Raw genomic sequence first — 144,179 nt, 5'->3', positions numbered from 1 at the left:
TGGAATTGGAATTGGTTTATTATTGTCACATGTACCGAGGTACAGTGAAAAACTTGTCTTGCATGCTGTCCATGCAGATCACTTCATTACACAGTGAATTGAGGTAGTACAAGGTAAAACAATAACAGAATGCAGAATAAAGTGTAACAGCTAAAGAGAAAGTGCATTGCAGGTGGACAATAGGTGTAAGGTCATAACAAGATAGACTGTGAGGTCAAGAGTCCATCTTATCATACTAGGGAACGGTTCAATAGTCTTATACCATTGGGATAGAAGCTGTCCTTGAGCCTGGTGGTACATGCTTTCAGGCTTTTGTATCTTCTGTGTATCTTCTGCCCAATGGGAGAGGGAAGAAGAGAGAATGTCTAGTGTGGGTGGGGTCTTTGATTTTGCTGGCTGCTTTACCAAGACAGCAAGAAGTACAGACAGAGTCCATGGAGGGAGGTTGGTTTCCATGATGTGTTGTGCTGTGTCCATAACTCTCTGCAGCTTCTTGCAGTCACTGGCAGAGCAGTTGCCATACCAAGCCGTGATGCATCAAGATAGGATGCTTTCTATGGTGCATCGATAAAAATTGGTGAGGGTCGACAGGGACATGTCAAATTTCTTTAGCCTCCTGAGGAAGTTGAGGCACTGGTGAGCTTTCGTGGCCATGGCATCTATGTGGTTGGACCAGGACAGGCTATTGGCAATGTTCACTCCTCAGAACTTGAAGCTGTTAAACACTCTCAACCTCATCACCATTGGTGTAGACAGAAGCATGTGCACTGCCCTGTTTCCTGAATCAATGACCATCTCTTTTGTTTTGCTGACATTGAGGGAAAAGTTGTTGTCATGACACCATGTCACTAAGCTCTCTATCTCCTCCTTGTACTCCCGACTCATCGTTATTTGAGATACGGCCTACTACAGTGGTATTATCTGCAAACTTGCAGATGGAGTTATAGCAGGACCTGGCCACGCAGTCATGAGTGTATAGGGAGTAGAGTAGGGATTTGAAAGCGCAGCCTTGTGGGGCACCAGTGTTGAGAATAATTGTGCTGGAGGTGTTGCTGCCTATCCTCACTGATTGCGGTCTGTTGGTCAGAAAGTCAAGGATCTAGTTACAGAGGGAGGTGTTGAGTCCCAGGTCTTAGAATTTGGTGATGAGTTTGCTTGGAATTATAGTATTGAAGGTGGAGCTGTAGACAATAAGCAATAGTCTAACATAGGTGTCCTCACTGTCCAGATGGTCCAGAGATGAGTGTAGGGCCAGGGAGATGGCGCCCGCTGTAGACTTGTAGGTGAATTTCTGTGGGTCAAGGTTGTCTGGGAGGCTGGAGTTAATGCGTGCCATGACCAGCCCTTCGAATCACTTCATGATGGTGGATATCAGAGCCACCGGGAGGTAGTCATTAAAGCACATTACCTTGTTTTTATTAGGTACCCAGGATGATAGTGGTCTTCTTAAAGCAGGTGAGTGTGAACAGGTGGGAATGAGTGTGTTAATTCTGCAAGGAGAAAGAGCATCAGGACCAAAGAACAACTCAATTTGCAAATTTGGAAAGCAACTTTGTTCTTTAGAGCTGAAAAATGCACAAAATTGATCTAACCTAACCATGACCATCTTCAAGATAGGGGACAATTCGACCGCGGTAACTAGAGAGGACTCTCCCTCTGCTCTGAATTGTCTCTTTCCAGTGATACTCTCTGAATCACAATGTGGATTTCATACATCCAGAGGCATGATCAACATGATATTCATTAACGTTACAACTCACAAAAGGCTTTGACCTGAGAGGAATTGTAGAGCATCATTGTCAAATTTGGCTAGTGGCAGTAATTTGTCCCCATGATATATTTCATGATGGCGTGCAAATCATGATCTTAACCAATGGTTCACAACAGGCCCATCTCAGTACAGGCTGGTGTCAAACAGATGAAGTTGTCACCCTAATACTTTTATCAGTCTTTCTTTCTTGCCACAAAGCTGCACCTTATGTCCAACAAGCTTCCTGCTGGAGAGAAGATAACATCGAGGACAAATAGGAAACCATTCAACCTATGTTGTCTCTGCTCCAGAACCAAAGCCAAGCTAACCTCTATAACTTGGCTGACATGCACAAACACACTTGCACATGTTGAGAGACCAAGTCCAAGTTATTAACTGAAACCTGCTTGAGAATGGTCCTTAAACGTAACACCCAAAAAACAAGAGTCCTCTGTCAATTTGTCCCAGCTGAACAACACTGCCTTTTTGACAATAAATAACTATAGCATGAACCTGGAAAACATGAATCCCTTCCCATATTTCAGGAGCCATCTCTCAACAGAAGCGGACATCAAAGATGAAATTCTCCATCATCTTCAGTGCATCAGTGTAACCTGTAGCCTTCTGAAGAAAAGATTGCTTGAACATCAAGATCTCAAACCTGGCACAAAGCTCATATTTTACCAGACAGCTGTGATCCCTGCTCTCCTGTATGCTCCTGAGACACGGATTACCTACAGCATGCACTTCAAAGCACTGGAGAGACACCAATAATTCTCTTTCTGTAACATCCTCCAAATTTATTGGCAAAGTAAGTGAACCAATATCAGAATCCTCTCCCAGGTCAACATCCACAACATTGAGGTCCTATATACACTCAGTTAGCTGTCTGGGGCAGGCTCATTATTTTGCATACATAATATCAGTATCCTGAAACAGACGTTTGATTCCAAGCTCTCCCATGGCAAGGGATTACTAGGAAAGGATTCAAGGATGTTTTCTATTCTAGATGGCACTGAGATCCCCGAGTCCATGTGTCGGGAGCCACTTCAGAATTAACAAATTCCATACCTCATCAGCCACTTGAGAACTGCATTGAATTGGAATGGGAGTAGATAATCCTTAATCCCAAGGGGTTGTTTAGAAATAACTTTACACCCTTTTAATTAATAAATTGGAGAGTGCTTGTGATGGTGCTAGTGACGACATTTACTGGCATTCTCAAACATGTGGAATATTTTGAGATCAGAATTGGAGAACAGCAGAGAATACTTAAAGACAAAGATGTTGGTGTTTACAGTTTTTTTTTACTGTTTTCTCATTTTGAAAGTAACCATTTACAGATGCCTAACTAAGTACTATCACAAATAGACAACTCCAAAAGTCTTACTTTCTGTACCTTAACTTACACTAAATCTCACTCACCCATCAGCCTTGATTGTTAAGCTACAATTGATTGCCTATCTAGCAACACCTCAAATTTAAAATGGCCATTTTTTTCCTCAAACCCCACTCTGATCTCATGTTCCCCATTTCTCCAACCTCCTCTAGTCTAACAGCCCTCCCAGAACTCTCCAATCTTAACCTTTTACACAACTAAAATTCCCATTCCCCTTCTACTGAGGGTAGCACATTCAGCTTTTCAGATACTGACCTGCAACTTGCTGTATGTTTCCTTAAGGCGGTCCTTAAAAACTGTTTGTCAGATCTTTTTGTCAGCCATCTGTTCATGTGACTCACTATCAAATTTTAGTGTACCAGCACTCCTATGAAGTGTTGGTGCACTCCTTGGCCATTTTACAATATTAAAGACATGATCTATTTGCAAGATGTTTTTGTCCTTGCTGCCAGTAGTCTCCTAAATAGATTACATAAATCCACAATCCAGAAAGAACCTGTGAAACAAAGATGGATCCCATTCCCTTATTCCCCAACCTCACCCCTGCAATGCTGAAGTCAAGAACATTAGGCTGGGTTCTTAACTCTAGCATCTTAACTCGTGCTCTGGCCTTAAGTTCACCTTGAGTGTGGGGAGTCATGTAATTTATTAAGCCAACTGGCAGACACATTTCATATCTGGCCCCTCAGCTTTATCTGAACACGACATGACCCCCTTGATTTTGCTAATCTTCATTCAGAAGGTAGGTTCCAGGATATATTATTTCTCTGTTTTTCCTTTATTTCACTTTTTATCTATGTTTTAAGTAATCAGTAAAAGTATTGTGTGTTAAGTGAATTTTCATTGTTTAGTTTTACATACTTTTGAAAACAATATTTTTTTAGTGTTCTATTTATGTTGATCGTTGGGCCATGGCAGTGATGGCAGCAGTGCACTGCACAGCTGCAAAATTTTAAATGACCAGAGGGCGGGGCTCTGATCCATGTCATCCAGCCCAATTTGTAATAGGTCTTACCTCCATCAAGAGCACTGTAATCACCTGAAGATAGCAACTGATCTGTGATGTGTTTATTTCTTATGAAAGCTGGATGTTCCCTTTTTCTAGTTTTCCAGAGGGCTGATGGCTTCATCTGCTGATTCCAAATGATGTCCCTGATGCCATTATTTGTGCTTTGAAATAAATACATGCATGTTTGCACATAAGCACATTAGAACTATAAGCCAACATGAAAAATTTACATGTAAAAACCAACCTTCCACTTGACAAACATTGCATTGTTGTCATTTTACCTGACTATACTAATTATTTAATCATGGATATTTTATAACTTTGCTTTCATTTCAAGAGTATGACAGCCAAATCAGGATTTGCTTCTACTGAGGTAAAATGATATTTCTTGACCTGTCATAGTTCATTCAAACTATTTGACCTGCATTTAAATGGACCTTATTCACAGGAATTTTCCACAAAGCTTTGGCAGAGAGTTCACGAAACTCCCAGAGAGAAGGTGAAACTTCAGATTTTGCCATTTCAATGTGTCTCTGTGGATCTTCTGCTGAATTTATAGCAGATAGTTAGGAGAAACTCTGTGGAAAGAAGTGGTACTTGACAATTGATGTGCTTCAGAAAGCAGTTCTGCTTTATTTTTGCATGGAGTGTAACTGCTCATTGCCAGCTGGATATCTCAGTGGTCTGGAAATACTTCTGCAGTTCAAAAGTTGTGTTATGCTGGTGCTGCACTGGAGATCAGCCTAGTTTGTGTGTCAGCCTATCCCACAGCAATGTTATGTCATGGATGAGGCCTGTGGTGCAATATAACCGGTGGGAGGGGGGAGGCAGCAAACTTTGAGGTTCAGGATATAGTCAGGGAAATGAGATCAGGTGGAAATCATGGATAGTGTGGAGACTGGCATTTCATGATCATAGAGGTGAATAAGGGGCTTAAATGATATTGGCATCAGAAGGGTGTAGGCCTAATACTCTCACCTGTTCAAATGTGTGTAACTTGGTGTTCAGCTGTGTTGGTATTGCTGGAATGCAATGTTAGATTTAACTAGCTTCAACTGTTAAATAAATAGTTGCAAATTACTATACTTCATGTAAAGAACAAATCTAAAGTATTGGGAAATGTTTATTTCATTCTGAGACCTAACCCTGTTTACTTAGAAGCCACCAGGGGTGGAGAGGTGGGGTGGTAGGTTTATGGTGTGTGTAGAGTTGGATTTGGAAGTGAACAGCAAGAAAAATCTTAAAGAGGATCGACCTAATGAGAGCCACATGCCGGACTCAAGATACACAGACGGGGTAAGGATCCTCCCTTATTAGTGATGCAGAAGCACTCGAAGGAAAGAAAATAGGAACAGGAGTAGGCCACCAGGCTCCTCAACATGATCATGGCTAGTCCATGGTGGCTTCCAACTAACAGTTTCCCATATCCCTCAATTCCTCAATCTGTCAAATATTTAGACCACAAGATCCTAAGATATAGGAGCAGAATTAGGCCATTCGGCCCATCGAGTCTGCTCTGCCAATCATGGCTGTTTTTTTTGTTCAACCCCATTCTCCTGCCTTTTCTCCATAACCCTTAACCCCCTTACCAATCAAGAACCTATCAATCTCTTGCTTCAAATAAACCCAATGACGTGGCCTCCACAGCCTTCTGTGGCAATGAATTCCATAGATTCACCACTTTCTGGCTGAAGAAATTCCACCTCATCTCAGTTTTAAAAGGACATCCCTTTATTCTGAGGCTGTGCCCTCAGATTCATCTTTTTCCACCTTAAGTATATCAAATGATCTGGCCTCCACCACCTTTGGGAGCAGAGGTTTTGAGACATTCTCTACCCTGTGAAGAAAGAAATATTCTCAGTTTTAAATGACTGGCCCCTTATTTTGCAGCTGTATCCTCCTGTTTGTGACAGCCCACCAGTTGAAAACATCCCAACTTCTACCCTGTCAAGCCCCTTAGGATCTTATATACTGTATTTGAATAAGTTCACCCCTCATTCTTCTAAACAGGCCTTGTTTGCTTTGTCAAGACATCATTCCATGTGAGCGGCTTGCAATGGTCATGGGCCATGGATGCACAAACAAATTTTATCCAAGTGAAATCTAAACATATGTCGCACACAGCTTGACATTGCTGTGTGTCCTGCAGGTTCTAATCATATGTATATCAAGCACACAAAAGACGCAAACTGTGCTCTCCCCACAGGGAGCTCCTTCACATGATGAAGAGAAATGTTACACTGTGTGTTCTCTCTTATGAGATATGATTCAAAAACTTGTAGACTTTTTAAATAGGCGTATAAGTTTGTCATGTACTGTTGCTCCTTGCTCCAACACCTAAGCAGGATAACGATAGGTAGAAACAACCTGCGAAAGAAAGGTGAATCCCATTCCTTTACTCCCCCATCGCTAGCTCCCTTCACCCTTTCTTCTGACAACAAAAATGAGGAGCTCATGGATTCTCTGTCAGGGTTTCAGTTCTTTCTTTGTCCTGCCTGTGAAACCAAATTTTCTTCAATTGTTGACCCTAGACAAGCCACTCTCATTAGTTTTTCTTGTATACTTCCACTAAATGGCTGACCCAACATCCCTTTCAGTTCCCTGCTGTCCCTTTAAGTGGACAGGTGATGTACCTTTGCAGATGCAACAGAGGCTGGCATTGAAATCCCACTATCAGGGACGCTCAAGGATGGTCCTCATGTCTTTAAGTCCATCATTTCCTGCTGGTTCTCCACCTGAAAATAGTCCTTTCCTATTCTAGCCCTCATCACCTATGAGCATGGGGTTGAGTTTTACTTACACCTTGTCACCTCCAACACTTTCCCCGGGTTGTCAGACATCCAGTTTCAGCTGTGCTGGAATTTACTTCAGCTAGTGTTTGCGAAAACCAAGGTCTTTGATCTGAAACATTAGCTCTGTTTCTCTTCCCACAGGTGTGGCCTGACCTGCTAAGTATTTCCAGCATTTTCTGTTTTTATTTTAGATTTCCAGCACTGGAAATTTTTAAAAAATTTTCACTTCACTGGGAAATCCAAAGATTTTGAATTCAGTTCAGTCAGTGAACCCTTCCTGACGGTCCTCTGACTGGCTAATTGTTCACAGCTCCAATGTCCGATTTAATCTCAAGCTGTAGTCCTAATGCTATATTTTATCCTCTATATTTCATTCATTTCTCATATTTTATTACAACAAGGAATTTGGCCCATTGAGTCCATGTTGAATCCCAGATAATTTCTGTCAGTTCTGATCCCTGAGCTATTTTCCTGTAGCTATTCTCCCTTATTGCCCATCAAGTCTCCATGGATTTGGTATTGGTATTGGTTTATTATTATCACTTGTACCAAGGTACAGTGAAAAACTTGTCTTGCATACTGCTAATACAGATCAAGTCATTACACAGTGCAGATGTATTGAGTTAGTACAGAGTGCATTGAGGTAGTACAGGTAAAAACAATAACAGTGTACAGAGTAAAGTGTCACAGCTACAGGGAAGTGCATTGCAGGTAGACAATAAGGTGCAAGGTCATAACAAGGTAGATTGTGAGGTCAAGAGTCCATCTCATCGTATAAGGGAACTGTTCAATAGTCTTATCACAGTGGGATAGAAGCTGTCCTTGACCCTGGTGGTATGTGCCCTCAGGCTCCTGTATCTTCTGCCTGATAGGAGAGGGAGAAGAGAGAATGGGTTAGAAGAGAGAAGGGGTTAGAATTAGTGGCTCCAGAGCTGATTGTAGGGCCAGGGAGATAGCATCCACTGTAGACCTGTTATGGTGGATTTTCCAAGATCGGGCAAATTCACAGCCAAATAACCTCATGGGCCAAAGAGCCTGTTCCTGAGCTGTAGTGTTTTAAACTACCAGTGTTTCTGTGGGTGTGTGAAGAAACACCCACCAGAGAGAAACCTATGTGGTTACAAGGAGACTGAGCCAACACTACACAGCACAGTGATGCAGCAATTAATGGAGTTTCCTCACAGTTTCAGTGACCTGGGTTCACTCCTGACTTTGGATGCCGTCTGAAGTTTGCACATTTTCCCTGTAACTATATGGGTTTCTCCCAGCTGCCCAGATATCCTCCTATATGTCTAAAACATGCTGGCAGGTTAATTATCCCATGTATAGACAAATGACAAGAGAATCAAAAGGGAGTTGATGGGCTTGTGAGAGAAAATAATTACAGGACAACAGGGAAATAAGAGAGGGGACGGGACTGATGGGCTTATTTTATTGGGACCCAGCATGAATATGATGGGCTGAATGACCTCCTCTGTCAGAATCAGTATTAAAATTTTTGTCTGCTTCAATTTCCATGATATTATCCCCTTCACACCTACCTCAGCACATCTGAATCAGAATCAGTGCTGGAATCCTGTTCTCAATCTGTCAACTCCAAACACAATTCCCCAATGCTTTCCCAGTTGCTCCCTCCTCCATCCCCGGTAGGATTCAATTTAATCAATGCCCTGTATCTCTGTCCTATCTCTCACCAGGATCTGCTCACATACCACCCTCAGTGAGCTGTATGGCTCCTGATTTTCAGTGAAAGGCACGGTAGTATAGCAGTTAGTGTAATGCTATTACAGCACCAATGACCCAGGTTCAATTCCAGCTGCTGTCTGTAAGGAGTTTGTACGTTTTCCCCGCATCTGCGTGGGTTTCCTCTGGATGCTCCAGTTTCTTCCCACATTCCAAAGACGTATGGGTTAGGAAGTTGTGGCCATGCTATGTTGGCACCGGAAGCGTGGCGACACTTGCGGGCTGCCCCCAGAACACTCTACGCAAAAAAAAATTCACTGTGTGTTTTGATGTACATGTGACTAATAAAGAAATCTTATCTTATTTTAATGTCATCTCCATGTTTTATCCTCCCAAAATCTCACTCCTGAATAACTGCATAAACTCATTATATCTTATAGTGTCCCTCAGCAATAATTCTTCATTCATCTGACTCCATTATTTGCTTTGTTCAAACTTTTACCCTCCTTCAGCAGCTGTCCATTCGGACATTTAAGCACTACAATCTGGAATTCCTTTCAGAAACCTCTCTGCTTCTCCACCATTCCTCTCCTCAATTAAGAGCTCCCTTGTCAAACCTCACGTGAAAGTGATCTCTCTGTGGATGCTTCAGTGCTTAGCAAAGGCAGTACTGGTTAATCATAGTACTGAACTCTAATGGTTTGCTTAGGGCAGTCTGTGCAGCTGCAGTCTGTTTTTCCACTTTTAAATTTGTTTAGCATATGCAGTGCAATGTGGCTGAGATCATTTTTGATTTCAGTCTGCCGGGTGGATCATCTTGTTCTCCTAGGCAGCAAAACTACCTCACCTACTATTCTCTGGTGGGTCTGCTGTCTAAGTATTAACCAAGTCCAAGTCTATATAGCTGGGTACTCACTGGGAGAGCAACAAGAATACTGAAGTAAACAGGCGATAAAAATGTCAGAAGCATCAGAAATAATCTCCTTACTGAAGCTGATGTGGAACAGTTATTCCATGAATGCACAGTTTCTGACATTTCCTCCATGGTCTCCCAGCCTGTGATTTCTAGGAAACCCTTGTGAAAGGGGGCAGGACAATATGTTCATGGCTGGCATGTGCAAAGCCACTCTTCACAACAGGCATGCAGCAATCTAATTCTGCACAGAGTAGGTGCCAACGGCTGTGCAGAATCAGTGAGATGTTATGAGCTGGAATTATTGATGTGGACGCGTTGCCATAAGCACTTGATAATTAAAAGTAGACTAATCTTATTAAATCTCCTCATTTACAGTAAGCATTCCTTGGGCTGATTGTAGAAAAGACCAATTACACCCTGACTTTAAATGAGAATACCGTTAAGTAGTAGACAGACCCCAAAATAGACTTCGAATGTGGGCAGTCCAGGGATACAAATGTCTGCCTGATCTTAACATCATGGCTCCAATAAATTTTCTCCTTTTTCCTCTCAGCCTGAGCCAGATCACTCACCAGCCAGGCAGATGGGACCAGGTTGCAGGGGTGGAAGCATGAAATGGGTGCCCAGTTGTTAGGAAGTGGTGAGGGGAGCTCTAGACGTGAAGATATGGATAGAACGAAGCCCAAAATGAGGGATGGTGCATGACACCTTCGTCTTGTGTATCACCAGTAAGACTGAAATAAAATGCAGACTTCCTTGCTGAGTCTCTCCTTGTCCGTGCTCCATCAGACCTAGATTGGTGTTGATTCTATCATTGCTCCCTGCCCTCAGTCATACCTTCAACTAAAACTGCACATCTTTTCCAGATCCCACACACATACTTAAAGGAGAATCTCACTGTCTCTATATGGATTGTTCTGCTTGTTTGCAGAAAAGAGCAGAGTACTATCAAGCACTGCTGAGCACAACAAGATCAGGAGAGGCAAGAGCATGTTACTACCCTCATCTGAACTGTCCCCAAACTGTCCCACCCACAACTGGTTTCTGCTGATTCAGGGAACTTCAAACTGAAATGAAGACCTAAGAATCAGGTATACCTTGATAAAGTGTGGCTGAATGGACTCATTAACAGAATGGTCATGTGTTTTATGCTAGTCAAGTAGAACAGTTTTATTGGTTTCCTTTGCAGGTTTCTTCAGACTGGTCATCTTGGTGATAATTTCATTCCAAGCTCTTGATATTCTGAACAGGTTATAGTTCATATTCATTTTGTTTTTATTTCCTGCGCCAGGATATTGGTTAGAGGGATGGATGATCCATTCAGTATTTCAGCCATCTCCCTCTCTCCCTTTACTTCTTTCAAGAGCCTCTTTCCTATATTTGGATTTCTTTTGCACAAGTCCCTGGATCTTGCAGAGAAATGCTGCTATTTCACTGTGAAACAAGTACCTTCTCACTCTGTAACTGTGGGCAACTTTGAGATTGTTACAAAACATGGAAAAGCAATTATTGCTATTTGAGCAACTACTATCAGATGTCTCAAGGATTGCCACCACATCCTGCCTTCCCCAGGAAAGTACAGCATTACGAAGATTCATCAACACTTTTGATAAGGAATCCATATCAACATCTCCTGTCAGTCTGGGTTTGGGACAGAAAATGCTTCTCCATTCATTTTTAAGGAGGTAACTGCTGCAAGGCGCAAATGTAAGTATTAGTTAATTCACCAAGAAAGTGAAAATCTGACGAAGGATTTTCAACATGAAATGTTAACTCTGTTTTGCTTCCCTCAGATGCAACCTGACCTGCTGAGTGTTACCAGCATTTTCTGTTTATATATTAATTAATTCACATTTTGTTTATTAAAAATTAAGTGTTTTTTTAATGTTTTCTGTAATTTTTAGGAATTAGGTTACCAAAATATTTTATGTTTTAGGATATGACTTCTCACTTTTAAATATTTTTTATATTTCTTTTTATTGCAGAAAAGATGACAAGTTTGTACTCAACAGATTTTTTAAAAATGTTTTTGAATGTCAGAAACAATTAGAAACACTTAATGTATTTGAATGCTTTGACAGTGGCACGGTAGCGTAGCGGTTAGCGCGACGCTATTACAGCTCCAGCGATTGGGGTTCGATTCTCGTCGCTGTCTGTAAGGAGTTTGTACATTCTCCCGTGTCTGCGTGGGTTTCCGCCGGGTGCTCTGGTTTCCTCCCACATTCTAAAGACGTATGGGTAGGTTAATTTGGGGTTTAAAAAAATATGGGCGGCGCGGACTCGTTGGGCCGTAAGGGCCTGTTACCACACTGTAAATAAAATATAAAAAATTTAATTTAAAAAAGTCTAGGGACATGGTTTAGCTGGCTGTCAAAGGTTCTTTTTTGTATCTTTGTTTGTAAGTGGAGAATCTTAAGCTCACCTTCCTTTCAACATGATTCCATCGCATCATGAAAGGCCCAGTCACTTTGCAGCACCTTGTCACAAGGAGTACAACCAACTCTCAGGGAAATTCAGAGAGATCAATTAACTACCAACCTGCACATGTTTGGGATTTGGGAGGAAACCAGTGCACCCAGATGAAACTCATGCAGTCACAGAGAGAACATGCAAACTCCACTAAGGAAGCACCACAGGTCAGGATTGAACTGGAGCTGGGAGGCAACAACTCTACAAGCTGCAGCTCTGTACTGCCACTTCCAGTAAGTTTGATTTTTATTTGGAGGTCAGTTGAGACTGCAGACAGCTTGCCAATGAACAAATCTAGATATTTTGTACGTTCAATGTAAATCTGGACTTTTTTTCAAAATAAAGGCTATTGTAACTTTTACAATATGAAACTGATATTTTTTATTGGATAATCTTTAAATGTGGGTAAATGGAGCTCTGATGCAGAAAGGCACTATTTAAGTAAGAAGATGAATAAACTAGCCCTGTTCCTGTGTTCAGCATTTATAGGAGGACTAGGCTCCCTTGTTTAATATCACAGATTTAACAAATTTAGTTGCCCATTGATTGCTGTTCTCACACACGTCCTATTCGATGATGTGTTGTGCAGATGTTAAAGTAAATACTTTGCCATTTCACTTATTTGGTGAAAGAATGCTTTATCCCTTCTAATGGAATGGTTAGTGAACCTACCAAATTGAGTAGTTTAGTGCTTCACTGACCCAAAGTGCACGGATCCCATGCACTTCTCTGCAATTAGCATAATTTGCATAATCATTGGTAGCTCTGGAATTGGATACAGCTGTGATTGCAAAACTTAGCCTTTGACGTGGGAAATTATATGCTGCCAATACAGGATTTAAGGCTGACAACATCTTAAAGGGGCAGGTATTGCAGGATGACAAAGCAGCAGCTCTCTACTTTAGAACATAATTCAACTGGCTTACTATCTTCTGTTTCTCTGATGGATAAATAGAACTTCAAGGTGAAGAAGGGTGACAGGAGGAGGACATAGGAGGAAAGCCTCATGGCATCTCAAGCAAGCTGCCAAACTAAAATGGCAGGAGATAGAAAACAGCATAATGTGATGAATAACACATTCTGTGCATGGAGGCAATGTAGGGAGAAGTTTAACGACTGCAACAGTTTGGCAAAGTATAAGAACACGTTGTTACTGTCTATTAATCCAGCATACAAACACCACTATTTTTACAATTACAGTTAAATTTCCATATAACATCTTAAATTAATCTCAGTGCCTGTCAAAAATGCCCATTCGGCACAGGGTATTCATTGCATTACCAACCTCCCCATAGAATACCTGTATTCAAGCCCAGGCGATCATCTAATCTGAATTGGGTGGATAAAACAAGTATACTTTGGGACTTATACTGACACTTAGATGTTACGGTAATCACTGCAACTATAATAATCTTTCATTTCTTCTACTCTGCTTAGAGCTGAAAATAAATCATAATAGAAGAGAGAGCATCCATAAGTGGACAGGAATAGGTCATCCTAAACTTTCAATGAGTATCTAATTTTGCAAGGTTTCTTCTTCTTTTGAGCAACCTTGAGTTAGGAAGAAACTCTGCAAAAAAAAAAGCTACCGAGTGTACAAACATGAGATAATAAGGCCATAGAAGAGATGAGTAGGAGGAATGATGTGAACATGATTTAGCTCAGGAATTTGTTCTTTCACTAGCTCTCTCTCATCTTATTTCCTTTTTCACTCACTTCACTATAATATTCCTTCTTTTAAAAGCTACACACAAGGCAAATCTTATGATGATACCATTGTAATGTGTCATCTGTTTTTACAGAGAACATAGAACATTACAGAACAGTACAGACCCTTCAGCCCACAATGTTGTGCCGACATTTTATCCTGGTCTAAGATCTATCTAACCCTTCCCTCCCACATAGTCCCCCATTTCTCTATCATTCATTCATTTCTCTATCACTAAGAGTCTCTTAAATGTCCCTAATGTATCTGCCTCCACAACCTCTGCAGGCAGTGCGTTCCACAAACCCACCACTCTCTATGTAAAAGAATTTACCCCTGACATCCCGCTTATACCTTCCTCCAATGACCTTAAAATCATGTCCCCTCGTGTTAGCCATTGTCGCCCTCGGAAAAAGTCTCTGACTGTCCACTCGATCTATGCCTCTTATCATCTTGTACAACTCTATCAAGTCACCTCTCATCCTCCTTCTCTCCAAAGAGAAAAGCCCGAGCTCACTCAACCTTTCCTCATAAGACATGCTCTCCAATCCAGGCAATATCCTGGTAAATCTCTTCTGCACCCTCTCTAAAGCTTCCACATCCTTCCTATAATGAGGTGACCAGAACTGAACACAATACTCCAAGTGTGGTCCAACCAGAGTTCTATAGAGCTGCAACATCAGCTCACAGCTCTTGAACTCAATACCCCAACTAATGAAGACCAACACTCCATATGTCTTCTTAACAACCCTGTCAACCTGCGTGGCAACCTTGAGGGATCTATGGATGTAGACCACAATATCCCTCTGTTCCTCCACACTGCTAAGAGTCCTGCCATTAACCTTGTATCCTGCCTTCAAATTTGATCTCCCAAAGTGTATCCCTTCACACTTATCTGGGTTGAACTCCATCTGCCACTTCTCAGCCCAGGTCTGCATTCTATCAATATGCTGTTGTAATCCACAGCAATCTTCTACACTATCCACTATTCCACCTATCATCAGCAAACTTACTAACCCACCTTTCCACATCCTCACCTAGTCATTTATAAAAATCACATAGAGCAGTGGTCCCAGAACAGATCTTCAGGCAGAATATGCTCCATCTACCACCACCCTCTGTCTTCCATGGGTAAGCCAATTCTGAATCCACACAGCCAAGTTTCCCTGTCTCCCATGCCTCCTGACTTTCTGAATAAGCCTTCCATAAGGAACCTCATCAAACACCTTGCTAAATTCCATGTACACAACATCCACTGCTCTACCTTCATCAATGTGCTTTGTCACATCCTCAAAGAATTCAATCAGGCTCATGAGGCACGACCCACCCCTCACAAAGCCATCCTAATCAGCCTATGCTTCTCTAAATGCCCATAAATCCTGTCTCTAAGGATATACTCCAGTAATTTGCCCACCACTGAAGTAAGACTCACTGGTCTGTAATTCCCAGAATTATCCCTACTCCCTTTCTAAAAACAAAGGGACAACATTTGCCACCCTCCAATCATCTGGCACAACTCCTGTAGCCAGTGAGGATGCAAAGATTGTTGCCAAAGGCGCAGCAATCTCTTCCCTTGCTTCCTGTAATAACCTTGGATATATCCCATCTGGCCTCAGTGACTTATCTATCCTAATATTTTTCAAAAGTTCCAGCACATACTCTTTCCTCACGTCGATATGCCCTGGCATATCAGCCTGTCATACGCCATCTTCACAAACATCAAGGTCTCTCTGAAGCAAAGTAGTCATTAAGGACATCCCCTACCTCTTCTCACTCCAGGCACATGTTTCCCCTTTCACCCCTGATCAGTCCTACCCTCACTCTAGCCATCCTCTTATTCTTCACGTATGTGTAGAACGCCTTGGGGTCTTCCTTGATTCTACTCACCAAGGACTTCTCATGCCCCTTCTAGCTCTCCTAAGTCCATTCTAAGCTCCCTCCTGGCTACCTTGTAGCTCTCTAGACCCCTGTCTGATCCATGCTTTCTAAACCTCAGATAAGCTTCTTTCTTCCTCTTGATAAGATATTCTACATCTCGTGTCAACCACAGTTCCTTCACTTTACCATTCTTACCCTGCCTCAATGGGACAAACCTATCCAGAGCCCATGCAAGTATTCCTTAAACAACCTCCACATTTCCACTGTGCACTTCCTCAAGAACATCTGCTCCCAATTTACGCTCCCAAGTTCCTCCTAATAGTATCATAATTCCCCCTCCCCCAGTTAAATAGTTCCCCATATCATCTGCTCCTATCCCTCTCCAAGGCTATGGTAAAGGTCAAGGAGTTATGGTCACTATCTCCAAAATGCTCTCCCATCGAAAGATCTGAAACCTGATCAGGCTCATTGCCCAGCACAAGGTCCAGTATGGCCTCTCCTCTAGTCAGCCTGTCTACATACTGTGTCAGGAATCCTTCCTGTACACACCTAACAAACTCTCTCCCATCTATCCCCTTTTACACTAAGGAGGTGCCAATCAATATTAGGGAAGTTGAAATCACCCAGGAAAACAACCTTGTTATTTTTGCACCTCTCCAAAATCTGCCTCCTGATCTGCTCCTCAGCGTCTCTGCTGCTACTACGGGGTCTGTAGAATACTCCCAATAGAGTGATCGCTCCCTTCCTGTTTCTGACTTCTACCCACACTGACTCAGTGGAAGATTCCTCCAGGATATCCTCCCTTTCTACGGCTGTGACACTCTCCCTGATCAGCAAAGCCACTCCCCGACCTCTTTTACCTCCGCCCCTGTCCCTTTTGAAACATCTAAACCCCAGAATATCCAGCAGCCATTCCTGCCCTTGCGACAGCCAAGTCTCTGTAATGGCCACCACATCATAGTTCCACCTGCTTACCCATGCTCTAAGTTCATCACTGTTGTTCCTGATACTTGTCGCATTAAAGTAGACGCACTGTAGCCCATCCACCTAACTGCAATTTGCCCTTTCAACTGCCTATCCTTCCTCACAGTCTTTCTGCACCCTGCATCTATTTGTAAACTAAACGGACCAACCTCTGACCTAGCACTCGGGTCCCCATCTTCCTGCCAAACTAGTTTAAATCCTCCCCAAAAGCCCTAGCAAACCTGCCTGCAAGAATATTGGTCCCCCTCCAGTTCAGGTGTAGCCCGTCCCTTTTGAACAGGTCATACCTTCCCCAGAAGAGATCCCAATGATCAACAAATCTGAAACCTTGCCCCCTCAGCCATGCATTCATCTGCCAAATCATCCTATTCTTACCCTCACTGACTCATGGCACAGGCAGCAATCCAGAGATTACTACCCTTGAGGTCCTGATCTTCAGCTTTCTACTTAACTTCCTACATTCCCTCTTCAGGACCTCATCTTTTCCTACCTATGTCATTGGTACCAAAATGTACCACAACCTCTGGCTGTTCACCCTCCCCCTTCAGAATGCTGTGGACCCGATCCGAGACGTCCCTGACTCTGGCACCGGGGAGACAACATACCATCTGGAAGTATCTTTCACGTCCACAGAATCTCCTGTCTGCCTCCCTTATATGGAATCCCCTATCACTACCACCCTCCTCTTCTCCCTCCTTCCCTTCTGCACCACACGACCAGGCTCAGTGCCAGAGACCTGGTCACTGCAGCTTTCCTCTGGTAGGCCATCCCCCCAAACAGCTGGATGCATCTCATGCAGATGTAGTTATCAGGGAAACTGGATGTCTCCCAGAACTCCCACATCTCACAAGCTGAACACACCACTGACGCTGGAGCCATTCTCAATACTCTGTCCTGGCACTAAAGGGAACACCACAGCAAAGAAAGGAACTAACCGGACACTTACATTTGCCTCTTCTCCCCGAAGCCTCTTGAAGCAAAGCCTCAGCACCCCAATGGCCACTCACACAATGGCTGCTCCCAAAATGGCAGTTCCACTTATACCTGCCTTACCTTTATTTGCTGCTATTAATAAGCCAGACAACTGGTAACAATTTGCAAATGTCTGGAGATGTTGGAGAAAGCTAACCCACACCCAAACCCTAACATTTCATGTGATTGCCGTCACTGATTCTGTCTGTACTAAACCCATTTATTGGGGAGATTTTGGTTATGTGGCAGCTAGGCAAGCATTGAGTGAAAGACAGTTGGGTTTAATAGGTGAAAAACAATTCAGAGGGTGAGCTTGCATTGCACTTTGGCTAACAAGGTTGTCAATTTGACCCTTACAGTCCTTAGTTTCAAAGGTGGTTGCCTTTTGAGCATCAAGTAGTAATGTAGTGTCTGGTGATGGTACAAGAGAAAACATCCCCGAAGTTAATCACCTCCATGACCAAAGACTCATATGATGTTTTTGTAACAATGATGTTTACTATAGAACAAGTGGACTGCTTGGAATACTGAAAGCAAAGTCTTCTAGCCAGTCCAGTTAGTAATTCTCCATTTGATGCCCAGACTTTTGCCATATTGCCTTGTGAGATTCCAAACTCAATAGACTATAAGTTTTCCAGGTTCAACAGATTTGGTGGCTGCTTAATGAGAGTATGAATTAATTGATATTATTGGTTCCATAAAGAACCAAATATTAGTTTTGAACAGATAAACAATGATCTGAACAATTAACCAGAATTGCTTGTTTCATGTACATGACAACATTCCAGGATGGTTCATATTTAGGCTACATGGTAAGTTGGTAACAAATTAAGCAATTAGGAGTCCATGGAGAGAGGTCAAACTGAAGCCAGTGGGGCATCCACCACCCACTTCCTATGTCCTGGAAATTGTCAGACCTCTAATTTCTTGGAATAATCTAGAGACACAGAACTTAAGGGCTGCTGTGACCTTTGTATCCACTGACAGTTCCATGCCTGTGGAAGACCCTGGTCATTTTGCAGTGTAAGCTATAATTCAGTGATGACTTCCCTTGTGAATGGCAACCTGTACAAACAGCGCTTTTCAGACGGTTGCTGATATGTACAACGCACTCGCAAAGTACTAGTGTGAAGATCTGAACACCAAATTCTTCTAGCGCACTCACACATTGCTCCTTTCTCCATCAAAACACCCACAAGAACTGAGGAATTCCATATGGAAAAAGTGAGATTTGTTCCGTCCATGAGACTAAAGTACCATAGCAGTCAAAGTGGTAACACCTAAAGAAAAGGAAGCCACAGAGCAGGCAGCCATATATTTTCAGAGTGTTTATATACCTGCATATATCATATACTAGGGCAACTTTGTATAAGTATCAAGCTATTGATATTCAGCTCACATTTGTGATATAAAAGCAATTTTTGAGTACAGCCTGATTTATAAGTCCAGTGTTATAATTTGAATCTTTATTGTTTACACTGGGATAATACAGAAATTTTTATAGTATACTTTTATGATATATTGGACATCATTAAAAAGTTGAAATATGTGAAGTCAAATTATTCTAATTTGAATTTAGCTGAGCCAAATATAAGGCAATCCAACATTGTAAAATGATCACAAAAATACATAGCAATTTATCCCATTTATCCACATATAAATGGAAGACATGTTTGCAGAAAAGAACTCTTTCCATGTTAGAACATTTTTTTTATTAATGCACTTGCTCCTGAGGTGCAAAGCATTAGTTATTGAATGAGAATGATTGATGCCTCTCCATGTCTTTGCTTATTGGGTAATATGGGATTATTGTATTTTAATTCTCACAGGTAGTTGCTGAATGAGGCATTTTGTATACCCCCCCCCCCCCCCCCCCCCGGTGATGAGGAGGCATGTATGATGGATGGCAATAATGGTGGCCCTGCAGCCAGAGGTATCATTCAGGAGAAGGGAGGCTCCATGATCATCAGGTCAGGAGCTAATCAATGGATAAGAGCCAAGTTACTGACAGAAGTACAATAAGCCTGTTTAGTGCAGCATGTAGCATGAGATGTCATTCCTGCATTTAACAATTGTGACAGAAGAACCTTATGATATTCATTCCATCAGCGACACCCTCAAGTCAGAAATCTTTTCCTGTCAAGATCTGTTTATTTTATTCATCTTTTTTCATACCAGCAAGCCAGAAAAAAAAATTCAGTTGGGATACCATTTATTAGTAATGGAATACTAAAAGGGAGCATTATGTTTCTGCATGTGGTCATACTTTTTCTTGTAAAAAGGAATTCTTAATAATAATTTTTTTAAAAGAAATAGGTTGTGTAAATTTACACTGAGAGGCAAAAGGAGAAATGATGATCAGTCCTTGTTTATTGCTACTGATGTGAGTCTGCATCATTAATTTCAAGGGGCCCTTTATAAGCAGGCGACTATTCCAGAAAGATTCAGTGCATATGAATGTCGTCTTGACAGCTCTGTTCAGACTCATTGACAGTATACGTTTGTAATGGAAAACTGCCGTTACTTTGGTCAACATCATTTTGTGAACAAGCATTGTTTACCTTGCATCAAAAGCAACTTGAATTAATGGAGGAGCAATGAAATGAGCAGTGCCAATCTGTATACTATCAAGTTAGGTGGCATATCCTCTTCTAATATTAGAGATCAAATCAGTCTTCCTGTCAAAATTGAACCCTCCTTTGCAATGAGAAGTTGTCAGTCCAATCATTTATGTTGGAACCCTTTGACTACTGCACTGCGGTGTTGTGGAACGTCTCTGTGCAAACATATCAGAGGATCCAATTCAGCTGCATCCTGAGCAATTTACTGAAGGCAAAACAAAAGCAAAAATAAAAGCAAAGAGTTGATCTTATATTCTTGAAGGGGGAGAAGCCTTAATTTAACAAGTGGCAGCATTCTTAACCATTTTAAAACTAAGTTATTAAGGTTTTTGAAAAGTAATAAAGATATATAACAAAACCTGCCAAGCAGATTCCAGTTAGTGTGGGCTGGATTGCTGCTTATAGTCAATACTCACCTGCACAAACCTGTTGTGAATGCAAAGGGGCAAAAAAGCTCACCCTCTACACTCAAGAGGATCTTGTAAGGTGGAGGGGGCTAGAAGAAGTTAGTGGGCATCGGGGTTTCTCTCTGGCAGCCTTGTACCTGGAACCCCTTGACAATGTTGAAATGCTCTGATTGCCAGGGACATTTCAAAACTAAATACACTTTAAAAACATAAAAATATTTAAACTTAATGAATAAGGAATAAATGTAATTAAATAATAACAAAATAATAAAAGTATTAAAATGAAGTAAACTGAAGTCAAGTGTTTTTCTGCACTGACCTTCAATCTTTCAGGATGTAATGTGTTTCCACCCTCCCTTTAGCAATCACTGCTGGATTGAATGGTGAAGCCAGCTGTGAAGCCAACATATGACCCCTTGGTTGTTTTGGACTTCTATCTTTCACCACAGATATTGAAATCAAAGTCAAGCTGAGCAGTGGTCAGCTGAGAGTCAATGAGAACCATGGGCCATCTGCCAGCATGATTTGGGCCATCACTGTTGCTAAATTTCTGCACATCCTTCTGAGGAGACACTCCTCTTGGCTCAAAAGAATATCAGGGATCCATGACATGAAACCTGGTTAACCTGCAAAGTTTCAAGTAAGCACTTAATTGAAAGTCCCATGAAGGAATAGCCTGGATTTCACTTGCAGGGGAGGTTATGGTTTGCACATTCAAACAACAAATGGCAAGTCTGACCACCCTCATCTACAAGAGGAGAAAGGAAATGACCAACTGTAAATCTGGTGAAGTGCAAACTCAACATCAGATAACCAAAAAGCAGAAAAAAAAATGAATGTTGGCAATCGGAACAGAAAATAGGAGATGCTGGAAATACTCAGCAGTGAAGCAAACCTTTCTCCATTCTACACTTAACAGAGGAAGTCTCAATAATCTTTGTTCAAGCAACTTCTGGGAATTGCCAAAGTTAACATTCACTTATAACATTTTGTCATTTTGTCCACTCTGTCAAAGGGTCTTTGGTCAGATATCTTAATTCTGTTTTACTTTCCCCAGATGCTGCCTAACCTGCCAAATGTTTCAAGCATTTTCTGTTTTTATTTCAGATTTCCAACATCTGACATTTTTTTGATTTTCATAACATTTTGTCAATTGCTTATCACTTACAATATATAATAATAAATTGTACCAAGCTTGCTCATGAGCATTTCTTCATATTATGCAGAAATGTCCACCTTTGTGTACCTGGCTAGGAATATGGCAAGAGTGGATTGCTCATCCATCCTAAAAACTGCCTGTCTTTCATTCTATTGATCACAACAAAATGAAAATTGTGCAGATTCTATAATGGACAATTGCTCCAGATTAATGCTCCATTGCTCCAGATTAATGCTCAGGTGGCAGAGAATAAAATCCATCCTGGTGAGTCCCCCATTGTAGTTGGGTCCTTTGGGATGGCAGCAAAATGATATGAAATGTTTCATTACAAAGGAAATGTGTAATCTGAGAAAACTTCAGCCTTCATCACATTTTTATTTATTATTATATGTAAATAATAAAATGATGGCGCCTGGTTCAAGGAAATGGAAGCCTGGTAGCTTGCCAAGTCTCTCAATCAAGAAACATAGGTTGGTAGCTGGAAGCAGAACTTTAAAAAGAGGGAAAATCACTTATAATGGAAGGAAAGGAAACATTTAGAAATTGAAATTACTGATTCTTTTAATAAGGTGGATGCGATCATTAGGTATTACAAATTGTATTTGTAAGAGATTTGCCTGGACTATTTGGGAGCTGTCATGATATTTACATTCAATTTCATGGCTTCTGCGAAATTTAAGTAAAACCCACAAAGTAAATTTCTTTACAACCCCAGTAACGTTTAGCTATCACAAACTTTTATGATGATTATAAGAATAGGTAGTGCACATTATGTTGCTTTTCTCAGTCGCTTTTCTCAGTCATTCTTGTTAATGAAAATAAAATGTCAGTTATGTTATATTTAGCAGTTAATTCTGCTAATTGAAACTATCTGGATCGCCATGGTGTTCCACTCGTTTGTATTTTAATATTGCAGCTCCTAATCTAATCTGCAACCTTTGGCCACTCCTGGCTATTTGCCCGGATTCTTGTCAACATTTCTAAAGCTGTTCTTGGATAACCAAATGCCAATGCATTCACCTGTTGGTCTGTGAATGTAAAATTAATGGTCCAGTATTTCAGACACTGAGCTAACCTGAAGGCACTTTTAAACTTTAACAATACTGCTGGAGGCAGAGAGCAGGGGTCTCTTGACACCAGCTGAATTTTATAGTGAAAAGGACTAGAGCCTGTGGGAGCCAATGGGACTATTGGTACATGGCAAATTTATGGGACTATTTTCTGTGATGCAGAGCTGTGTAACAAAGACATGTATTAACAATCTGAGTTTTCACAATAACTTAATGAAAACTAACAGCATTAGAGACGTCAATACCTGACTCTGCCCTAAAAGAGTGGGAGTGAACTTTGAAGGTCTTTTTGCTGAAACATGGTCCCAGTATAAATTCAGAAGAGAAAATGCTTTCACTCAGCTGAGACTAAAGATTGAACCTGACACATCCATTGTCTCAGCTACCCTCTGGGTGAATTCACTGAGTTGTTCAGCAAACTATGGTTTAATTTTTAATTGGTGGTGCACATGCTCATATACATGGAAACTCTTAAGTATAAAAAATGAAGTTCGATTTCATTTTAATAAATCATGTGTGCAATTTCAAGACACTATATAAATAATAAACTATGCATTAATTTGAAAGCATATGTACCGACCATCTAAAAAGGGGATGCGGACTTTCACTATTTTCTATATCTTATTTGCAAATAACTCACAAAGTTAAAATAAATCTGCTTCTCTTTTATTTATTTCACACTTCCGACCCTCTCTCAGTTTTTCCTTTTGCTTTTTCCTCTAAACGTCTAACACTCTCACTTCCCCTTTCGTGATCCACCAAGGGACAATTTTCACTCTTATCACCCGAGTATAATCTGGCTGAGTCCACTCAAATTTTATCTATTGATGTCTATCTGCTCTACCAGCTAATGACACAGCTGGCTAACATAAGAAGTTTAACCCTAGTCCCACTTTACCTACCTTTGTTTTTCTCTGACATTTTCTTATCCATTCTCCTTAACTTTTCTCTATTTTTTTTCCCCTGTCCTCTCCAGTTTAAGAGGCAAATGAGGTTTTAGGCAGAGATACTGCTATTAAATGCCCTCAGCAATCTGGCTTCTGCTGTCTTCATCCATGAAGCAGTTTCAAAATATAAAAACTCAGAACCAGTGCTGCTGTTATAATTTTTTCCTTCTTAATACTGTAGCATGCAGCTATTAAACTTCTGTACATGTCTCAGGGCAACTCATCAGCTCTATAAGCCTCCCTGTTTGAGGACTGACACTGAGGATATGCATGTGCAAAGTAGAGCACAGGAAACACAGGACAATCTCTGGAACAGACCACCGTACTCCTCATGCTACAGAAACATTGGAAGACTCCTGAGGTAAAAACCATTTGGAAATATTTCTATGATTAGATTGTAATTTTTCTGAGGTGAGTGTTTTATATGCACGTCCTTCCTCTTTACTTTGCAGTTCAAATAACATTTTTACAAGATTTCAATTTGAGGAGACCATTTTAACAATTTTCCAAGTCTGATGAAGGGCTTCCAACCTGAAACATTAATTCTGTTTCTCTTTCCATTGATGCTACCTGGCCTGCTCAGTGTTTCCAGTGTTTCATGATTTTATTGAGTAAATTGAGAAAAGAATATGGATGCAGAAAATAAAGGAATTGTATCTTACAGAGTGAATTCAACCACTCTGTTTTATTCTTGCTCTGCACACATTTGACTTGGTAAACCTGCATTAATTGCTCTTCCTTAATTGCTCGGAGATAGCACTGGTATTCATCTTTGAACTGCTGTGCTGATTGTGGTGATGGTGCTCCCACCATGATGTTTTGTAAGGTTTGAACAAACTGCTGAAAAAGGCGCAGCAATATATGTGCAGGTTAGAACTATTTGTAATTTAGAAGGGAACTCGAAGATGATAGTCATCCCACAACTTGACAGATTTGTCCTCCTCAGTGAGAGGTCTTGATGGAAAGAAGTGACATCAAAATGTCCCTGTTAACTAGTGGCAGTGTGCAAGTGTGCTGGTGATAAAGGGTGATAACTGGGTTGAGTCACAGGGTCACTGAGTAAGCAAACTGTCTGTCCTCAAATTCCTCAATGATGACAAGCTTCTAGAATGGCAGCTCTTCAAGAAAATTCCCATTTTAATTCTTGTGAATGGTGCAGAGGATTTGAGAGATTTGAAAATGAGTAATTCCATGCAGAGTACTCAACATCTGTCAAATGTTGAAGTGGTTAGCTTTGTTCAATTTGTTACATTTACAGACTGATTGATGTTGGAGACTTGGGAATGATTGCAATGTTGAAAGCTGGGAGAGATAGTTTGTCTGACCCTCCTTCCAGAACATTAGTATCCTGGTCATTATGTGAGTCAAATACCCAGAGCCAATTATCATTCAATGTACAGCCATTATTGAATGGTCTGCTTCTTTATTCATGGTGAAGCTGAACACTCTGGAGCTGTCAGCATTTCTGATGGATGGAAGATGATTGTTGCAGCACATGTTGGCTTTGGGGGACTGCTTTGAGGAACTCCTATTGCAACATCAAGGGGTTACAATGATTGGCCTCTCACAAATACGATTATCTTCCTAGACAACAGATGTAACTCCTGCCCGTGGAGGTTTGTTTTGACACCCATTGACCTCAATTTTATCAGTGATCCTTGTTACTAAATGCATTTGAATGCTGCCTTGATGTTTGCATGAGAAGCAATTTTATTTTGTGAGTATCTCATATTTATACCCGTCAGTGTTACTGGTTCGGAACCTTCCCTTCTTGGGGAATATATATGATTGTTTGCAGCTTGTACCATTCTCATAACATTTGTACTGTTTGTAAAATCATGGACACCACATAGCAGATTCTCTTCTGTAGGCAAAACCATCCTGGGATTCACTGTAACAATTCCATGGACAATATTCCCATATAAATGCATCAATGTTTTATAGCTGGAAGATATCTTAAACATCAAACCACATGGAAACATGGCCTGAATTTGTGACAGTTTAGAATCAGTTCAGGTAGCTGAATATTCAAAGCCAAACAGCACCTCTTAAAGTGAAAGCATTCTGTGCCAACAACAAATTGTGACAGTCGTTCCACAGATGACTGCTGCTTATTATAAGAGATGGCAGAACACAGGAGAATGGACTCCTTAATATTCTGGAGACTTTGGTTGATAAGATAAGATAAGATAAGATGATGAGATATCTTCTGCGTAGATTATTCTGGGGGAAGCCCGCAAGTGTCGCCACGCCTCCGGCGCCAACATAGCATGTCCACAACTTCCTAACCCTTCCGTCTTTGGAATGTGGGAGGAAACCGGAGGACCTGAAGGAAACCCACGCAGACATGGGGAGAATATACAAACTCCTTACGGACAGCGGCTGGAATTGAACCCAGGTCGTTGGTGCTGTAATAGCGTACGTTAACCGCTACACTAACGTGCCAGTTCTGAACACCTAAAAAAAAGTTAAATCTGTAGGAGAATGGGAGATTGAGAGGCGACCCGATAGAGGTAAAGAGGAGATCTCATCTATCTAGGTGGGTGGGGAGGGGGGGGTGGTTGGGAGCAGGGGTATGGAATGGTGGCTCAGATTCAAATTGCAATGGAAGGAAGTAGCTCTGAATGTCAATGGCAAGGGAAAAGCAACAAGGACCAGGATGAAATGCTGTAGTCAACTAGCTCGCACCTGTAAACAAACCCAGTGAATACATATTCAAATGCCTCTCCTCACCATCTGCATCACTGTCATCATGCGCTGCTCAATGCACCACATCTCTCACCACTCACATTTGGAATGTAAACCTTTTCTTACCCCACTTTATGCATCATTTAGGTGCTGAACCTATTTTGGTTGAATTGTGAGCTTCTTGCAATGCTCACAATTCAACTAAAATAGGTTCAGCACCTAAACACACACGTGACACTTAACATAGAACATAGAACAATACTGCACAGTACAGGCCCTTCAGCCCATGATGTTGTGCTGACCTAGATAAACCTCCTCCACGATCAGTCTAATTCATGAATCTCTTCCCTCCTACACAGCCCATAACCCTCCATTTTTCTTACATCCATGTGCCTTTCTAAGAACCTTATAGAGGTCCCTATTGTATCAGCCTCTACCACCACCCGGGGTAGTGCGTTCCAGCACTCACCACTCTCCATGTAAAAATCCTACCTCTGATATCTCCCCTAAACTTTCCTCCACTCACCTTAAATGGATGTCCTCTGGTACTGGCCATTGCTGCCCTTGGAAAAAGGTGCTGGCTGTCAACTCTATCCATGCCTCTCATAATCTTATACACCTCCATCAAGTCACCTTTCATCCTGCATCGCTCCATAGAATAAACCCTAACTCACTCAACCTTTCCTCATGTGACATGGTCTCTAATCCAGGCAGCATCCTGGCAAATCTCCTCTGCACCGTCTCTAAAGCTTCCACATCCTTCCTATAATGAGGTGATTAGAACTGAACACAGTACGCTAAGTACAGTCTAACCAGAATTTTATAGAGCAGCAACATTACCTCGCGGCTCTTGAACTCAATCTCCCAACTAATGAAGGCCAGCACACTATATGCCTTCTTAACCACCCTATCAACTTGCACAGTAACTTTGAGGAATCTATGGACTTGGACCCCAAGATCCCTCTGTTCCTCCACACTGCTAAGAATCCTGCCATTAACTCTGCATTCAAGTTCTTTCTTCCAAAGTGTATCACTTCACAATTTTCTGGATTGAATTCCATCTGCCTCTTCTCTGCCCAATTCTGCATCCTGTATAAATCCCATTGTAACCTGTAGCAACCTTCTACACTACCCACAACACCACCAACCTTGGTGTCATCTGCAAACTTACTAACCCACTCCTCCACTTCCTCATCCAAGTCATTTATAAAAATCACAAAGATCAGGGCTCCAAGAACAGATCCCCTGAAGAACACTGACCTCCAGGCAGAATACTCTCCATCTACTATCTACTATCACCTTCTGTGGGCAAGCCAATTCCGAATCCATGCAGCCAAGTCTCCATGGATCCCATGCCTCACAACTTTCTGGATGAGCCTACCATGGTGAACATAGTCAAATGCCTTACTGAAGTCCGTATACACCACATCCACTGCTCTACCTTCATCAATTTGCTTTGTCACCTCCTCAAAAAACTCAATTAGGCTTGTGAGGCATGACCTGCCCCTCACAAAACTATGCTGACTATCCCTAATGAAACTATGTTTCTCCAAATGTCCATAAATCCCAACCCTAAGAATTGCTTCCAATAGTTTGCCCAACCCTAACGTAAGACTACTGATCTATAATTCCCAGGATTATCTCTATTATATTTCTTGAACAACAGAACAACATTTGATATCCTCCAGTCCTCTGGTACCACTCCTGTGGCCAGGGAAGATGCAAAGATCATCATCAACACCCCAGCAATCTCCTCTCTCACTTCCCGTAGTAACCTGGGGTATATACTGTCCGGCCCCGGGAACTTATCTATCCTAATGTTTTTTAGAAGCTCCAACACTACCTCTTTCTTAACCTCAACATGCTCCAGCATATTAGTCTGTTCTATGCTGACTGCATATTCATCAAAGTCCCCCTCCCTGGTGAACACTGAAGCAAAGCATTCATTAAGGACCTCCCCTACCTCCTCTGCCTCCAGACACATTTTTCCTCCTTTATCCCTGAGCAGTCTTTCCCTTGTCCTACTCATCCTCCTGTTCTTCATGTATGTGTAGATGCCTTGGGGTTTTCCTTAATCCTACTTGCCAAGGACTTCTGATGTTCCCTTTTAGCTTTCCTAAGTCCCTTCCTAAACTCTTTCCTGGCTACCTTATAATTCTCAGGAGCCCTGTCTTTTTTTTACCTTCCAGGAAAAGGTAAAGCACTATCAGCAACGCCACCATAAAACCAATGAAAGACAGACGTGATGGCATCAACATACAAACCAAAAATGAGATATATGATAATTAGAGTGGTCGACGTGGAGGCCATTAACTGTGGTGGGATTGAGACCAGTAAAAATGATGGTAAGCATAAATATAATCCTTCTCGTATCATATCACTATCTTTTCTGAGTTAGAAGTCGCAAACTGTACGACCATGAATCTATTCTTTTCATTACTTCCCTCAACACAATCCTCCTCTTTTCCCTTTCTAATTTCCAATTACCAAGAGTCCATCCTAGCCAGGTGGTGGTTGAAGTATAAGAGAATGAAATAAAGACATGCCATCACTCACTCTCACCAGCTAGTACACAGATCCATTGGGTAATGTATATGTTAGCTTTGAGGTGGGATTTTCAAATTGTAAACAATAGAGCAGAGGACAAATGTAGCCCAGGTGCCAGAACTCTGCAGGGCAAGGTCACACATGGAATCTGCTACAGGGAACTGAGTTGTTGCTTCAGTCAGACAATGAAATGCAGCACCAAACCAGTCAAAATTCAAGCAACCTGAGAAAGCCTAGCACCAATCTCTTACAGGGTTTTGGCACCAATCTGCTACAGACCCAGCCAATATGCTATAAATATTGACTGATGTCTTGGTTTGCATTGCAGTATAAGCTAAAGCTACCCAAAGTCTGAGTGCTGCAGTTGAAGCCCTTATTTCTGTCATTGCAAATCAGCCCTGCACCCATCAGCACTCATGGTAGCACTATGCAGTACCTGGGTGCCTTGATCCAGGAGCCCAAAGTCACCCTCCAGGTCCATCCTCATTTAGCTGGGAAGTTGTGACAGGAATTGACTCGACCTACAAATGGTATCAATCTTCCATCAAAATTACTTCAGAATCAGAATTCAGAATCAGATTTATTATCACTGACTTATATGATGTGAAATTTGTTGTTTTGCAGCACAGACTAAAATTACTATAAATTACAAATTAAATATATAGAGCAAAAAAAAAGGAATAACAAAGTAGTGTTCATGGGTTCATGGACCATTCAGAAATCTGATGGCGGAGGGGAAGAAGCTGTTCCTAAATCATTGAATGTGGGTCTTAATGCTCCTGTACCTCCTCCCTGATGGTAGTAACAAGAAGAGGACCTGTTCCGGATAGTGAAGGTATTGAGTGATGCATGCTGCCTTCTTGAGGCACTGCCTCTTGAAGTTGTCCTTAATGGTGGGGAGGGTTGTGCCCATGATGGGGCTGACTGTGTCTATAACCCTCTACACCCTCTTGTGATACTGGGCATTGGAGCCTCCATACCAGGCTCTGATGCAACCAGTCAGACTACAGTCAATGGAAAGAAGTTCCCAAAAGAATCCAGGGCAAGATTGTATGATTGTACCATGAAAGCATGCAATAGTATAAGAAACATGAATTGAGAAGTTACAGTCCCCAAGATTATTTATCTATTTAAATAAATGGAGCAAGATCCTGTGGACCTGTAACTTCTTGGCCTGTGCTTCCCAACAGCGCCACACCACGTGAGGAGAACCTGATGGAACTGACATGGAAATATACAGAGGAAACAAATTAACTATGGGCTATCCAAAAAAATGAGTTACAAATAGTTGCACTAAATATTTTCAGTTTGGAATAAATCATCATGCATTTTGTGTTGGTTATCCTGACTGCAAATATGCTTTATCTGGCATATGAGAAAAAACATTTTATCATACTTGTCTGCAGTCAAGCAGTCAACCTTAGACACATGACTTACAACATGAACTTTACCATTTTGTACTGATTGACAGACAACAATTGTGTGCATCCAAGAGAGAAAATCACAATCTGTTTACAGCAGTTCTTCACCTCCAGTGTGGCTGGAAAGATCTATATATAGTGTTCTTGACCTTTAGTTTTCTGCAATAAGTCATAATAGTAAACAACTGTTCAAAGTCTTTGAACTTGACGTTGGGCTTAGTGTTGGCTACTGCCATTTCTCTTGAATCTTAATTGTGACTCTGGCCTGGTACATCCCCATTGTTAATAAATCAATAAAAATAGATCGTGTTCAGTATTTGCAATATTCTCCCTCTGTCAGCTTTAATGGGGCCCAGAGCAAGAGAAAATGTCAGGGATCATTGGAAGTCTGAAATTAATGTTTGTTATGTGGAGAATATGTGATGAGATCCTTATGATCATATGTAGCTGCACTTGAGAAAAATGCGACCATATATATTTATTTACCAATGCGATTAATCAAACTACAATATACAAATTTGGGCAGACGTCATTTCCTGATGAAACCTGGCAATCCTAGATTGTGCTTTGAATTTAAGCAGCTGTATCATGCAAGTCTTCTCTTCAAATCTGCAGAGTGATTGATCTAACTGGTCATATGCTAAAGGAGCAGACCTCAATGTCACCAAAACACTGTAGTATCAAATTGGACTTTAATCAACTGTCCCCCTAGTCCAGCACAGAACTTAGTCGACCATTCATTATGGTCTAAATTGATGCTGATGCATTTAGGGCAGCTCTGTTGATCACATGATTTAAAGGACTTCTGGCCAAAAGAGAAGTCAAACAGGATCATTATAAAAGCTGATGTTGTGCTGCTTCCAGCTGGGAATCAGTACACCATGAGAAAATAAATTGAATAAACTCAGAAAAGCAGAAACAGAAAGCAGAACATGATGCTAATGAAAGCTTCAGCTTCAGAATGTGTGAACTTTCATTTATTTAGTTTTGCAATGAAGGCATTTTTGGCTGAGCCAGCATTCATTGCCCCTCCCAGTTGCCCTTACGAAGGCGGTGAAGGTTCCATCACAATACTATTAGGTTAGATTTTGACATTGCGACAAAGAGGAAAAAAATAACCTGTGTTTCCTGGTCAGGATAGTGTGTAGCATTGAGAGGAAATTAGAAGGCCTTAGGTTTCTGAGAGATACTTATGCCTCTGAGTCTGTAGTTGGCCAACAGGAGGCCACTCATGCAGGATTCGGAGGAGAAGGAAAACAGATCCCCATTGATGTTGGTCACAGTGGAAGCAAGGAATCTCAAGAGTGAAGCAGATTCTGCCTTTGCCGGAATGGTTCAGTACACTGAGAAATATTTTGCCTGGATCTCTGATTGATCTTAAGAGGCTGAAGAATCCCTTGCTGCTTTAATCATTCTTTTCTGCTTTCACTGGATCAACGTCAAAGGAAAATCTCGTGCAAAAACAAATGTGGGTTGGTAAAATTGAATATTTTAAGCACAGACACCAGGGTAGATATAATTATGAATCATGTCTCTGAAGTCCTTTGCAGAGGATTGTAAAAGCTTACAGAAGGCACATTCTGTGTTTCTTATATCTACTACACTGGAGATAGGCTGTGTGACATTTGGTTTTACCATAAACATTCTGATCAATATGTTTGTCATTAGGTTATATAGGACAGGCAATGTCAGTGGTGTTTCAATTAGCATGTGTCCAAAACTGAAAAAAGAATGTGTACTCAATTCTGGAAGTTACATCAGTCTTTTTTAATGGATAGGAGCCAGATGGGTTGCTGTACATGAGAGAAAAGGGACAGTTTCTAAGCTGTAGAAGGCCAAGGGTTAGAGAAAATAATTGAGGTTCTTTTGGCACCAAGAAGAAATTTCTCTTCACTAAAAGTTCAAAGCATTCAAAATGGTGTCAGACAAAGGAATGTATTACATCTTTGGCATCTGGGTAAGGATCCTTTACTCAACCTGTTTTACAAACTGATGATATATTCCAAAAGATTTCTGATAAGGATGGAAGCTCACTCCAAAAGAACAAATTACCAGCACATGTAGTAGATCAACTGTTTGCCATAGCTTTTGTGCTCCAGTGTTGGCAACTGTGACTGCACATTGACTGTCATTTCAAAGAGTTGAACAGCTAAGGGGAACTGAGATAAGTATTAGTTAATTCAATGTTCCTAACTGAGTTTATTTAAATATTTCAGCGTGTTCTTTTCCAATTTTAGTTAAGGTTTAAGTTTATAATAGGTCTTCAGAGTATCAGAAGCATACAGAAATACACATTTTTTACACAGTCTTCACAATCAACTAATCCTGTGGGCAGTCAGTTACTTCAGCTGTTTTGCGGGTGAGGCTTGTTCTTGGATCTCTGCAGGATGCCGTTTACAATACAACAGGCCCTATCACTCAGCAAGGCATTCCCACGATGGATGGAGCTGACCTTTCACAACAAACTCCTGCTGGGGAAGCTGCAAGAAGGAGGAAAAATCTTTCTTTGGGCTGGCCACTGACTACAAATTTTGTGTTAGAGCTGTTACATAGTGCAGCTGAAAGAACCAAGACCTATGCTGTCCAGATAAACTGCCCATCCTCCACGCTTGATAACTTAAGTTCATCCAAAACTCAGCTGGCTGTGTCCTAACTCATAACATGTCCCATTGACGCTTCACTCTAAGGCTACTGAACATCACTGGCTCCCAGTCTGGAAATGCCTTAGTCTTAAAATTGTCATCACTGCTTTCAAATCCTTTCAATGCTTCACCCTTTTTATTCTGTAACACCCTTCAGACCAACAACCCTCCAATATATTTGGACTCCTCTAATTCTGCCCTCCTGTGCATCGTAGATTTTAATCATTTCCCCAACTACATCAAAGCTTTCAGTTTCCATACTGAATGTTCGAGAGTTCTCTCCTTATACCTCCCAACCTCTAGGCCTTTCTTCCTTTAAGATGCTCTTTAACAACGATTGATGTAAACGAAGTTTTGATCACATGGCCTAGATCTTCTGTTGAGTGGCAAGTTGCCTGAGCTTGCCAGTTTCCTGCCCTTGAAACCCAGACTAAACTGTCGCTAGTCCATTCGGAATACAGCTCCCAGATGATCAGCATCCCAATGGTATGCAAGGTGTTTTTAATTGAAACTGACAGATCCTACCCCTGGGGTTACTTTGACAGCTGGGCAAGCCATGTCTCCAGGCTTACCAGGTGTCAAAGATGCAGAGAGAATGAATGTTTGCAGATGCATGTGGCATTCACAATCAAAAAAACTTCTAAATTATTAAAAAATACCATTATAATTTGTTAAGATTTTACTTAAACATAAGAATCAAAATATTTAACACGAGCAAACAATCAAAACAATTTATTGGACTTTAATCAACTCAATTAAATTAAAAATTGAATTACTTACTAATCACGATTCTGCCTACAGTTTTTCGTCCAGTTGAAATGAGTGGGCCCAGCAGCTCTGTGTCAGTTAACCTGATGCACAATCAGTGGGTAGAGTTTCCAGCATGAGTACTGGTCAGTGTGCAAGGATTTGCACACCCCTGCAGAGTTCCATGATGAATCCAACAACAGAATTTGGGTTTCCAGGGATCTCAAATCAGCTGAGCAGAGGTTCAGGTCTTTCATCATTGCTTGGGAGGAACAAAATTCCACCCAATAACACAACTCAAATACAGCGATTTTCAGCACTGTTTCCAGCTCTCACTAGACATTATGCACCAATGTCCCCAAAGGTGGATCTGAGTCAAATTTTGAAATTGCTCTTGGGAAGCATATTCGTTTATCTCACTTTGTTCATGGTAATAGAGAAATGTGAACTGTTACTTTGTAAGCATTGATATCAGGTACTCCACAATCATTTACTCTATTGGTTGCCAGTACATGTTCAACTTGTCATTATTCCTAAAACACTTGTAGATTCAGGCATTATACTGGAGCGGCCAAAGTTCAAGAGCATGGGTTAAGTAGATAGCTACTAATCTGGACTCCTGGACTCCCCCTTTCTGGCCACTGCAGATGCAAATGGACTCTCTATCGGTAGTAACTTAGAAACTAGATGGATAACAGAGGTCCTTGATCAATGTGAGATGTGAGGAGTGGTGAGGTCTTTTGCTCATAGTCAATGATGTGGGGCCAGGCTATAGATATTTTACTTTTTTTTTCCCACATGACTTTTTAAGTTCCACTTTTTAACTGTGTATCGATTGTTCAACTGTTAACATTTTGGCAGCAGTGTCAGCTTTCTTAAAGTTGTTCATCAACATTTCTGAACTTTGTTGACTAAAACTGTGAAATCACTGAATTAAATCAGAACAGATAGTATTTCAGAGATCGTGGCATTTCATATGTGCATAATAATTAGGTCCCATTGCATTGTCAAGCAGTACAACCTCCTCAAGTCTTTATACAGTATTTGGTCAATTTATCAGCAGTGGATGGAAAAATTAAATGAATATTAAAGTGGATCATGGTTTTAAGTCACTTTATCTGGTGATACAATAATATTGAAAAAAGAACCTATGTATCTTTCACAAGCTGCTACGAGCTTCACAAGATAAAGTGAGAGAGGCAAAAAAATATTGATTACTTCAAGAGATTTCAATATCCTTGAATAGAATATGATTTCACACATATCGCCAAAAGCAAGTTTTCTGTGATAAGCCTATGTTCTACCCAGGTAACATGACTTAGATCCACATCTTAAATGAGGATCCCCCTTTAAAGAACAAGTCATCCTATAGCTGTTCTGAATGGAATTACCAGTCTGCAACACATTCTAAGAGGTTAGGTATTGTGAAATGAAGCTCACTAGAGACTAGATTGGGAATGCACAAACTCACTTCATAGTGGTGATTCATAATTGAGAGAGAGAAAAGACTTTTATCCTTCTGGTCTAACTGGATCTGAATCAGAATCCTACAGGCTGACAGGACTACCTACTAACCCACTGATAAAGCCAGTCCCCAGTATTTAAACTGACCAATGGAGAGATCCCCAAAGCTCTGAATCTCTCATCTGAGACCAGAAAAGAATTATATAATTTAATGCAGGAAACAAGCAGATTAAGATACCAGGATGGGACAGTTACGTAGGTGAATATAACAAATCTGAGGAGGCATTCATTTTGTTCAGATAATTTTAATCCATGACAAAACTAGAAAGTGACATCATTTTTGAATATATATATTTTATACCTTTCCATTGTACTTCTTTGACTGGATGAGCACAGAGTTGCAATAGAACAAAACAAGAAGAAATTTTGTCCCAGTCTCTTTGTCCAAAGTGAATCAGGATCAAGCTTAAAATAGAATATGAGTCATAAAAATGTCTCACTTTCCAAAGGAGAACAAATGAGAGACAAATAAAAGCTGTGTAACTATAAGATATAAAATTATTACATAATTGTTATTGGCTGGAGTTTGTTTAAATAAAATTTGAGTAAGAGTGGGAGTTTATCACTGAATTTTTAATTTTACCCTTTGAGGATTTCTATTGAGCCAAAATCATTTTTCTTCTTCTTCCTATTGCATTAACAGTCTCTATCACATTTCTGGGCTCCATTTGACAACAGAAGATGAAGAAGGAGGAAAACCTTCCACTGACTTCATTTCAGATATTAACGCATGAACAAGTGGTACTTCCTGTGAATGACCAGGCCACAGATGTAGCATGAGAATGGGGAAGTGACAGAAATCACTCTATTGCTATGAGTCTATAAAATAGTAGACATTTATAAAAGGATTAAACAATAGGTCACTAAGTTTACATTGAAAAGGATTTATGGACCTTGCAGTTTGGCTGACAGATCATTGTATTTGAGAACTTTAGATACTATTGTCATTATTTCAGAAGATTTATTAATGCATTGTTTTAAACATTAAAGGATGGTAGGGAACATATTGGACAGAAGAAATAGAGAATTATACATTTTTATCCCATGGTATAATATCAAGACATCAGTATATCTTGATGTATCTTGGCTGCAGAATTGGAAAGCCATCAAGTGGAGGTGAAGCCTCCCACCAGTGGAAGGTAGGTCATCTTAAATTGCCCATTTGCACTGTTCAGCAGTTAATTACAAAGCAGCATTGGTAAGGATGTGCCATTTAGTTGCATGGTTGATTTACAACGAGAGAGTAGTGCTCAGAACAGCAAGAGCAAAAGAAATATTGTTCTAAGCAAGGGCATAAAATGTAATTCAATACATTTTACTGCAAAAAGAATTTCCTAGGTCAGAAACAAGGGGGATATTTCTATCATTAATAAGACATATGAGGGCCTAGGGGGTTAACGAGATTCTACAGACAACAGAGCTTTAATGTCTTTTGTGGTATTTTTTCAGTTCCAAGTACCTTATACTGTATCACAAAAGCCTTTGAGCTCATCATAGATATTAACACCTCGGATACAAATGATAATGCGAGTATTCTGCCTTTATTTTACTGCCATCTTTGAACTTTAATTCTGCAAAGTCTCAGTAAGTAGGATATTTAGGAAGCTATTGCTGAGAATCAGAAATCATTTGTAATCACTTCCACAAGTCATCTTTAAGGCCAATTTTAGGCCCTTAGCATGGAACTATTTTTTTAAAAATCTGTTGATTAACTGACAAAATCATTTTCAAACCTTCCTTGGAGACTGTCATGATACTTTTTGTTGACATTTCCTGTGTTTCCTTGAGGTAGACTTAAGCTTAATCAGATGAGCTGAGTTTTTCCCACTAAAAAATGTGCAAAATTCCACCACAGATTTTGTTGTTCTGCCACCTATAGCCACAACAGTTACTTAAGATCTGTTGACACTATCTAACTATCAGTCTTTAAAAAAAGCGTTCACGCACAAATTTCACCGATATGCCAGAGATGTAATCAAAAATAACACGGTAGATGCTGTTAATCTGAAATACAAAGAAGAAAACACTGGAGAGACTCAAAAGGTTAGGCAGCATCTACGAAAGGAGAAACAGTTAACAGTTCAGGTTAGAGATCCTTTGTTATAATCAGACTTTTTACCCTTTTTACCAACCTCCATCCCAGTCTTTGATCTCCAAGCTTTCCAAATTTCAGGTTCATCAGAATACTGTTGGGTTGTGATCCGGGATTTAGACCGAACAACAATGAAGGAAGGGTAATATATTTCCAAATCAGAATCATGTGAGACGTGGAGAGAAACATGCAGATTGTGGTGTTACTATGCACTTGCTGGCTTTATTTCTCTTGATGGTAGAGGTCATGGGTTTTGGAGGTGCTGACACAGTGATGGAGCTGATAACCATCGTACACTTCTAGGTGGCACACACTCCAGCCACCTTGCACTGATGGTGAAAAAAATAAATACTAAGGGCAGTGAATAGGGTACCAACTAAGTGGAATGCTAGGTTCTGGATGGTGCTGAGCTCCTTGAGTGTTGTTGGAGTTCTCTTCATCCAGGCAAGTGGGAAACATCCCAATATGCTCCTGATTTGTGCCTTGTGGATAGACAAAAGGCTGTGGGATGTTGGAAAGTGAGTCGCTCACTATACTACATCCAGCCTCTGACCTGCTCTATAGATGCAGCATTAATGTGGCTGGCTCAATTGTTCTTCTGGTACAGTGATGAACCACACCCACCACACCCCCCCCCCCCCCCGCCCCCAGGATGTTAATAGTGAGGGACTCAGCAATAATAATACCATTGAATATGAAGGACAGATGGTTAGACTCTCTACTGTTGAAGATGGTCCTGTGACTTCTGCAGTTTGAATGTTCACAATGAGACCTTGGAAACTATGGGCAAATTCCCATATCTTGGGAGCTAACTTTTGACAAAGTGAGGTCGACATCAGTAATGAAATTCACCACTGCCTTCAATGCATTAGCACAACCTTTGGTCGATTGAGGATTTGAAGATTGAGACCTCAGGCTTGGCACATAGTCTACAAGGCAGCAATGACCTCTGCTCTTCTCTATGCTTCTGACACCTGAACTATCTACAACAGGCATCTAAAGACACTGGCAAATACCACCAATGCTGAATCTGCAAAATCCTCCAAATTTATTAGAATTACAAGCGCACCAATGTCAGTGTCCTCTCCCAGGTCAACACCCCGAAGTCGAGACTCTAATTATTGGTATTGGTTTATTGGTTTATGCCAGTTGAACAGAATACAGAGTAAAGTGTCACAGCTACAGAGGAAGCGCATTACAGGTAGACAATAAGGTGCAAGATCATAACAAGGTAGATTGTGAGGTCAAGAGTCCATCTCATCGTATAAGGGAACTGTTCAATGATTTGAATTACAATGAGTTGGTTACTTTACATTTGGCAGGCCATGTCACTTGCATGTCTGACACCAGATAACTGAAACAAACACTCTTTTCCAAGATTTGTCATGGGAAGTGATTGTCAACCAGAGGGATTCAAGGATGTGCTCAAAACCGTCCTGTAAAATGCAACATTCCCACTTAGTCTTGAGAGTTTCTGACCCATGGCCACTCAAAATGAAGAAGGAGCATTTGAGATGGTCTTGAGAACCTTAAGGTCATTCAGCAGGAAGACTTTGAGTATACCACCTCACAAAATACCCACCTGCCCATCCTATCTACCACCACCTGTTCATCTGTAGAGGAGTCTGCAGTTCCCATATTGATTTCAATAGCCACCTTAGATCCCACAAAATCAAACTGAAAATAAATCATCCTTGATCCACACAGGCTACCTTAAAAAGGAGAAAACTTGCCACTTATCAGTCCAAGCCTAAATGTTGTCTTGGCCTTGCTGGAGTGGGCTGCTTTATTTTCTGAGGAACTGCCAGTGGAATTGAATATGATACATTCATCAGTGACTATCTCCATATTTGATTTTATGATGGATGTTAAGCCATTGATAAACCAGTTGAAGATGGTTATGCCTACTACACAAGTCTGAGGAATTCCTGCAGCAACATCCTTAGGCTGGGATTATTGACCAGCAGAAACAACAAACATTTTCCTCTGTACAAGGTGTGCCCTCATTGTTTGCAGTATTTTCTGCTTGATATCTGTGGATTTTAGTTTTACTCACATTCCTTGTTGCCATAATCAGTTAAGTGTTGTCCAATGTCAAGGGCAGTCATCCTCACCTCACCTCTGCAATTTCGTTCATGTCTTTGCGGGATGAGGTTTAGAATATTCCTGATGAAACCAAAATACTGGGCACTGAAGAGCAGTTTATTGAAGAATAAGTTCCAATTGACAGCACTTATTGAGGAATAAACGCCAATCGACACTTACCAGTGCTTTGCTGATGATTAAGAGTCGGCTGATTGTATTGTAATTAGCTGGATTGGATTTGTCCTGCTTTTTGTGAACAAGACACACATGGGCAATATTTCACATTGTCGGATAAATGTCAATGTTGTCATTGCAATAAAATAACTTGGGTAGAGGTGCTGCTGTTTTTAGAGCTCCCTATGTTCAGCACTCTAGCTGGGATGTGGTCTGATCCTTTAGCCTTTGCTGCATCCAGTAATTTCAGCTGTTTATTGTATATATCACTTGGAGTGAATTCATTAGGTCTGAGTCTGGCTTCTCAGGTAGTGGGATCACAGATGGTGGGATCTCAGGGTGAAGTTGAAATGGATTATGCAGTTGGGACTTCCAGCTGAACACAGGTACAAGTGCTTCAGCCTTGCCTTTAGCTCAGACAAATGGGGCTCTGCCATTGTTGAGGATGGGAGTGTTCTTGGAGCCTCTTGTTTATTTGTCCACCCCCTTTCAGGACTATACATGGTGGGACTGCAGAGCTTTGATCTGATCTATTGGTTGTGAGGTCACTTACTCTGTCTGTTGCATGCTGTTTTTACTCTTACCCCATGGATGTAATCATACGTTGCAGCTTCATCAGGTTGGCACCTCATCTTAAGGTATGTCTGGTGTTGCTCCCAGCATATCCTTCTGTACTCCTTTGGTTTGACCCCCCTGAGCTAATAGTAAAAGTAAAGTGAGGGATATTCTGGGTCATCAAGGGTTACTGATAGTGGTGGTATATATTTTTGCTGATGATGATTCTTCATAGCATCTAACTGATACCCATTTTGGGTTTCAAGAATTGTTCTGAGTCTCTCCCATCTAGCACATGATATGATGAAGGGTGTGCTTACTGTGAAGATGGGACTTTGCTTCGACAAGAATTGTGGGGTGGGTACTTTTACCAATGCTGTCATATGCATTGGCCATAGGAAGACTGGTGAGGACAAGGTAAAGTAGGTTTATCCCCCTTGCTAGTTCATTTGCTACCTCCTGCATACCCAGTTTTATAACTCTGTCCTTCAGGACTCGGCCAGCGTTGTTATGTTGCACCATTCTTGATGATGGACTTTGAAATCCCCCAGCACACACTCTATGCACTGTCAACATGGAGAAACACTGATTCATCAACTAAGGAAGGACAGTAGATGTAATCAGGAAGAGGTTTCCTTGCCCAGGAGACTTCATTGGTCTGGAGTCTAGGTTTCTGGTGTTCTAAAAGCAGGATTTTCCACACATCAAGTTGAATTGATCATCAATGATGTTTCTGCTAATTTCACTGATTTGTACACCTCCAAAGAGTCTACAAAAGTTACACCAGATCTTTTGGGTGCACGGACATTGGAAGGTATGCTTTGAAATGAAAAAAAAAGAGAATTCAAATTTACTAAGAAGTTGACAATTGTAATCCAATCTAACTACAAAATAATTTATGTGTCTTCTTAAACTTATTTCAGTCATTTAAAATTGAAAATCTCAAAGGTAGATGATGTTTTTTGTGAGGAAACCCACTTTCCATAGCATAAATCAAAAGTTATCAGGTCACCAATCTAAAATATCAATAATAGTTTTCTTCCTTAATGATCTGATATTAAAATTAGAAGCCACATCTCATTTATTCTTCAGCTGAGTTGCTACTTGACTGAAGCTCATTATATCATTCATTTATTTATCCGAGAAGGTCCTTTGTGTTCTCATATTTTAATGTCATTGTGTCTTCCTCTGTTGTCAATGGATAGCTGCATTCATTGCCAGAATAAGTTGGAGATTTGCAATTACATTTTTAAAAGTTATATCACTATCTGATGCTTTCTGTAAATCTGGATTTCTTTAGGGAGAGTGAGATTGAAGAATGCCCTCTTTTATTTCCAGGTTATGATAAAATTTGTTTGAGAGTGAATTCAAATAACAGTTAGAAGTCTATCATCTACTGCTGCATTTATGTGTTCTTTGTAATAGAATGAGCCTAAATGTGCTTATGCTTTCTTGGTAATTTTATACTGAGCTGCCAGTACCAGACCCGGTGGTAATTGGTAATTGGTTTATTATTGTCACATGTACCAAGATATAGTGGAAAGCTTTTGTTTGCATATCATTCAGAAAAATCATTCCATACATAAATACATCAAGGTCGTACAAAAGATTTTAAAAAAGCAGAATGCAGAATATAATGTTACAGTTACAGAGAAAGTGCAGTGCAGGTCGACAAAAAAAGTGCAAGGGCCATGACGAGGTTGATTGAGAGATTGTGGATCAGCTTGTTTAACATTCACACGGACATATTGCCATAGTCAGAAGTGACTTGGGCATCAGGTGCTAGTGCAGCTGACATTGCCTCTACTATTTGACTCACTGCTGTCCAATAGTAAATATACTACAATAGTAAATATCCTGAGACATTAGATGTGTTTTAGTTCAGGATGGTTCCTATATGTAGTGCCACTGTAGTCATTTGAAAGGGGTGACCAATCTTTATTGAAAGGGTAAATGCAGGTCAAGAACTTGACTCTGTTTCTTCCCCTGTAGATATTATTTGACTTGCTGAGAGCATCCAGCATTTTCTTAATTTATGGAAGCAAACAGTTTGCTTATTTTTCTTTATTTTAATTTATATTTATGTTTTAATTAATTTCTTGTACTCTAAGGTTTTAAGTACATTTACTATCTTTTTAATTTTTTAATCATTTTGAATAATTTTATGCTTAAATTATTTAAATCTTTTTGAACTGTTTTTGAATATCCCGATCATTTAGGAGCAGTTCAAAGGCCTTTAACAGCCAAGAGCTCTCAAAGTAGCATCATGATGATTTGGGACAGGGTCACAGGCCTTGCAACCATTCGGGACCCTCCTGCCAGTCATCAGGTGCACAAGGCCACAATGTATAAGCCATAGGAAAAGAACAGAGTGAGTGGGTGCAAAGCAGGCCGGAACAAAAGCAATCTGGCTCATTACCTTCAGAAAATCAATCAGGGATTTTCTTTTTTGTCCCCGAGGTCTAGTTTTCCTTCAGAGATACAACTTCAGATGCACAAAGACATGTGCAGTGGCATTCAATGGCGTACAACAATTAAGTCCTGCATAATTATTTTCTACACATAGAAGTATTGTTCTAAATTCAGATAATTTACCATTATCTTGTTCATTGATTTAAAAAATGCAATAATATATTTTGAAAACCTTTCTTGTAGAATTTCTGATTCCTGCACAATGCAAATATATTAACTAATATCTCACTGTAATTGCTCACACATTCTTTGCAAATACATGATTAAAATCAGGAAAGGCTACAAAAGAAAAAATACATCTTAAAAAGAATAATTAAGAATTACATTTACTGAAAAAAATCTATAACACCAAGAAGTCTGTAATCAAGTTGAGGTAACCTGGTAGAGGTCCACAAAATAATATGAAGGTTGGATATTGTAGCTATTGAGATTACTATTGCAGTTTAGCAGGAAGGAGAAGATTAGAAAACATAATTTTAAACAAGAGTATGAAAAAGGAAACAAAAAATCAAAGAGCAATGAGCCCTTGGGCTGTTTTGCCAGCAGATGTGGTGGGTGAAGATACTCAGGAAGCCTTCATGATGGAGTGGCATCAAGTCTTGGCTTGGTCAGAGTGTCACTTAAGACCATAAAATATAGAAGCAGCCCATCGAGTCTGCTCCACCATTCAATTATGCTTGATATTTTTTAACCCCATACTCCCGCCTTCTCCTGGTAACTGTAAACCCCCTTACCCATCAAATAATAGGGAATCCCTTAATAGGGAAGTGTAATAGCACAACTCAATATGATGTTCCAACTGATTTTAATTGTCTGAAGGTATCAGAGAGGAACTTTCAAAAAAATAACTTTTATTGATTGTACAGTTTTCTTTTTCCTAAACGCTACAAAAGAAGTGTCTAATCATGAGGCTCCAGGTTTCATGGAGTGTCGACTAGCCTTGGTGAAACCAATCTTCTCTTGCCATTGATTTTACACATTCACAAGTAATTCTTTATTTGTATCCTCTGTGGAACTGACAGTAATTTTCCTCTGTTAAAGAACATACCATTGTTGATTTAATAGCCTCAATCACCAAACATTATTCTTCCTTCCTCTGTTTAAGTTTCCATTAAAAAAACATTATTATATTCAAAACTAACATTTTAAAGAATTTGAACAATAGCATGGAGAGAAAGGGAATAAGAATTAGCCTTCATATGTATAGAAGTGAAGGTATCAGATTGTATGTTGCAATGAGGAACCTTGAACTGATTAAAACACTCACTTCCTGCTTTTGCTTTAGTCAGCTTCTTGCTGTCTATTAATCAATAGAAACTGCTGGCTCATGCTTTACCGCTGCAAACCAACTCAGAAGAAATGTGCTTTGAGAACTTTTTTTTTTATACAGCTTTCTCTCAAGCATCTTTTTAAAATTTTTCTCAGGTAATGATTTCTCATTGATTGGTGCAAGCTAAGGGGCCATTCCTCAGGAACAAAAGGTGAAACGACTGCACCAAAATTTAGCCAACACATTGACCTAAAGACGTGAAGTGGAATGCAGAATGTTTTGAAATGCAAAAAGAAAATGCTGGAAGCATCGAACAGGTCAAACAGCACGAGTGGAGAGATTAACATTCCACATCGAAGATCTTTTGTCAGAAGTTGAAAAATTAAGTGTAATTTTAGGCAAGCCAAGCATTTATTGCCACCCCCTAATTGCCCTTGTAACGTTGGTGGTGAACTGCTTTCTTGAATTGCAGAAGTGCTTCTGCTAAAGCTAATCCCACAACATTGTTGGGTTGGGAGTTCCAGGACTCAGACCAAGCAACAATGAAGCAGGATGATGTGCAGTTTAGAGGAGAACATGCAGGTCGTTCTTTTCCTATGCATCGGCTGATCTTGACTGTCTTGGTGGGAAGGGCCGCAAATTTCAAAGATACAGTGAAACTGCAGTTTGTGGATGATGCACACTCCAACTGCTGTGTAGCCGTAGTGAAGGGAATGAATACTTAGGGTAGTGGTTAGAGTACCAAACAAGTAGTTGCTTTATCCTGGATGGTGTTGAGTTTCTTGAGTGTTGTTGGGGATGATCTTAGCCAGGCAAGCTAAGAATATTCCACCACAATGAAGAGGGTGAAGGGAGGAGCGAATAAAAGAAAAGGCACATGGTAGGATGGAAGGCAGGAGAGATTAACTTACAGAAGTGACAAAAGCAAAATTAATTTCTCCCTATAATTTTAAACTAGTAAATAAAATGTCATTTCACAGAAAGATGTCTTAGTTTTGAACCTTCAGATTTTATTTTGAACCTGATCTCAGAGAATGACTTTTGACTACGCCAGTGTGACAATTCCCTTTGTAATGATAACTATTAATTTTTGGCAGTTCCAAATGTTTGAACAGTTTGGGTCTATGCCCATTAGAGGTCAGAAGAATGATAGATGATCTTACTGAAGCACACAGTGTTCTGAGGAACAATAAGATAGATGCTGAGAGTATATTAACCCTTGTAGGGGAATACAAGACCAGGAGATATTATTTCAGAAAAGGGGCACCCCATTTAATGCAGATGAGGGATTTCTACTCTCAGAGGATCATGAATGTTTGGAATTCTCTGCCCTAAAGTGCTGTGGGGGATGAATCATTGAATATGTTGAAGGCTGATAAAGATGGATGTTCAGTCTGTAAGTGAGTCAAGCATTCTTACAAAAGTGGGGCTGAGACTAAGATCAGGTCAACCATGATCTTATTAAGTGGAAGAGCAGGCTCAAGTGACCATATGGACTACATCTGGAGGCACAAGTGACTGCAGATTCTGGAATCTGGAGCAAAACCAGACTGCTGGAAGAACTCAGAAGATCAAGAAGCATCAGTGGAAGTGACAGGATGGCCAATGTTTCAGGCCAAGACCCTGCATTAGAAATCTGCATCCTGATGCAGGGTCTTGTCCTGAAATGTGGACCATCCACTCACCCCCACAGATAGAAACATAGAAAAAACATAGAAACATAGAAAAAACATAGAAACATAGAAAAACTACAGCACAATTCAGGCCCTTCGGCCCGCACAGCTGTGCCGAACATGTCCCTACCCTAGAAATTACTAGGCTTACCCATAGCCCTCTATTTTATTCAGCTCCATCTAACAGTCTCTTGAAAGACCCTATCGTATCCGTCTCCACCACCTTTTCCAGCAGCCCATTCCGCGCACTCACCACTCTTTGAGTAAAAAACTTACCCCTGACATCTCCTCTATACCTACTCCCCAGCACCTTAAACCTATGTCCTCTTGTGGCAACCATTTCAGCCCTGGGGAAAAGCCTCTGACTATCTACCCGATCAATACCTCTCATCATCTTATACACCTCTATCAGGTCCCCCCTCATCCTCTGTCTCTCCAAGGAGAAAAGGTCGAGTTCCCTCAGCCTGCTTTCATAAGGCATGCTCCGTATTCCAGGCAGCATCCTTGTAAATCTCCTCTGTACCCTCTCTATGGCTTCCACATCTTTCCTGTGGTGAGGCGACCAGAACTGAGCACAATACTCCAAGTGGGGTCTGACCAGGAACTATATAGCTGCAACAATACCTCTCGGCTCTTAAATTCAATTTCCCGATTGATGAAGGACAATACACCATATGCCTTCTTAACCACAGAGTCAACCTGCACAGCCTCTTTGAGCGTCCTATGGACTCGGACCCCAAGATCCCTCTGATCCTCCACGCTGCCAAGAATCCTACCATTAATACTATATTCCACCAACATATTTGACCTACCAAAATGAACCACTTCACACTTATCTGAGTTGAACTGCATCTACCACTTCTCAGCCCAACTTTGCATCCTATCTATGTCCCTCTGTAGCCTCTGACAGCCCTCCAAACTACCCACAACATCCCCAACCTTCATGTCATCTGCAAACTTAATAACCCACCCCTCCACTTCCTCATCCAGGTCGTTTATAAAAGTCACAAAGAACAAGGGTCCCAGTACAGATCCCTGAGGTACACCACTGGTCACCGACCTCCACTCAGAATATGACCCTTCAACAACTACTCTTTGTCTCCTGTGGGCCAGCCAGTTCTGGATCCACACTGCAATGTCCCCTTGGATCCCATGTCTCCTCACCTTCTCCATAAGCCTTGCATAGGGTACCTTACCAAACACCTTGCTGAAATCCATATACACTACATCTACTGCTCTCCCTTCATCGATGTGCTTAGTCACATCCTCAAAAAATTCAATCAGTCTCATAAGGCAGGACCTGCTCTTGACAAAGCCATGCTGACTATTCCTAATCATATTATACCTCTCCAAACGTTCATAAATCCTGCCTCTCAGGATCTTCTCCATCAGCTTACCAACCACTGAGGTAAGACTCACTGGTCTATAATTCCCTGGGCTATCCCTACTCCCTTTCTTGAATAAGGGAACAACATCCGCAACCCTCCAATCTTCCGGAACCTCTCCCGTCTCCGTCAATGATGTAAAGATCATCATCAGAGGCTCCACAATCTCCTCCATCACCTCCCACAGCAACCTGGGGTACATCTCATCCAGTCCTGGTGACTTATCTAACTTGATGCTTTCCAAAAGTTTCAGCACCACCTCTTTTCTAATATCTACATGCTCAAGCTTTTCAGGCCGCTGCATGTGCCCACTACAATCCCCTAGATCCTTTTCCGTAGTGAATACTGACATAAGGTATTCATTAAGTACCTCCGCTATTTCTTCCGGATCCATACACATTTTCCCACTGCTACACTTGATAGGGCCTATCCTTACACATCTCATCTCCTTACCCTTCACATACTTGTAGAACACCTTGGGGTTTTCCTTAATCCTGCCCACCAAGGTCTTCTCATGTCCCCTTCTGGCTCTTCTAATCTCTTTCTTAAATTCCCTTCTTTTAGTCTTGTACTCTTCCAGATCTCTAACATTACCTAGCTCTCTGTACCTCTTGTATGCTTTTCTTTTCCTTTTGACTAGATTTATTATAGTCTTCGTACACCATGGTTCCTATATCCTCTCGTGACTCCCCTGTCTCATCGGAACATGTTTATGCAGAACTCCACACAAATACTCCCTGAATATTTGCCACATTTCTTCCATACTTTTCCCAGAGAACATCTGTTCCCAATTTAATCTTCCAATTTCCTGCCTGAGAGCCTCATAATTCCCTTTACTCCAAGCAGACACCTTTCTAGTCTGTCTGTTCCTATCTCTCTCCAGTGCTAACGTAAAGGAGATAGAATTATGATCACTATCACCAAAATGTTCACCCACCGAGAGATCTGACACCTGACCAGGTTCATTTCCCAATATCAAATCAAGCACAGCCTCTCCTCTTGTAGGTCTATCTACATACTGTGTCAAGAACCCTTCCTGAACACACCTAACAAACTCCACCCCATCTAAACCCCTCACTGTCTGGAGATGCCAGTCGACGTTTGGGAAATTAAAATCCCCCATCACAACAACTCTGTTATTCTCACACCTTTCTAGAAACTGCTTCCCTATCTGCTCCTCAATAATTCTGTCACTATTGGGCGGCCTATAAAAAACACCCAGTAAAGTTATCGACCCCTTCCTGTTCCTAACCTCCACCCACAGCGACTCCGTAGACAATCCCTCCACAACGTCCACCTTTTCCGCAGCCGTGACACTATCTCTGATCAACAGTGCCACTCCCCCACCTCTTTTGCCTCCCTCCCTGTCCTTCCTGAAACATCTAAAACCCGTCACTTGAATCAACCATTCCACCCAGAGCCACCCAAGTCTCCATCATGGCCACCACATCATAGCTCCAAGTATCGATCCAAGCTCTAAGCTCATCTGCCTTGTTCACAGTACTCCTTGCTTTAAAACAGACACATCTCAAGCCTGTCTGAACACTTCCCTTCTCTATCACCTGCCTATGGTACTTACTCCTAGCTTCCTCTATTTTAGAGCCAAACACCTCTTCCCCAGTCTCTCCAGTATGGATCCCACCCCCCAACAATTCTAGTTTAAACTCTTCCCAGTAGCCTTAGCAAACCTCCCCACCAGTATGTTGATCCCCCGGGATTGACCCACTGAGGTCGTCCAACAAGGTTACACCTGGTCCTATTATTTCTCAGTGGTATGTTCTTATAGTCAATTTTAATTTTCAACTTTTAGGTTTTCTTTGAGTGATCCTTATTATTCAGATATATCTCTGAATATCATTGTATGTGCCTCCCATTTTTGACCGAAAGCAAGGCTCCAGCCTCAGCCTTGTCTCCTGTTAAAGACTGTCAGAGCATTCGAAGCAGGACCTCAACGGCATGCTGCTTGCAATCTGGTCACCGCTGAGACATCTCTAAACCTCACCAAGCAATGCCTCTGGGAGGAAAATCAGATTCTGTCCTCTACATCTGTCTCAAATAACTTTGGGCAGGCAAGGATTGTGGATAGTGAATCCAGGACAGAACCAATCAAGCTTGATTTAGCCCATTATAAACTCCATGCCATCATTCCATCCATATGTTAAAACATACTAACAAATATTAAGTCATTTTGAGTTCATATGTCCAACATCATTTAATGGTTGGTTCATTTGTATTTCTGGTAAACCATCGCTTTCTGTAGTGCATCATGTATTTAACCACACAAATGGCTTTGGGTTTCTGTCTGTAGCTGTTGTCATAGAAACAATGAGCCAATATGCTGCCTCAAGAGATATTAGTGAAATAGCTTTGGAACCTTCTGTTGCTATGCTACTTTGTATAAATAATAAAATATTAATTTAAAATAATATTGTAAGACGCACATTTGAAGAAATGAAGTTCAAATAACTTATTGTATTTCATATTGTAAATAAGAGACAGCAGATAACTGAGTATTGTCCATAATTTATTTTTTACAACTTTTCAATATCAATGATTACATTTGTTCTACGTAAAATTTACAAGCAAGAAATAGAATTAGAACTAGAAATATATTTAAATTTGAAATACTTCAAATGAACCAACTGTGCTGTGATGCAAAGGTCTCAAAGCATGATTGATGCCAATGTCTCCTTCTTACGCAGTCCCTCGTGATTGAGGATGACTTGCTTTCACTCCAGTTCTGTGTACTGAAACAGCCCAAACTACAAAACACGGATACTTGCTTAAGAACAATGAAAAAAAAACATTTGAATTAACAATTAAGTCAAACCTAATCACTATTTATTATTCTTTTGACATCCAATTTCACTCATTCAGTTTAATGGCTCCATTGCACTTGCCCCAATTTAGACCTGGTGCAGGTTCAGTGGCTGATTTAGTAAACAAGTAATGGAACAAATCTTTTGACAAGATTCCAACAGATCAACTCCTAGCTGGTCTACTTCTGAATGTAGACCGGCTTGTGTTCAGCATCATTGTTGTATTCTGCACGGAATTCACCAGTTTAGCACCAATGTCAATGAGTTTCTTCATTCCCAGTTTGGAAAGTCCACTGATTGAACCTGCAACAGGGGTAACATGGGGCAAGTCCGATGGAACCATTAAATGAGTGACAGAAATTGGCTGCCAGGAGAAAGGTAGGAAGAGCTTGTTATTTGATTTAATTATTAGTTAAAATATTTTAATCATTTTAGGATGATTTTAGGCTCTATTTAATAAACAAAAATAATGTTTTAATGTTGTTTTTATTTTTAACATGTCCCAAATGGTTTTGAATATTTGTGAAAGCCAATGCATGTATTTGACATTCACAAATATTCACTAACTTTGACAGCCAGTGGGCCAGGGTACAAGGCCTCAGTAGTAGTCAAAACCATTCTGTCACTGCAGACTATCAGTTCTCTGCAAAAAGCCATCCACTTCACTTGTCTAAATATCTGTAATTTTCATTATCAATATTTTTCCATCATATATTATTCAACTACTAGGTTTTCTTCCAACCCCAAAAGTTTTTGTCCTTTGTCTTTCTGTCTCAGCCTTTGTATGCCCATACTAGATTTTATGTTGTCTCTTATATTGCAAGAGTTTACTGTGGTCAGTGTTTGACTGGAGGAACAAGTTGTTGGAGATGCAGCTTTGAAAACTGGCACATTATCGCATTGCAAACTCATTCTGCCAAGTTTGTGTTAAATGAAACAAGCATATAAAGTTGTCCAAAATCTGTCTTACACTTGACTTGGGACATTTAATATTCATGGCTTATTTGCAGCAGAAATCTGTTGAAAGATTTATATTGTTTCATGCTAAAATTGAGATGGATGCCAGGGACTTATGTGTTGAACTTATCTCCCATCTCATTCTCTGACCATTTTCAGGTTGTTTCCTACACAGCTGTTATACCACAATGTTCAGCAGGTGGCATACAGTAAGGAAACTTTTGAATAAGTGATTCTGTCCATTTATCAGCCTCTGCATCAGGGTAGAAATTTCATTTTTTTGCAATCTCCTGCTGAAATGTCAGTGGAAACCCTGGAGAAATATTATCATTAGCTGCTCAAACCATTTCTCCAAGATTTCCATCAATCTTCTGGAGAAGTTACATTGGTCGATCAGAAGAACCCCACACAAGTTTCAGGCAAGTGTTTTTTTTTGTTCTCTTCTCCAATGTTAGTTTCCAGGTACGTGGCTGGTTTAGCAATTTACCTCGATTTCAGTCACTGAGAAGATCAACAATAGCTCTGCCTTCCGGCCCTCTACAGGAAAATAGATCCTTAACTTGAGAATTGTGGCTTTCCACCTTTCTATCATCATAGGAAAATATTCCAAAGATATTTTGCAATATACATGGAGCAATTAAATTTCTGAACACGTTAGTCCTGAAATTATTGCTTATAAATAATTATGCTTTCGAGTGGGTGGATTGAGCTCTTTGGATTCAATTGTGGGCTGAATGGACAACCTCCAGACAGAGAACTTCTATGGTTCCTGTGATGCTAAATAATTGTCATGTATACTGTGCATATTTTCAACTGTGCAAGTGCTGCCATTTGTTCTATAATTCCAGATTTCTTTGGAAGGATGAGGTTCCGTCTGCATCAATGGTCTGCCAAAGAGACATATGTTCAGCTCTTTGTGTGTGTGGCTACAATATCAGCAGATGGAGAGAACCATCTCTTTTGGGTCCATTCATTGGCTTCATAGGCCCATCTCAGACTAGTCCCTTTCCTTTTGTATCTATTTTCAGTGATATATATTGCATTAATTATTATAAACCCGCTATCTTCCTTCTTTGCCTTTGCTCCCACCAAACCTTTATGCATCCTCACAACGTGTCTGCTTTGACAATAATATCTTCAAAGCCAGGGCTTTTGTTATGATTTCTTTTTCCTCAACTAAAGATTTGCTCCACTGTAGTTGGAAGGGCCATTAATTTACCCATCTCATTTCTCTCACTTTAATATGCATCCTTTCTACAACACTTAGAATTTGCAAGGAGACACTTTACCCTTACCTTACACCTGATCCCAAATTCAACAGTCAACCTCTGCCATTTCTGCCTGGGCTAAGGTTTAACCAGGTAGATACAATGGCCAAGAAAGCATACCAGAGCCTCTACTTCCTCAGAAGGCTAAGGAATTTGCCACATCCCCATTGACCGTCACCAATTTTTATAGATGCACCATAGAAAGTATCCTATCTGGATGCATCACAGCTTGGTATGGCAACTGTTCTGCCCAAAACTGCAATAAATTGCAAAGAGTTGTGTGCACAGCTCAGTCCATCAAAAAAAAAACGGTTTCCCCTCCATGGACTCTGTCTACACTTCTTGCTGCCTTGGAAAAGCAGCCAACATAATCAAAGATCCCACCCACCCCAGACATTCTTTCCTCACCCTCCCTCCCATCAGGCAGAAGATACAAAAGCTTGCAAACATGCACCACCAGACTCAAGGACAGCTTCTACCCCACTGTTTTGAGACTCTTGAACAGACCTCTGGTACGTTAAAGATGAACTCTGGACCTGACAATCTACCTCATTATGGCACGGCACTGCACTTTCTCTGTAACGGTAATACTATATTCTGCATTCTGTTATTGTGGGCAGACATGGTAGTGTAGCAGTTAGTGCAAAGCTATTACAGCACCAGCGACCCGGGTTCAATTCCGGCCACTGTCTGTAAGGAGTTTGTATGTTCTCCCCGTGTCTGCGGGGGTGTCCTCCAGGTGCTCCGGTTTCTTCCCACACTCCAAAGACATACAGGTTAGGAGTTGTGGACATGCTATGTTGGCACAGAAGCATAGTGACACTTGCGGGCTACCCCCAGAACATTCTACGCAAAAGGTGCATTTCACTATGTGTTTCGATCTACATGTGAATAATAAAGATATCTCATCTTATCTTATTGTTTTCCCTTGTACTACCTCAACATACTTATATTTTGAAATGATCTGATGGCATGTCAAACTAGGTTTTTCACAGTATCTCAGTACATGTGACAATAATAAACCAAATCCAATTCCAATGATGCCATGTTCAAACACAGCTTTCACTTTCTTCCCCTTTCAGTATTCTGATGGGATTGTCCCCTCTGCAATGTCCTGGTTCACCTTCCTTGAGCAACTTTCCATGGATGCACAAGCAATTTAAAAGCTCCCTTTCAATTCTTCCCTTATCATCAAATAGAGCTACAAACTTGCCTTGCGGGTGGAACAGTATTTTACTTATGCTAACTGAGTATATTTGTTCATAATCAGACTGAAAACGGATTGAGAAATTTCTTTACTGAACTTTACAGCTCCCTGAAAGTGGCTGCGTAAATTGATAGGGTGGTAAAGAAGGCATATGGCATGCTTGCCATTACTAGTCGAGACATTGATTTCAAGAGTCTGGAAGTTATGTTACAGCTTGATTAAACTCTGGTTAGGCCATATCTGGAGTATTGCATTCAATTCTAGTCACCCCATTATAGGAACAATGTGGAGGCTCTGGAGAGGGTTCAGAAGAGGTTTGCCAGGATATGCTATAAGGAGAGGTTGGACAAACTAGGGTTGTTTTTCTCTGGAGCGGAGGGGAGACCTGATAGAAGATTATAAAATTATGAGGAGCATAAATAGAGTAAGCAGCCTGTATGTTTTTCCCAGGCTCAAATACTAGACGGCATGCATTTAAGACAAGAAGGGAAAAGTTCAAAGGAGATGTGTGGGGTACGTTTTTTAACACAGAGAGTGGTGGGTGCCTGGAATGCGCTGCCAAGGGTGGAGATGGAGGCAGATATGACAGAAGCATTTAAGAGGTTCTTAGACAGGCATATGAATATGCAGAGAATGGAAGGATATGGACCATGTGCAGGCAGAAGGGATTATGTGTCATTAGTTTCATTATTTCAGCACAACATCATGGGCCAAAGGGCTTGTGCTGTACTGTCCTATGTTCTAACTCCTCAATTTGGTCCATTAGTATGTCCCTAACTTTCAATGCAATTACTACTACAATTCTCAATCCCAAATTACCCCATTATACTTCTCCATTTCTTAAATAAAACAGAAAACACTGAAAACACTCAGTAAATCAGGCAGCATCAATTAATCAATTAAACAGTTAATGTTTCAGGTCTGTGAACTCTGACGAAGAGTCCTGAACCTGAAACGTCAACTGTCTCAGATGCTGCCTGACCAGCTGAGTGTTTCCAGCATTTTCTGTTTTTATTCAGTGCCAACTCTGACCTATCTGTCCTCCCATAAGATCCAATTACACTTGAGGAACAACAATGTTTTTCTTGATTTACCATTTTATAGCCTTCTGGACTCAAATTGAGCTTTAGAGTCAAATAGAATTTTAAAAAGGTTACTGCCTAGAAGGAGCCATTCAGGTCACCCAGTCTCTGTCATTTCCTCACATAACAGATGCTGATAATTCTTCAGTAGTCATTTGCACCCAACTTTAACTCATTTTCTACTTTTGACATCCTCTGTTACTATTGCCTTTTGTCTTGCTGCAACCCTTTGTCTTTTAATCTCTCCAGCCCACATCCAAAAGTCATGGGAACTGATGAGAAAGGAACAAAAATATTTCCCCTGGTAAAAAGACTTCTGTTTCTTGCTTGATCTCAATGGGCTGAAAACAAATTAAACTGCCAAGTGTCACTAATGATGATCTTCATAACAGCACAGAGTACTGTAGCTCTATTAGATCTTGAATGGAAGAAGTCAGTCTCAGACTGGTTGCATTAAGTCTCCTTTGTCGTGACACCATGTGATTCAGATATCATCAAATGGGTGGAAACTTTATCTGTGTACATGGGTCCAATTTTAAGGTAAGCATACCTGTCTTTTTTCCTTCTACCTCTTCACTTCTGTTCTCAAGATTATATCCTTTTCCTACGTGTTATGTGAGTGTTGTTAGAGACCTTGTCAGTATCATTGCACTGATGCAAACCCTCCAGGAAAGAACTCCTGAAATGCAAAATAATCAGCAGCAAAAGGAATACTCCAAAAATATTATAGAAACTACATGCTGGAACTTTTATAGGAGACACCAGAAACTGCAGATGCTAGAATCTGGAGCAAACAACAATCTGTGGGTCAAGCAGCATCTGTGGGGAAATGGGATAGTCATCGTTTCAGGTCAAGACCCTGCATCAGGACTGAGAGTGTAAAAGGGAGATAGCCAGTATAAAGAGATGAGGGGGAGGGGTGAGGCAGGAGCTAGCAAGCGATAGATAGATCCAGGTGAGGAGGGGTTGATGGGCAGATGGTTCCAGGTGGGGGAGGAAGGGTGGAGATAGTGACAGAGACTGGGAGGTGATAAGTGACAACAGAGGGCTGCCATTCATGGAATCTGATAAGAAAGGAAAGTGATGAATGGAACAAGATAAAGGAAGGGTGGCGGACAAATGGGAACAATAGGTGGAGGGGATAGGCGACCCAGTGGGTTGAGTGTGTGGGTGATAGGCAAATGGAACCACGTGGTCAAGAGGAAAGAGATGGGGGGCTAAAGGTGGTGGTCGATGGGAGGGGCGGAGTTGGAAAGAAGGGTGTGTGTGAGAGGACTTTGGTAGATCAGAAGGAGAGAGAAAGTAACAGAGGGGGTGGGGTTACCAGAAATTGGAGAATTCAATGTTCATGCTTTTTGGTTGTAGACCAACCAGGTAGAATATGAGATGCCAGACCTCTCATTTGTGTTTGGCCTCACCTTGGCAGTGAAGGAGGCCGAGGACAGACAGGTCAGTATGGGAATGGGGAGGGGAGTTGAAATGACTTGCAGCTACCCTGCAACATTGTCACCTGTAGATTTATGATTCAAAGCCAGAAAAAGACCAACCCAGAATTATAGGTTTAAATGGAAGAGTATAAGCACTGAAGGGAGGAAGACAACAGCAAGCCATGGCAATCATTGCAGGATCAATGACCAACAACAATTAATGAGGCCAAAACGTGCTCAGGACTGGGCCTTCGGAATCAGTAAATTTATCGGACTGCCACATTTAGCTTCTTGCAAATCTGGTATTCAGCCACATGATTGATTCAGTAACATGGGTTCTGTGACCACACCTTTGCCTGCTTAAAAAACAAGATTTATACCTCACTTCAAAATAATTAAGCTGTTGTTAAGAACTCTTTTGACCTCTCCCAAGAAATCATTGCAGTATATCACACAACAATAACCTTCAGGGATTGATGGAAGTTCAGAATCATTCAGCTGCCCTTTCAGTGGATGGAATTTTGAGAACGGGCAATTACTCACCTCCTCAAAATCATTCCCACACCCTCATTTTACAAACTACTGTAACAACTTCAATAAAATATAAGCATCATTATTTCTTCCATCTCTAATTCACTTAGCAGTTTATTTAATGTCACTTTAATAAGCACTTTAATTTATATGCTCTTCCAAAAAATCTCCTTCAAAGGCTTTTCTGAATTTATCTGTATTCATTTTCAGTGGTGGTCTATTAGACTTTATTTCTAGTTCCAGTAGGTAAGTTCTGAATATAAGAAAGGATATGGAACATGCTGTGTGATTAGCACAACATAGAATATTACCATCAAATATATAAAAGGTTAATGGTCGACAAGCATGCGATGATGGGATTGCAATTAGTTAATAACCTTATGTGAATCCCATCATGGAAACTGAGTGAACAGAGTCCAGCTCAGAAGCTAACTAGGGGTAGAGGGAAAAGAGACGCCACCCTCTTGGTATTAATTTTAAAGTAAAACACATAAATAGCAATGGTATAGCTTTTGTTTGATTTCTGGGATATGAGGATGGAAATTGATTGGTGTCCAAATGTAGGTATGGATGAAATGTAGGTATTGTGGTATCAGCGTGCATCCATAGAAGAGGACCTCAGGGCAAGAAAATTCTGCCAGGACTGTTCATAACCCCAAGGCAGATTTCTGTTCCCTACAAACCTACCTGGGCTCCCTGCCTCGCCAACAACAGTGCTGGTGTTACCAGTCCAGTTCAACTGATCAAAGCTGAACCAAAGCAAAATAATGAGGAGATATCAAGCTCAAAATTACAGACCATAAATCAGTCTCTCTGTTTTGTTGCCTTGGCTTAATAAAGCACACCATACTGAACCTGGCCCAGACCTCGAAACAAACTACATGGTTAGGTCAAATTAATGGACAGTGTGAATTTTCAATAATTAAGCTCATTTCCAATATATCTTAAAATTTAGATTTTAATTATTTAGCTATTACACATCAACGTAAATACTAACAGGGCCTATGTAATTTTTATGATGAAATTTTCAATTATTTCAAGACAGATTGATCATAGATAACAGACTGGCCCATCTAATTTTAAATGATTTTTTATTATCAATTCATTGTTTTTTTGCATTACTAAAACTGTATCAACTCTAAAATATATCAAGAAATATAGTAAAACATTTTTATTAAAAATTACATTCTTAAATGTTGGCTGATTGAACTGGTTCATGGAAAATTTATTCCATGCCAGTATCCAAATCACTTTAAGGTGAAGCTTGAACAAAATAAAACACAATTTCAAGCACAATTTGCAAATGGATTGCCAATTATACCCAAAGACTACATGGCCATTTTCACATTAATTTTACATATTAATTTTACATAATAATATTACATGAAACACTTGATTGGATGATTGTTGGTCAGGTTGCATTTCCCACCCTATATATTGTGAAGTAACCATGCTCAACGCTACTAAACATCATTGTTACTTCAAGACTTGACTTTTTAAATAGCCACTCCACTCACATCCTGAATTCTTCCTTACATAAAATGCATTCTTTTAAAAAAACAAAATAATACTATCCATAGCCTACTCTGCACATCTTCATGCTCTTGCTGACTCCGACTATGTTTGCTTGCATTGAATTGAACACCTTTATCCACATTTACATACTCCTTATGGTTTTTCTCTGTTCAACGATGTAACCATTCCACAGTCCAGTTTATGCTTTTACTCTATTGTCTTGGGACAGGGAATGCCCTATCACAGTGTTCCCTATTTGATGGAAAAACTTTTGATCTTCCTCAGATTCACTTGCCTCAATACTTATCTCTTGATCTTTAAAAAAAAATCTCCTCAAAACCCACCCAGCTGACCGTGTTTAAAGAACATAGGTAATGCCAAATGTAAAAAGACCAAGGTCCAGCTATTTGCCTTCTATCTTCTTATGGTCACATAGTACAATGGTAATGGTGTTGTTGACTAATAATAGCAATCACTCTCCATCAACCAGTCTACAATAGATACAGATTGCAAGAAAACAAAACAGGAGCTTTGAAAGCAGGTCCATAATTACCTCACAATCACACCCCTCTTACCATATTTCATGCCACAAATTATACATACACAGAATCCCAACATTGTTTTACCGGAGAAATCTATCTTATTTGCATTTCAGTGAATCAATACTAACTGCTTCCATCATCTCCCTAGACAGCTTATTCCACAGATTGACCAATCACTCACTGGTTTTTTTTTTGCAGTTTCCTGCCAAACCTTCAAATTTTTTGACTACCACTTAATCATTTCTCTCATATACAAAGCATCTAAAGACATGTCAGTATGTTAAACAAATGAAAACTGTTATTGCTGAAGGATGTGCCGCTGCATACTGTTCAGTTCAATGGAATGACCCAAAAAATCTTGTAAACACTCAATACACTGTACTCACCATTAGTTAGACTTGCCCTTGGCATTTCGTGTGGCAAGTTGTTGAAGTGTGAAATAGAAATGACGCAAGTTATTCTATTAGCCACTAGAAAACCTGTCTCAATTAGATCTTTTTTAAGGAAAATTCTTCCCCATTCTCCCTTTGGCCCTCCAAACCAACTGTTAAAATAGAACAAGAATCATGATGCATAGTTAATCCACATCTGTTTGGTGAAGCTGGCTAATTGCATAATCCCTTCTCTATTCCTGATTACATCAACTAGCCAGCATTAAGCATTGGCTGGCTATTGTCTCAGTATCCTACTCTCTGTTATGTTCTGCAAGAAATTACAGAAAGTTGTGAACACACCTCAGACCATCATGCAAACCAGCCTCCCCTCCATTGACTCTGTCTACACTTCCCACTGCCTCAGGAAAGCAGCCAACATAATCAAGGATCCCTCCCGCCCCAGTCATTCTCTCTTCTCCCCTCTCCAATTAGGCAGAAGGTACAAAAGTTTGAAAGCACATACCATCAGTCTCAAGGACAGCTTCTATCCCACCATTTTCAGACTCTTAAACGGACCTTTCATACACTAAAGATGAACTTCAGATCTCCCAGTCTATCTTGTTGTGGCCCTTGCACTTTATATTGTTTACCTGCATTGTACTTTCTCTGTAGCTGAAAACCTATATTCTGCATTCTGTTTTCTTTTCACTACCCCCACGTACTTACGTATGGTATGATCTGCCTGGATGGCATGCAAACAAAGGCTTTTCACTGTATCTCAGTGCATGTGACAATAATAACCCAATACCAACATCTCCCAAATAATGAAACTTTGTTGATAATTCAAGCTAACAAAAAAGTTACTATTTAGATGAAAAGAAAATTTACAATGTCAGGATGATATTCTTACTCTATGGAGGCAGACTTCAAGAACTTTCAAGAATTTTGTGTCAAGTATCAAGAACTTAATTCACAAAACAATGTTGCAAAGTCACACATAGTAAATGTTAGTCATGTGATGCAGCCTTTAAACTTCAATGAAGTCCAATTTTGATTCTCTTGACTTTTTCTCATTATTTCTCTTGATTCTTTGAGTTCAGCACCTTCAGGGAGCATCTCCCGTATATCATATACGTTGACTAGTTGGACTCAACAGCATTGCCTTGAGATTGATGGCTTGCTTTGGGACAACATTAAACATTGATCCAGAATCAAATAGAAATGTCATGGTTGCCCTTTCACCAGCATCTTGGTGCAGATACATTCAGTGAACAGTCTATTCATTTAACTGATTTCACATAATTATGAGATGGAGTACAGGAAAGAGATAGAGAGCCTAGTAGCTCTTTCAGAGGATTGACCTTACAATCTACCTTGTCATGGCCCTTGCACCTTATTGTCTACCTGCACTGCACTTGCTCTATAACTGTAACAGTAAGACTATATTCTACATTCTGTTATTGCTTTTCCTTTAAACTACCTCAACATACATATGTTTTGAAATGATCTGTATAGATGGCTTGCGGAACTAAGTTTTTCACTGTATCTCGGTAAATGTGACAATAATAAACCATTACCAATACCAATAATTGACCTCATTGGCACCAAGTACACTAAGTGCTAAATGGGTACTCTAAATCTGACCCTGTCTCTGCCTTCACACTCCTCATCTTGTCCACTCCATATACTTTTCAGCTCTTCTACGTTGTGGACTAATTGTAATAATTGTAATTGTAATCCACACCATGCACAGATTTTTCCATGTTCAGGCCATTTCTTTTTCAGCTACTCCTGTTACTATACATACTACTTGCAACACACAAGCAACCCCATGTACCCCATTGCTGGTCAAAGCTTTGCATGTCTTTACGCTGTGCACTGCATGTCTGCAGCTCCCAACTATAACTCTGTCACATGTTGTGGTCATTTTTTCAGGCTGGACTTCAGGATTCAACAAATAATATAATCTCTGGATGAATCTGTCCTTCAAATCTGAAAAATCGCAATTATATGCAAACAATCTTAGCTTCATTAAGAATGTATCAAAAGGCTCTTCCTGTTCCTAGTTGCATGTAAAAACCCAACAGTTTCACTTCTAGGTTGATTGCAATGGGTTTATGATGCATCTAATGGGTTCTCCAGGGTCCTCATGGTAGAATAAACCTCTCTCCTCTTGTGAGCAATGAGATACAATAATGTTTTTTTTTACTTTTGTCTGCACTGGTTTATCTGCGTCACTCAACTCAATATACAGTTGAATTCTTCCTTTCACTGTGTCCATTCTTTGGACAAATTGCACCTGGAATTGCAACAGCTGGTGCAACTTTATTTGTTTCATCATTTACTCTCTGTTGAATTGCACGACCCACTGTCTCATGGTGCCTGTTAGCTGTTGTATCAGTCAGTCAGGAGGAATCATATCCGGTGTTCAGAGTTCCAGTTCAGGTGCAGTGGTTAACTGTCATGGTTTCGTTAAATTAAATTAAATTTTTAAATTACATTTTTTTTACAGCGTGGTAACAGGCCCTTCCGGCCTAACGAATCCGCACCGCCCATTTTAAACCCATATTAACCTGCCTGTACGTCTTTTGGAATGTGGGAGGAAACTGGAGCACCCGGAGGAAACCCACGCAGACACGGGAGAACGTACAAACTCCTTACAAACAGCGACGGGAATTGAACCCCGATCGCTGGCGCTGTAATAGAGTCGTGTTAACCGCTACACTACTGTGTTAACCAGGACATCTGACACTATCTGTCTCTAAGATACTGGGAAATACTTAGCAATTCAAATTAACAATGGGGCGCTTCATTGGATAACAGAAAAAATCACAGTGGTCCAAACAGGATTTTGGTTGGCTTTCTCCACAGAGGCAGATGGATTACATGGATATTTCCACGTTAAGTAATGTTGCATCCACATGAAGAATAGCTGGTTACATGGTGCAATTTTTAAAGTGGTATAGTCTTATAACAGCTATAATTGTACACAATCACTTTATATCTAATACATATGTTACAGCCACTTCTAGTTAAAGCAAGCCTAAAAGTTACCTAATCTACCTTGCACCTGGGAATGGTGTAGTGCTCTCTGGCTGGAGTGGATGCTGGCAAGCTGACCTGGGAGGGAAAAGGGTAGTCAAGGTTCCTATTTTTTTCCTCCTGCTCCTTTTCCTTCCTGCATGCTACATAGTTGGTGGCAATGTCTGTGCTTACATGGTGGCATAGCTGTGAAAAATGCTGCAGATCACCACAAATGTTAACAATTCACTGTTGTGGACTGACGGGTTTCTCCAGATGGATCTATGGCAGAAGGGACTATTATTTTTCTTAATAATGTCCTTTGGGACCGTTATTTTTTGTTGTTCTCCACCATATCCACATTCTCAATGGACGATTCTTCAGGGACCGTTATTTTTTGTCGTTCTCTACCGTATCTACATTCTCAATGGATGATTCTTCTCCCACACCTGCCTATCACTATCTCTTACCTGCATCTACCTATCACCACTTTGCCCCACCCTGCTTCCCCTCTTCTGTCCACCTATCACTGCTCTGCTTTTCTCTCCTATATATTGAGCTTCCTCTTTTCCTATCTTCAGTCCTGAAGAAGGGTCCTGACCTGGAATGTTGACCGCCTGCTTTTCTCCACAGATGCTGCCTGGCCTGCTGAGTTCCTCCAGCGTCATCGTGTTTTTCATCTAGATTCCAGCATCTGCAGTCCTTTGTTTCTCCATGGCAGAAGTAACTGTTTTTCAGCATGGAAGCCCGTTTTTTTTATTGTGAGCATGCTGCCCACATGTGTGTGGTTTGTATTGAAGTCATCAGCCCTTGTCATCCAGGGGCCACCCTTGGACTGCCGTGGAGGTATCGATGTATTGGTGCATTGGGTTTCACTGCTGCCACCAGGATACCTCACGGTGACCCAGATGATCCATTGCCTTTCGTTGCATTTCAGCTGAGCAGTTTAGTTTGGAATTTCTTTCTGATTTTATTTTGACAAGGGTTAACCTGCAGCACCAGAAGAGCATATGCACACAATTACTGAAGCCCTGCACCACAGGAAAACTGGCAATTTTCATCTGTACTGGTCTCTGGCATGAGTGAATGAAATATACTACAGTTACCACTCTTTAAATAGATGGCCTCAGTAACCTCCCCACAAAACAGCGGTTGCCAGACACTGAGCTTTTGCAAATACTTCCAGGCAGAACCGAGAAGGCGCCAGATGCATTGCCACAGTCACCTTGATAATCTTTGATGATATCCTTCTTGCCTTGTTTCAGGTTGCAGTTGTGACTGCAGCAATATGATTTCACCAGTGATAGCCTTTATTGAAACACAGACACAACGTAGATTGTTCCCTACCAAAATTCAGAGTGGTTTAGTTGTTCCCTGAACACCTTGCTGCACGTGGCCTCCTGGTGATACATCGTTCCCACTCTGTCCTCTGCCCTGCTCCCATAGATTATCCTGTTCCATAGGCCTTCTGCTCATTCTCCCAATCATGCTGTATTGCAAGGGGAATGCCTACTAACGCACACATGTCTGGGAGCAATTAATTTGTGCAGAAGCCATGAATTCATCAAAAAATCCATTAACATTTGCCACATCACTCCCTGAAGACTTCCCCAACTTTAAAAATTATAGGAAGCACCACAAACTTGTATAATTTAAGCAGCAGCTGAAAGAAATCAACCACTAACTAACCTCTTCGTAGTTGATGATTCCTTTAAATAGTGTTGGTAAGGGATTCTTCCTGTTGCTTATCACGTGTTTAGCAGTGTGACATCAGGCTAAGAATATAGCAAGCGTGTTGAATCGTAAACTGAAGCAGTATTGTCAAATCAATGTTTTTCACTTACACTGTGTATTTTTAATGGCTATTCACAGATTTGAGTGGCCTCACTAATATGGAATCTTGGAGAGTGTGCTCACAAAGGTACACATACCCCTAAATGTGAGTGCTAATTTCACACTCCAGTTATTTTCCCTATAGTAGGATGGGAAGATTTACAAAAGAAAGTCATTCCAATCCCCTACTGAATGTTTCCTGGGCATAGCCAAGGAACAGAATTAATAAACTGATCACTGTTTGCCTTCTCTGCAAGATTGACAAGATTTGAGGTCACCAGAATGTCACAATAAAACCATGTATTGGGATACTAGCTGGGTTCAAAAACTGGCATTCTTCATGCTGACAGTGTAACTCACAAGCAGGAGACAATCTCAGATTCAAACCATGTTGTATGACTAAACTTATATTTTTACAGCCCTCTTATTTCTTTAGAACCGATGAATGACCACTAGCATGAAATGTTGATACTGTTTTTCACTCCCCAGATGCTGCCTGACCTGCTGAATATTTGCAACATTTTCCATTTTTACTACAAGTCTTCTGGAACAATACATTCTCATTATTTTTCATCAAGAAATTAAAACAAAAATCACCTTATCTCAAACTCCCTTGAAAATTATTTGGATACAACTTTCTCAATTCCAATTATTGATATTTTATCATAAAGCACCATTGTGTACATATATAATTTACCTCGTAAATATTTTCCTAAGCAACAACATCTGGCTTACCTCTTCAAAAATGATTAACTCTGAATTACTGTCTTTTTGAAAAATTGGATACAATTCACCTGAGGGAAGTACTTGATCCAGAATGATGACTGCTTTCACCATTGCATTCCTGTCAACAATTACTTTTTTTCTTTTGTTGCATTCAATACGGCACTTACTTTAACATTTACTCTCCAGTTTCCATGTACATAAGTGCATCTGATTCTAAGTTTTGTTTAGCTCATAAAATTACCTTGAACTAAAATTATATATATAAAAAAATTATGAATTAATGCTTATAGACTTTTAGTGAGCAGTATAATTTCCTGCTGCTTTAAAATTACATGATTTAATCCTCCCTTCAGTAAAATACAATCATCATGAAACACAATAGCATTGAATAGGTTCATTAGAGCAGCTGAAATTTCAATGGGGTTTTATACTCTTTCAATTGCATGTCAGGCAGGACTGACTTTGCAAGTTCAGGAAATAGAGCAGGACCTAATAAAGCTCAATCTCATTTCCATGAGACTTTATAACAGTTGAATTTTTGACCCTGGCAACCCCATTTGGTTTGGGTATAGAAAACACAGCCAGGAGTTTCCACAGCTCTGGCCTGGGAATACACCAGCAAATTGATATGTCAAAACAGGAGAGGAGAATTGGCCTGCTAGGCAGTGGAGCCAAGGCCAGCCTCTACCTCATTAGTCTTGGACAATGCTCCCAGTGCAAAGGATAGCAAGGGCAATGGCGTCAGGTCAAGATCTTGTATATCCTTCCCTCCTTCTTCTGACAGGTGCTTAGAATTCATCCCTGGTAGTACTGGCACGTAATGATGATATTTAAATAAGCCATAACATCATGGGGTCAGGCATAGAGTTCACCATGTATGCAGCCCAGCACTCAAGCCCCAACAGAATCTCAGCTTATATTTTATTCAGCCTATTTTAACACAAAAATAAACACTTATTTGCTTATTGTAATGATATCTTAATAATAACTGCTTTAAATTTCTGCAGCTGAGATGATTTTCTTCATTGTTGACACCTCAACATATCAAATGGAATATTGAAAAATACTTGAGAGAAGCAAGTTTATCTCATTTTAAGTTGCTATGACCAGGGTCTTTGAATGTTCCTCTCTGTTTCAGTGAGGGATTAGAGGCAGGTAATGGGAAGCATTCACCCACGTTTTGGATTTAAAATGTGTTTAGCAAATACACAATTCTGCTTTTAGTTTCTCAAGCATGATATTAAGCTCAAGGCTTGCCTGATGTTGTTTCTGAAAGAAACGTGGGCCTCATCAAAGTATGTTAAAGAAGGGACCTTCATTTGATTGATGTTCCTGTTGTGAAACGAATGCCTAAAAACCCAATATTAGTTTCTAAGGATACCTCACCAAAAATCTCAGAGTTGTGATGTATTTAAAGGAATTACTTGATGAAGCTACTTAAAGGAAAATCAACTCCAATAAGGTAGGTTATTATTCATGTCCAACTTTATAGGCTCCTGGGTGCTATAAGGTAATTTTGTCCATATTTTTATACTATGGATTAATTATGGTGAGTGACTATGTAAGGTGCCATTGCCTTTCCTCATAATCCCAAACTAATGATTCAATGATCTGGGAATTCTCTCCACTGATACCTCCAGAAAAATATATTCTGAAATACTGAAATCCACTTTTTTCTCAAATATACCATTACACTATATGGGAGTTTTTCACTCTACCTGGCACATTATTGTATTTGCTTATAATGGAAATGTAAGTATTCCAAATTTCATGTAAAGACTCCCTTGAACCTTACAACAAATCTGAACAGTTTGAATAAAAATTTTCTTGTATACGTTTGAAAGTTGCTCATGTAGCAAAGTTATTTTCCAATTCCAATATCAGTACCTCATTAGGTTAATGGCTTAAATTAAGAGCTAATTAATTTTCAAATTAAAGTCAAACCTCTTGGGGACATATCTTATTTTTATTTTTCACTCAGAAATATCTGAATTGCAACACAATTTTGCTTGGCTCACATTTCTGTTTGTGAGGAAATGGGGCCAGATTCTTCTCTTTGTCCCAGAATTCCACTGGGGCAGGACTCCTGCCTATCCTCTAAATCTGCTCTGATTCCGAGCCATTTCTTCATAACATATGTGATTTTTACACTGGCTATCTGACAGGATTCCGAATGGCCAAGGAAATTCTGTCAGATCATTGACCTCAAACTCATACCATGTTGTGATGATTGGTCAATGAGTTATGGCTAAGAGTAAATGAGATAGCAATATATTTATCTTACACAATCCAAATCTTAATAATTCCACCAACATTTCCTCAAAAAACAAAACAGAAATGCCACAATATCCTGCAGTGAAACCTACTGGTAATTAATGGAAGTATCTTGCAATCATACAGCCAAATAGTGCCTAGACATCCAAAGCAACTCATGAAGGTACCATTGGTGAGTTTGATAATAATTACAATGACACAACTGGTACTTTGAATCTGATGCTTTTCACAGTTTCTTTAAAGATCCAAAGAACCACAGTTAGATCAAATTTCCTAGGGTGCAGGATAGGAAAATAATGTGTGTGTCCGATGTGCATGTGAACATCTCTCACATATTCCCATCGATGATTTGATTCAGGTAAAGACATGATAGGTAAAAAGTGTCCTGCTTTCATATATTGAACTTCATAAAGAACTTGAGTAAAGCTGAATGGGAAATTATCCATGGAAACAAAAGGGAAATTAAATTATGGATACCATCTGGTTTATCTCTAATATTAGACAAATTCATGCACTTAAACAATAAGAAGAATTGTTTAAGTCAACACATTACTGGAGCTGGTTGAGGTGTGGTGAGGACTGGAGGTTGGGGGAATTCTTAAAGACTTAAAAATAAACCAGAAGGTTTGATGTGTTTAAAGGAATCGAATATTTTGTGGTATTCAATACCATTGCCCAGAAATGCTGGCCTTTTTCTGGAACGGTGCACAATCAGTAATTGTAATTTACATTCATTTACAATCAAATGTAATTTACATTCCATATATGAAATATATGGGAACAGGTCTCAATCAGTCCATTGCATTGACTTGCAACCTAAATCTTAAACTCAAACTCATACTTGTTTTGATGCTTACTACATGAGAAATATAAAATTAACATTTTAGTCAGATTTATTGGTATCCAGCTGCACCTCTGATGCTGATTAAAAAGCAAAAAGATGGAAACAGAAATATGAATAGAAATTGCTGGTGATCATCAAACATTAGGCAGTATCTGAGGAGAGAAAAACAGAGTTAAAGTTTCAGAGTCTTCAGCTTGAAAGGTTATCTATGTTTGTCTCTCCACAGATGCTGCCACCATCATTTTCTGCTTTTATTTGAGAATTCCAGCCTTAGTTTGTTGCTTTTCAGTATAAAAACACCTTATTTTCTGCTTAAACACAAAATGTGAGAGAGCTTTAAAAGAAGTTTGCACCCGTCCTGAATTTCTGAAGTGGTTCTCCAGATCTCCTGCAGTATGTCAGTATCAGATTTGTGCAGAGAAATGGTAAAGGCTGAAAGTGGTCATTCAGATCATTTCTTTGGGGGTTCTGCCAATAAAATCCCAAAGTTGCTGTAGAACATTATAGAAAAGCACAGCAAATCATAGAAATTGTCAATTTGGCCCATTGCATTTGTGCTAATTCTTTTGCAAAGCATTTTATTGATAACTACTCTGGGTCTTTGTCCATATCCTAATAGCTTTGTTGCATAAAGTATTTTTACTTCTCTTTTACTTCCTGAGTGAGACGTGATGAGCAGGAGGTGAGAAGATTAAAGTAAAAGGTGACGGGTTTGCCTTCTTCTAAGGCAACAAATCAGGAGGGAAATTGAAAGGTACATCATTAGCAAGAACAAGGCTAGTTTAGGTCTCAACAACTCTCTCTTTGGGATTTCTGAGTGCTCATGACCCTTCCTCTTGCTCCGGTCATCAGCATGTGCACCCCAACTCTATAAGTTAAAGATGAGGCCAGTGAAGACTTCTCCAGCTTGAAGAAAGAAATGCTGGTGCATATCTCAGAGAGAAACAAACTGATCTTCCTCACTGACCTCAATGCCAGAATGGGGGAGGAAAAGCACAGTTGTCTGGCCAAGAGCTGCTAGAGAAAGTTAACACCACTGGAGTCTTTCCCCTGACAAGGTGCTTGGAAAATGACGTTCTCATAAGAAACACCCTGTTTCACCCAAGAGATATGCAGAAGCCCTGATGGCTACAGCCCAGATCAAGGTACTTCTAGCTTTAAGATTAGTTTATTATACCCAAAGATTGCAAGGATATCCAATGACTGTTGAACTGAATACTCCTTAATTCACTCTATCATCTCTATTAACCTGAACCCAAAAGAACAGCAACAATAGAAATGTTGCTGTGAAATCCTAACCATGTACCCACTTACAGCTGACTACCTGCTAACTGTCCTGACTTGTTTTTAATGTTTGGGAAAGTTTAGTGATATTTCAGTTAGCCATACTCTCTGTTCTGCTCACCAATGACTTACGTGCGAAAAATGTTGTCATTTTGTTTCACAGATACATTTGCGTCCTCATTCAGCTGTGTGTATAGAGTTCTGGGCAGTACATGTGAGCTCTGCATAATAATACACCAACTATTTTAATGCAAATACAACCATGATGAGTTTGATAATGTTAATAATGACATGATTTGAATGTTTAATAATTACCATCTATCCACAAAAGTGGGACACATATTCTAACCATTAGTTATTTTCTTGGCCTACTCCTATCAATGTGAGTGACAGGAATAGATATAGCATCAAACAAGTATAAAAGAAACCAGGCCTCAGTATCTAAATGGGTACCGATATGAGATAGTAATGTAATTTTCTGGGTCTACATCAGCTGTTAACACAGTGTCTGACAAAGGTCATGTTACCAAAATGATGGGAACTGCACAAAATCTATGATTCCAAACAGAATCCCTTAAAATTTATCAATTCACACAAAATTATTTTCAATTATGTTTTTTGCTGTGTTATCTAACAGCCTGTCAAGTGAGACAAGTCTATCAGTTTCAACTTTCGCTTTAATATCTGTCCATTTTACATCCCAAGCAGCAGACTGTGAATTTAAAGGTCTGTTCTCAGAACTGAATTACAGCCAAGAATCATATAATTAGAATTAGGGCATAATTAGTATGTGATATATGCTGAACAAGCCTGTGGTGATAAACTATGAAATTAATTAGTGCCATTTATATTATCCAGCTGCAGGAGCTTCTTAACTGCATTTTCCTGAAATTATCTGGTGGACTGTAGCTGTATTCTCACACAAATCTCTGTGTCTTGTCAAAGGTTATAAAATTAAAAGCCAAGTGCTGTGTAATTGGAAATTGAATGATTTATACACATACAAGTGTAAATAATATTGTTTCGATATTTTGGATAATAAATGTATCCGTTACATCATCTTGTTTCTACTTCCCAGAAGCATCTTGGGATTGTAATTGTAAACCTCTGAACTGGGCTATTCTCTGGAGTGAAATCAACAGAGTTGATTGCAGATGCCCTGAGTTAATGGCTGCTTCAGTAATTCCTTTCTTCATGCAATGAGCATTTGTGTGGTGAAAACTGAGGCATTTCACAGTAACTTATGCATAATGGATACTTTCTGACCAAAGTCATTAAATGCACCCCTGCTGATTCTTTCAAAGTCTTAAGAAAATATAGATTAAAAAATCAGTTTAAGTCAATATGGTTCAAAATTCCAGTACATTAGCATGAACCATTTGTACAAGATGTATGCTCACTCATTTGGCCATTCTTCTTTGTTGCTGATGGGCTAACAACACACAGCAAGATGCCAATCAGTGTCAAAAAAATCTTTCTCGGCTGGAACAGTTCTGGGCTTGGTTGTGTACAAATCACAGAAAGTTCTTAATGATTAAAAAGAATGCTAATTTTACAAGCTATTTAAGTGGTGATTCAAATGCTGTATTTAGTTTTCCTTGATTGCTGTGCTGAATTGGCTCAATGCATTTTTGTCAGTTCAGAGACTGGTAAAGATGGCATGTGATGCAGGTGTGTAGAAAAAAAATTAGTTAAACTGGAAGAGAACAACAAATATGTAATCATTCTAAATATACATGAACTGATTTACTTAATTGCTTCACACACATCATTTCATTTATAAGGCATTCCAAAAGTGCTTAGCCTCAAGCAAATTTTAAACAGCTAAACTCTAATCAGTTTGTTACAGTTTTGGTCACAGTTGGTGAAGGCCCTAACCTTCGCATATATGTTGTTTGCTAATCACATCAAAGGAAAACATTCAGAAAAAGTATCAAGTTCCTCATGAATATGACATGGCCACCAGCTATGCTGCAATTTAATTGAAGTTTCACCACAGTGTGCAATAAGGTTAACCTTTGAAATAAAGTTATCAGGTATGTTAGATGTTGTGTTCATTATAGACAATTAATCCATCCTATGCTACTGAATAATCATGCCATTTTAAGTTCATTATGCACTGTGTGCCTCAAACAGGACAAATGTTTTATTAAGCTTTAACATCCATCAATTTTTTTCCACACTACAAACCATCAAATTCTTGTCCATCATCCCCACTATGATAATCGGACTAAATGAATTTACAATGTGGTTATTGGTTTTGAACAAGTATGGTCAATTAATTTATCTGTATGCTTCCTTTGATAAGCTGCTATTGACCGGCTTATCCGGTGCTTTCCTGATGTTCCTGTTTCTTGAGCCATGCACTTCTGTTTGCAGGGTTCTGAAAGGAGTCCTTGCTGTCACTATTCTTGAGACAAGTTCAAACAATTATACTTTAGGTGTTTTGTGTAAGCATTTCTTGTGCCCATCTCTTATTCTTATCATATCAATAAGGGGTTTTTATATAGAGTCATAGGGCACGACAGCAAAGAAATGGGCCCTTCAGCCCATCTAGTCCATGCCAACCTGGTTTTCTGCCTAGTCCCATCTACCTAAACCCAGACCATAGCCCTCCATACCTCTCTCATCCATGTACCTATTGAAACATCTCTTAAATGTTACAATTGAAGCCGCATCCACCCCGTCTGCTGGCAGCTCATTCCACACTCGCACCACCCTCTGAGTGAAGAAGATCCCCCTCAGATTCCCCTTAAATATTTCACCTTTCACCCTAAACTTATGACCTCTAGTTCTAGTCTCACCCAACCGGAGGGGGAAAAACCTGCATGCATTCACCCTATCTATACCCCTCATAATTTTGTATACCGCTATAAGATTCCCCCTCTTCTCCTGTGCTCCAGGAAATAAAGTCCTAACCTGTTCAACCTTTCCCTATAACTCAGATCCTCAAATCCCGGCAACATACATGTAAATTTTCTCTGCACTCTTTCTAGCTTATTGACATCTTTCCTGTAGGTAGGTGACCAGAACTGCACACAATACTCAAACAAAATGCTGGAGGAACTCAGCAGGTCAGGCAGCATCCATGGAGTGAAATAAACAGTTGATGTTTCAGGTCGAGATCCTTCATCAGAACTGGAAAGGAAGAGGGCAGAAGGCAGAATAAGAAGGTCGGGGGAAGGGGAGGAGTACATGCAGGCAAGTGTTAGGTGAGTTCAGGTGATGGGTGAGTCCAGGTGAGAGGGGAAAGGTAAGAGGGTGGAGGAGGGGGGAGAAGTAAAAAGTTGCGAGGTGATAGGTAGAAGATGCATAAGGCTGAAAAAGAAAGAATACGATAGGAAAGGGCAGTGGACCATGGAATAAAGGGAAGGAGGTGGGCAATAGATAGGCAGGTCATGAGGGCGGGGGATGGGGAAAGAGAAGGGGGAAGGGGGCCACAGGAATGAGAGAAGACAACAGAGAAAAAAAAGACAGAAGGGGGGAGAAGAGGGGAGGGGTTACCGGATGTTAGAGAAATTGATGTTGAGGCCAAGGTGAAATATGAGGTCTTATTCCTCCTCATATTTGGTCTCAACCTGGCAGTAGAGGAAGCCATGGATAGATATGTCAGTATGGAAGTAGGATGTGGACTTGAAGTGGCTGGGCACCGGGAGATCCTTGGCTTTGTGGCGGACGGAACGAAGGTGCTCGACGAAGCGGTCACCCAATCTGCGTCGGGTTTCACCAATGTAGAGGAGGTCGCACCGGGAGCACCAGATGCAATAAATGATACCCTCGGAGTCACAGGCGAAGTGCTGCCTCACCTGGAAGGACTGCCTAGGGCCCTGAGTGGTAGTGAGGGAGGAGGTGCAGGGACAGGTGTAGCACTTGGGGCGTTTGCAGTGGTAAGTGCCTGGAGGGTCATCACTGGAGGGGGACAAGTGGACAAGAGAGTCATGGAGAGAGCAATCCTTACGGAAAGTGGATACAGGGCGTGAGGGGAAGATGTGCCTGGTGGTGGGATCCCGTTGGAGGTGGTGGAAGTTGCGGACAATGATGTGTTGGATACGGAGGCTCAGGGCGTGATAGGTGAGGACAAGGGGAACCCTGTCCCTGTTATGTCGGGGAGGGGCATGGGGTGAGGGCAGATGTGAGGGAAATGGAGGAGATGCATGTGAAGGCAGCGTTGATGGTGGTGGAAGGGAAAACCCGTTTACTGAAAAAGGAAGACACCTCAGATGTCCTGGAGTGGAAAGCTTCATCATGGGAACAGATACAGCTGAGCAGGAAGAACTGGAAGAAGGGGATAGCCTCCTTACAAGTAACAAGATGGGAAGAGGTGTAATCAAGGTAACTTTGGGAGTCAGTGGGTTTGTAAAAGATGTCGGTGGTCAAACTGTCTACAGAGCTGGAGACAGAGAGAACCAGAAGGGAGGCAGAGGTGTCGGAGATGGACCATGTAAATTTGAGAGCAGGGTGGAAGTTGGAGGCAAAATTGATGAAATTGACGAGCTCAGCACCCACTTCTGCCCTCTTCCTTTCCAGTCCTGATAAAGGGTCTCGACCGGAAACGTCGACTGTTTATTTCTCCCCATAGATGCTGCCTGACCTGCTGAGTTCCTCCAGCATTTTGTGTGTGTTACATTCCGTTACATTCCCTCCAAGCCAAAGGTGGCACAGTGGTGCCACATAGTACAGCTGTCTCACAACTCTAGCAGCCCAGGTTCAATCCTGACCCCCAGTGCTGCTGTGTGGAGTTTGCACATTCTCTCTGTTACCATATGAGTTTCCTCTGGGTCATCCAGTTTTCTCCCACATCTCAAGGACATAGTGCTAGGTTAATTGACTACTATGATTAACCCTTAAGGTAGATGGATGATACAAGAATAATGGGAGAGTTAATGGACATCTGAGAGAGAATAGGCTACTGGAAAATAAGTAGTAAAGTAGGATTGATGACATTTCTCTGAAAGCTGGCCAAATGACTCCTACTATGTCAAGTGGAAGTATGAGAAATAGTAATATTCAGATATTTCGCAAAAGGCAAGGAGCCAAAATTTGAGTCGGCTGTAAGCTACCAATATCCACGGTTGACTTCCAAATAAACCTACCTTGGAGTGACCTTGATAAGACAAACTGTGGGGGAGACCTGGCTATATCTCTCCAGATGAGGCTGTTGTGCAACAAGAGAGTGTCATGCACTGCATTGGGATCATGCGTGTAGGAAGAAAGCAAGCTTTTCCTACAAACAAGTATGAAAGAATCTTTGGCACTTAACTGAGCCATACTCCCTGTCTTATCTACAATTGGCAAAGACTATCTCTCAAAGATTCAAGTATTCAAAAACTATTAAAATCATTTAGAAATTTGGAAAAAGAATAAAGCCCAAAACACTCAAACAATTAAAAAAATCTAAATTAATCAGTGTTAACCAAAGAACCTTGCAAGTATTCTTATTCATTGAAATAATTATTGAAGACCCATCCAAATGGGAGCATGCTGCTTATGTAGATTCCCCACCTGTGGTGGTGGGGAATCCTCACTCTCCTACGATGGTCCCTGGGAAGTGTCCCAGATCAGTGTGCAGTGGAAAAACAGTAGCAAAATCCTGACCATAACTTTGGGATTTTCACATTCATGCTCACAATCATAGAAATCACAAAGTTGTCCACAATATATTGGAACATGTCAGTAAGTTCATGAAATCTGGACTAAGATCTTTCCATTCTTTTTGTTAATTGGTCTAATTGCACTGGATTTTTGGTCCAGTCATCTGAAATCGATGTAAGCAACAGAGAACATCACAACAGTTTGATTACAATTTGTTCTGATTGCAATTCATGTTTCCATGATCTCTCGTGTAAGCTCAAACAAAATCATGCAGGAAGGAGTCCCTATGCGTACCACTGGCCATTCTCCGAAAGTTCTCTAATTATAGCTCTTTTTAGACCTATAGGGACACTTTATAAATTAAGCCAGTACTTTTGGTTCTCAGGACAATTGTAGGTTTGTTTTAATTGCTTTTTCAGTGTAATTTTCATTTTCAAATTACTAAAACATTAACTAATTTATACCAATATAACTAGGAAACATACTTCTTTAAAAAAATGAATTCTAGCAATATAGAATTGGTTTACTCGTGAAGTTTGTGAGGAAGGTAAGTATTTTTGTGACAAGCCTATTTTCAACTACTTTAATTAAACCACATTTTTTTGTGTTTTATTGTACAGAGAAGCATCTTTAAAACAATATAGTTTTAAAACTATTTCTAAGATGCTTCTTGATTTTGTTGGCTCATGGCAGATTTAGTGTTTACCAATATGCAAATACCTGCAAGCAGAAATTCAGGGGGAAAATTGCTCAGATTTACACCCAAATAAACAATTGCACCCAAACTGAAAACTCTACTTCCTTATTTTAGTCTTTTTTTAAATCTGGTGATATAAGGTCAGTGTCATCAGCAAATATGAGATTGTTTAAAATCTTGCCACATAAGGAGACTCCTCCACTATGATCTCTTAGTATAAGATTGATTACTACTTCCAGAACAAGATTAAATAAATCTGGCGACAGTGTGCATCCTTGTCTCACCCACAACTGTTGACATAAACCATTCAGTTAGTTTCCTATCCACTCTAACCTCATGCTGGTGCTTGTTATGGATGTTTATTTTAATCAATTTGACCAGCTTCTGAGAAATACCGTATATCCTGAAGACATGCTATATTCCTTCTTGGCATACAGCTCCAAAGGTCTGCATATAATCAATGAAGTGACTATTACAGTGGATGCTGTTTCTATAAACTTCTCCAAAATCTGTCTATTGTACTTCACCTGGATCTATTGTACATCCTTGCCTAAAACTATTTTTTTTTCCATGACCTCTGTTTCTGCAAGAATATTGGAAATTATGGTGTGTGAATATAACTTTCTTAAGAATATTAAACATTTGTTCTGTTATTATTTTTACCCTGTACTACCTCAATGCACCGTGTACTACCTCAATGCACTGTGTAATGAATTGATCTGTACGAAAACGGTATGCAAGACAAGTTTTTTTACTGTACCTCGGTACAAGTGACAATAATAAACCAATACCAATACCAATACTCTCCTAACTTTGTTAGCATGTTCATATGCTTTATTTTATTTTCTGAATTTTGAACTGTTGTTAGTAAATAGTCCTTGTTATTCTTCAGTGTGAGACAAAGTAGTTATGATAAAGAGTAATAAAGACTCCAATATTTGGAGGCATTGCCCAAAGAGAGATTTAGAGCCTAATATTCATGTTAAAGCAGTTTATCATCTTGAACTTTTGGATGACATGTTACTAATCTATAAATGTCTTGTGAATAGTATGTGAATATAGCTTGAGATTCTTTGAGGAAGGGAACATCATAGCTCAGTAGTCTAGAAATTCTACCACTCTTAATATGCATGGTAAAATGATGCTATAAAGTGGTCTTGTGCTCATTTCATGGGAAAGCAATTTTCTTTTGATAATCCTGAAGACATTTCCACTATCTACAGATTACTCCTGTTCCTATTTTTTACATTCTTATGTTAAAATCTACAATAATACTAGTGCAGTTGTTACTGGTTTAGTTAATTCAGAGACCTGGTTTAGTAATCCAGAGTCCCAAGATCAAATCCCAGAATAGTGGCTATGGAATTTGCATTGAATCAATAATCTATTCATTAGTAATGACAATTATAAATCTATTGGATTATTATAAAAACCTATCTAGTTCATTCACTGATGTCTTTAAGGAAATCTGCCATCTTTACCCGGTCTAGTCTATATGAGACTCCAGACCAACCAAATTGTTTGACTCTTAATTGTCCTCCCAAGGCCAACTTGAGATGGCCAACAAATGCTGTCTTTGCCATTTATACATAGATCATGTAAAAAGTTAATAAAAAAGGTGTCACGTCATGTCATCGGGCTAATTGGAGGCAGCTTTGCCTTTGAATGATGGGTGGGTGATGGAAATGGGCATCTCAAATTTCTAAATGCCAAGAAGACATCATGCCTGCAGAGCCAAACAGTGAACCAATTACTCTGGTTGGGTAGAGGCCCCAACTTCTATCCACTGTCTATAAAAAGAATAAAGATTTACCTTTCAAATGAAAGACAATGGAACCAAGTGAGGATTCCACTGCTTGCTTCACTATCAACCATCCAAATAACAGTTCAGGTAGGGAGAACTCTTTAACGTGCTGCTAAAATCATTATTAAGACTTACTCCTACATTCAAGGTCCTCACTTTCTCTTAAACAATAATGAATCCAAACAAAATATCTAACAGGAAATATGTTTGAAAATTGGGACTTATTTGGTCAACTTTGCAAATTGCTCAAATGCAGGAAGTAAGGGCTTGTGCAGGGATGAGTGGCAATGGGAAGTGCCCATGAACACTAGAAAGGGAATTGACTAAGAAGCTAGAGGAGGAAATGAGGCCTTTAAAATTAACTTCCACAATTTTAGATGAGGAGGATGCTTATGGGACATCCTTAGGGTGGAAAGAGGATCAAATTCAAAGTAAAAAAAAAAGTTGAGACTCAATGTAGAAAAAGAATCCTCACATTTTTCACAATTATGTGCACCCAGAAGTGAGGAACATATTAAAGATATAAAGAGGTTAGAGGAAATCAAGGCACAGTCAGATGAAGATTACAGTCAACCCAAGGCATCGTTGGAGAATAATATGTTGTAAAAATCGTCACTGCAAAAATATGAGACAAACTGTAACAGCACATGTACCCATATAAATATGGAGAATTTACAGTCACGGAAAAAGGCCATTCTGCTTTGTCAATAAAAAAAATAAACTACTGAGCCGAGTCCTACCTTCCAGCATTGGGTCCATAACCCTGCAGGTTACAGCTCTTTAAGTTCACATTCTAGAACTTCATGTGGGTGAGGTTTTCTGCCTCTACCACCCATTTAGGCAGTGTGCTCTAGATTCTAAGAACTTATTGGGAGAAAATAAATCCTCATTTCCATTCTGATCATTCTACACTTGCTTTAAATGAAAAACATTTGGTTTTTAACTGCTCTGCCAAGAAAAATAGGCCTTTCTTATTTACCATCTAATCTCCTCAAAATTGTATCCACCTCAATTAAATTTCCCCTTAGCCTGCTATGTTCCAAAGGACACAACCCAACCTATCCAATTTTGTTTCCACTGTTAACATTTTCCAGTCCTGGGAACATCCTTGTAAATCTCTTCTGCGCACTCTCTACTGTAATCACATCTTTCCTATAAGGCAGTGACCAGAACACAAGCTGTGTTCTAACTCATTCTAGCCTTATCTTTAGGTTTGCCTCAATTAGTAAGGCATCTGATATGTCTTTTTAACTATCTTGGCAATTTAAGTAACTGCAGACTTACACTCCATCATTACATATCATTTAAGAAACACTTGGATAGGTACATGGAGGGGTGGGGCTTAGAGGGATTTGAGTTGAACGCAAGAATTTAGGACCAGCTGGGTGGACAACAAGGTTAGCATAGACTGGTTGGGCAGAAAGGCCTGTATCCAGGCTGTATTGCTCTATGATTCTATGACTTCAAAGTTCCTCCGTTCATTGATATTTCTTTATATCCTTTTGTTTATTGTGTATTCACGAGCTTTATTTCGTTTGCTTAAACATATAATGTCACACTTCACAGGATTGAATTCAATATGCCACTTTTATTGCCTAACTGACTAGACCATCTGTATCTTCCCGCAGTCTTAAATGCTCCACCTTACTGTCAACCAAAATTCAATTTTGTATCATCTGAATACAAGGTCAAAAAATATTTCAAGAGTATGATGGACTCCAAGAAAAGAATGAAAGACTAGAAGGAGACTATACTTTGATCAATAAGTTACTTGGACAAAAGACAATGTAAGTTAATGCTTCAAAGATAATAGCACCAGTTAAGGCATCAGGAATTTTGGTGGCTGCTGTGCTTTAAAGAGTTATGAAAGGAACTAAGATAGAAATTGGAACCCTGAGAGGATAAATGGAGAGGATTGTTATCATTGTACCTGGAGAGGTAAGGAAACACAGTTTTATGATCACTAACGGTGTTGACTCTGGAGAGACACTTGTATTTGTGAACATATTTATCATGGCAGATAGTGTGTTGACTCTGAACTGGCCCCTTAGATACAAGCCCAGTAGTCCTGCTCCTTTTTTCCATCTCTGCCAGCATTTGTTCAATTCTCTTTTGAATGGCAGTATTCCCCTGCCTGGTATTTTAAGTATTTCTTCAAAATTCATGTTCATCAAGCATGACCTACCTTTTATAAATGCACATTGACTTTCTTTCATCAGCCGTTTCAAGGAGCTTGCTGCCTCTGGCCTTAATGTTATTTTCCAGTGATAGCCACAAAACACAAGTTAAGCTAACTGATCTATAATTCCTGACTTTCTTAAGAAGTAACAGGCAATTATCCAAGCCAAGTTTCATGAAATATGAGAAGTTTTGAGGATTAAAGTTAGGGTATCTCAAACGTTCTTAATTTCTTATAAATACCTGGAAAATAAACTAAATGGACCTGGGGATTTTTAGCCTTTCAGGACCATTGTTTTCATAATGCTGTCATATTGCTTAGAGTATTGTTTGGTAAGTCCCATTCCTTGTTCAATATTAGTTTCCTCAGAATGTTGTTTTTTAACAATATTATCTTCCTCTTCTAGAAACTCTAATGCAAAGTATTTATTCAGTATGTCTTTATTTCTTTATTTTCATTTACAATATCATTGTCACTGGTTTCCAAGTGGCCCACTTATTAGCACAAAAAATGCATCTTGTTCCATTTTCTTATGCTTTTCTGTTAGTTTTATCCAATTCCTCACCTCATTGGTATCCTTTTATGTGGAGAATATAGCTCTCGTTTAGGGTATAAACTGGATTAGTATCACATTACATTTTTTTAACACCTCCCACTTATCTTCTGTGTTTTGCTCTTGAATAAAACTGTCCAATTCACCATGGGTAGTCTCTATCTCACTACATGGGAAGTGGTCTTATTTAAATCTAGAACCTTGGTAGCTGTTTTCTATTCATGTTACCTGACATTTTCAAAGAATAGTCAGAAAGGAAAAGGAGCTAGGATAGATTGGTTCATAAGGATTGAGATTGGTGAGTACCAAGAAATGATCTTGCTCAGAAGATCAAGATGTAGAATCAGTTTGGGTGGAGATAATAGCAAGGGAAAGAAAATGTGAATATAAACACATACAAATTAGAAGCAGGAATAGGCTACTTGGAACCACAAGCCTGCTCGGGAATTTAATAAGATCATGGCTGATCTGATTGTAACTTCGACTCTACATTTTATCCACCTGCAAAAACTTTTCACCCCATTGAAAAAACTTATCGGTGAGAGGAGTATAGCCCTCCTAACACTAACAACAATGTAGGATGAAGTATAAATCAAGAACTAACAGGGACATGCAGGAACAATAAGTCACAATGGGTAACTTTAATCTTTGTATAGATTGGACAAATCAAATAGTCTTAAGGATGAGTTCATTGAGTACATTTGGGATAATTTTATAGAATAATATTTTGAGAAAGCAGGTTGTTTTAGATCTGGTCATGTGTGATTAGAAAGGATTCATGTATGATCTAATAGTATAGAATCAGGGGAATACATAATAACATAACAAAATTTCAAATTCAGTTTGCAAGTCAGATCTGAAGCTAGTGTCTTAAACTTAAATAAAGGTAATTGCAAAGGTACATAGACAATTAGCTAATGCATCCTAGGAAATAGATTTAAAAAGCGAAATGCTACTTAAGCACTGTCAGATGTCTAAGAAGGTATTATATAATTCTCAATAAACACATCTCTCATTGAAAAATAAAACCTTTATAAAAGTAGGATACATTCTTGAGTAACTTGGGTGCAAAATTAAAAGACATACAATGTTGTGAAAAATAGTAACAGGCCAGAACATTTGGGAAAGTTTTGGAAATCTGCAAAGAATGACTAAAAAAAGAGGGAACAAATCTTATTGTAAGCTGGCAAGCAACATAATAATAGATAATAAATATATTCCTACATAAAAAGGAAGACATGAGTAACATGAGTCCTTTAGAGAATAAGACAGCAGAGTTCAGAAAAAGAGAAAATAGCAGAGATTTTGAAAAACACTTTTATATATATCTTTGTCATAAAGGAACCTTGAAGCATCCCAAATATAGAAAATCAAGTCATAAAAGAGAGCAAGGAATATGATGCATTCGCTATCTCTGGAGGAAACCTACTAGGTAAACCTGATGGGACTAAAGATTAAGAGACAAGCGTGAGGAGTCAGCCAGATTCAATATGATCCAGCTCATTATATTCTTGGCAATATAGTATGGAAATAGCAAGTTTTGGATTGTGTGAATTAACATCCCCATGTTTGAGACAAAAGATTCAATAAACCAGGAGGTATCATTGGATTTGCAACAGATTTAGTCATGAATGGCCAGTGTAATAACCATTTCCATTGGTAATTTCTGTACTTTTACCAGTTTTCAAGTAAGCATCTGTCATAGTCCATTGAATATTTCCATAAAAATGTTAACAAGAAGAATAATAAACCCAACATGGATTTTTGCAATTGCACAGATTCAAAGAGAATTATTATTCAAACTTTTCCTTTCAAAAGTAGGGACCAAATTTGAATTTTATTCAAAGTACTTTAATTCAAAAGATAAATTGTGATTTAAAAGACATTTCTTCTGCTCTGCAGCAGACATTGGCTTATCAAGAAAAATGCAAATGACATGTTAATGTACATTTACCAACTTGCCTATATGTACTGACTGAGATGCAACTTTCTTTTGACATTTTATTTCAGTTAAAAGATATAGCTTTATACTCACTGTAATCATTTCAACTGGGAAATAGTTTAAAATAATTTGTGTTTATTTCATGGAGAACCAGAGCTACTTATATTCTAGTTACACATACCACAAAAATATAAGTGGCATGACTTCTGCTTTTCTTATCCAAGTGTTTTTTGAGCTTATAACTTCATTAACTTCTCAAAACAATGAATTATGAGCCTTAGCAATAAACTGTGGTATGAAACAGAAGCAAATATTGAATAATATAGTGATGGGAAAATTGAAGGAGACCAACATTACAGAAATTCCAAGTCATAAACAAGAGCAACATTTATCCAATGGAGGTTTAATCAAAATGGCCAACCACCCCCCTCACCTAACCATCTACCCTTCTACTCTGGGAGGATTAATTACTTGCCGGGAGAGAAGTTAATAATAAAAGAAAATGGAAACTTATTCTTCTCTGAATTCTTGGATCTAGGTTGTCATATTCTTCAATATAATGGACCATTTAGGTGTTTAGTTGAAACCAGTGATTCAAAAAATAGTGAAAATAAAACAGAATTATGAAGCATCAAAGAAGCATCCAGTAGTTCTTAGAATATATGAACACCAAAATGCTGTTTAATACCCATTCATAAAGCACAACCTCCGCTACTGGACAGCTGATTATATATTACCTGCATTAAATGGAAGCAAACAGCTGATTATCAAAGGATGGGTTTTGGAAGATAGTTTCCTCTTTGTAAATTCTGGAAATAATAAGGAAATATGTTTGAGGTAGTGAATTGCCTATGTAGAAAATAGGTTGCCTATTTCCATGTTTGTCTCCCGTTATCCAATAGATTTATTTTGCCTTCCACCCCTCACCTACCCAAGTGCTTTATGGGCCCCATTTATAGTGCAAGTGCATTGGAGATCAGCAAGCTCACAGGAACAACTCCAAATTTTCAAATACCGGATTTTCTCATGCTACATTAAAGTAACAGAACTATTTTTTATATAAAGAAGTTACACAAAGCTGGAGTCAGTGCTGCCATTATCTGGATACTCAACATCCAGCATGGATATTCTGAACATGATAAATTTTACCCCATCAATTACATTCCTTTCCTGTACAAACTATTTGAATATGGACTAAATATAATGCATTTAATTTTCTGAGTAAATTCTAATGTTTCACTCTAATCTCTGAAGAGGTTTAAATGCTTTTCATATGCTGTACATCCTGTGTTATTCTACGTAATCTTGTATGCTATACTGATTACCCTGTAACACTAATAAAAATAGAACATGCTGAAAAACTGAGCAAGTAGGGAAGAACACTCCCGATAAAGGTTCATTGACCAGAAATTATAACTGTTTTTCTCTCCATAAGTGCTGCCTGACCAGATGAGTACACTAAATACTCATTATTTATGAGGGGTAGGGGAACAGACTTCCTGCAGATAAGAGAAAATAGATTTCACTAAGGTCACTGGCAATGATGTCAAGGGTACAACAGAGTCACTGGAGACTAAGGCTGGTTGGGAATTGATGATTGGTTTATTATTGCCACATCTACTGAGATACAGTGAAAACCTTTTGTTTGCATGCTGTCCAGACAGATCATTCCATACATAAGTACATTGAGGTAGTACAAAAGGGGAATAAAACAGAATACAGAATATAGTGTTACAATTACAGAGAAAGTTCAGTGCAGTTTGACAAAGAAAGTGCAAAGGCCATGACGAGGTAGATTGAGAGATCAAATGTTCATTTTTATCATATAAGAGGTCAATTCAAGGGTCTTGTAACAGCAGGATATAAGCTGTCCTTGAGCCTGGTGGAACATGTTCTCAAGTTTTTGTATCTTCTGCCCAATGGTCAAAGTCAAAGTCAAATTCAAAGTCGGGTTTATTGTCATATGCACAAGTACATGTATGCACAGGTGCAATGAAAAACTTACTAGCAGCAGCACCACAGGAACATAGCATCATATAAGCAGCATTCACAAGAAAAAACATAAATTAAACATTAATTACACATTAAACATTTACAAGAAAGAGCACAATTGGAACAAAGAAAACAAAGTCTATTTCAGTGCAAAGAGATCAAAGTGGTCATAGTGTTGTTAAACTCTAGTGATAAGGGTTGTGCCGGTTGGTTCGAGAACTGAATGTTTGAAGGGAAGTAGCTGTTCTTGAGCCTGGAGCTGTGGGACTTCAGGCTTCTGTACCTCCTGCCTGATGGTAGACGTGAGAAGATGGCTTGGCCTGGATGGTGAGGATTTTGATGATGGATGTTGCCTTCTTGAGGCAGTGCCTCTTGTAGATACTACTAATGGTGGGGAGGGATGTGCCCGTAATGTTTTGGGCAGAGTCCCCCACTCTCTGTCCCTTCTTATGTTCCTGTGCATTTGAATTGCTGTACCAGACTATGATGCAACCAGTCAGGATACCTTCATCTGCAGAAGCTTGTTAGAGTGTTTGGTGACAAACCGAACCTCTTTAATCTCCTAAGAGAGTACAGATGCTGGCACACTTTCCTCGTGATTGCACCTATGTGCATGGTCCAGGACAGGCCATCCAAAATGTTAATGCCCATGAATTTAAAGCTGATGACTCTCTCCACCACATATCCCCCAATGTAGACTGGCACATGTTCATCCTTCTTCCCCTTCCTGAAGTCAACAGTCAGCTCTTTAGTCTCACTGACGTTGAGTGAGATGTTGTTGTTGCGGCACCATTCAACCAGTAAGGTGACTCATCACCACCTGCGATCCATGCAACAACAGTGCCATCGGTGAATTTGCATATGGCATTAGAACTTTGCTTAGCTACACAGTCGTGTGTATAGAGAGTAGAGCAAGGGGCTAAGCAACCTGGAAAGGAGGAGAAGAGAGAATTACCAGGATGGGAGGAGTCCTTGATTACATTGGCTGCTTTCCTGAGGCAGTGGAAGGTGTAGATGGAATCAGTGGAGGGGAGGCTAGTTTTCATGATAGACTGGGCTGCCTTCACAATTCACTGCAATTTCTTGTGGTCTTAGGTAGAGCAGTTGCCATACCAAGCTGTGGTGAATCCAGATAGGACATCTTCTGTGGTGCATTTGTAAAAATTGATGAGGGTCATCAGGGACCTGCCAAATTTCCTTAGCCTTCTGAGGAAGTAGAGATGCTGTTTGATATAAAAGGTCTTTATTCAACATGACAATCGGACACTCTCTTGGAGACCCTCTCAGTCGAATCTCCCTGAATACAAAGGACATCAAGTTTTTATACTCTTAAGAAACAAAGATAACAGCAGGTGATTCAAAACAATTTCAATAGCTACAATGATATTGTTCACTTCAATATTTTGTGTCTGACAAATAGTCCATTGAATTACATTTTTACAATGGGAGCACACTGCAACTGACAAGACACCACTAAATGTTCATATGCCTTTTCTGCCATAAAGTAATTCACATGGCTAGTCTAAAAGGTTCTTAGGGCAGAGAAACCAGACATCCAACATTAATGTTGTGAGGGCTTTCTCTCTGAGTACAGGTCCCAATTATTGATAAATGGAGCAGATATGCATATGACCATGACTGAGTTGTTAAATGACAACATAAGTCTGGTTTGGGAGCTTCCTTGAACTCAGGTGCAAAGTAACTTAGCTGGTGTCTGATTCCTGGTTTGTTGTAGATCAATTAACATCGGCCCATTCCCTATGTTTGGCTGATGCGTACAAGAATGTCTCATGGTCATGTGAGTTCGCAAACCACATCTCTTGAGTAGCCTGTGTCTTGTTGTTTATAAAGCTGTCCTTTTAATTTCAAACTGATTGCTGTTTGCAATTTGGATTTAAACAGGTTTTACCTGAAGACTGATTCTTGTTTCAATTAATACCTGCTATATCTACAAATTCCATAACTCCTGAATCCCTAACAAACCCCTTGTAGGATCAACCTTTCTATGGTTATAACAACTTTCAATTTTTCAAAGCAAGCTGAAAAATACAAGCACTCCAGATCCTGGCTCCAGCCACAAGCCTACCCATGTTACTGATACCCAGAGTTCCCAACCCCAACCATGATTCTGGCTGACAATTACTATTTCGCATCTTGCCAGCACAAGAGAGGCAAACAGGATTCACCAGGTATCAGGAGAGGGGTCTGGAGGAGAATGCAATATTAACAACACTACCGGTTGTGCAGGACCAACCTTGCGAGTACATGGGTGCACAGATAGTAAGTCAGTGGACAACGAGGATTATCTCCTGCTTTCATATCAACTTTCCAGCAGCTGCAGTTATTTTGATTTTCAAATCCTACAACAATGATTTTGATTAACTGACATCTTGATTATTATATCTCATGAAACTTCAACCCCCGATAATTAATGAAGAATGAGTCTTTCTGAGAAATAGCTGTTTGGTTTAACTAAAGGGCCAATGAAGTTCCCTTCTGAATTTGTCCTCCAGCAAGTCAACATCCACCCAGCAATGAGCAGAAATCATTGTATTTTTGGAATCTGTACTCCCACCCAGCATCCCCTCCCCCTCAGTCCCTACACCCACTTCACCAATTTTAATTAGCATATCTGCAGTCTCCTTCATAGCCATACCCAATTCCATACATTTATATCCACACAACTGATAAATGTGAATGTGAAAAAACAAGAAATTACATTATGTCTGCTTTGGTTCAACTGAGAGCAATTTCATCTCTGTGTTAGAAGGTTGTCAGTTCAAGTCCCATTCCAGAAACTGAACAGTAAATTTTAGGTTGACATGTTAATCCAACAGCAATGGAATGCTGCATAGTCAGAGGTACCAGATGAAAGATAAAACAAACACTGCACCTCGTGAACAGATATAAGAAATGTTATCTCATTATTTTAAAGAGCAAGGGAACTACCTTAGATTCTGAGGCAATAGTAACCACACAACCAACATCACTAAAAAACAATCATCTGCCCAGGATCATGTTGTTGTTTGTGAGAGCTTGCTGAGTGTGAGGTAGTTACCAGATTTCATACTACACAGTGGTAGCTACATTTCAGAAATATTCTATTGGCTCTAAACCAGAATGGGGCAAAAATAAATATATAATTTAAATGCAAGTCTTTCCTTTTCTTTAAGAAAGTGAATTACTTTTTGTCAAGGTTAGTTTTTTTTTCTTACAAGATGAAATTCATATACAAATTAATAGAGAAACCTGGGAGGTTAATGTGGAGATCAATCTTTGAGTACAGCAAGAGAAGCTGTGAAGGTTGATAACAAAGCATTTGGGATCATGGGCTTTATTAAAAGAAGCACAGAGTTCAAAAGCAATGAAGTTATGCTGGACATTTGTAGTTCACTGGTTCAGACAGCTGGAGGATTTTATCCAGTTCTTGGCAACACATTTCAGAAAAGATGCCAAGACCTTGGAGGGTTGGAGTGGACGTTTATTTGAATGGTGTCAGGGATAAGGGACTTCAGTTATGGCATGAGAATGAAGTTGGAATTGTTCTTTATGAAGTGGAGAAATTTAATGGGAGATTTGATAGACTTGTGAAGGAAAGAAATATTTCCACTGAAAGCTAGAAGACACGAACTTTGGTAAAAGAACACAGCTTTTTTTTAAGATGATCTGGAAGGCACACCCCAAAAGGGAAATATATTCAATGTTCAAAAGGGAATTACTGTAGACATACAATTGAAAGGGAAACATTTCAGTGCTTTTAGGAAAGATTAGGGGAATGGGATTGATTGGAATGTTTTTTTCAAAGAGTCAGCACAGGTGCCATTGGTCAAACGGCCTCTATGATTCCATAAAGTTGAGCATAAATAAAGTAGGTGAAGTGGAGCATTCAATCTTCTTAAAATGGTCAGTATTTTCTCTCATAACATCAAGATTAAATGTCATTGAAGATGAAAGCTTGGAATATTAATGATGTAACAACTAATTTCCTCCTGATCCAAGCCACTGCAGTATTGGCACAGAAAAAGGAAAATTACATGAGAAATTCACAAAGTAGAACATACTGCCAAATTTCAGGAGAAAATATTACACTTTCAGGTCTGCAGGAAATAATGACGGTGGATTAAGAGTTTAATACAGTTCACGCTTGTTATACTGCTCCTCATGACAACGCTATCTCAGTTCCAACATGACTGATGGTTGGCCTGCAATTTTTCCTTTGATCTTCCTCTACCAGATGTCTGGCAGGCGAAGATCAAAGGAACAATTGAGATCAAACCACTGGCTGTACTGTAATGCGGATAATACTACACAGCCATAATTTTATTTTGAAATGGGAAAGGCAAGCTTTATTTTAAAGTGTAGCTGTTTTTCAGTTTGTTAGTTTTGAAAAACAAATAGGTAAAAAGGTTTTCAAGGAACTTGCTGTGAGGGAGAGATGAGCAGTGTAAAGTGAAGAGCTAGATTAGATAGCAGAATTTAAGGAGCAATGTTGGAGGAATTGCTTATATCTTAAGTTATATGAAACAAAATTGGCTGAATTTAAGGAGCTTCATCTGCAGTAAGTGCTTGAGGCTGGACAAACTTCAGCTCAGAGTTGATGAGCTGGAGTCACAGCTACAAACACTGTGCAGCATAAGGGAGGGAGGGAGTTATGTAGATACAGTCCAACAGGAGGCAGTCACCCCCCTTAGAGCAGGTACATCTGAGGTTCAGGATGCAGATAGAATGGTGACTGTCAGGGGAGGGAAGAGGAAGAAGAAGTCAGGCAGGCAGACAGAGCAGGGAACCCTGGAGACTGTTCCCCTCAGAAACAGGTTTTCCGCTTTGGAGGCTGTTGAGGGAGATGACCTGCAGGGGCCTAGTGGCAGTAACCAGGTCTCTGGCACTGGGACTGGTACTACTGCTCAGAAAGGAAGGGTGAGAAAGAGACATGCGGTAGTGATAGGGGACTCGATAGTCAGGGAAACAGATAGGAGGTTCTGTGGCAGTGAGCATGAATCCCGGATGGTATGTTGCCTCCCAGGTGCCAGGGTCCGGGATGTCTCTGACCGGGTCCACAGGATTCTTGAGCGAGAGGGAGAGCAGCCAGAAGTTGTGGTCCATATTGGCACCAACGACATAGGTAGGAAGGGGGAAGAGGTCCTGAAGAGCGAGTTCAGGGAACTAGGCAGAAGACTGAGGAACAGGACCTCAAGGGTAGCAATCTCGGGATTGCTGCCAGTGCCACGCGATAGTGAAGGCAGGAATAGGAGGAGGTGGCAGATAAATGCGTGGCTGAGAAGTTGGTGCAGGGGGGACGGTTTTAGATTTCTGGATCATTGGCATCTCTTCTCGGGAAGGTGGGACCTGTACAGAGAGGATAGGTTACACCCGAACCAGAAGGGGGCCAATATCCTTGCGGCTAGGTTTGCTAGGGTGGTTCTGGAGGGTTTAAACTAGTTTGTGAGGGGGAAGGGAACCAGAGGAGTAGGTCAGATGAAGAAGGGGATGGGGAAAAGTTAGATCAAACAGGTAGAGAGGTTTTGGGGAAGAAGCAGAATACAGGCTATAAAAGTAGTAAGGTAGATGGACTGAAGTGTGTTTACTTAAATGCAAGAAGTGTCAGAAATAAGGGAGATGAACTGAGGGTTTGGATAAGTATGGGGGACTATGATATTGTGGCTATTATTGAGACATGGCTGACGTCAGGGCAGGAGTGGATATTGAATATTCCTGGTTTTCGGTGTTTTAAGAGGGAAAGGGAAGGGGGGAGAAGAGGAGGATGGGTGGCGATACTGGTCAGGGACACTGTTACGGCTGTGGAAAGGATGGATGTTGTAGAAGGATCATCTCTAGAGTCTGTATGGGTGGAAGTAAGGAACAAGAAAGGAGCAGTTACTCTACTGGGAGTATTCTATAGGCCCCCTGGTAGCGGTAGAGATATAGAGGAGCAGATTGGCAGGCAGTGTTTGGAGAGAAGCAAAAATAACAGGGTTGTTATAATGGGAGACTTCAACTTCCCAAATATAGACTAGAACCTGCTTAGTGCCAAAGGTTTAGATGGGACAGAATTTGTTAAATGTGTCCAGGAGGGATTCCTGACGCAGTATGTTGACAGGCTGACTAGAGGGAATGCCATGCTAGATCTAGTTTTAGGAAATGAACCAGGACAGGTGAAGGATCTATTGGTGGGTGAGCATTTGGGGGACAGTGACCATTGCTCCATAACCTTTAAAATTGTCATGGACAGGGACAGGTGCAGAGAGGACAAGAAGATATTTAATTGGGGAAGGGCAAACTATGAGGCTATAAGGAGAGAACTTGGGAGTGTAAAGTGGGATGTCCTTTTTGAAGGGAAATGTACCATGGAGATGTGGTCGATGTTCAGGGATCTTATGCAGGAAGTTAGGGATAAATATGTCCCGGTGAGGCAGATAAGGAATGGCAGGGTGAAGGAGCCGTGGGTGACGAGAGAGGTTGAATGACTAGTTAGGGAGAAGAAGGTAGCATACATAAGGTATAAGCAGCAAAGTTCAGACAGGGCCTGTGAGGAATATAGAGTAGCGAGGAAGGAACTTAAGAAAGGGCTGAGGAGAGCTAGAAGGGGACATGAAAAGGCATTGGCTAGTAAGGTTAAGGAAAATCCCAAGGCCTTTTTCACCTACGTGAAGGGTAGGAGGACGGCTAGGGTAAAGGTAGGTCCGATTAAAGACGAAGGTGGGAGAATGTGCCTGGAGGCGGCAGAAGTGGGAGAAGTTCTCAATGAATACTTCTCTTCGGAGAGGGGTCTTGATGATGCCGAAGGGAGTGCTGGTAAGAATAATGTTCTCGAGGTTGTAGATATTAAGAGAGAGGATGTGTTGAAGTTGTTAAATAATATGAAGATGGATAAATCTCCAGGGCCTGACGGGATTTTCCCCAGGCTGCTTCGAGAGGCAAGGGAGGAGATTGCTGAACCGCTGGTAAGGATCTTTGAGTCCTCGTTGTCCATGGGGATGATGCCGGAGGATTGGAGGGTGGCGAATGTTGTCCCCTTGTTCAAAAAAGGTAGTAGGGATAGTCCAGGGAATTACAGACCGGTGATCCTTACATCTATGGTGGGTAAGCTGTTAGAAAGGATTCTAAGGGATAGGATCTATGAACACCTGGAGAATAATGGACTGATTAGGGACAGCCAACATAGCTTTGTGAAGAGAAGATCTTGCCTCACAAGCCTGATAGAGTTCTTTGAGGAGGTGACGAGGAAGATTGATGAGCGTAGTGCAGTGGATGTGGTCTATATGGATTTTAGTAAGGCGCTTGATAAAGTACCTCATGGTAGGCTTCTTCAGAAGGTCAGAGGCCAAGGGATCCAAGGAAGCTTGGCTGTGTGGATTAGGAATTAGCTTGCCTGTAGAAAGCAGAGGGTTGTGGCGGAAGGAGTGCCCTCGGATTGGAGGGCAGTGACTAGTGGTGTCCCGCAGGGATCGGTTCTGGGACCTCTACTTTTTGTGATATTTATAGATGACTTAGATGAGGGGGTGGAAGGCTGGGTTAGTAAGTTTGCGGACGACACTAAGATCGGCGGTGTTGTGGATAGTGTGGAGGGCTGTCGGAACTTACAGAGGGATATTGATAAGATGCAGAGCTGGGCTGACAAGTGGCAGATGGAGTTCAATCCGGAGAAGTGTGAGGCGGTACACTTTGGAAGGACAAACTCCAGGGCAGAGTACAGGGTAAATGGCAAGGCACTTGGCAGTGTAGAGGAGCAGAGGGATCTGGGGGTTCATATTCACAGTTCACTGAAAGTTGCCTCACAGGTGGAAAGAGCAGTTAAGAAGGCCTATGGGATGTTAACTTTCATAAGTCGTGGGATTGAGTTTAAGAGCCGCGAAGTGATGATGCAGCTTTACAAAACTCTAGTTAGACCACACTTAGAGTACTGTGTTCAGTTTTGGTCGCCGCATTATAGGAAGGATGTGGAGGCGTTGGAGAGGGTGCAGAGGAGATTTGCCAGGATGCTACCTGGATTAGAGCGTATGGAATATGAGGAGAGGCTTAAGGTGCTAGGGCTTTATTCACTGGAAAGGAGGAGGATGATTGGAGACGTGATAGAGGTATATAAAATATTGAGAGGAATAGATAGAGTAGACAGCCAGTGCCTCCTTCCCAGGGCACCAATGCTCAAGGTGAGAGGGCATGACTTTAAGGTTATGGGTGGGAGGTTCAGGGGAGATGTCAGGGGGAGGTTTTTCACCCAGAGAGTGGTTGGTGCATGGAATGCACTACCTGGGGTGGTGGTGGAGGCAGATACATTGGACAGGTTCAAGAGTTTGTTGGATAAGCACATGGAGGAATGTGAGATAGAGGGATATGCGGGAGGAAAGGTTTGATAGTGTGAGGGTAGTTTGATGGACAGCACAATATGGTGGGCCGAAGGGCCTGTTTTGTGCTGTATGGTTCTATGGTTCTTTATATGAGCTAACAGCAACGTGATTGGGTGTGAGCAATATCACCTTTGGAATGTCATTAACATTTCTTTTCTTTATTTGTTAATTTCGTATCAAGATCAGATTAATTTCACATCTCTTCAGAGGGGATCACAACAGCATACCAATTGGCCATGCCTTGCCCCCCAAAAAAATATTTTCTAAACATGGTTGTTAATAAAATCTGAAAAGTACTCCAAAAATAGATGACAGAGACTGATTCGAGTTTTGGGACCATGAAGTGCATGAAGAACCTGCTGAAAGATGTTCACTATCACTTACACTCCCAGGCAACTCCCACCCCGCCTCCTGAGGGATGTAACATTAATGTTACTAAGTAAGTAATCGAGGCACCTTGACTAATAATGTACTATTATGAGTTCAAACCCCTCCACAATAGTTGAAGAAATTCAATTATTTAAACTTATGTTCTTATCAATCATTGCATTCATTCAAATGATGGAGATAGACAGCATATTAAGGGAATCTAGGGATATGGGGTAGTGCAGGAAATGATGTTGAGGTAAAGGATTAGCCATGATCTTGATGAATGTCAGAGCAACCACTGTAGGCCAAATGGCTTACTTCTACACTTTCTTCTTATGTTCTTATGGTCCTCTCAGCCCCGATTTGATTGTGCTGCCACACAGGGATCCCTGTATTCATGAAGATAAGAAAATAATTTTAAATTATTGAACTGCTTCTTTGTTGCTTTTATATGGATTAGATACTGGGCATTAAGACAATCCAGTTCTTTAAATCACCATTCATGCTCCTTAAAACCACAGGCAATATTATTCTTTCCCTGAAACTTATTCATGTCATGATTTTATTTCTCAGTATTTTTGCTTAATATCCCAAAATTGCAAACTCAATGATTTTAAAATCTTCCCTCTACTCTAACCTACTTATCAGCCAGAACTTAACACAGCCATGTAAGAAGCCGTTAGCATGTGGTGAAAAGCTTGATCCAAGGGCTAGGTTTTAAAGATTGTTTTCAAGGAGGAGAGATAGGCAAAAAAAAGAGTAGTGAGAAAGGTCATTCTTGATTCCATGGCCTAGATAGCTGAAAGCACAGACAATGGTGGTATGGGAAGCGCAAAGTGCCAGAATCGGTGAATATTTTGGCAGGTTTTAGGGCTGGAAGTGGCTGAAGATTAAGTGAGCTGGAAAGTCATGAAGGTTTAAACATAAGAACCAGGATTTTAAACTTGAGCCATTGCTGAACTGTGAAAAAATATAGAGACACAAGAGACTGCAGATGCTGGAATCTGGAGCAAGAAACAAGATGCTGGAGGAACTCAGCGGGTCAGGCAGCATCTGTGGAAGGAAATGGACAGTCAACGTTTCGGGTCGTGACCCTTCATCTGGACTGGATGAAGGGTCTCAACCAGAAATGTCGACTGTACATATTCCTCCATTGATTCTGCCTGACCCACTGAGTTTCTCCAGCATCTTGTTTTTTTTTTCGCTGTGATAAAATATAGGTCAACAAGGACTGGATGGGAGTGAGAAAACTGGACGATGGCGAACTTGATTCTAGTTCATAGATGGACACCAGTAGTTTATTTTAGCTGAATGACACTTCCAAAGGGTTTATGATAAAGAAGAAAGAAAACTTACATTATAAAGCGTCTTTCGCAACCTCATGATATCAAAGGAATGTCTAACCACTTCTGAAGTAGGGTTGCCGTGCAATTCTTAATGGAAGTCCAGCCTGCAGGAAACTGGCACAGACAAAACTGGAACATATGAAAGCATGAATGGGGATTTCAGTAACAAACAAGCTGAGGGCAAAGGGAATCTTGAAGGATTTTATTGAGGTGGAAGTAGGCAGAATTGAGGATGAAGAAAAAATAGAGTTTGAAGCTCAGATTGTGATTATACACAAGATCGTGGGCAGCATGATTCTCTCTCTGACAACGGCTCTGGAGGTGGAATGGGACTCGTCTTTAGGGAATTAAATTTATGACGGGGATGGTCAAATAATGTTTCCACACCAATACTGGAGGCAATAGCTTGGATCTTCCAAATAGTTAAGTGGAGAAATGTTCTGCTTATCCCATACAGAATGTTAAACAAGTCGTAAGGTGTAGTAGGAGGAATTAAAAGTGATGTGGAGATAGAGGTTGATGTCTTTGAAATACATGTGAAATCTGGAATCATGCTTTTGGAAGGGGCTGTATATCGATGAGAAATTTTTGGGTGGGACAGGGTGGAGAGGAAGGGCAGGGACAGATTCTTGAGGGGCCTTGGAGCTAATAGTGTAGGAGTCAGCAGAGATGTCATTCTGACATTCTCTGCCCATAACTGGATGGATGGAATCAGGCAACATAAGTTCCACTCAGCTAGAAACCGAGCCAATGATTTTGGGTGAGGTTCATGCAGTTAAATGTGTAAGTGATTGCAGACAGTTTGAAAAGGATGAAGGGGAAAGTGCTCAATAATCATAGTAACTAATGCTGGTTTTTGCTTGTGTATTTGGGAAAAGCTTTTAGAAAGCATGTGAAATGGATAGGAATTGGTTCCTCTCTGAACACCAACCTCTACAATATTGACATACAATCTCACTTAAACCACATGAAGAATTGACACTGCCTCACTGTACTGCTTCTTTTGAGGTTAAAACTAAGGTGTATTGTGGGAACAGAGAAAGGGGAATTTCACTCTACCTCAGGTCTTACTGTACATAACAATGTAGAATGTATAATACAGACACTGATAATAAAAACACAGGTATTACTTTAACTCTTGACAGAAGTTCTTGAAAGCAAAAGAATAAATTAAAAATATCGGTGGAAATCAGAATTAAAACATTGGGCACCATCAAATGCGATAAGTAGAAAATCATTGCTAAAAACTTGTCTGGAAACCTCTTCTATTAAAAACACTTTTAAGAAAATTCTTGTCTTCATATTTTGCATGGAATTGATTTTGAAAGGTGGCAATCATTTTCCCATGTTATTGAAAAACACATTCTGTAAACTGAATGTTTGATTCCTTCAGGCGTATATGATTCGTTTCTTTTCTGGATTACTTCAACAAAAACTAGTCAGCGTAATCAGAAACTACACTCACAATGAGGTAATAAGGATAAAAGCAGATCTAGCAGATATTCTAATAGCAAAATTAAAATGGATTTCTAATTTTGGATATGTGTCTGACAGAATACAAACAGATAATGCTAGATGTCTCTATTCCCCCATCAAAAATATTTATGGTGGATACCTTAGTAAAATTTCCAATAGAAAATCATCCCAACTCTGCATAGAGGAAAAGATGCAGACTCCGATAACAGCAGCAGGCACAGATTTATTGGACAGCCGATGACATTTGACACTACAGGGCTTTCTCTTATGAATCGAAGTTCACTTAGTTACAATAATCTGGAGAAATGTGGGTACATTGATCAATAGATGCTGTGTTGCATCTTGACTATGTGAGATACAGATAACCCAGAGCCAACATTGATGATGCTAGGCTACAAAAACATTAATGATGTCACAGAGCCTGTAATAAATAATAAACCTCCAGCCAGCAACTGACTGTGCTGAGGTATTGAATGGAACTGTCATATTATATGACAACTTATGCTCAAGCTAAGGCAGATGATATTGCGTGAGTGACACCTTAACCACCATACACAAGTTATGCTGTTAGGAACCTATTCCCAGTCAGTTAGCTATTTCTGCTTGTAAAAATATAAATCTTTTTTATCTTGGGAGTGGGGTTCCTTTTATTTCAAAACATAACTTTTACCTTTTCCATTCATATTGTCCAAAACTCTGTGCATGAGTGAAATTCCCCAGGCACTGGATTCGGTTTACATCACAGTCATCTCACTCCTGTGCAGACCGTAACGTTTTGAATCAATGTGGCATTCGGTGAATGTAGTACTGGATATGTGACACAGATGCAATTCAAAGCAATTTTCTTTTAAATCACACAAGGCACTCTGGATTGCCATCTTCGGGAATGATAAAAATAGAATGTTGTGGAGACAATATTTTATATGGGTTGTCCATTAGTGAAGGAGTCAAAACGAATGTATGTTATATAGAGAGGTCAATCTGTATCAACTTGCATTTTCGATGAAGCCTACTATCGTCTGATTTTTTTTCTTTTCTCTTTTCTCATTTTGATGGCTCCTATATATTTTGTCCTTGCTTATGCAGCAAGGAAGAAAGAAGGAATTGCATTTATAAAGCCTTTCACAGCCTTGGAACAACCCAAAGTGCTTTACAGCCAATGAAGCACTCTTGATATTTTGTCAGTGGGTAGAGTTAGCTTGCACAAAGAGACATATGTTTGATGCCAGATGATCTGTTTCAGTGATGTGCACTGGAGAACAGGTATCACCCCAGATAATGCACTTACTCTATTTTGAAAGAGTACCATGGATTCTTACATTCACCTAAGAAAGCAGATGGATCCTTAATTTAATATATTAGCCAAAACCCACTACGGCCAACTGTGCATCAACCTCTCAATTCAGCACTGAAACTTCAGCCTAAATTTTAATATGGAACTTGAACTCCTAACTTTCTGACCTCTAAGCAACAACGATACCAGCTGAGCCACAGCTGACATCAAGATTTCTTGTCATTATAACCATAGTATGGCTGAGTAGTTAGAGTGTGGCGAGTATCATAATGTAGAGGAAAGGAATCCTTCAGCTGTGCTTCAACCCAGTACAGGAGGAAACAAATGGTTCACTGTGGAAATTTCCACTTAGAGGTAATCTGCAAGTCTACTGTGGAAAGGTTGGTGAGATTAAGGTTCAGACAGGGACATGCACCACAATTCCTGAAGCAGATAGATAAAGGTCTTGATAAAAACTAGGTCCCAGGCTTGCGACAAGAATGTGGTGCTGGTCCAGCCTCCAGAACTCACCTCCATCAGGAAATGCAATTGGAGCCATTTTCCTTCCTGCCACAGAACAACTGATAGTCCTTTGGAGAGATGAGATAATGAGGGAGACAATCATATCCTCAGGACTTTAATGGAGCAAGGGTGAAGCCCCCTTTGTCCTGTTTTCACCTTGTCTTCAATACTCACTTTTTGTCAGCACTCACAACCATAACAGGGTTTCCAAAACAACAGGGCCTTGTGTTGGCAAGCACAATTTCAGGATGAGCTCCAAAAGAAGCCACTTGACTTTCATTCACATAAGCGGTATTCTTTATAGGTGCCCACTGGGAAGCCTGAAAGATCTCCCAACCCCCTTTGATGACAAGTATCTGTTAAGCATCTCTGGGACACAGAACATTGTTCTTTTTGAAATGGTTTCCTTTTTTAAACTGTCTCCATTTTCCAACTGGAATATCTATGAAGTCTCATAGTCCTCCTTGGATGTTTGATGACTACTAATGTCCTTAGTTGTATTTTGTTGGACTAGAGGGTTGTTTGTAGGGTCTATCCAGAGAAGCCATGAAAAGCTACTGCAGGTATTTTTGGCATGCATCAGCAGACAACATTCCTGGTCGACTTCTCAATTCTCAGCTCTGGGTGTGGCTGTTTAACAGTGGAGGTGATACTGAACAACAGAGCTGATTAGGTGGATTGGACAAGGACAGTCCTACCTATTTGGCACCTGAACAAACACGAAGCAGGAAAATGGATCCAAACAAATCAGTGCAGCAGTCCTCTCAAGCATAATGTTGGATGAGGTAGTGATCAACAAATAAATAGAAGCATCCACAGATTTTTTGGTTCTTTTATCCAGTAAATTCCCAAAATATTTGGAATACAAAAGCAAAATACCACAGATGCAGGTGATGGAAAAGCGTAGACTCAGTCAGTGTGGCTTTGTGCAGTGGAGGTCATGTCTTACAAACTTGATTGAGCTTTTTTGAGGAGGCAATGAAGATGATTGGTGAGGATGGAGGAGTGGATGTTGTCTACATGGACTTTAGTAAAGCTTTCAGCAAAGTCCCTCACTGTAGGCTGATACAAAAGATCAAGGCACAAGGGATCCATGGAGACTTGGTACATTGGATTCAAAATTAGCTTGGCCGTAGAAGACAGAGGGTGGTGGTTGGGGTCGGTGGGGGGATGTTATTCTGACTGGAGGTCTGTGACCAGTGGTGTTCCACAATTATCAGTGATGGGACTTCTGTTGTTTGTGATACATATAAATGATTTAGACGAAAATGCACATGGGCTGATTAATAGGTTTCCATATGACACAAACATTGGCTGAGTTGTGGATAGTGAGGAAGGTGGTCAAAGGATTCGGCAGGATATAGATCAATTGGCAATATGGGCAGAGAAATGGCAGATGAAGTTTACTCTGGACAAGTGTGAGGTGTTGCACTTTGACAGGTCAAATATAAGAGGAAAATATACAGTTAATGGCAGGACCCTTAGAAGCATTGATGTACGGAGGGATCTTGGGGTGCAAGTTCATAGCTTCCTGAAAATGGCAACGCAAGTAGATAAGGTGGTAAAGATGGTAAAGGCTTGCCTTCATTGGTCAGGGTAATGAGTATGAAAGTTGGGAATTCATTTTGCAGCTGTATAAAACTTTGGTTAGCTACAGTTCTGGTTGTCTCATTACAGGAAGCATGTGGAGGCTTTGAAGAGGGTGCAGAAGATGTTCACCCGGATGTTGCCTGGATTAGAGAGTATTAGCTAGAAGAAGATATTGGACAACCTTGGACTGTTTTCTCTGGAATAGCAGACTGATGACATTTCTAAAATTACAAAATGCATAGATAGGGTAGATAATTAGTGTGGTTTTGTCAAATGTCAAAAACTAGAGGTCATAGCTTTAGGGTGAGAGGGGTAAAGTTTAAAGGATATTTAAAAGTCAAGTTTCTTACACAGAGAGTGGTAGGTGCCTGGAACACATTGCCAGGGGAAGTTGTGGAAGCAGATACAATAGCAACATTTAAAAGGCATTTAGACAGACACATGAACAGACAGGGAATGGAGCAATTACAGACCATGTGCAGGCAGATGAGATTAGTTTGGATTGGCATCACAGTCGGTACAGACATTGTGGGCTGAAGGGCTTGTTCCTCATGATGTACTGTTCCATGTTCTATATTCCAAAGCAGAAAAAAGACTGAAGCAGGTTTCAGGTTGGTGTCCTCAATGGAGTCAGAATGTATACTTTCTAACATGCTAAGTATTATGAGTTCAGTGGTTCTACTAATCCAGTGCTATAATTTCAGTGCAGAGCTTAGAAACTTCCAGTACTTTTAAAAAATTGGTATGGCTGCACATTGCTCTATCCTCTCAGCTATCCTCTTCCCTCCACACTTTAATCTTCTCCCTACCTTTTCTGAAAGTCCTGATGCAGATTGGGGCACAGTTCCAAGCATGTTTTCCTGTAAAATCTTCAATTTGCCACAGATTTCTCATTAAATGTGTTCAGTTGTTTTGTAAAGATCTCTGATTTTTGCAGACAGCATTAACACAGCTTCCAATATACACATTGTCCACCAGCAGTAGCTCTTAGCACACAGTCCATGTCTTTGTTGTGCCCAGAAGTGATAATTCTGATATTCTTCTGGCCATTGTCCCATCTTCCATCCCACCATCTCCCCCTGCCCTTCATGAACATGATCTCATCTAAAAGTCTGCTACTTTGCATCTTTACTCATTGCCAATCATGTTCCCATTTTATCTCTCCTTCTCTGATCACTTCAGCAATGGCTAGAATTAAAATTCTCATCTTGAAATCACTTTGTACAGTCGCCTTTCCCTGTGACTTTACATTCCCACAAACTCTCAGACTCCTGTGCAAAATGAACTGGATAGATGACAAAATATGGGCATGAGGATCAAGAACATGACTACTGCCCGCCCCTTCAATCTAATGCTGACAGGATGCCACCTTCACACAGCCTGTCTATTACAATTATTGCTTGCAGCCAGAACTACCCTTGCTCTTTATTGATTGCATGCATTATCAGGGGTTCTGATGCAGTATACCTTTTAAAGAAACAATGCATCGTGTTACAGGAGCTTCTGGTATAAAACAGAGTGTCGCCATGCAACAAATTGCTGAACCATTGTTTTCAGATACTGCAGTGTAGTTCTTGGTGGAAGGGAGATGGTCTGAAATCACAGCTGGCCTTAAACTCATCAGCTCTTGTCTCTGGCACTGTCCCTGAACCCACTTAAGGTCTGGCCTCTGGCACTATTACTAAATCTACAGGGAGCTTGTCTCTGGGCTGACTTTAAACCCACGAGATGCTTGCTTTGGGCAGTATTCCTAAGCCTATAGGGAGGGCTTCTTTCTCTGTGCTATCCCATAACCATGTGCTAACTCATTAGCAACTTGGGCAGTTAACATACTTCATGTCAGAATTTTGTTGTCATACCTGTGTCCCTCTGTTTCTAATTCCCTCTGGAAGTGATTAACAAATGAGACTTTGTGATATTTCAGATGTAGTGTGCATTCACATTGAGTCACATAGCATGGAAGCAGCCTGTTCAGCCCACCAAGCCCACACTGACTACTGAAGCACCCATTTAAATCAATCCCATTTCATTCTCCTGACATTCCCCTCAACTCCCACCAGATTCTACCACTCAACCATACATTAGGGGCATTTTACATTGGCCAGTTAAGCTCCCAACCTGCATGTCTTTGGGATGTGGGAGAAATTTGTAACACCCAGAGAAACCCACAGGGAGAACATGCAAATTCCCCAATAGACAGCACTGGAAGTCAGAACACTCCCTGTGCCAATGCGCTACTCCAATATAAATGGGACTAGTTTTCAACAACAGAATTCCAGAACTGGTCTGAGACCAATGGATGATTTATGACAGTGAAAGTATAGTTTTATTAATGGCAGTGTGTGTGGTCTCCAGCAGAATATCAGAGAACACTGAATCACTGACTGTCTGGTAATGGTACTTGGTCCTCAGAGACTTAATGGCATGAAATGTATTTGATTCCTAATATTATGCAGCATACATAAAATCCCTGGTGACCACTTGAGAGCTGTGGCATCAATCCAGAATCAAATTGACCCATGTTCTAAACTTCCTGAAGCTGTAGAAAAAAAATAGAACCAAACGTTCAGGATGAATTTAACAGTACTAATTGGATGTTCGGAAGGTTGAATAGGGAAATATCACATGCAGTAAGATACATGTTTCTAAGGTTAGAGCTGCAGCATATTATTGGTACAATCCAGAGGGAGCTTTGAACTGTATGTAACCCGCACCACACCTGCCATAGGATTGATTAAAGTTGTCAGTAGCTGCACAGAGGAATCTGTTCTATTCTGCAGTACAGTAAAAGCAAACCTGGAAATTGAAATGTAAAATTGACTAGACTTGATGGGAATATACAGGTCAATTTGGAGATATAAAAACACACTTTTAATGCTTTTTTTTATCCTCAAAGGGAAACAATGGAGTGTAATAAACCTCATGGGGAAGCAAAATAATTGTGTACAGATGTACAATGAGAAAGTACTTTTAAATTTAGTGTGCTCCTATCATGGGTATCATTATTGGAAAAAAAATAAATTCAATCAAATTGCACTTCCACTGGGAAGAAAGGTATGTTTGGTACTCTGCTGAATTGCCTTTATGTGCAGTGCCTTTATGTGCCTTTAAATAAACCTTGTCACTGGTGTTCGAACAAAGTCTAGGAGTTCAACAATTTTAAAAGTTAGTTCAGCAGGGTTAAGTCTAACCTGAAGCAAGTTAATCTCAAATAAATTAGCAGTGCACAGTATCATCCAAAGCAGAGCTCCCTGATTTTAGTCTGTTCTAGATGCCACAATATTTATCTACCTGGTCTGCTCCAGTTCAGCTTCTCATCAGTGTTGACCTATGCGATATTGACGGTGGAGAACTCATCAATAGCAATGAAAGTAAGACAGAACAGACACTGGAATCTGGAGAAACAAATTTTCTGCGGGAAGAACTCAGCAGATTGAACAGCATCTGTTGGGGGAAAGGAATTGTTGACATTTTGGGTTGAAACCCTGCAATGAAAGGAAGATGGTTGCCATGTTGACTTATAGGCACTGATTTTAAATCTGGGCAAGATAGAAACTCAGAAATCAGCTCCAGCTTGTTTTAACTCCCAGTAATTACATAAATTCCATTGGCCATCTTTCTACACTGAAGAGAGCAGTAGGATTTGGGTGATCCTGGATCCATTATTTTCATGAGGTATGTGGTGGGGATGGATTCCAGTGTGTCCTTTGTACCCTGTTGAAGACTTCCTTCATTATGCCTAATGAAGAAAGAAGGGAACTTACCTAAGTTTTCTAGTTATCTCTGAAGCTCATTCTCTTCTTCCTCTGGTCCATTCAGGACAGGGTTAAAATTGCATTTTGGACCTCTCAGGCTTAAGTTAGGAATGCAACATTCTTATAACAACGTTACTTGAACCTATGGAATTATAACTTGTGTTCTGCAATACAGCAGCCACTTTGACACACCTGTTTTGTATATATGTTGCAATTTTTCAGAATGGTTTATAAATAAATGAGAAATGTGATTGGCTGTCTCATACAGGAGATACCAATTGCAACTTTTTGGTGCAAGGCACATGCCAGCCAAGCCAGCAATTTGAAAGGTGGCAGCTTATGGAAACAAGAGCTCCCTCTGGCTCCCCCCAAATATGCTGCAGGCTGCCATTAGCCTGTGTCCGACCCCTCTGGCTGGTCATCTCAGGGTAAAAGCTAGCAGAATTCCCACCATTTCATGGAACATTAGGGTACCTGCTCCTCACGTCCAAAACCAAAAGTGATTGTATGCTTCCTAATGCACTGACACTGATCAAGCTGATTCTGTGATTACTTCAGACTGCGATATAAACATGTTCCCATGCACTAGACACTACATAATAGACACATGCTCCTGTGGGCATCTGTAATCATTTTTGCCTTTCGTCTATCGTCTTAATAAGTGATCTAATCTGAAGCTGGAAGCCATGGGCCCAATGACTAAATTTGCAGATCATGCAAAGCTAAAAAAGATAAAGTACAAAAATTGAACAATGGGTAGGATTGGGTTGACATGGGGAATATGAAATTCAAATGTAGTGTAATATTCCATGAAGTGACCAACATTTCAAAGGAGTCATATTACTTAATGAAAGGGAATATAATGTGCATGGAAAATAAGAGGGCCAGAAAAAATAACTTTCATTACAATGTTTACTGCCAGTGAGTGAACAAATCAGACATTGGATGTATTAACAGGTGGTGGGGGGGAAGGGTCTTTGGGGATTGCCGTATTCATAATTAAACTGTGGAATCACTGAGGGTCCTTTTGCCTATGGGTAATATTGTGAAACAGCCAGGAAGAACGTCAGCCGATTATTTTAATTTCTGTTGACTTCAATAGTCCCTTGGGAACCAGTGGAAGCAGATTGTGCTGAATCATTATTTTACAAGTTTGTTGGAGTTATTTTAAGAAATTACATTTTGGGACACAGTATTAGTGTGACGTGAGACATGGCATTTGGTGAATGTAACACACTTGGGAGGAGCAAATAACTTTAGTTCCCAAAGAGGTATTTCACCATGGTTTTACTTCTTTTATTTTTATTTATTCTGCTGTAGTCTGATTAATTAAGAACTGTTGCATCATGTGACCATTGTGATTAAGTTTTGAACAGCATCTTCTCATCTTCAGCAGCAGCATTCTGGGGAAAAGTGAGGGTACTATTGAAGAGGCAATGATAGAAACAACAGTGCTGTCATCCTGGAAAAGGTCTGTGCTCCATAGAGTCAGCACTCCTCATCTGGAGCAGGCCATCACCAATCTGGTGATGAACAGGTTATTGAAGTGCCAATACACCCACAGAGCCCCTTCAAAACTGGGATCTAAGATCATGATGGAAATTGTGTGGACTTAGATTGATAGATGGCATTGCATGACACAATTCCAAGATTTCACTTTAGCTCCTACATATTGAGTGAAACTGAAACCTTTGGATATTGGGCTATAATTGAGTTCGCAAGTATTGACAAGGGGCTGGCCACCACTTCCATACAAAACATTATGTAAGGTGAGAGCTAAACTCAGCAACCCTCCTTGACATCTCCTCCAGGTTCTCAGGCTAAAAGGTTTTCTTGGTTATCTGAAATAAGAAAACACCAATGTATGGTCATCATGAGAGGAGAGGCCACACATGAGGATTAGATTTTGACTATGCATATCTTACCTGCCAGAAGAGATTATGGGAATAGAAGACAATCGAATGTGAGAAGAAGGATTAAATATAAATGTGCTGTCAGCTCCAGTCCTTGGTGGGCATGGTCTCAGCAGTAGCTGTTTGTCTTATTCTTAGCGTGAATGAATGATTGGAAGTGTGTTTAAGGTGTGTGATCTATGTGAGCTTCAGTATAGTATTAGGTTTGTGAATGTCATTAGGTAGTTTGGGGTGGCACAGTGATGCTGCTAGTAGAGCCATTGCCTCACAGCATTAGAGTCCTTGGTTCAATCCTGAGCTTGGGTGTTGTCTGTGTGGAGTTTGTACATTTTCCCTGTGACTATGTTGATTTCCTCTGGGTGCTCCAGTTTCCTCTCCCATCACAAAACGTGCAGGTTGGTAGGTTAATTGGCCACTGTAAATTGTCCCTAGTCTGTAGAGGAGATTTACCAGGATGTTGCCTGGATTGGAGAACATGTCTTATGAGGATAGGTTGAGCGAGCTAGGACTTTTCTCTTGGGAGAGAAGGAGCATGAGGGGGCACTTGATAGAGGTGTACAAGACGATAAGAGGCATAGATCGAGTGGACAGTCAGAGACTTTTTCCCAGGGTGACAATGGCTAACACGAGGGGACATAATTTTAAGGTGATTGGAGGAAGGTATAAGGGGAATGTCAGGGGTAAGTTTTTTACACAGAGAGTGGTGGGTGCGTGGAATGCACTGCCTGTAGAGGTTGTGGGGGCAGATACATTAGGGACATTTAAGAGACTCTTAGATAGACACATGAATGATAGAGAAATAGGGGGCTATGTGGGAGGGAAGGGTTAGATAGATCTTAGAGCAGGGTAAAATATCGGCACAATATTGTGGGCCAAAGGGCCTATACTGTGCTGTAGTGTTCTATGTTCTATGTAGGTGAGTGGTAGAATCTGGGAAGAGTTCATGAGAATTTTGGGAGACTAAAAATAGGATTAATGTTGGTTTAGTCTAAATGGGTGGTTGATGATCAAGGTCAAATCAAAGGACTTGTTTCTCTCTATGACTCAGTTGTTTGTAAATGGTTTTTGTTGTCCCTTCCACTGATCTTCCAGAACTGCAACCCATGTCCTAGAGGCAATGGCCCTTGCATTATCTTCCCAGGCCACCTCTTCCTATGTAACTTCATCTCCATTCTGGATGGCTTCCTGGACGCTCAATTATGTAGGACCTCTCTCCGATTTTCAACTTTTCTACAAGGATGTGAAGGGCAAGGTCAGAGGAGAACAGCATTTGTTTCCAGCGCTGTCTCAACATCTTTTCACTCAATAAACACCAGCCATACAATGACTGCCAGCAGTGAGCATTGAACCAATGAGCACATCCTCTTTAAGAGGAGCTGGATGACTTCAATCTGCACAAGATCCTTTCAGCTGGCTCATGGGATACCTGAAATCACTCCATGCTGTTTTGAGCTATTGCGAAAAACAAGTTCAACATTGCATAAGAATGCCAAACATTACACAAATATGGATTCCTTGTATGAATTGCATTGACACAGATTTCCCCATTTTACCATTTTAGCACATGGTTTCCCACATGGGCAAAATTACACTCTATGCTCTTCTACTTGCAAATATAAACGTCACATTTTCAAATTTCTTCCAAAGACACAATACACTCTGATACTGAGTGGTAATTCATTCTCTCACTGTGCCTTTCACTACCATAATCAAAATAAATGTATTTGATTCCAAGAGAGATTTAGATAAGGAAACTCATTCAACAAATTCTGCCTCGTGCAACAAGATTAAAAAAATCCTCCATCACAGCTTTCAATGTTTTAGGCAGCCTACCTCCATTTCTTTGCTCCATTTAAGATTTATTTTCTGTTTGATATTTATCATGGCTGTTGGATCTATAATTTCAAGTAATTATCTAACTGCTATGCTCTGAAAGAGAATAACATTATTGCATTTGTGTCATAATTTATTTACATGCAAAGAGAAGGACTGGTTAAACTATCAGCATGCTTGAGGTGGTGAACTGATGGTATTTTTTTGTGAAACAATGTATATTGATGGGGGACATCTTTTAAAAAGTTTTGTTTAGAATCTTACACATCTACCAAATAGGGAAAGCTTTTGCTGGGGAGGTTTAGCTATTGTTTTCAAGAAGATTTGCCAAATCATTCATTGCAAAATACAAAATAATTTTGCAAATAAACAATAAAATGTCTGACATTAACCTCACCATGCAAATTGATGTACCAGCAAGGTGGAGTTATTTGCAATATGAATGCCAAACATGGTGTTCACAAGACAAAATACACTGGCCTAGAAATTAAGTTATGTCTTAAAAGACATGATGAAACAATTGTGGGGCCCCAAACCATTTTGCCATGTAACTCACACAGGGCTTTTGTGTGTGGATTTTGACCTTAAAAGCTTAAACACCAGCAATGACAGTGTGTTTCTCATTAGCCCACACTTACTGTGCTTAATTTTATGAATCCCACGCACCAGATGGAACTAACTTGTGCTAATTGATATCACCCTGTCACTCTCTTAAATGGGAGGCGATAACTCAAACTTGCCATACTGAAAGTCGTTGTGCAGCTTGGGGTGAAATTGTTAACAAAATTTGCAGCATTGGCAGAAAAGTGGGCACCATTCTATTGCAGTGGACATAGATGTGGAGCAATAAAATATTGCATCTCTTGGGGACTCAGGGAGCCACCATAATCTGAGACGAAAGTCAAATCGGAGGAGAGGGTCAGAATATGAATGCAAGAAAATAATACCTAGTTACTACTTGTAATGCAGGAAAAGGTTAATGGCTTTACACTTGTGGACAGCATTGGTGAGGATGTCAACAAATACCAGCTAGCAACAAGCACACTCTCACCACTTCATGTTCTACACCTATCACTCACCTAACAACAACCTCCAGCAATTAATATTTTTACTGAACTTCCTTATCTTCCAATGTGTACTTAACATTACTACAACACTCACATTAACATCTCACATCTTACACGTGCTATAAATGGTACAGTGACGGGAAGAAACATTGTAAACCATTCCCTAAAACTGAACTCTCTGATACAAGAGAAAATGGTGTGCAACTGTTGCCCACTGCAACAGACCAGTAGAGGCGAAGAAATCGTGTACTGTGCCCAGAGGCTTGACTGCATTGAGGAAAAATCACATCTGATCATGGGCTTGGCCCCATGAAACCTTTGGGCAGTGGAGGTTTGGAGATCATTGAAGATGATGAAACATGCATTTCCAAATCTCCTCCACCAGACCAGCTGTTGGATGATGAGTCACAACAGTCAAACGAAGAAGATATTCACCTACTTCTTCTACAGGGGAAACCAACGCCTCAGACTCAGAACAGTAGAGGTTTGCTTTAAAGATGGAGTTGCCTGTGATGTGTCATCAAACACATTTGACAACAGCCAGACCAGAGTGAAAGCATAGCCTCTGTGTGAGGTACATGGTGAGTGGGATGGTACCTTTTTTTATTCAAGAGGACTCAGGTAAGGATGATAATATCAAATGCTGAAGAGCATGTACAAGATGCTTGGTGCATTATCCAGCTTGGCTGAAAAAGCCCTTTGTGATATTTAGGGACATGGGAAAGTACAGTTTCAATCCTTATGGGGATACTACATCCTTATATAGCGACCAGCAACATGTCAATACTAGTGGACCCTGTCATGGTGCAGTGCCTGATGCTGAGATCATAGCTTCAGAGCAGCACAGGCAGAAACCATCCAACATGAGTGTTGTAGTGGAAACTCCGACTTCTGCTGTACAAGCTCAGCTGCGTGCCCTGACTGGTGCCATTGTGGCTCTGGATTCCAGTATTCACAATGGCTGTAAGAGGTGATTAAGATTGATGAAGCTTAATCTCTCGGGAGTATCAGTGACTTCCTGGACGGCAAACTGTTTTCTTTTCTAAGGATGGCAATATTCATGTAACTACCACCGCAACTCTGAAAGGTCCTTCACCAATGCCCATCACCCAGCCAGCCCAGACTGCCTCTTCTCGAGACAAGATGGTACAGTACCAAGGTGAATGATCCAGGCTCAGAACTACTCATGGTCTCTGTAAACTCCTTCATTGTAAGTGAGCAACAATCCACCAGTCACTGAGGGAGCATAATGTAAAAATAATACAATAGGCAAAGGCATGAAGAAAACAGACACTAAGGGGTTGTGCAAGGGAGCTGTTTGCAATTTGACCTGAATGATCGGTAAAAGAAAGGTGGCGATTTTGGAGCTACTTTTTCCTTTTACTTCTGATCACAGGTGGGTGTAGAGTATTGCTTGGAGATCAGCAATTACTGATCTTTCCTGATTGTCATTGAGAATAGTGAGAAGCCACCTTCCAGACCCACTGCAGTGCTTGTATGAAGGGACCCTGATATTGACCCTACATGGACCATTCCAACACAGTGAACAAGCAAATATATAGGAATATGAAAATGAGGATGAAATGTGACTTGGGACCCAACTTGCAAATGCTGGAGTATCCAAATAACAACTGACCTTATTTTTCTAGGAGGTACAGGTCAAGGCATTCCCCTCTGATCGGAAGGAACCTTATATCATTCACTAAGTACACAGTATACATTGCATCATTTCAAGATGGTTGATTGGGGTGACAATGAAACAAGCTGAATGAATTAAAGCTTACTGACTTTACAGCTGCATTCATAGAAACAAATAGAGAGTATTTTTCATTGCCTTTGGAGTTGCAGAGATTTTTTTGCTGACAAGTTTGACATGTGCCATATCGCTGGTCAGGAGTCTTCAAAAGATCGGAACTTAAGACCTATGCTGCAGTTTTTTTTAGAGCCTTTGATGTACTCCTGCAACCAGCGTAATTAAATTTTGGGACCAGGTCAGTTTTTGATCAATGGTGAATCTCAGAATATTGTTGTGTTGGAGAATGGAAAATGACACTGTCGTACAATTTGACTGGGAAATGTTGGGCAGGAATTGTAGGAAGTCTACTGAGTCTCTGTTTATTGGAATAGGTCATTAATCAGAACCTCAGAGAAAGTACATCTTCATAGGAAATACAGAGAGATCATCCCTACTTCCCAACCTCCTCCCCCTCCTCCTCTCTCTCCTCCTCCTGCTGCTACTATGCAGTGGGTAGTGTCTGTGTTCTTATTCGATGTTTGTGAAGGATGCAATAGGTGACATTAAAGCAAGACACGATGGCTACTGCAGAACATCACCTCTCTGACGCAGAAAACAGTCTCATTTTGAGGACCCTAATGGCAATCTACACAATTTATTTATAATCTTCTTTCTGCTCATGTAATTGCACTTATAAGCACATCCAGAAACTTGCATGGAAGTGAGTTGCCTTGGATAAAGGGAATAGCAGAAGTAAGATAGCACAGTAGAGAGCCTCACAAAGGAAGATTCATTCAAGCTTCCTGCACAACCTAGACTATAAGGATGTATGAACAATGGTCACGCACTTCTGCAACTTCAGGGAGTGAAAGGTTTTCCTTTCGAGAAAAAGTTTTAACAGCAAGTCATTTTGTTTATTACTTCTTGAGTCATCGTAAAGCCTGTAATTTAGGCAAATCCATATGCTTGTGATGCATGCTGCTGTCTACTAAAGGAGAAGGTGCATAAGTCTTCATGATGTTTTGAATGCTACAGACTGTAACATGTGGCTATCAGCTGCCACCTGGAGGCTAAGTGGTTCAGGCCTTCACTTCCACAGGCAGTGCAGCCCAGAAATGGATGAGTGGTTAGGCTTCTGCCTGGAGGTGGCAGATCCCAGTTATCACTTCCTTTGAAAACATTAGTGTCTGAATATGTGCTCCTCAGGCATGCAGAGACAGAAGAATTATTCCCAGAAACTGGCACTCCGAGCCAAAGAAATACTCCTCCTTCTTCAACTCCTCTGTGAAGGAGGCCAAGCCTTCTGACCTCTCTCCTACCCCTGGTCATTTTGGAAGCACGGTGAGATCACTATTAATGCAGACACAAGAGACTGCAGATGCTGGAATCTAGAGCAAAAAATAGACTGCTGGAGGAACTCAGCAGGGCAGGCAGCATCCATGGCAGGAAATGCACAGTTCATGGTTTGGGCAGAGACTCAAAATGCTGACTGTCCATTCCACCCCTCCCACCACCCCTCCCCTCCCTCCCACCCCCGGATGCTGCCTGACCCCCTAAGTTCCTCCAGCAGATTTGCTCCACTATTAATGCAACAGTTTTGTGTGAAATAGGAAGTTTCACATCCTCATTGAGAAGAAATACCTCCATTTATTTGCAGCACCAAAGTGTAGCTGCCTGACCCCAACATGTTCTTCTCCCACTGCATCCTCAACAAGCCTGTAAATAATTGATGATCCCATTATATTGCCCTGGTACAGCACTTCTTTTTGCTGCTGGTCATGATTTCCTTTGTGTGGCTCACACTTGCCGAGAAATTGGATCAATTAGGACATATTTATTAGGTGTAACATGAATAAAAATCAATTTTACCCCGTGTAGTTTCTGCTACCAATCATTTATGAGTGAAATTACAACTGTCACACAATTGAATTGTGAGGATTCACACCAACGTATCTGACACTTACATGGTTTCAGAGGAGCATACAATAATATCATAAAGTCAGCACTGCATATTTCGCCCCCAAAAAACTGAGATTGAACATCCCATGTGAACAGAGCAATTGTAGTATGACAATCGCCAGAATATAAAGAACAAAGCTTGCTGAAGATTGTCAAAGAGATGTGAATTAATGACTCTCCACTCTGACATCGATATATTGCACACACCATCTGCCAACTGCATTTTGCAATGTACATGATATTTGTAAACTCATTGTTGTTTGGTCAATTAATGATTACAGTTTATTATTTTATGCACAGTGTAATGTGCTGATCCCTGTGTAACTGGTTATTGCACACCTCACTTGCAGCATGGGGTAAATAATCACAATGGGAAGTGTCTGTGCACACAGAATATGACCATGTTTTCCAATGCATGCCCCTTCTTGTGTTCTCCCTCAGCTCCTTGACAGCCTTTCATGCAGTTGGTTTGTGAATCTCATGCAGGGAGATCATTTATGGTCTGATGAAATTCCCAGTGATCATCGAGAGGACATTGCAAATATTCCATGCAGCCCCCATCGGGAAACATGCATCTCGAGACTAACCACTTCTATCAATGAGGTAAATATGCGGTCCGCTTTGAAGAATTTTTCATCCAATGTAGCAGATTTTTAAGGGGTTCTGAGGTAGTGTTAATGCTGCACACAACAGCATTTTAGCACACATCAGAGTCCAACCAAATTTGGGACAACTCTGTGTTAACTACATATACGTAAGTAAATTTGGTGGATCAAATATCAAATGTGCACTCTGTGATAAATGGCATCACCCCTGTATGTTCCTTCTGCTTTGTCAAACCTAGGAAAGCAGGAGTAAATCTCGAGGAGTGCTCTTAGCTACTGACTGGAATTTGTGATCGATTCTACATAACAATTGAGGCCTGGAGTGTGAAAAAATCATCCATCATGCAATCAAACTTATGGGCCACTGAATCTATTTAATAATTATCCAAACAATCCAACTTATCTGATTAACTGTCAGCTATTTATTAAGTACTTCTTGGAACCATCCAGTGTTGTGGGTTTTCAGCTGTTAATTTTCAGGCAAAATCCCTAATACAGAGCAGCAGCAAAGTGTATTATTAACTAAATATTGTAAAACATCAAAGCATATTGTAGCATGGAGATAGCTAACCAAGCAAATGTTTTCCACATGAATGCACATAACATAAGGAATAAAACAATTAAATTGGAAACACAAATTCATCTTCAAGGGTACGATGTAGAAGTCATTAGAGAGAACTAGTTACCAGCTGAGCATGACTGGGAGCTAAATGTATCAAGGTGTATTATCTTTAGAAAGGACAGGATATTGAGAAAGGAGAAGAAGAAATACCATATTAGTAAATGGAAAGACAATTACAGCACTAGAAAGAAAGGAATTTAACAAGGGTGATCAAACACTGGAAATACTATGAGTAGAACTAGCCACCAAGAGTTGTTGAGAGACATTCTGACAATAATGATGTAGTGGTGGGATACATATATGGAAAGCTCAGAGATGAACATAACAACATCAATGTGATTACAATGGGAGATTTTAATTTTTGCATATACTGGGTAAATACCACAGCTTAAACAGTAAAGATAATGAATTTCTAGATTGCATGAGGGGTAATTTTCTGGAACCAGGTGTCAGCTTTTCTCTGTCAAAATAATGGTGAACCCACAGCACTGGCTATTCCTGTATTGAAAAGAACAGGAACTTCAGGCAAAGAACAGGTATAGATGATATTTTTCCAAGTTACAGTATTGCCCCAACAGCTTTGCAAAAATGGCACTTTTGCATCTGGATTCCCATTGAAAGGAAAAAAAAAGGAAATGTCAGTGACAGAGTGAAGACCAAGAAAACCTGAATGACAGAGATGATTCTATTACTGACATCTCTCTGCCTTCTCTGCAATTTAGCACATGTTTGTTTTCACACTTATTCTAATGAAAGTTCATCAATCCAAAAGTTTAACTTTGTTTCTCCCTCCACAGATACTCCCTGACCTGATAAATATTTCCAATGTTTTCTGCTTTTATTTCAGGTTTCCAATACTTGCAGTGTTTTGCCTTTTGATTACGAAGCACTGGGACAGAACATATTAATCTTTTGTCAGTAGTTCAGAGGTCAGAGACAAACCCAAAGTCACATGCAATAATAAAAATGGCAACACATTTTTGACATTTTGTTTTTGTTCATTGTTGGAACCTGGGTGTCACAGGCAAGGTCAGCATTTATTGACCATTCCTATTGGTCCTTGAGAAAGTGGGATTGAGCTGTCTTCTCAAAATACTGTAGTCTTTCTCTTGAATGTACTCACACAGTGCTGTAGGGTAGGAAGATCTAAGATTTAGACAGTGGAATGAGGGACTGGCTATATATTTCTAAGTCAGAATGTTGTGTCACTTAAAAGGAAGCCTTAGGTGATAGTATTCCTATGTAACTGCAACCTTTGTTTTCCTTGGTGGCAGAGGTCATGGGTTTGGGAGGTGCTGTTGGAGTATCTTGGGTAAGTAAATGTAATGCATTGTGTAGATAGTACACACTGCAGCCACTATCCACTGGTGCTGCAGAGAATGAATGGTTAGTGTGTTTGATAAATGCTAATTAAATAAAATGTGTGTATGATTCCAGCCTCCCAGCAACTTACATCTGAATTGTCCTTGTCCATGCCCATGGCTGCAGATCCTGTCTCTAAGCTACTTCTAAATTATGCACGGTGTCAATATTTAAATTGAGAATCAAGAAATTAAGAGTGTTCCTTCATCTTCTTCTTTTTGCTCATCCATATTTTGTTCTACCACTTTCTGGCTATGTTATATATTGAGGGTTGCTGAAAGAAGACTGGCCCTTGGATATGTTGTGGTGAGAGGAGAGAGAATAATAATGTGTACATTTACACATCTGCAACTTTTAGTTTAGAAGAGAACTTTGAAAGAGGTGGATATGCGATGTGCAAAGGGAGATCAACTATGAAGATACCATAATCTTCTATTGTTTCGGCCTCATCAGTGGCATTTTCTCAACAAGCAGTCCTCTCCCTTCTCCACCACTTAGCTCTTGGCGTCTTGAGATATGTGCTGCCTTGATTTGCAAAACAGAGGGAAGTACATATTTATCACACAATGTGTTTGGAGAAAGTGGCTGAACTGATTGAATGATTAGCAATGTGCACAAGCCATGAATGTAGATTTGAAGCTTGCAGTAATGTATTTGAAGGTGCAACATCTTTGGTTCATTCTTCATTCTACGCCAGGGTCTTCAGTGTGATAACTGAAAACCATGAAGTTCATATTTTATGCCATTCTTCGTACTTTAGGCTCTTCATTTGCAGAACTATTCCAAATGAAGAGCCTAAAGTATTGCCAGGAACTGTTAAAAGCAGAATGCACCTCTGTTGAAGTAAAAGCTCAGCTATTATCATGGCTGGTTATGTACATTGCAAGGTGCAGTTTAGCTTTAACTGGTGTCAGAGACAGACAGCATGTTACTGTTCCTTTGCTGAAACAACCAGCCCAGGATGAGACAGTTAGAAATAGCCTAATGCTAAATATACAAAAATTGTCCAGAGAGCAAAACAAAGAACTATTTTTGTTCTAGTTCCAAAAATGATTATACTAAGAGGAGCACATTTCTGTAATTCCATAAAGCTTAGCAAGAATATCCCAGAAGGAAGTCATCTCCTTCTCCTTTCCCTCAGGATCAAGGATAACTTGCTTCCACTCTGGATCTGAGAAGTAAAAAAATGCCTGTACACAATTCTTTTAATGTGGGACATCTTTTGCACACCAGCTACCACACAGACTTGATAGGCTGAGATCTTCATTCAATGGCAAGGAGGTACAATACAAGCTGTTATGGACTCAGTGAAAGTCCCTTTAAGATAGAGAGTGTGTGTGTATGTGTGTGTGGGGCGTGCTTACGTCAATAGAAGATAAAGGACGTAATGACGTTGTTGAAGAAGTAAGAAGAAGAAGAAGAAGAGAGAGAGAGAAGGGAGAGAGACACCAGCCTGCTTGTTTTCTCTATCGATGGATGAGAAACAATAACTGTGTTTGCCACTGAAATCCATGTATGGAAGTTGGAAGTAATCCGGTGGAGTTCACTTTGTTGCTGACCTGTAGAAGGAAACAGGTATTTGTGTGTGGACGACCACGGTTCGGATGCTTTTCGGGGTGAGCAAGTCACTACCGAGTAAACACTGAAGTGTCGTTTGGGTTCCATCGTGGAACATTTGGATTTCGTATGTACTCTCTCTATGTTTTTCTACATCTACATCTTATCTTCAGACAACGGTGGTTGTTGAAGAAGCCCTTGCTCATGTTTCACCTTATGGCTTGCGGAACTGAACTTTAAGAACCATTCAGGAACTGGGAGTTTTGGACTTTGTCACACACACACACGAAGAGTTTAGTTTTGGGGTTAACGTTCGAGGTTTAACATTTTTGAATTCTAACATACTAACATTTTTACTTTTATTTTACGTATTATCATAAGTAGTGATTAATAAAATAGTTTTTAACACTGAATCATGCTCGGTGTGTTTCTTTTGTTGCTGGTTTGTGACAAAATTGGGGGCTCGTCCGGGATAGTTCCCAAGGTTAACGAGTGTCGTCTGGGATTGTACCCCAGATTGACGAAATTTGTTCGAGATTCAATCCAAAGATTTTTGAGGGAGGTCTGATAAATTCTTTTTAATTGGCTTGTGTGTGTGGAAACCAGCAGCAATGGATATTAAGGCATTTTTGGAGTCACCAACACAAAAGAGATTAGAGGCTGAACGAGAGCAAACCCAGTTAAAGATAGAGGCTGAACGAGAACAAACCCAGTTAAAGATAGAGGCTGAACGAGAACAAAAGAAATTAGAGGCCGAACAAGAGGAAAAGAAATTAGAGGCTGAACAAAAGAAATTAGAGACTGAACAAAAGCTAACTCAGATGAAGATAGAGGCTGATCTAGCAATGAAGCAGATGGAATTGAAGAGGATGGAGCTGGATAGTGAGGAGAAGGAGAAACAGAGGCAGCATGAGTTACAAATGAAGCGTAGGAGTTCGGAATCTGATTCTGAAGATGGTTTTTCAGCCAGCAGGGAGGTTCGATTAGTCCCTCCGTTTGAAGAAGATCAGGTTGATCAGTATTTCCAACATTTTGAAAAGGTTGCTGTGAGTTCAAACTGGCCAAGGAAAGGATGGGCTCTTATGGTACAGAGTGTGATTAAAGGTAAAGCTCAAAAAGCTTATTCTGCTTTGTCTGTTGAGGATGCAGCTGATTATACCAAGGTAAAACAAGCTATATTGAAGGCCTATGAATTGGTCCCTGAGGCTTATAGACAAAAATTCAGAGACTTGAGGAAATCTGCAGATCAGACTTATATGGAATTTGCCAATGGAAAGAGAATATGTTTTGAACGATGGTGCCTGGCTAAAAATGTAGATGGGGATTTTGATAAATTGACAGAATTGATACTAGTGGAAGACTTTAAAAGATGTGTTCCAGCTGAATTAACAACATATTTAAATGAAAAGGCAGTGGAAACTTTACAAGAAACTGCTAGGTTGGCAGATGATTATGCTTTAACCCATAAATCCAAATGGGGACAACCTAAAACCTTTCAAAAGAGTTACAAAGACAATCCAGGGAAACCAGAGATTAAATTAGGAGGTAATCAAAAAGGAAAGGATGAAAAGAAGCCAGGGCTGGAGAAACCTGTTGAGCGTACTTGTTATTACTGTAGGAAACCTGGCCACGTGATATCTAATTGTGCCCTTTTGAAGAAAAAGAAGGAAGCTGGGCCCAATGCTTGTTTTCAGGCAATTAAAAATCAAAAAGGTTCAGGAGATGCTGTTAAAGATCAGTCCTTGCAAGAGGGAAAAGCGGAAAAGTTGGAGGAGGTGAGAAAAGAATTCCGTTCGTATGTATCAGAGGGTTTTGTTTCACTGAATGATGAGTCACCCCAGGTGCCAGTGAAAATTCTTAGAGATACTGGGGCTAGTCAATCTCTCTTGCTGGACAGTGTTTTAAATTTTGGTGAAGAAAGTGACACTGGTGAAGTAAATCTAGTACGAGGCGTTACAGGTGAGACCATGTCTGTCCCTTTTCACAGGGTGATTTTAAAGTCAAAGTTCGTAGAAGGACCAGTCGAGATAGGGATAAGACCTAGTTTGCCAGTGGAAGGAGTTTCTTTGTTATTGGGAAATGACCTTGCAAATGGAGAAAGTGATCCTGTGGTACGGTTAACAACCAAACCAAGGATTGATGAGTCTGAGGATGATTCAGATGTTTACCCATCATGTGCGGTGACTCGAGCTAGAGCTAAAGAATTAGCCAAGACAGACAGTCCGGTGCAGTCTGATGTGGTTCCTTGTGACAGTCCTAAACAGGAAGAAAATTTTGATGCCTTATCTGAGACTTTTCTGTCTTCACTGGAGGATCAACAACCTTCTAGGGAGCCTGAATTTAAAGATTTGTCTTTGTCGAGGAAGGATTTTCTGGTGGAACAGACAAAGGACCCTGAGTTGACAGAATTGAAAGAAAAAGCACTCTCATGTGAGGAGATTGAAAAGGTGCCAACTGGATACTATGTCAAAAATGGAGTGTTAATGAGGAAATGGAGACCTCCTCATGTTCCTGTTAATGAGGAATGGGAAGTTATTCATCAGGTTGTTGTTCCAAAGGTTTATAGGGATGAGATTTTAAACCTGGCCCACAGTATGCCTTTGGGTGGTCATTTTGGGGTGAATAAAACTGTAGGGAAGATCTTGAAACAATTCTATTGGCCTGGTTTGAGAAAAGATGTGGTGATGTTTTGTCGAACCTGCCACACATGTCAGATGGTAGGTAAACCAAATCAAAAACCCCCTGTGGCTCCTTTGAAACCAATTCCTGCTTTTGGTGAACCCTTTTCGAAGGTGATTGTGGACTGTGTTGGCCCATTACCAAAGTCTAAGACTGGAAATCAGTATTTGTTAACCATCATGTGTGCCACTTCTAGATTTCCAGAGGCAATACCCCTTAGAAATATTAAGGCCAAGACGGTGTCAAAGGCTCTTGTAAAATTTTTTACCTTGTTTGGTTTGCCAAAAGAAATCCAATCTGATCAAGGTAGTAATTTTATGTCAAAAATTTTTCAACAAATAGTCTATGAGCTGGGAGCAAAGCAGATTGTATCATCTGCATATCACCCAGAATCTCAAGGAGCTCTGGAGAGATTTCATTCTACTCTCAAAAATATGCTGAAGACTTATTGCTTTGAAAACACCAAGGATTGGGACGAAGGTATCCATTTACTTTTGTTTGCCGTTAGAGAATCGATCCAGGAGTCAATCGGATTTAGTCCGTTTGAGCTTGTGTTTGGACATAGGGTGAGAGGACCTTTGGAGTTGTTAAGAGAGCAATGGGTTAATGAGGAAGTTCACTTGAGTCTGTTGGACTATGTCCAAAAATTTAAAACTCGGTTGGAGAGAGTCTGCCAGCTAGCGAGAGAGAATCTGAAAACAAGCCAGATAAGAATGAAGACATATTTTGATAGACGTGCTCGGCCTAGGACATTCGCAGTGGGGCAAAAGGTGTTGGTATTTTTCCCTAGCCAAAATAATCCCTTGCAAGCTCGTTTTTCTGGACCCTATGTTATTGAATCTCGAGTGACTGATCTAACATATATAATCAAAACACCAGATAGACGCAAGAAAACACAACTCTGTCATGTAAACATGCTAAAACCTTATTATGAGAGGGATTCAGTTGTGGCCTTGGTGGATGGTGAAAAGGTTGTTTCTAGAATGCCTGATGTTGATGTTGAGGAAGGCCAATTTAGACCAAATATTGTTCCCTCGAAACTAAAAAACCAAAATATCCTGGAGAACCTTGAAACGAAGTTGGACCATTTACAAGTTTCACAAAAACAACAGATGAGAGAATTAATTTTAAAATTTAAAAATCTGTTCCCAGATGTTCCAAACAGAACATCGATAATTACCCATGATGTTGATGTTGGGGATGCAAAACCAATCAAACAACACCCATATCGAATGAATGTGGAAAAAAGTAAACTTGTTGATCAGGAAATAAAATACATGTTGGAAAATGATATTATTAGACATTCTAGTTCAAATTGGAGTTCGCCCTGTGTTATTGTACCTAAACCTGATGGAACTGTTAGATTTTGCACAGATTACAGGAAAGTGAATGCTGTAACAAAGTCAGATGCTTACCCTATTCCTAGGGTGGATGATTGCATAGACAGAGTGGGAAAGGCAAAATTTCTTACAAAGATTGACCTATTAAAAGGGTACTGGTGTGTTCCATTAACAGATAGAGGAAGGGAGATTTCTGCCTTTGTAACCCCTTCTGGATTGTATGAATACAATGTTTTGCCATTTGGAATGAAAAATGCTCCGGCAACATTTCAAAGAATGATTAATTCAGTGATTCATGGGTTAAAACATACAGATGCCTACATTGACGACTTAGTGACTGGGAATGATACTTGGGAAGATCACATCTCTGCGTTAGAAAGGTTGTTTGAAAGACTTTCCAAGGCTAACCTTACAGTTAACTTGGCTAAAAGTGAATTTGGCCATGCCACTGTGACGTATCTTGGTTATGTTGTAGGTCAAGGCAAGCAAGCTCCTGTTCAGGCAAAAGTTCAAGCAATATCTGAGTTCCCTATTCCCACAGGTACGAGGACTGTTAGAAGATTTTTGGGAATGGTTGGATATTATCGAAAATTTTGTAAAAATTTTGCTGATATTGCTCTTCCCCTAACTAATCTTCTGAAGAAGGGAGTAAAGTTTGTTTGGACAGATTCTTGTCAAGAAGCATTTAAGAAGCTGAAAGCCATTTTATGCTACCATCCTGTGCTCAGAACACCTGACTTTGAAAAGCCATTTTCATTAGCAGTAGATGCCAGTGATGAAGCTGCAGGAGCTGTGTTGTTGCAGAAGGGTGACCTTGATGATATTGACCATCCTGTAGCTTACTTTTCAAAGAAATTTAATGAGCATCAAAAGAATTATTCCACCATAGAGAAAGAATTACTGTCGCTTGTTTTAGCCTTGCAACATTTCAGTGTATATGTTTGCACCGCTCAGAAACCATTGACTGTGTATACAGATCATAACCCATTGGTGTTTCTGAGCCGAGTCAAAAACAAGAACAGAAGGCTGTTAAACTGGAGTTTAATTTTGCAAGAGTTTGATCTCATGATAACTCACATTAAAGGCAAAGATAATGTGATTGCTGATTGTCTTTCCCGATGTTAAATGGGAAACATGTATCTATACTAATCTGATAGTCTGTAGTTGTGTAGCGTGATAATTATTAACATTACTAACTGAATGCGCGGTTAAAATTTTCTTGGGAAAATTTTTTTTTTAGGTGGGAGGTGTTATGGACTCAGTGAAAGTCCCTTTAAGATAGAGAGTGTGTGTGTATGTGTGTGTGGGGCGTGCTTACGTCAATAGAAGATAAAGGACGTAATGACGTTGTTGAAGAAGTAAGAAGAAGAAGAAGAAGAGAGAGAGAGAAGGGAGAGAGACACCAGCCTGCTTGTTTTCTCTATCGATGGATGAGAAACAATAACTGTGTTTGCCACTGAAATCCATGTATGGAAGTTGGAAGTAATCCGGTGGAGTTCACTTTGTTGCTGACCTGTAGAAGGAAACAGGTATTTGTGTGTGGACGACCACGGTTCGGATGCTTTTCGGGGTGAGCAAGTCACTACCGAGTAAACACTGAAGTGTCGTTTGGGTTCCATCGTGGAACATTTGGATTTCGTATGTACTCTCTCTATGTTTTTCTACATCTACATCTTATCTTCAGACAACGGTGGTTGTTGAAGAAGCCCTTGCTCATGTTTCACCTTATGGCTTGCGGAACTGAACTTTAAGAACCATTCAGGAACTGGGAGTTTTGGACTTTGTCACACACACACACGAAGAGTTTAGTTTTGGGGTTAACGTTCGAGGTTTAACATTTTTGAATTCTAACATACTAACATTTTTACTTTTATTTTACGTATTATCATAAGTAGTGATTAATAAAATAGTTTTTAACACTGAATCATGCTCGGTGTGTTTCTTTTGTTGCTGGTTTGTGACAAAGCGTAGACCTGGTTATGCTGCACACACTCACAAGGATACGCACACTTTGTAGGAACATGTACTAAGCACACACAGACACACTCCAACACCACACCGCATGCACACACACACAAACACAAACACAGATGCACAATCTTACCCGTACTTGTGCCTTCTTTTTCCATCGGTCTCCCCTATCCTGATCAGATCCCTCCATCAGTTTCCTAACCCTCAGTCCCACCTTTTCCCCTTAGTCTGATTGCCACTCTCAGCTTCCCCCGCCCTCTCAGTTCTTTCCCCCTTTCCCTATTAGTCACTTCCTTCTTCCTTTTCCTCTCAACATCCCCACTCTTCCCCAATCCTGGCCCACCCTGACTCTAGCTCCCAGGTGTTCAATCTCTCCAAAGTAAGTAACAGCCTGTGACATAAACAGCAGTCATGTGCCTAATGTTCTCTTCTCACTCAATCACCCTGCACTGATATTGCAGGCTTTCTTTCTTCTTTGAGCTTGTATTTCTTTTCACAAAACAAATTTAAGACCAATACATACTAACTAAATGTGAGCTGCTGAGAAGCAACTGCTGGATTTTCCATTTTGTTTTAAACTCAAGCTGCTGTCTGGAACTCAACAGAATGTGGGCAAACTAATAACAAAATATGTCAATGTGTTCTTAATCTCAGCAGCAGTCTGTAAGGAATGAAGCATGAAAAGAGGTAGCATTGCTTCCAGTACTTGACTGGGAATGTTTACCAACAGATTCATTGCTACTCAAAAAGAGAAAACCTGTTTCAGTTTAGATTTTGCCATCTCTTTCTATCACTACTTTATCACAATAGATTTCTTTTTAAAAGTTACACTAATGCTGAAACTTTTTTAATAGTGTAATAAGGAACTAAATAATCAGGATCAACCTCTAGCAGGAAGCACTGATTTTACATGATACTCAGAGGCATAGCTGTGACCCTCTTCCAAGGTGACTCTCAAATATCTGCTTTCCCTCTGAACTGTCTAGCTAGGTAGTGGCTTTAACTTAGACTGGCTTGGATGATGGAGAAGTAGGCAAGGCAGGTCAGAGCAAGGCAGTTCTAATTTTAGTGTAGTTACTGCAAATCAATTGGCTCTCCCTTCGATGAGGCACAAGATCCAGTAATCCATTATCAGTCTGTGTTCTCTGTGGTTTTGATCAGTTTCCAGCTACCAAAAGGAACTTCAAAACCAAATCTGATCTCTTGATAAAATCTGAAGTTATTTTGCCATCTTGGAAAGAGACTGATTTCCATTCTTATTCTTAGGCAGGACTAGTCTCTCCATTGTAAAAGTGCAAAAAATATTCAGGAACCTTTAAGCATGGAACACACCACGAATGACTCACACTTCATTTACAGAAGCTATGGAATGGCAACTGGAAACAAAACAATGCAAAAGGAATATTAGTTTCTTTGGGTGATTGCACTGAAAGCACAATTGTAGATTGGAAGCCCTTTATACATCATATCCAATTCCCTGCAGAAAACTGATATTGGTGCCAAGGTATTTTGATAAGAAAGGAGACACATTGATCTACTTTTAATCATTTGTCTCTGCGTTGCTTGATCTTTGCATTGGGTACCATATATGATATTCTTTCTAGCACGTATATCTGCCATTATTATGAAATTACCATGGTCAGACCAAGACATCCATTCATCTTGCATGGAACCTCATTTAATGCCAATTAATTTTCTCTTACTTTTCCCCAGTTATTCTTAATTAGAGCATGTTGTTTTAAAACAAAATTTTGTTTTCTCCTCCTGCTCCCTCCCAAGCACAATGAGTTCAGTGAAGGTTTCAGCACTTACCCTCATCTACTGCTGTGTAACAATTATTTTTACTGGTCTTTTGCACAGTGGTTTCATTCTGAACATTTGAAGCTGCCAATATAATTCAATGTGGGGATGCAATGGATTATATCTCTCTGCACTTTTTAATACTACACAGTACCGGAACTTTTCTGACACTTGGTTTAAATAAAGATGCCTATCGTGTCTATGTGCTCCCCACCTCTTTGTTTAACAATAACACAAAAAATATTATGAGAAAAGTCTTAAATCCGATAACAATATCTGCTGTCTTCCAGTATCTCCCAACATTAAGCTATTCAGATCTGCAAATCAGTGCCGAAATATTAATTTATTCCATCAAAAGCCACACCTCATATAACCCAGTTGTCACTTCAGAGCATTAAGAAACCATACTGTTATCTAGGTCAACAGTAACTTTCTCTTAATTGATGATACTGGGGCAATGAAGCAGCTACCACTATTTTGAACAATACACACTGCTGAGATGTTTCAGGCAATAGTCCATTTTTTATGCGCTATGTCCTGTGTATGCAACCAAATGATGTGAATAAGGGCCAATTGCCATTTTAGGGGAGAACTGACTGAACCTTGAACTACACAATCCCTAATCGATTCTAAGGATGAGATGGTAAAAAGACAAGGATAAATTTGCTAGCAAACCACCCAAAATTCAACATCAACTTCGTTCCCTCAACCACCTTCTCTCCCACATTTTCATACAAATGTTGATAATCCAGGAATAAAGTTATTTCTAAAAAAGATTGTACATTTTACTAATTTCCATTTTCTCTAACCCTACTTTCTTCTCTTACTTTTAGTTAGTATTCTCAATTCCAAAAGTTACTTTCACCAAGTTTCATCTTGTGTTCTCCTTTACATATTTGGAATCAGTCTTATTGCTGTAAAATATTCTTAAGGCACAGTAACCAAAGTCCGCATGACATCTTCTAAGTATTGTCTGACGTGCATTATGAAGCCTTAGTAGTAAGTCTAAATACAACTGTTTTAGCTGGTTATCTTTTCTGTTATATTCTATTAGCATTTTAATTGCTTCAGCACAGTGGCTGCACATTATAAATGATTGGTTTACCAATATTCTATTTTTGTCAGTCTCCTTGTGCTCATTCAGTTTGATTTGCCATCGAATACCCATAGCTCACCTCTTTGTTTCTAAAAGTAATCACTAAATATTCATTTGGCATCTGTGTATTCAGTTGCATAACCATATTGCAGCTTTTGAGCTATATCCTCTGTCACCATTATCCTCTTTATTTTAGTGACATTGGCATTAGGCATTACACATCTCATTAACATTCTATTTTTTAAACTTTTTTTTACCCATTTCAATGTTCTATTCAGAATTTATGCCCTTTTTGTTTTGTTTTCATGCGGAACTTTGTCCAAAGCATTCAGACAGTCTAATAAAGCAATTTTATGGAGTGAGAGGGAGGGTGCCACTATTTGTTTTTGCATAATCATAAAAATGTCAAAGTGATTTGTGAGGCCGGATATTCTAGTTGCCTTTTTCTGTTTTATCAATATACTACCGCAATGGACCTTCAAATTTGTTTCATCCTACACATTCTTCCTTCTTCCTGCATCTTCACTGTGATTCTTTAGAACTTCTCCTACACTAACTCATTCTTAAAAGGGACCTTGAAACTGTGGAACCTCTTATCTTCCCACTGTCTATCCGTACTCCCACACTTAAAACACAGTTAAGCATTATTTAATTGCTCCTTCCTCTTCCTGGTTTCCATCAGTCTTTTTTTTCTAAAAAGTGATGCTCTTTTATTATTGTGTCCATCTGTCCTTTACCTTCTTACAGTATCTTTTACTCCCTTCCATTTTCATGGTGTTCTGTAATGCGGACTCTGCTCCTTCATTCAGGATTCTTAATTTTAAAATTGTGCATGGTCCAAGCTTTATTTTTTTTCAGTTATGTGCCAATGGTAAATCATAGTGTTGTAAAGACTAAGTGAGCCTTTAAGCTTTTATGAGTATTTTAAACTGAGCTGTGTCAGGAGGTATAATTAGAATTTCAAATAAGGAATGCAATCTTCTCAGAAGGCTTATTCTGTTGCTGGGATGGCTGGCACTGCAGTTAAAATTATTAAAATTCCACAGTTCCCAAGACTGGCATTAGTTATACAAGACAACAGCTGGCATGTAGTACAATATATATACCAGATGTTACCATGATTAACATATGTAACTTACTATTTAATTTCACAGTGTTTAATTCCCTTAGAAGTCTCAGTTGTTCACCCATTCTGTTCTTAACTCATTTAATTGAATATATTTGCTTAATACTTTCTTCTTTAATGCATTTCAGATTGATTCCCACCATTACCTCTTTATATTCCATAACTTCAGTCTCATGATCCAACCACGTCAAATTAAAATTTGAGGTGACAAATATGACAGCTCAAACTTGCAGCACAAGGCACCATTTTATGAGATAAATTGGGAAAATGCAACAATTCAACTAATTGAGAAGCTTTGTGATGTGGAACTGATTCAAATTAACTATTCATTTCAACAGGGATCATCATTTGAAAGAAAATGTGTTTAATTATATAATTAAATGATACTTAGAAAATATATAAATACTGGATACAACTTAAAATTAAATGTATTTGGAGCATATTTATGGCAGTAAAAATTATTACATAATACACAAAAGAAAATATCTGAAAATACTAAGGTTAGTTGTGCAGACTCAGAAGTTGAGAGAATGTTACATAAATTATCTGATCTTGTAGCTGAAAAATTTCCATGGAGGCTTTGAAGATGAAGCGAGATTTGGCAAGGCAGAGAGGTTGGTGAGGGAATCTTGGAATGAAAATTCAGCTATCAATAATGTGTATAAAAAATGAGGGTTGGACTTTGAAAAATGGAAAGCGCAAGTTGGATGGTGTACATACAAATGTATTAACATAGGAACAGGAACGAGAATAGGCCACTCAGCCCGTCAAGTTGGCTCAGTCATGCAACCCCACATTCCCACCTACCCCTGATAACCCTTCAACCCCTTACTTGTTAAGATTCAATTTACCTCTTGTTTTAAAACATTCAAAGACTCTGCTTCCACCACCCTTTGAGGAAGACTGTTCCAAAGAGTCAAAAAAACTCATGTCATCTCTCTCATAAGCAGGTGACCCCTTATTTTTAACCGGTGACACCCTAGTTTTAGCTTCTAACACAAGATGAAATATCCTCAACTCATCAAGAACCCTCAGTATCTTGTATGTTTTATTCAAATCAGATCTTGCTCTTCTATCGCTGGAAAAGAGATAAAGGCAGAGTGGAGGACATTTGTGAATGGATTTTTAACTAGACTTGACCATCAGGATTTCAGACTCAATGCACTGGGGAAGGAAGTATGTGAGCTTTGCCAAATAGGTTGTAGAGTAATCCCCAAACTATTCAAAGCTTTGTTGTTGCTATCCTCTGCATCATCCCATCCTTTCTGACATACACTGGCCTGGAATTTCTTTGGAACAGGGAACAGAACCTTAAGCTGGCAATGTGTGGGGAGCCAACATATATTCTCTTTGATGGGCCACAGCTACAAAATTCTATGGTGAGTGAGACACATAGCATTGTTGCCTGTACATAGAACTTTACATAATTTGTGTATTGAATGGTCCTTCCTATGCATTCTGCATTCTCCCAGAATAGAATAAGAATGAGTCTCCAAATGGGTCATGTTACAAATGAAGTCAAAATGAGCTGCTGGGGTTGATGGCCAGGAGACAGGTGGAGGTAAGTGTCATCCCTTCACCTTTCTCCTGGCCAGCTGATATGGTCAACGATCAGGCTGGTGTTATCTGCAGGAAGTGAGGATTAGACGAGTGTCTGATGCGGAACAAGGGCTGGTCTACTGGATGTGGATGTGTTGCGGGTTGAGCTTGGGGGTGAGACTCAGACCAATGAAGAGATGCAGGAGCAAAGATTGGGCTAACAATGTCTGTGAGGGCTAGCTTCGGGCTGCTGGTCAGAATAGTGATCAGGGGAGGGGATGTAAGTGAAGTTTACGTGTGTGAGGTCAGGTTGGCATGTAGGGAATGAAGATCTGTCTTGCAATTGGTCATTAAAGTGGAAAATTAGTCTTGCGAATGGGAGTGGGGCAAACTTTTTGCTCACATTTGGCTGTGGGGAAACTGGCTAGTATTTGAATGAAGTGAATGAAGGACAGGTTGCCAATAGTAGGTGGGAGGATCAGGCTAGAGACTGGAAGGGGTGGGGTGCTCAGGCTAGTGACTGGAAGGGTGGGCTCAGGTTAGCAATTGGGATGGTGGGGTGTTGGGACAATTGGGAGATGTCAAGGAGACAAAGAGAGCCATCACTTGGACTAAGTAAATAATCTGAGATAAGTTCCTGGCAGAGGGCTCCAGTGCCTGGAAGCTACTCAAACAGGGATCCTTCAACAAATGAATTGTGAAGACCTTCTTCTGCATGATTGATATTGGTTTATTATTGTCACATATACCAAGAAAAGTTTTTGTTTGCATGCCATCCAGTCAGATCATTCCATGTATTAGTACCTCAAAGTAGTAAGAAGGAAAATAGAATGCAGAGTATAGTGTTACAGTTACAGAGAGTGCAGTGCAGGTAGACAAATAAAATGCAATGGCCACTGTAAGGTAGATTGGGAGATCAAGTGTTCATCTTTTCGCGCATGAGAGGTCCATTCAAGAATCTGATAACAGCGGAATAGAAATTGTCCTTGAGCCTGGTGATATGAGCTCTCAAGCTATTGCATCTTCTGCTCGATGGGAGAGGGGACAAGAGAGAGTGACCAGGGTGGGAGAGGTCCTTTATTATGTTGACTGCTTTCCCAAGGCAGCAGGAAGTGTAGACAGGGTCAATGGACGGAAGGCTGGTTTGTCTAATGGACTGGGCTGCTTTCACAAATCTCTGCAATTTCTTGCAGTCTTGGGCAAAGCAGTTGCCATACCAAGTTATGATGCATCCAGATAGTATGTTTTCTGTGGTGCATCTGTAAAAATTGGTAAGAGTCATCGGAAATGTGCCGAATTTCCTTAGCCTTCTGAGGAAGTAGAGGCATTGGTGTGCTTTCTTGGCTGTAGCATCCAAATGGCTGGACCAGAGCAAATTGTGAGTGGTCTGTACCCTCAGCAAATCATACATGAGCAATAGAAAGTTACTGTGGAGGCATCCAGGTGTTCATTGTATGTCATCAGATAGTGTTGCACTTTGTCCAGGTGCCTTCATGAACAGCTCATCAGATCCACATATGACCAGAAGGAAAATTACAATCATGATCTATTTGGGAAGTTCCTGATATTTAAACAAAAATATTTTAATTGAAATTCATTAATTTTCACAAATAAATAGTGTTGGGTGATAGAATTTCCAGGGCATTAGATTATTCACTGCTTTATTCTACTTTCTCCTCTACTGCTTCCTTGGTCATGTATGTATTCTCATTCCCTTCTCTCTGCTTTGGTGGTGGGAATTCAACTATCTAGTTCGTAATTTCTGCTACACTCACTCTTAAAAGGCTTCTGAAAATCCATGCCATCAATCCTGGCATCAATTATCTTTCCCATAAAATGTATTTTTTGAAGGGCTTGCTTCTGCTTCTTCTTCTTCTTGAAACATCTTGGTGCATTTCGCTACATCAAATGCAAGTTACTGTTGATACTACTGAGTTTGAGTTGATGTTAATATAGGTTGCAGCTGAAAATGCCAGGAAATGAAGAAAGGAAATGAGCCTACTGGGAAAGAAGTGAGGCATTGATGCAAAGTTTGAAGGTTAGCTCAAAGGCTGCTGGGGTCAACATTACCCCCACAGGAAGTCCAGAGTGGTGAGTCAGCTAAGTGTGCTGTGTTATGCAATACCTTTTCAGTTTTGGATTCAGCAACTCATGTAAAATGAAAAAATGGTAGGCATTACCAGGAAGGAATCAATCAGGAAGCTAATTATAGGTATCATTACATCCACCTCTTAGGCATAGATCTGTAGGCCAGAAGAAAGGGTATAAATTTTTATCATAAGTATATTTTCACTAATTTCCTTTCAAGCATTTTTCTTTCAAAATAGCAGCTGTGAAAACATGCAATTATTTTAGTGTTCAATGTTTCTTAGAGTCAGAGTACTGCAGAACAGAACAGGCCTTTTGACCCATCTAGTCCATGCCAACCTGATCTCCTGCCTAGTCCCATCTACCTGCACCTGGACCATATCCCTCCAAACCCTTTTTATCCATGTACTTATTGAAACTTATCTTAAATGTTGCAATTAAACCTGCATCTACCACTTCCACTGGCAGCTCATTTGATACTTACACTACCCTCTGAGTGAAGAAGTTTCCCCTTAGATTCCCCCTTTATATTTTACCTTTCACCCTAACCTATGTCCTCTAGTTCTAGTCTCACCGAGCCTTAGGGGGAAAAGCCTGCATGCGTTCACCCTCTCTATACCCCTCAATTCTGTACAGTATACCTCCATAAGATCTCCCCTCATTCCGTGCTCCAGGGACTAAAGTCCTAACCTATTCACGCTTTCCCTAGACTTCAGGTCCTCAAGTCCTGGCAACATCCTTGTAAATTTTCTCTGCACTCTTTCAAGCTTATTGATATCTTTCCTATAGGTAGGTGACCAGAACTGCACACAATACTCTAAACTTGGCCTCACCAACATCTTATGCAACTTCAACATAACATCCTAACTCCTGTATTCAATGCCCTGATATATGAAGGCCAATGTGCCTAAAGCTTTCTTTACGACCCTATCTACCTGAGATGTCACTTTCAAGGAACTCTATTCCCAGGTCCCTCAGTTTTTCCACAAACCTCAGAGCCCTACCATTCACTGTGAAAATCTTACCCTGATTTGTCCTTCAAAAGTGTATCAACTCACGCCTGTCTGCATTAAATTCCATCTGCCATTTTTCATCCCATTTAACTAGCTGGTCAAGATCACGCTGCAAGCTTTGATGGCCTTCCTCACTGCTACACCCCCAATCTTGGTGCAATGCACAAATTTGCTGATCCAGTTTACTACATCATCTAACTCATGAAAATAGATTATGATAAACAACAGACCCAGCACCAATCCCTGTGGCACACCACTAGTCACAGGCCTCCAGTCAGAGAGACAGCCATCTACTACCACTCTCTGGCTTCTCCCTCGAAGCCAATGTTGAATACAATTGTCTACTTCATGCTGAATGCCAAGCAACTTAACCTTCTGTATCAGCCTCCCATGTGGGAATTGGTCAAAGGCCTTGTTAAAGCCCACGTAGACAATGTCCACCACCTTTCCCTCATCGACCTTCATGGTAATCTCCTCAAAAAACTAAGATTCGTTAGACATGACCTGTATCCTGTCCCTTAGAATGCCTTCCAATAATTTACCCACAACTGACATCAGGTTCACCAGCCTATAATTTCCCAGTTTATTCTTAGAGCCTTTCTTGAACAATGGAACATTAGTTATCCTCCAGTCCTCTGGCACCTCACCCATGGCTAAGGACATCTTAAATATCTCTGCCAGGGCCCCTGCAATTTCTTCACTAGCGTCCCACAAGGTCCAAGAGGCCACCTTGTCAGGCCCTGGGGATTTATCTGCCTTCATTTGCCTCAAAACAGCCAGTACCTCCTCTTCCGTAATTCAGATACAGTCCATGACCTCGCTACTCTTTTGCCTCAATTCTCTCATCTGTGTCTGTCTCCAGAGTAAATACGAACTCAAAAAATTCATTTAAGATCTCCCCCATCTCTTTTGGCTCCATACATAGATGACTATACTGATCTTCAAGAGGACTAGTTTTGTCCCTTGCTACCCTTTTGCTCTTAATATAGCTACAGAAACCCTTGGGATGCTCTTTCACCTTGTCTGCCAGAGCCATCTCCTCTTTTAGCTCTCCTGATTTCTCTCAAGTGTTTTCTTTCATTTCTTACTCTCCTCAAGTGCCTCATTTGAACCTAACTGCCTATACCTGATTTGCACCTCCTTTTTCTTGATTAGGGCCTCAATATCCCTCGATAACCAAGCTTCCTTAAACCTGTTAGCCTTGCCTTTTATTCTAGCTGGAACATACAGATTCTGTACTCTCAATATTTCACATCTGAAAGTCGCCACTTACAAGCATCTCTTTACCAGAAAACAACCTATCCCAATCGTTGTCTGCCAGATCCCTTCTGATGCCATCAACATTGGTCTTTCTCTGATTTAGAATCTCAACCCGAGGACCAGTCCTATCCTTCTCCATAATTATGTTAAAACTAAAGTGTTCCCCTACACACACTTTCTGTCACCTGCATTAATTAAGTTTATTGTACTTTTAATCAAAACTATCAGACTGATACTAAACATGAAAGTCATGCAATACATGAATCCAAGAGTTACAATATGGCTCATTGCTGATGCAAGCACAAGGCTTTTTATTGCTTTTATGAAATTGTGATTTTAAGCAGAAAACTCAATGACAAAGATCATCATGGTCCAACAGGCATAATCTGAAGCATACTTTCACCAGGATTTGCCTTATTTGGTAATGTCGAGCAGTAGGTTCAGTGCTGTCTTGACAAAGTCTAGAAGCAATGTTTGAAAGAATCTAAAAAAAAAGATATAGGCACGGAAATGATTAATGCAACTCTGCTGAGACAGGTAACCATTAATGTGGAAAACAAAGCTAAGTTCACTGCTAAAGTTAGCAGTGATGGCAGATTATTTTTGAATTTACATGTCATGCCTTTTTCTCGATCAGCTTCTGCACAACATCAGCAAAATACATGTAACATTAGCTTCAAACTCCATCTACAAACACATTTAGAAGCAAGAAATGAAACTGAATTGAACTAAAACTATACCGGACTTGAGCAATCAAAATGCAAATTAAACTATAAATGACCCAGTTGGCAGCGTGCTTCATAGTACAGTTAGAGTCCTATTTGTATTAGGTTATTTTAACACCAAATTGTCCTTTTCGATCAGACTGCTGCCATGACCCGGAGGATGCATTTTTATCTGCTGGGCTCAAAATAAATTCCCTATTTTATTTTACTTATTGATTACTTTCTTTTTCAATTTTGGTAAATAATAGTTTTCTATTAGAATTATCTTTATGGCTCCTTTGGGTGTTAAAGTCTCTGAGATGGTCAAGGTCACATCCTGAGCTGAAATATTGCTCCCTCTCATATCTAACACAATACGCCATCCTGATAAAGGATTTGAAGTTGGCACTAGCAACAGCCACTGGACGATCATGAAGGAATTGATTGCCACTCCAAATTGTCTGCTTGTGCCTACTAATAAGGTGATATGGTATTTTGGTGGTTAGTGCATGACTTAACTTTTACTCCCTTACTCCCAAGAATGACCAGCTGCTTGGGAGCAAAATCAAAACGTGGCTGAGTATTTCAAGCATAGAATAGGCAGAGCACTTTTTGTTTTCCTTTTCCCTTTGTCTGCCTCCATCTATCATTCACTTGCCAGTCTTCCAACTCCACGTCCACTACCTCCCCTACCTACCTGTCATCTTACACCTGTCCTCAGTCCACCAATCACTTCGGAATCCTTTCTTGCCACTCCCCTTCTCCTCTTTAAGCTGGCAATCCCCCAGATCCACTCAGTCCTGATGCAAGGTTTCAACCTGAAACATCAACAATTTCTCTCCTCCCACAGGAATTGCATGACCTGCGAAGTTCCTCCAGAACATTGTTTGTTGCTTCAGATTCCAGCATCTGCAGTCTCATATCTCCAGATCACCTTTAATGCTTGTTTGCTTTTGGAGGTTTGAAGGGGACTCTTGAAACAGTAGGCACTTTGCTAATATTTCAGCAACACTCTCTCCAGTTATTCTTGAAATTCTGAGGACTTTAACTAAAAGGAAAGGTTTCTCTTCTTCTCTACCTTATAGGATCTATCAGGAGAATGGGAGGATCTGATCATGGTTTTCTTGCAAGGATACTCTTTGGTCTACAGAAGGAATGGTAGGAAGACTCAAGGCTCAACTGCTTCAGGACAAAAAGGGACAGAAATGGTAGGAGGGCAAGTCAGACAACTTTCTCCCTGCTGGGTACAAGATATACTCTTTACAGGACCTTTAGTGCCATGTCTGAGATCAGGTGTATCTTCTCACACTGTGCTTGACCATCTTGAAAACAGCCAATGGATGTTGGCCAGTATGTTCCACACCTTCAGTGGAAATGGTATGTGGATCCATGAAAACTGCTTCTAATTAGTGCTTGGTTAGCCCAGCAAATGTCTCTTTTAGCACCTCCATGCAAATTGAAATTGTGCTGTCAGCAGTTTGGCCCAAAGATGTTTACTGAAGTTATCTTTCAGACTGGTGGATAATGGTAACAAAACACTTGGTTAGTGTCAATTTTAATCTTTTGACCAAAATAATTCTGTTAATCTCTAATCACAATTATTTACTTTAAATGATTCACATCTTAGTTAAGATTAGGAGATTCAGGAATTTTAGAGGATTGCAATATATGTTTGGCTTATTAGCAAGATATCTTTGTTGCATTGCTAATTCACTGAAGGTCCTGTAAAGAATACTATATCATAGTCCCCTTTAAAATCAAAAAATTACAGAATTATATATATAACTCTTTGAGAAGGCACTGATTATGCTTCCTTGCTGAAAGAAGGCAAGTTATCCAGCCCAGATATTTTCTGGATGTGTGATATTACTGAAATTATGTTATTTCTGGAGTGAACAACAATACATTTTCACAGAAAAACTCATTATATAAGTCATACCAAAAATGGAGCATGGAGCAATAAACAATCTGCTGGAGGAACTCTGCAGGTCAAGCAGCATCTGTGGGAGGAAAGGAATTGTCGACATTTCAGGTCGAAACATTGCATCAGAAGATTGTAGCTCTAGATTCCAGCACCTGCAGTCTCGTGTGTCTTCATACAAATGAAAATGTCTGGTTTTCACCGACCTACACGGAAGAAAAAAATTCCCATTGCACTTTTTAATGAACACATAGTCCCTTTAATTAAACATCAATAATATTTAAATGTTTAACATATGGAGAGAGCTGATATATAATTGGCATAATATAGACATTTGGACATTCAACTTAAATTGGAACATGAACCAGATACTCCCCATTTACAGAAATATTCAAAGGTCTCTGAACTTTTATATATGATACGACTGCAATTCTCCCCAAGATAGCATGACTGCAGGTTTTGATTAAAAACAAAATGAAGTTGTGGTAGTCACTTGAACAGAGAGTTTCATCCCAGAATTTGGAAAATTGGACACAACTGAGGATTTAACCATCGTCCAAACCATGATTCACTCAGATCACTGCAAAAGTCATAAAATAATATTCTGGGAGCCAATCTGAAAATAATAGTGGTGGCGGCGGCGATGATAGAAAAGCACAAAAACACAGTAATAATGAATTCCACTGAAAGCCTTACCCCATTTCTGTCCATTTGTCTCTATTTATCAATATCCCTGATTTGACCAGTGTCCATTGATGATACCTTAAATTTACTGACATCAATGAATTACTGAGCCCAATGGTGCAAAAGGAGCTGAACTGATGTCAGTAAATATGTTGTCATAAAACCAGGGATGAGTCATTGTTGATCAGGTGTTTCAGTTGAAAACTGATGTTTTGCTGACCTTAATAATTCACTGAAAATGAGCTGAAATAGACAAGAGACAGGTAATAATTTTGATTGAAAAACTAATATTTCTGCAAATGAGGTCAGAATATGTGGTAGACATCAGTTAACTTTGCTAGATTCTGATCAAAATGGCAACTGCCTAACCCACCACACACACTTCCACTATCAGCCAGCACTCCTCTCCAACATTACTCCTCAGCATCCATTATTCCCCCATTCCTCCCCCCAACACCCCTCCAACTCACTCCCCCTGTCCACACCCTGCTTAACACAGTGTAGACTGGAAAACAATGAAATTAAATTCAACATTTGCTCTAAGATGACTCCTTACTTTAAAAAACTGGAAAAGGTTGCTATCTTGCCTTCTAAAAGAAGGCTAACAGAAGGCAAATAATCAAGGTGGTAGCATCATCTGTCTCACTAGGATGTGAGTATATCCATAGGCCTTAAATGTGCACAAACTTTGACACAACAGTGAGAAAGCTCTTCAGACAGTTGTGCAGCCTAAGAAAGGATTCTGCAAACCACCTCCTAACACTTTCAGATAGGGAAGTCTTTGGCTTTCCATCATTCTGTTATAACTGGATTCATTATAAATATTTCTATACAGGTCTACAGTGCAGAAGGGAAGAATGAAACAAAGGAAGTCCTGGGGAGGGGGAAAAAAATGACCAACTATGAGCTTCCCTTTGTCCAGGATGCACAGAACATGCCGTTCCCACAATAACCCCTCAACAGACTGCAGTTCGGTAAGGAAGTATAGAAGAAATCCTTCCACAATCTTGTTAATAAGTGTCCTTCAAATAGAAAAATACAAAGAATTGACATACAGGTCCTCCCCATGTTATGAACACCCAACTTATGGACACCCATACATAAGAACGAGCTCCCATAAATACTATTAAGCTCAAATGGGAACCAGTCTTGAAAAACAACTATTTACATGTAACCTCCCTGAAGTAATCAGATACCATTATCTCTTAAGAACACAGGCTGCCAATTTCACCACGGGATGCTATTTAAGGGAGTTGCTCTGGAAATTGACAAGCAATCGCCTTTGTTGATACATGCAACAATACTCTAAACAATGTAACGTGCGCTGATACTTCAAGCCTATCAAAACTAGCTATTGATTGTGGGCCATCCTAATTCTGTAACATTGTAACGAGGCAGAGAAAGATAAATAAATGTTTCTGTTAGTTGGGTTTCATCAAACCATTTATTACAGCACTGTAGAGGTGTAGTTGCCATATCAAATGATTGTGTATTTTCTGACTTATGGACAAAATCAACTTATGGGCATCTGTAAAAACAGAACCCATTCTTGACCTGAAACAACCTGTATCTCTAAATACAACTATTGGTGGCTAAAGTGGATCAAATGTGCATAGTCTGTACACTGAAGGGATACTGTGATAAGAAGGTTCCACACCAACCCAGACCTCCAAAGGGAACAGCATGAGAGTTCCTATTTCAGAAAAGCTTCAGGAGTTGGAATTTTATAACATTCCAAAACAGCCTCAATTAGGCAGAGGTGAGCTGAAAGCTTCACTAATGAAAACTGAATGTTACAGTCTCAGTTCAATATAAATTGAACAGGATTTTAGAAGTATACTGTTAGGCTTGGAGATTATTTGAAATGCTTCTAACTGTGCCAATGAAGTGATGATTTGTTCTGTATAATTGCTGCCATCTGTATTAATCATATGTTCATAAACTTCACAACAGGCCAGTCAAAGTCTTGCAGGACTACGGAAATAACACTTTTCTGCTTTTTCTATAATTTTTTTTATTGATGGCTGTTTGTATATAATTGAGGAGAGTTTCTTTTTAACAAGCTGGCTTGGCAGAAATATGGCCTGGATACAGAACAGTACTTTTACACTTCAGCTGGAAGTATTTCATTTTCAAACTGGTCTCCAGTGCTGTTCACTATGTATTGCAAATCTGTAAAATAAAAGCACGAGAGATTTCAATGCTTGTTCATTACCTACATATTTTAATGGTACTTGCTTTCTTTTTCTCCCCACCCTTCTCATTGAGGCAGATCTTGCTCATATCTGTGCAGTAAAATGCAGCATTCCATCCCAGTGTAACATTCGTGGATCAGAAAGGCCTAGCTCATCGAGAGGACATATTGAACACAAGCAGGCAACACTGCCATGCTGAAACAATCTCAAAAGAGACCATGGAGTATATTTTAATATCTTGGTGTGAAAGTAGCAGGTCCAAAGCACGACAAGCTTGCTGGCTTCTCATAGAGCCAACCACCTGGGATTTTTTGGGTTGGCCCCAATGAATAATTCATGCCAAGGTCCTGGCCCATAATAGCCCTTTCAATGGCAGCTTGCCAAAGAAGAGAGGCAGGAAGCAACACATGGCAATAGTCCATCAAAATTAAAGATAGCTTGTATTTAAAAATAATCGGCTGCATTGGAGTAGTGGAAATAAAATCAATTAATGTCTGCAAAACGAACTGGATAGACACAGGAAAGAAGATAATTTGCTGAATTATGGGGAATGAGCAGAGGATTAGGATTGATGGGATTGCTCCACTAGTTGTCAGAAATTCTATAATTCCGTTATTCTGGGATTCTATATGGGTTTTGTGTTTCAGCCTTGACAAAGACCATGGATATTTTCAGCCTTTATGTAAGCTATACAGGCAAAACAAAAGGGGGAATTAACATAGGAGATGGAAATCTAAACTGATCGACTGTAAAACTAAAACAACCTGCTTCATGCTGGAGAAGTAGAGGGGCTGCTGTACAAATTGAGAGATGGGAGTGCTGCCCTGTTTGGTATTCGAGGCTTTGCCCATGATGGTCAGAAGAGCAGTTTGTCTGGCTTGTGAAAGCTGCAAATGAGAGTTTTCCAAATAAGTTGTTACACTGAACCCCATCTGTCATCTCAGGCAGATGAAACAAATGCTATCATGCAATTTAAAAATGAACAAGTATATTGTCTTGCTATCCCTCAAACAGCCTCTAAAAACAGTTGCAACAGTCACCTCTCCCATTGTGGGTCTTTGTTGTGAGAATTGACTGCTAGGCTCTTATATTATAATGGTAACTGCACCTCAAAATTGGCTGTGAAATGCCTTTGGACCCTGAGATTATGAAAACATCTCAATCAATGCCAGTCTTACTTCTTTTAATTTGTTATTTAATTAAATTGATTAGTACTTAGTGAGCTAAATCTGTGCAAACTGCTTACCATTTCCTGTGATACAAAAATAACCAAAAAGTGATTAATTGGCTGTGTAGTGCTTGTGATGTCCTAAGGTCATGAAATGTGCTATTTAATACAAGTTTTTCTATTCATTTGCACATAAGCTGGGCACATTCATATCTTCAAAGAGCTTTACCCATAAAATCTTTATAACACAACCTTTCTCCATTATGTATTGTCACTTACTGACATGGGACTCATGACTCTCTCATTAGCCCTCCAGTATGAAAAATGCACTACTGCAGTGACATTGTGTGGTTATGTCATGCATGCTGTTGCATTGAGGTAGAAGATGAAAGTACTGACCTAAAAGAATAACTTAAAGAACATGAAGGCTGGTTTATCTTGTCTACCATGATCAGTACCATTCCCACGATGCAGGTTGGCTGCAGCTATCCTTAACGCAAATACTACAGATTTGAAATGGCTCAATGTACATCTAAACCAGGCAGAATGAATTCCCTGCAGCTGTTGACAGATTATTGAGTCAAGACCTACAACTTTGTTTAGTAGCAGAAGCAGGCTGACTGTTGAAATAACTGAACACTCTCAGACGTGTTTTAATTTTTCATTATTTCACCCATGCCGAATTTCAATTATATTTCTGATACTTCATTAACAATTTCTGATTAATTTTAATTTGATTTGCTGATCACTGAAGTATTTTCATATCTTGTCATTACTCAGTTTCTAGTGAAAAACTGCAGAGTAAAAAATTATTCTTTATCTCCTCACTTTTGCTTCTGTTTGTGCAGACACTTCATGAATAAGGTGACATTTTTTATTATTTGTCACTACATAAACTAAAAGAATGAAGAAAATATTAATAGATGTAAATAATAAAATTGCATTAAAATCTTGCAATGAATGAAAAATTAAAAATCATTTGACCTTCAGAGGTTACCATTTTCCATAAAGGTTTCCCTGGTCCTACTCCAAATGAAAGGAGTGCCCAGATCCATGCAATTCTCAATGGATGGGATTCTCTTAATCCATTCTAGTATTTAAATAAAGTTTTGGCTCCTTCTTCAGGGAGACTGATTTAGGCCAGTCTAAGAGGGTTGTCAAGAAAAGTACGTTCACCAATAAAGTGCCGCAGATAGGGTTATGTACATCTGAGCCAAGATTTTCTGTCTCCAGGCATCTGTTTCACTTCTACATTAGTGACCTTCAGAATCAGAATATTCCCTGACTTGAGTCAATCAGTAGTTCTGTGACTAGGTGTATAAAGGTCACAATAGCAATTATCTTTATGAAGTACGTTTAACTTCACATGAATGCTGCGGGAAGGGATGTGTCTGCCTTCAACCATGTTACGTTGCACACCTTCATTTATAGCTGTATTACACAATTCATAGACATCAGGGAGAATAGAATTTGGACTATACAAATGACGATGTTCTCCTTTTGTTTAAAATACCAGTGACCTAACTTATATTATCCATTGGTTTATAAAAAGGGGCCCCACGCCAAGCTGATAAATAAAACATTAATAATATGAATGTGGAGAACTAAAGATGCCATTAGTTGCAACATCAAAAGATAAATCAGTAACTTGAACTAGGAACAACCTGGTAGATAATTTCAAATAATTAACCCTCCAGAATCAAAGCAGGGAAAGTTCATGTACAATTTCTTTCATGGACCAATCGTGTCAGCCACAGAAGAGTATCAAATAAACAGATATTGGAATTTTGTAGGAGCAACAAACTGCTCGTTATTCCCACTACCCTGTTCACAGCTATTTCAAAGAGTTTTTCATTGACAACTTGGAACCTAAAACTAGCACCAGCATAATCAACATGGCCCTGTAGAGCTTAGAGTCTGACTATAGACATCTGGATAAACCATGGCCTCTAGCATTAGCATTTGTCAAAACTGTCAAAGAATTTGAATATTTGTGAATGTTTCTGAAATTCACAAACATTCAAACAGTTAAAACTCAATTATACAGATTTTTTTAAACAAAATTAACATTTTTAAGTACATTAAAATGTAACAGCACTAGACAACATCTAAAATAATTAATAACTATTAAATCAAAATATGTAAATTATCTTTAAATTTCCACTGCTTTGCAATGATTCCTCTTCATTGAAATAAATGGAATCACTGAACCTGTGCCAGGTCTAACTTGGCACAGATTCAGCAGGCAGATTTCCCAGTGTAATTGCTGGGTAACTGCAGGAAATTGGTGTTCTGCTGCTGGACCATGGCAAGTCCAACATCAGAGAACATTTAGAATGAAAGCATCAAGGACCCCTCAAGAAGATTTGCTGGTATTTCTTGGGAAAGTCTGGCCAATTTACTGTACAATTAAAATAAATTACCTGTCCAAAGGTTTTGGAAACTTTTACTTTGCTGCAACTATGAATGTTATTGTTGTGGTTGCTTTTACCAAGACAGAACTTCAAGTCAGAGGGATGAGGTCCTCGAGTACCTACAGACAACTTGTTTCTTTATTTTTCTATGGGATCATTTTCTGGTTATTGATATGCTAAATTATATGCTGTGGCTAAGCTGTACTTTATAAATGCTGTGTACAGGAAATTGGTGTCTTCTATGTATACACAAACGTTTTCTGTTACAGGCCCTGACTGGTTGTATCCATAAATATATTACATGTTGTTTTTCCACAGGTGATATTCTTGACACAACTGGTATGGTCTCTGGCTATGGAAAAGAAATGCAGAGACCATGGTTAGAACTGGTACATTTAATGCACCGGAGTCAGCTGGCATATTTAATATTGCTGGCAGAGCGGACCTAGTTGCAACCACTATCGCTGGAAAAAGTAGAAATTACAGGACAAAGCTGAAGCAAACTATATTCAAGACATGGTTAGGATTTTGGTTTGACTGCTAAAGAGGACAAAGAAGAGCAGGGTTAATGTAATGCACAGAAATGCTGAGGACGCGGTTAAAGCAGGGTTTGTGCAATCTAGAAGCCATGTGTAAATGGAGCAGTTTTCTTTGATTGGCAGAGGCATAATTAGAACAGTTGATATAATTAATATAGATTGAAAAGAATTATCTTCTCTTGAAAATTAATCAGCATTAAAAAAATCTTCAGCTCTCATTCTTTCACACACAAAGACCAATTTGCCCTCAATAAAAATTCTGGTGTCTATCTACCTGCATTATGTCATGTTTCAGCTAAACTGTTTATTTCATTAAAGTACTTGCCTGAACTCCTTGAACTGACTTTTCTCTCTCTTCACATTTCCATTTTCCTTATGTTTCTCTAATTCATTTGTCTTTGTGTTTCACTTTTACATAGGGAAATATTTTTAGAGTTGAAAATATTATAATTGAATTTTGTAATAATTGAATATTTTCAAAATTCACATTTAGAATAATTATTTTGTTATTTAAGCTTGTTTGTCTTTGTTCCAAGTACTCTGAGTTTTTGACATAACTATTACAAATTGTGATTTCTTTTCTTGTGTGGAGCTTGTGCAATTGCTTTTGCAAATTTTATTGCACCCAGCAGGCTTTCCAAATTCTTAATGAATCTCACTGTTTCAGAATTGTTGCACTTTTGTGCTTTAATCATATAATCTTTAATAGATTGATGCTTGATGACTCCATGCAAGCTGCTAGAATATTATCAGTGTATTTAAAGCTTTATAAATACTATACCAACCATTTCCATTTAGCAAAGGCACGGGTCATAAATGCAATTAATAGAAACAGTGGCCTTTTACTGCCTTCAATTCAGCAATTGGTCCTGAGCATATGATTTACTGTTGCTGTTCTGAGCAACAAGGACCCTCTCTTTTTTTGCTTGTTGCTGATCTCACTGCTGCCACTGTTAATATATTCCGTGAATAATTACTGAGATATTTAGGTGCTCGCATGGCTAGCACAGAAAAGAGAAGCCTGTTTATTTCCCTTTCATGGAATGATTAATAAAAACCCAATTCATTCACTGCAAAGGGTGCCAATCTCCAGCATTACTCACATATGAAAAGAACATCTATTTATGGATGCTCTACAAATACTGTTGAGTCCATTGTAACTATAGAACATTGCTATATCATATCAGTGTTGAGATAGGGGGCAGGGAATTAATTAACTTTGAGATGATAGTCACCGATATGAAAGTTGACAACAGATCTTCAAAATATACAGTTCCTTTAACATAGTAAAGCACACTGGAATGGAAACAAAAAAATAGACCCTAGGCTAATGAAGAGATTAGGAGTAGCAATCTAAATCAGTTTTATAGAATAGTCTTAATGAAGGATAGGGACGTGGGGTAGTTCCAAAGAGAGGGATCAAGATGATTGAGAGCAATCTCACCTACTGCAAAGACAAATATGTAATGGCAAAGTGATGGGAGACAGGTTTGTGCCCATGGTTCCCCTGAAAGAGCACCATTTCAGCCTAACTATGTAGATCCAAAGGAAAAGAGACAGTAACACATCAAGTAAGCTTCACTATCTCTACCCATCTACTCACAGTTAAATTACTGGACTAATAATCTTGAGCCTTGAAAAATTATATGGAAGCATACATTTGAAACCCACATCAGCAACTGAAGAAATTAAATTGTTAATTAAATATTGCTGGATCTTTCTTTCAATAACATTTTCATTTATGGTGACCATGAACCTAAAAATAGTAAAAATATCTCTAATTCACAGATCTTTCAAAAAAAGGAAACCTTTAGCCTTAATATTATAGTAGGCTCAAAACAATGTCCCACTGAAATGACCTAGCAGAATGATTCAATTGTATCAAACCATATCTTTCAGTCAATGTGTTAGACTCCTCCATTACAATCCTTTAGTGCAGCCTAACCCTCCAGCAGGAAGGATAATCTGTGAGAGACAAGACACTGGTAGAGAATCAACAGGGACCAGGCCTGGTACTTCTCAACATTAACTCTGAATCTCGTGTAATCTCAGGACATGAGGTCATATGTGTGCAAGACCCATCTTGATGATAACTTGGAGTTCTTGATTCGGTACTCCTCCATATTGAACAACACTTGGAGGAAGCACTGAACAGCAAGGACAAACATTTATTTTGGGGACTTCAACATGTATGTATCACAATGTGTGACTTGGTGGCACAACCAATGGCCAGACAAGCTGACAGGTGTGGAAGAAACAACACAAGGAATAACTCTGCTTCACCTTAACTTTAACTTATCTCTTGGAGATGCATCTCTTCACATTGGCATTGGTTGAAGTGATTGATGCACAGTTCTTATGAAGGCTTATGGAGGGAACACTATTTTATTCTGTGGCACTAGCAATGTAGTAAATTGGATAGTTATAATACAAATGTGGCAGCTCACAAATGGCAATTAATGAGATACTGAGAGCCATTAGCAGCAGCAGAATGGCACTGTACTGCAGCATGAACCTCGTGCCTTGGCAATCCTACAACAGACTCATCTTCTGATTCCTCAAGCACAATTCACCAATGCACAAGGCAGGAGTGTGAAAGAACACAGTCCCCTTGGCTGGAAGCATACACTTGCAACAACATCTTGCTTGATTGTTGCCAAATCCTGCACTCTAAACACTTACTGCCGAGGTGCATGGTGGCTTCAAAATTCAGCAACACTCCAAGGATTTGTTGTCAGCACCTTTCAAGCCCAGACTCTACTACCTAGAAGGACAAGGTGAACAAGCCATCAGCAAACTCCCCTTCAATTCACAGTCTCTGGGTTTGGAAATGTATAACCATTCTTTCATTGTCATTGGAGATACATATTTGAACTGTCTACTGAATTATACCCGAACTCCCTACTATACCAACAACACTGTTAGAGCATCTGCAGTTGTTCAAGATGACTACTCTGAGCAAATGGGGATCAACAATAAATACTGACCTTGCCAATGACATCTGTACCCTGCAAAGTGAATAAGAAGAAATGTTTGAGTCTAATCAATTAATTCTTTTGAAGTTGATAGCCAGTGATTATGGAGTCCCATAAGTAATAACAAAAAAAACAGAATAATCCACCCTCTGCATGGACATGAGGAAACTAAAATAACATTAACTTGAAAAAAGTGGTTCTGTTTTTTTTTTAAAAAAGCACTCCTATGTTGAACAGTTTCCATTTGTGTACTCTAGTGCAACATGACTGGTGATTTATAGCATCCTCAGGTTGTTCTGAATTTGTGTAACGTGGACTTGAAGTTTAAGTTATCCTCGAAGCACATGGGACTGTTCTGGGGAATTAGTGTCTACTCATTAAGCAAACATTTATATTGACTACTTTCAAAAAGTCTATTTTTAATACTTTGATTTATTTGCGTACTCAAAGTGTGCACAAACAGTAAAGATTCCACAAGAAAGTATCTTTATTGATACTTGGTCGCATGTCGATAGAAGACCAGTGGGTAGAAACTGAATGCTGTAGGTGGTCAGTATGCAGTGGGCTAAGAAACAACTTTAATGAGTGTGCCCAAAGTATATGGTGTAATTGAGTCAGCCTCGTGTTGCCAAAGACCTTACTATTCTATGTTTGGCCTTAAAGACTTCTAATACACGAGGTAAGCTCCAGAACTGGGAAGGAGAGAGTTCCCAGAGGACCAGAAACAGACTCAGAGGTCACTGCTGAATCCATGAGTTAGAAAGGAGTAAGTTGGGGGTAGGAAGGGCTTAAGGGTTGGAATGTGGGTTGGTCAGGAATGTATTCTGGGGAGTCAAAAA

The sequence above is a fragment of the Pristis pectinata genome, chromosome 2 (assembly GCF_009764475.1).
Source record: "Pristis pectinata isolate sPriPec2 chromosome 2, sPriPec2.1.pri, whole genome shotgun sequence".
NCBI lineage: Eukaryota > Metazoa > Chordata > Chondrichthyes > Rhinopristiformes > Pristidae > Pristis > Pristis pectinata.
Note: the sequence above shows the minus strand (reverse complement) of the source record.